Genomic DNA, 144,179 nt, shown 5'->3' with positions numbered 1-144,179 from the left:
TTATTTTTTTTGTCCTTGTCTTCTAGGGAGAATTTTTTGAGCATCATAAGCTAATAAATGCCTTTTGACAAGGCTTCAGTAATAGTGGAAGCACACTTAAGTAGCAATCGTGAGTCCTTGTCAGCTCTATAGTGATCAGGTGAACAAATAATTGATTCCAATCAGCCGCACCTGGTCTGATAATTGCTCAAGTGATTATAATTCAATAATAAAAAGCCAATTCAGTAATCTTAAATCAGATTGCATTAACCTCCCATATACTGTGCAAGAGAGAAGACTGCATTCCTTTTCATTAAAACAATTGTAATGGTGGCTTTACCATGCTCGTCTCTGCCATTGTAATGTACTGTATTCTCTTCGGGAGTTTTCACATTTGTTTCTACAGTTTCAGAGTTTTTGAAAAGATAATATTAAATAACGTGGCCTCTGGATCATGGATATTTATTGTCCCGATACATTAATCTATATATACAGGAGTCTCTCATCCAGAGTCTGGTATCAATACCAATGACTATATCACATTAGGCTTGTAAGGTGCCACAATCCCATTATTTTAGGAAATGGAAACTGAGTTGTGGACAATCATTATTGCACAGTTATTCAAAGTGTGATAGTGCTGTTTCTGCCCCAGCCTCTGTCTTTTGTATGCCTTTTGACTCCATAGCCTGCCCTTCCCAGCATGCCTTTCACTCTGTATTTTTTATTTTATTTTTTATAATAAAATTGCCTGCCTCTTCAGGTGAATCTTTCCAGATAACATAGAGTGGATGCTCCCTCCTTAGCTGTCATCCTTCATCGGGATGAAGGAGCAGTCAGGGGATGATGGGATGAATGGCAGGGGGTCACTGGGGCCAGGAATGGAATGCAGGAGAAGGCAGGCGATGATGGGATAGATCACTAGGGTTCTCTGGAGCCAGGATCGGGATGCAAGAGAAAGCAGGGGATGATGGGATAGATCGCTGGGGGTAACTGGAGCCAGGATCGGGATGCAGGAGAAGGCAGGGGATGATGGGATAGATCACTGGGGGTCGCTGGAGCCAGGATCGGGATGCAGGAGAAGGCAGGGAATGATGGGATAGATCGCTGGGGGTTCGCAGGAGCCAGGATTGGGATGCAAGAGAAAGCAGGGGATGATGGGATAGATCACTGGGGGTCGCTGGAGCCAGTATCGGGATGCAGGAGAAGGCAGGGGATGATGGGATGGGTGGCAAGGTGGCAGAGGGTGCAAGATGGCATGAAGGAGGAGGAGGGGAATGATGGAGCAGGATGCAGGGGGCCAAGGGGGGTGACATCGGAGTGGTTTTCCACATCAGACCAGTTCGAAGTGAAATCGAAGTGAGCTTCAATGAGAATTTCGTGAATTCCCTTTTTTTCTGAATTCATCAAAATGAGGGGTCACTTTGGAATCACTGCGGAAGCCCCACAGAAGGAGCGCCCATAGAAAGGAATCTTGTCTGATAACACATTCACATTGTGACGTGAATCTGCATCGTTGGAAGCGCAGTCACGTCTGAACTGACCTGCAAAGCTCTAAAAATCTCTGGCGGGATACAAACGGGCAGGGGAAGACGTCTTGGAGGTGTATTCTGCTGAATACAGAGCCTCCAGACCGCCCACCCCGGGGGCGTGGCTCAGGAGATGGGGCTTCCACATGGGGGGCAGTGAAGACGCCTCACCTGGGGCCGTTTCTGACCCGCAGTTTCCAAACCGCCACCTCGGAGGACACTGCAAAGAGAGAGGCAGCTTCCTCACGGGCGGCCAAAAACGGGGCTTTTTTTTTCCTTTGCTGGCTGGCGGATGCGCAGCTGCGCAGCTGCAGCGCTAAGCAGCGGCGGCAGAAAGCCTATGGGCACATTTAAAGCACCCAAGCCCCTTTAAAACTTTTTTCCCCGCTCTGCCCAAGAACAATGGTGGTCTCCTGCCAGCTGGTGATCAGCTGGTGTTGGCATCCTTGCCCGCTTGCACTTTGCCAGTGTCACCAGCATCATGGATGACTCCTCTCCTTTGGTCCCCGCGCTCCTGCTGAATCTGCAATGCACAGCCACAGCTGTTGCCGCTGCCACCGCTGTCCCCCTGCCATCCCCCATCACCTCCCTTGTACATATGTAAATATTTATAGTTTTAGGGGTTTTTATTGTTAGGTGAAAATGGCACAGGAATGTGTGTAGGGGCTCACTTTAAAGTCCAAACTTTCCAAGCAGCGCATGCGTACATGTTGCTCTAGGGTTAGGGTTACGGTTAGGGTTAGGATTACGAGTCTTAAAATGCGCTGCAGCTGTGCTGCAGCTTCCACACCTGCATGGCAGCTGACGCTGCAATTAAAGCCTGACTGCAAACTGTGCATGTTCCAGGACCCCGACTCATTATGCGACGCAGCAGACACGGAGCTTTTAAATGGGCAACTTAAATTAGCGGCGTAGCAATTCTGACGTACCGGTGCAGCAGCTTACAGACGGAGCTGCGCAGCTGCGCATCAAACGGAAAAGAAGAGGAGAAAAGCAGCACCTTTTTAATGCCGCTTCTTCCCGCTTGGGGCGTGCGGGGGGCGTGTTCATGGCGGCATTCAGGTAAGGCCCGTCTGAAGGCTCTACCTTCATGATGTCATGAATACACCCCTTTTTGCCCGTCTGTATCCCGCCTCTGTGTGATAAACCTCTAAGGCACCAAAATTCAAGACATTCAAAAAAAAGTGTAGGATGTTACAAAATAAAAGCTAAAACTCTACTATAAATATAAATTTATACTTCTTAGTCATACTCAAAATGGAGGATATTTTGAAATTCTTTTGAAAGAATCAGTTGCCTGTTTTACTATTTTATCCCAGTGTCGCAAACAAGTTTCCATTGGGGGAAGGTAGTGTTATGTTTCCTCATGAATATTTCTGGCCTTCTCAGTGCTGCTGTCCAATATGGAATTGCTATAAAATTTAAATACTCAACCACATTTGACCTGTGTCAACAATATTGTTGTAAATAGCATTGGTAATATGCGTGGTGTGAAGGTGTATAATTTAAAAGAAATATTCAATAGTATAATGTGCAATTTAGATTTGGGTGTCTCCCATATTAGGTCTTGCAGTTTTACTATCATCTTCTGCTTTCTGGAATCTGTCTGCTGTCCTTTACTGAAAGCTGAAATGATACCTCCAGGCCTAACAACTTGGGTTTGATTTTAAATGCTCAATAGGTTAATTGTAAAAAAAAAAATATTTTCTAGGGAAAACCCCCTTTGGGTGATAATATGATTACTTCATTTACTGGTACTTCAAAATATGACAAAGCAGCCCTGCTATGTGAAAGTTGAATAGAGGACAGGAACCTGTGACTCACACTATCAAGGGGGAGGGGGGCTTCCCCCCCCCCCCATAAATGCACACACTGTAAGCCCTGTTCGTGCCTTGTTGCTGATGTCAGGCATCCACTCCATGTTATCTGGAAAGATTCACCTGAAGAGGCAGGCAAACATCTCTTCTTTTCATTTACAGTTGCTTCAACAAGCAAAAGGTGTTTCCCAGGCTCTTGTTACACCATCTGTGTTTGCAATCAAATTCTTTGCCTCAAAAACTGCCTCTGTTACTTGTTCAAAGACTTCCCAATTCCCCTAACCCTAGCACATACTGGGTATGTACAAAATGGTGGTGCCTGTCCACACGGGCGCCGCCATCTTGACGTCGCGGACGCGTAGTGTCCGGACGTCGTGCAGAGCTAATGATGTTGCAAGTGCGCCATTGGTGCCTTGCGGTGTCATTAGCGTGCCGTGAAAAGAAGCATCATTTTGGGGCTTCTTTTTGCTCCGCGAGGGAGCCGCCCGGTTTGCCCGCTGCAGCTCCCTCGCAGAGCAACTGGCAGTGCCGGCAGACCACCGCTTTTAGGCAGTCTGTAACGTGCCTTAATCTGGAAAATCAGTAAGCAAAGGGATCTTGTCACCTCCTTTCAATAACCACAAGTTTTGTGTTTCTATTGCTATTTTCACACACAACAATATAGGTCTATCCCTGGACCATCCACTTTGTCCATCTAAGGAAGTCAACACAAGTTTACAAAAATTCATGCTACCAGCTTCTTTCTTTCAGTTAGTCTCAAAAGCTCAACAAGTTCTGTTACTTGTTGTTCTCCTTCACCTACTTTTGTCTTTTAAAAGTATTCTTACACCATGCTGTCATCTGCATTTCAATGGGATTTTATGCCCATCAGCTTTCAAAACAATCATCACAAGACAGAGGGGAAAATTAATTTATTTCTCATTGACACTACTAATTGCAGAGTGCATTATCCTCCTTCTCCTCCTCTTCTTTTTCTCCTCTGACGCACAAGCTCTATAATAAGTGGCTGCAACTTGGCGCTTGTGTAGTAAATTGAAACCTGCTACTATATTTACACCCTTTCTACATTTAAACAAAACTATTTTTGTCTGGAGTTCTATTTGTGGAGGCTGTCAACGTCACTTTATATTGAATTTCGGACATCATATACGTCTTTTTTTAAAATTTACTGTGCCTTTACTAGACCTGCTTTCTTTCTTTCTTTCTTTCTTTCTTTCTTACAGTGAGTGAACTAAAATATTTCAGAAGACCTTCTAGAGAGTACTTGTGTATTAGCTGCAATGATTCTCAGATTAGAGCTAAATCTACTGTTATTGTTGGCAGAGCTGTGGTTATTTCTCCTCCTCCTCCTCCTCCTCCTCCTCCTCCTCCTCCTCCTCCTCCTCCTCCTCCTTTTGTCGATGAGAATAGAGAGCCCCTGTCCAGGCATTTGTCAGAGGATGTCCTTGCTCCCTTGGTATCACTCTCATCATAGTAATTATTCCTTGCTCTGTGATGCAAAAAGCCAACGTCATCGGGAAGCAATTACATACATGCTGCCTCAGGTAAGAAGAGTTGCTTAGAATAAGAGATATGCAAATAATTGAATTCATGCCTTTCCCTAACAGCAGTATTATGTCTAAAAAAATTTTTTTAGTGTAAATGAGTTTTATTTTTGCCAAATGGGAAAAGAACACACAATTCTGGGTACTGCAAGAGGTGCAGCACCTGCTGCTCAGTCCATCATCATCATGTATAATTCACATGACTATCCAGAAAGGGCTTCCCTGACTTTCTCTTGTAACCTCATCTGTCCCCTGGAGGATCTCCCTCTTCAGAGAGCTCAGAGTCATTCATCGTCTGTACCAGCCTGGAATGCCAGACTCACTTGATACCACCATCATGTGTCTCTGTTTTCTCATATGCTCTTGTCATGATTTCTCCTGTTCCCAAAAGAGCCAGCAGTTTCTGACACAGAAGAATAAATAACTGAATACAGGTGACACTATCAAAGAACGCACACTGGGACAGATTTGCATTGCTAAATTTGACTCCGTAACTACCACAAGCAGCATTTTAAGCTTACAAATAAATTTCTTTTTTTAACAGGAAGGCGGGGTATAAATTGAATATGCAAATAAATAAATGTAATAACAATGAGCACTGCTAAGTCCACAAATTAAATGTCTTTATCCAAGTTTAAAGTATACAACTGGAGAAACAGCATGAAAACTAAGGAATAATAAAATCTATATTGGTATGAAAATAAAATGGAAATGTATTTTTAGTTATTATTGTGTGCTTGTAAGTTGTTTCTGCATTATGGTTACCCTATCAAAGAGTGTGACTTGCCCAAGATCATTCAGTGAGTTTCCATGGGTGAGCAGGGATTCAAACCTTGGTCTGCAGAGTTGTAGTCCAGCATCCAAACCACTACACCATGTTGGCTCCCTAGAATGCATTTACCCTTTTCAAAATTGTAATTCTAATTTCTGCATTATACACACACACCTAGATTTCCAGATTGATTTAATCATCGTAAGAGACTGGCACTAGTGTTTCCCTGACAGATGTTTGGCTAATGACTGCAAAATCTGTGATAGTGAGAATGTTTTTAAATGGCGTGACTAATCTCACATTACTGTATTTTCCATTTTTTATTAATACTTTAAAAAAGTCATATTACTTGACAATTGCTCATCCCAAATCTTTGATTATTTGAATACACACGATCCTTTTTGTAAGATGATATATTCATCCCTCAGAAGGTACAGGTTCCCTTGTCAGTAGAGCATTATGACAGTGAAACTTCTTCCTGAATCAGAACACTTAACAGAAAGGCAGTTCTATGTAGTGTGAAACCTAGCCCTGTCTCCAATATTTTATCATATCATCACCTGCTTAATAAATTGCACACATACTTTTTAGAGAGGGTGTTTTGTAAAAGTGCAGACACAATCTGTAAAAGTACTCTCAGGAAAGTAAAGATAATCCCACAATCCTTTCAGGGAAGTCATAATAATTTCAATTATTTAAAAAGAGAGCCACTGTGGCATAGTGGTTTGAGTGTTGGATTATGACTCTGGAGACCAGGGTTCAATTCCCCGCTCGCCCATGACACCCACTGTGTAACCTTAGGCAAGTCACATGTGCTCAGTCTCAGAAGAAGGCAATGGCAAGCCCCCTCCGAACAAATCTTGCCAAGAAAACCTAATGATAGATTCGCTTTAGGGTCACTATAAGACAGAAATGACGTAAAGGCACACAACAATAACAGCAACAAGTCAGTAGCACTATCATTCCCAGCTTTGTGCAGGCCACATGTCCTGGGGTCATACTTCATCATGTACAACCAGCATATCCCAGCAGAGATGATGGGAGTTGTAGTTATAGCATCTTAGCATCACAGAGCTGAAAGGGGTTCTATGGGCCAACAAGTCCAACCCCCCCCCCCCCCAGTGCAGCATCTAATCTAGAGTATGCTCAGCAGGTAGCTGGCCAGCCTCTTTTTGAATACATCCATTGCTGAATCGCTCTCACTGTCAACAAGTTCTTTCTGATGTTCACTCAAAATCTATCCTCCTGTAACTTAAAACCATTAGACCTAATTTTACCCTCTGAGACAACAGAGAACAAGTCCCACACATCTGAAGGGTGACAGGTAGAGGAAGCCTACAGTAGTATTGATATGGCTTTCTTATGTTTGGGTGTGGTTATGGCTTGTTCAAATATTCACCATTCTGAGCCTATCTGACTTCCATGTACCAATGTAACCAATGACTTGTGGTGTTCACAACCAGATATGGATATGCTGGACCTATGTGTTCCTTTTAGCCAGTTTGAAGAGGAAGCGAACCTATAATTTAAAAGTTGCTTAAACACACACACACTCTCACACACGGAGGTGAACAGGACTATAACTCACATCACACACTATATTGTGTGTGTGTTGGTGTGGGAACTCACAAGTTCAAAATTAGATAGATGCTTAGGCATCATTGATTTAAACAGGATTTAAACTTGTGTCTCTGGAGTCCTGCCAATGTGTGTTTTTGCAGTTTAAACAGTATAATTTACCTTTTATTTAATACAAATAAAATTAGTTCATTTCAAATTACATTATCTTTGGACTATACATACTGATAGCTGGCCAAAAATCACTTTACAGTTTCAGCTGAACCGAACAATAGTCATTTCTTAGTTATATTTTAATACTTCTATATTCCTGAAATAAGCTTGTGAGTGAGTTTTTAAACCTTTTCTGCTTGCCTTATCCAAAGGAACAGTGTGTTACAGCTACTTCTGTACATACTGTTTTCTGTAATTTTGTAATCAGTCTCAGACAGAGAACAAAATAGCAACTGAATGAATGAGTGTGAAACTCAGATTAATTTTTAAAACTATACTTGAGTCGTTGATACATATTGTAATACCTACAGACTGGCTTTGGCTATGTGGGAACCAGGGCTGGCTCAAGATATTTTGTTTTATGAGATAAAGGACAAGATGGTGCTTCTCATCATTCCACAAAGTGGAGTTATTCTCATTTCTTCATTGCTTATGGGACATTGTCATTTGCTGCAGCTGGGAACAGAAACCTGGTTTGGGTGCACAGGAATATTATTATATACTCCCTTAAGGTAGGTGTACATCATACACTGAAAACATAAGGCTGTAAACACTTTTCTAAGTGGGGCAAGGTGAGGTTAAAAAATATGCTTTATATAAATGGTACTCCAAAGAATATGTTGCTTGAAAAAGCATATGTAGGTCCTATCATTTGGAGGCAAGCTGCATTTTTTCTTTAACCAGTGCTTAACTCTTTTGGCATAATAATTTGGAAGGGCTTCTACATTAATTGCATAATGCTGGAATATCATCCTAACTTAATTTCTCCAGGACTTTGTGGAAACAGTGTGCAATTGCTCTAAGAAGCATTTTTTTTTTTTAGGATTGATATCACTCAGGTAACACTAGCCAGGTATCACTTGCCAACTTCAGCCAATATAAGGCTAGTGCCATATGCATGCTTAACCCTCTTTCAGCTCTTAAAAGGGAAGCAAGTGCACCTTTAAGGGCAGCCAACAGAGATTTCAAGAGTGCATTCTGCACAGTTTCTAAGAGAAAAACATTATTCTGTCCCCAAATCACCACACAATAATTGGGGAACAATTTTCTTTTCAAAAATCTCAGACAAACAGAGAAATCATATTGGACCATGGATATCCCTTTTCTAGGAAGTAATATGAATCTGTCAGTGGTAAGGGTATGAAAAGTAGTGTGATGCCAAAAAATATTTGATGTAATTTCCTAAAGCTATACAAAGACATATTTTTGTATTCGCTTATCAGCATGTCACAGGTCCCATTCTCACTGGCGGATTTGCCCTGGAAGGAACTTGGCAAGTGCCCACTACAAATCAGGGGCATTTTAACCCAAATGCCCTCTCGGGGAAATTGGGTTTAACATGAAGGGGCCTGCTGTCAATCAAGCGATCATCATAGATGACGTTTGCAGCACTCATTGGGGCATCGGAAGTGTGCTTCCCCCTTCCTTTTTTTAGAGCCAGGTGCCAGAATGCGCAGATTCTGTCAAATTAAAAACCTCTGGTGTGTGTGTGTGTTGTGGGTATTTGGGTTAGTGCAGGTTATGATCTGCCCTTGGCCCCATTTTCAACCTCAAAATGCAAGCTAATACCATCTCTGCATCCTGTACCCCCCCTCCTTGCCACCCCAGAATGCCTCATACACATGCAATAATAATAATAATAATAATAATAATAATAATAATAATAATAAATTAATTCCTCACCTCAGAATGCCAGAAAAGGATGCTTTTTTTTTTTTTTTTTTTTGCTTTCGCTAGGCTACCCCTGAATTCGTTAGAGACAGTAGCAAAAGCTGTATCAATTTGCCAATTTGCCTAATTGGAAAGAGAAACATTAACATTTGAATTGTAGCATTCATTCGCATTGCAGCATTCATTCGCAAAGGAAAAAAGTTTTTTGCAAAGTACTCTTCTTGCAAAGGGCTCCTTTCAGCGAGGAAGCCAGGAAATGAAAGGGAAAGTGAACAAGCAGCTACATTCTATCTAAATATAGATCTACCTGAAGCAAAAAAAAGGGCATAGACGGAGAAAAATAATTAAAAAAAAAAACCAAAGGGAAAAGTTCCCTGCTGGAGAGCAGAGGCTTGGCTTGCTGTGGCCCTCTGACCTGCCCTGAATTGACCCCGTCAGTCACCTCAATCACCCTTTCTGCCTCCTTTGCCTCCTGTCAGATTCCCCTTTTTTGCATCCTTCCTCTGGCTTCTTCTTCCTCCTCCTCCTCCTTCTCTGATGAGGGGAGGGAATGCCCTGCCCTCTGCCTGCCCTCTGCCCTAAATCCCTCCCTGAATTGGCCCCGATCATGATCGGGGGCAAGTTCATATTTCTCAGAACCCGTTTTGTTTTGTTTTTTTGTTTTTTTTAAAGACGGATTTTGCCCCGAATCTGGATGACCTGGGCTAAAGGGCATTTAATAATAATAATAATAATAATAATAATAATAATAATTTGTTTTATTTATATACCGCTATTCCAAAGATCATAGCGGTGAACAGCAAGTAAGCTAATTAGCAAGTAAGCAAATTTGCCCCCAACAGTCTGGGTACTCATTTTAGCTCCCTCCTCGGAAGGATGCAAGCCTGAGTCGAGCTTGGGCCCTTTTGCTGGTCTTGAACTCGCAACCTTGTGGTTTTGAGTGAATGGCTGCAGTACAGGCATTTAACCACTGCGCCACCAGGGCTCCATTTGCTTGTGCATGCCTCGAAATGGATTGTGACAGAATCGGATCCAATTTGAACTTCACATGTTAGAATCGATTCCTGATCCAGGGTAAAGTGTAGTCTGAATGGGCCCACAGTAACCAATCTGGTTCTCAGTTGGGGAGAGGGGACTATGACATGAGTCTGTTTAAAGACTCCACAAAAATACACCAAGACAATATTTTTGAACACAGAACAGAAAAAAATTCTCTTTAAATTGATCACTGTGATAAGGTCTACCACGTATTGATCCTATGAACCTAGCTCACTTTGTAAGGAAAATATCTCCTTCCATATATAGTCATACCTGACTATTGCCCACAAGGTACAACATCATCGAAAATCCACAAGACAGTGGATACCTTTATTGGAACAACCAAAATGTACATTATACATGTAAGCTTTCAAGCCTCTGCTGGCTTCTTTATCAGGCAAAGATGTTAAAAATCCTATGGAAGAAAGATTAAAAAAAACCCGACCATTTTAGTCATAGGCCTGCATTTTGTCAAGATGTTGTGGTTGTTGTCCTCAGTTTGGATGGTAGAAGGGTAATACAGGCAGACCTCTTCTCCTTCTGGTGTACTGGGATATTTTTAAATTCCATTAGCAAGACAAAAAGCAACTATCTTTGAGATTCAGTTTGTCTCAAATTCTTTGTGAGGCTACAAGTCCCTTTCAGGAAACTTCCATGCTTTTGCATCAGGAAAACTTTTAGGTGTTGTTAAGGTAAAACATTTCAATGCATTCCAATATAAAAGAAAAAAAAATGTTTTAAATTTGTTCCCCTGTTATGGTTAAAATGCAGAATTTTCATAGTCAAAAAACATATCCAGGAGTAGCCATCTTGGCTATATAGCAAAGTACAATATCATCCAAAATCCACAAAACAGAAGAAGCATTTGTTTTGTGGATTTTGGATGATTTGTACTTTGCTATATGGCCAATATAGCTACCCCTCATTATGGGGTTGCCCACACTGGCAAAATAAAGTGGTTTCAAATGACTTCAAGTCTACCTGTCCAAATGATATACTACATGAAACCGGGTGGAAACCAACACGAAATCATGCTCCAGGGCTTAAAAACCTGAGTAAAAGGAAGCTCTTATACTCCGCCTTAATACAGAAAATCCACATGAATACATGTGCATATAAACAACATGTCATGAGTACAGGAATGCAGGAAAGCTGAGGGAGTATACAGAAGTGGTCTCGAACATGTGCTCTGGGACTAGTGCGATGCAGCAGCCAGTGCCATTGCTCACCATACTTTTTTTTTTTGTTTAAGCATAAAGGCACAGAAGTGGCTGGGCACCACTGACCCATTGCCACCATCGACTTGTTGCACACCCCATGATGCCAAAGTACAACAAACACAGCCGGTAATCTATGCAATGCAATGGATGTAATTAAAACATACAAAACCCAGACAATCCAATAAGGGGGCGTGGGGTGAAGGGGAGAAAATGGGATGTGTATGGGTTTTGTTGCTCCATAATTATGCTTTACTCATGTGTCATTGGGTGCACCAATGCACTGTACAGGCAGTGCAGTGTTCATTTGACTGTGTAGACAGTTACATAAGGCATCTAGTAGGATGGTAGCTAGGTGGGAAGAGGCAGGTAATTCCAATCTCAGGTGGTGTATACATGCAATGGTGCTCATGCATGGTGGGGAGGCAGGGGAAGAAATCATGATGTGTAGCTTGACACTGCATTGTGCAGACTGTCCATGGGTATTCCACCTTTGGAGAGGGCTGTGTGGACAGTGGGGATTCTAACTGGTTTGGGAAAACCTGGGATCAGCCTGTTTTTTCCTGTCCATCTACTCAACCCCTGTAAGGTCTAAAAACTCCTGTTTGGGGCTGGTTATTGTTTGCTGACTGTTGTAAAAAGATTTAAAATAAGACACTTTTGCATTAGCAATTTCAGATTCCCAATTCTAAGGATCTCCTCCCATTCTGGTTAGGGTTCTGAATGTCATGGAATGTGAGTCTATAAAAAAAACCATGTGCATATGCACAAGGAAAATTCACAGATGTATTTTTAAAAATACATACTATTCAGTGCGCCTGCATCATACACAGGAAGCTTTCAGCTTATGCTGTAAGTGATGCGACGGAAGTTACAATGGCACATGTGCCGCACTGCGCAGCATGCACGAACCCCATTATTTTCACTCGGGCTGGAGCATATGCGCTCTTTGCCTTACATGGAGGGGTCCGGAACTGATCCCCCACGTAACTCAAGAGCGCACTGTATATCCAAGTGAGAATCACATAGTACTTGACAGTCCATTTTTTCCTCTTGAAAATGGCTCCAAAATGGATATTTCCAGAGCATATCATAGTATTTTGTAATGGTAGGTCAAAATGGTTTGCAGAATAATATTAAATAAGCTCTATGATATACCAACAGTTGTATATTTGTCTACATTGATATAGCTGCAGTCTCAGGCTCTGAAGGTTGGTGACAGAGAATAAAACAAGAGTGTTTTACATGTGTATGGAGGAAGAGACACCAGAAAGTGAGCTTGAGGGTCTGTGGGGTTAAACTTCCCCAATGCCAGAGAGTCTTTTGGGAGAGAAGATGCTGAAATGCTAATGGGGACAAAGAAAGGGGATAACTACTCAACACCTTCTTTGCCTCAGTCTTCTCACAAAAGGTAAAGGGTGCTCAACCTGAGGAAAATGGAACAAATGATGCAGATGGAGAAATGCAGCACAGAATAGGTAAAGTGGTAGTACAGGAATAACTGGCTATTCTAAGTGCATTCAAATCTCCAGAGCCAGATGAACTGCATCTAAGGGTATTAAAAGAACTGGCAGATGTAATCTCAGAGCCATTGTCAATAATGTTTGAGAATTCCTGGATAAAAGGAAAAAAAACAAAAAAAAAAAAACAGGACCCCATACAATTACCGCCTGGAAAGATTCTAGAGCAGATCATTAAAGAGAGAGCCATAATTGCAAAATAAATAAATAAATAAATTTAATTTAATTTTAAAAATGCCATAATTGCAAAAAGTCAACATGGGTTTCTCAAAAACAAGTCATGCCAAACTAATCTTCTCTCTCTCTCTGTGTGTGTGTGTGTGTGTGTGTGTGTGTGTGTCTCAATCTATCTCTCTTTTTTGATAAAATTACCAGTTACATAGGTGAAGGGAATGCTGTGGATGCAGCATATCTCAATTTCAGTAAGGCCTTTTGCAAAAGCCCCCACCATATTCTGGCAAACAAGCTAGGAAAATGTGGGCTAGGCAATACAACTATCAGGTGGATTTGTAATTTGTTGACTGGCTAAATCCAAAGGGTGCTCAGCAATGGCTCCTGTTCAGCCTGAAGAGTAGAGGGGTGCTATAGGGTTCTGTCTGGGCCCATTACTATTCAATACTTTTATCAATGACTTGGATGAAGGAATAGAGGGCATGCTTATTCAATTTATAGATGATACCAAATTAGGAGGAGTAGCTAATGCATCAGAAGGAAGGATCAAAATACATTTGAAAGCTGGGGCAAAACTAACAAAATGAAATTCAGCAGGGGGAAATATAAGATACTACACTTAGGGAGAGAAAATGAAGTGCCCAGATAGAGGATGGGGGATACATGGCTATACATGTGAATGGGATCTAGGAATCCTAGTAGACCACAACTTGAACATGAGTCAGGTGATGCTGCAGCTAAAAAAGCCAATGTGATTCTAGGCTGTATCAACAGAGGTATAGTGCGTAGATCAAGGTAAGCAATAGTTCCATTCTATTCTGCTTTGGCCAGGCCTCACCTGGAATACTGTGTCCAGTTCTGGGCAGCACAATTCAAAAAGGATGTTGAAAAGCTGGAGCATATCCAGAGGTGGGCAAGCAAAGTGGTGAAGGGTCTGGAAACCATGCCCTATGAGGATCAACTTAAGGAACTGGGTAAGTTTAGCCTGGAGAAGAGAAGGTTAAGTGATGATATAATAGCCCTGTTTAAATATTTAAAGGGTGTCCTATTGAAGATGGAGCAAGCTTGTTTTCTACCACTCCAGAGATTAGGACACAGAGCAATGGATGCCAACTATAGGAAAAGAAATTTCACCTCAACATTAAGAAGAACGTCCTGACAGTAAGAGCTGTTCGACAGTGGAGCACACTTTCTTGGAGTGTAGTAAAGTCTTCTTCTTTGGAGGTCTTTAAACAGAGGTTGGATGGCCATCTGCCAGGGGTGCTCTAATTGTGTATTCCTGCATGGCAGGAGGTTGGACTTGATGGCCCTTGAGGTCTCTTCCAACTCTATGATTCTATGAATCTATATTACAGTGTGCCCGCGTTATATGTGGGCGTGCCTTAGATGGCTTTCAGCATACACGGCTTTCAGCATACTGGGAAAAGGGATGATGCGCCCCATAAGAAGTAATGGCGTGTGCGCCTGTGGTACTTGTATACCACTGAGCTGTCATGCCGCTGCGTTCATGAGCCCCAGTCATTGTGGAATTCCCCTTACAAAGGGGGGGGGGGTCTGGAACAGATCCCCTGCATAAGGGAAAGGCGGACTGTATTCATGTGTGATCTAAGCAGGATGCTGCTGGCAAACAAGATGCTAAATTATTTATTTATTTGGAGTATTTATATCCCAAAAAGGCTCTCAGAGCAGCTTACAAATGGTTAATTAGACAGTCACCTTCCATAAGGCTTACAATCTAAAAATACATGAAAGACATGAAAAGAAATGTCTAAATGTCAACATGCAACAGTATGCACGTTTTAAGTTGCCCCAAACATTGCATCTATACATCCTTGGCAAATTAAGTGCAGAATCATAACATTCTAGAATTGGAAGGCATCTGAGAGATCATCTAGTCTAGTCTAACCCTCTGCTCAGTATAAGAAGCCTACAAATAAGTAACCCTGACAGATTGTTACTGGAATCTCTTGCTTCCATTTCCCCAGCAAAGGAGAACAGTCTGCCTCTCAGAGCAGTCTGTTCCACTACTGGACAGTTTGTATTGTTAAGATGTTTCTCCTGATGTTTCGTTGAAGCTGGCTTCCTTGACATTTCCTTTCATTAGCTCTAGTTCCACCCACTACTATAATAGAAATGAAGCTTATTTCATGTACTACTTAACAGTTCCTTGCGCACTCGAAGGCTGCCTCCCACTAACCATTCCTCATATGTCTTGGTTTCCAGATCTGTAGATGCTATCTGTTCTAGACCAGTTGCAGACCTGCTTACCCTACTCTGAATGTACTGTAGTTTATAAATGTCCTTCTTAAAATAAGGCACCCAGAACTGGGCACAGATTAGGGTGGAAATATTTGTTTTTGTGATCTGGATACTCTGTTAATTCAGCTTTCTTCTAAAGAAGGTACCCACAAAAAGTCGTGTGTTTTTAAGGATGACACAAGAAGAATAGGAGAAAATGGAACAGAGGTAATACAGCTTTACCACCACTTTACTGCATACACCTACAAAAGATCAGAAGTATTTCTACTGGTCTTTTGTTTCTAAAGCACAATGCAGGGACAGTGATTATGTCAGTGTACTTTTCAGGCCCTCCGTAGCATTCAAATAAAAGCCCTCAGGTTGAAGACTCACTGTACATCCTGTGTTTGAAGGGCTGTCCAGCCAAATACAAACCATAAGGAGGGACATAAATTAGTATAAGTCTATTTTATGCAAATCTCTGTCCATTTTTGTATTGTGGACAAACAGCTCTTTGCATCCATGGGCTACTAGGCTGGAATTAGTGTAGCTCTGCCAGGACCAAGCCACCATCACCACAACTGTGACCAGTTTTAATTGTTTTATAGGCCCTATATAGACGGTGTCATGGCGACGTGCTAGGGTTGCCTCGGGGTGGCGAGTACACATGCCCCACAACCCTAGCACTTTGCCATGATGCCATAGCTGTGCAGCACCATGCAGATGGTGCGCACAGCTATGACGTTACTGCTGTGTGGTGTCCAGATGGAGCCATGTGGCAGCGACATGCTTGCGTAGCATCAACTGTTTACAGCGACACAAAAAGGAGCCGCTTTTTGGCGCTCCTTTTTTCCCATGCAATCGCACCACGTTGTTGCAGTGTGGCTACATGAAAAAGAGAAGCCTCTTTCTGGCTTTCTGTACCCGCCATACATAACCTAATTAGGTCTCACAGTTGATCCCAGCTTCGCATTGCATCAGATAAAATTATCTGATTCTCTGCCTTACCCTATGAATAATTGTGTTTTATATAATAGTATTACTTGTTTTTATCTAATTTTATGAGATGTTTGCAATAGTTTTATAGTCTGTAAACCATTCTGATCTATGGAAAAACAGTATACAAATAAAATAATAATAATAATAATAATAATAATAATAATAATAATTAATGTGCTGCCTTTTCATGACAACCTACATCAACAGCCTGTGGGAGCAGCTTCATGCTGCATAGTACATTCACCCCTCCACATTTGCAGGAGTTAGGGATCAAGGAAAATGGAAAAAATGTGAATATGTTATCTGCCGCCCCAACATAGAATCATAGAATTATAGAGTTAGAAGATACCACAAAGATCATCCAATCCATCCCCATGCCATGCAGGAAATCACAATCAAAGCACTCTTGACAGATGGCCATCCAAGCCTCTGTTTAAAGACCTCCAAGGAGGGAGACTCCACCACTCTCCAAAGGAGTGTGTTCCACTGTTTAACAGCTCTTACTGTCAGGAAGTTCCTCCTAATGTTGAGGTGGAATCTCTTTTCCTGTAGCTTGTCTCCATTGTTCCGTATTCTAGAGTCTAGAACAGCAGAAAACAAGCTTGCTTCATCCTCAGTGTGACACCCCTTCAAATAATTAAACAGAGCTATTATTACTATTATTATTACTGTTTATTTATATAGTGGTGTAAGTCCTCTCTATGAATGATAAAGAGGCCTCTCCCACCAAGAGCACCACCTGTAATTCTCTTTGTAACCTTGAAACACATAGATCATACACAGACAGAATAAGGATGGGATTGCTCCCCTGTCCTTATCCTGTCCTAGACTGTGATCCCAGCAAAAGGCTTTCAGATTGCAGCACTATTTTCTCATCAATGAAGCAGCATTGCATTAATGTGAACTCCCATTAATGCATAAAGCTGGGCAATGCCATTTCAAAGATGGGACAATGACAGGACAATGACAGGATAAGTGCAACGTCATATGAAAAATTCTCACACTTGCACTATAAGAACAGGAAAAGGCTGGGACAAGGATGTTTCTTCCACTGTCTGATAATCTCCATAGCCTCCCCAACATTTCCAAAGTGCTTCCACTTTCAATCTGATGTTAGCAGCCACGGCTGCAAAGGATCCACCTCCTCCTCCTCCTCCTCCTCCTCCTCCTCCTCCTCCTCCCTCTAGCCAGACAAAAGCAACACTGCATCTTCCTCACTTTGACAAACTTTTCATTCTCCTCCTTTTCAAATTATTTCCACTCTGAATCCGATATTTGCAGCCATCATCACAAAAGAAAGGCGCGGTGTTACTTTTGTCTGGCCAGGAGAGGCGGAGGGGGGGAGTTGGATTCTCACAGGAGTGGCTGCAAACATTAGATTCAAAGAGAAGATCTTTGAAAATGAGGAAGATGCAAAGTTTAGAAAAGGAGGGAAATGTGCGGTGTTGATTTTGGCTGGCTGGGAGGAAGGGTGAGGTGTGTGTGTGTGAAGAGACTGACCTTGTTAAGCAGCAACTACAAAGTCGTGAATAGACAAAACTGCAAATCTGAAACCTGAAAATGTGGAGGGGAATATAATGCTATCTGCAACTGTATTGGGGAATATAATGGTCTCTGCATAATAGTAGCCCTAAAACCAGAGCCTGAAGGTAACACTAGGCAAGTAACAAGCTAACCTGTAACATGATACCTGGGAATAAGGGTAATAGAAACATAATGATGTTACTTGCTTTTTTAAAAATAGTAATATGTAAAGCATAAAATTGTTATGCTTTTTCAGCATAACAAGTGCCATTTACTCATTACTGCTCAGTGCTGATATCTGGGATAATTCCATGGGATTTGGGCCAATCTTTTGTATCTTACAAAAAGCAATAACTTGAATGTAACTAAAAATAATGTGCCATCTCCTTATTGATATATATATATATACAGTGGTACCCCGGGATACGAATGCGCCGCCTTACGAAATTTCCGGGTTACGAAAGAAATTCACTTAATTAATTGTTTCCGGGTTACGAAGGTTATTCCGGGTTGCGAAAGAAATTTTGGTGCTTTTCGGCACGATTTCGCACGAAATCGCGGCTTTCGCTATTAAAGCCTATGGGCTTTTTCGGCTAGCGAAAGTTTCCGGGTTACGAAAGCGGCGGCGGAACGAATTACTTTCGTAACCCGGGGTACCACTATATATATATATATATATATATTCTTTTTTAAAAGTACCATTCCAAACTCTGCCTAAGAAGAATGTTTGTTTTACTTTAGCTTGTTCTCACAGGGCTGGAACACATGGGCATGAAGGAACGGCCTGAAGCCACTCTGGCCACAGGGGGGCTGGGACTGTGGCAACTGCATGGCCTGCTCCCAAAGCAGGCTGCCACCTCAGGACCCAAGCTGCACCACTAGGAGCTGGATTATCCTGGCTCCTTTTTGCTCCGGTCCAAAGGACCAGAACACAGTGTTGGAGCAGCTTTGGGCTGCTTTTGGGGCTTGCATTAAGTAAATGTCATGCCTCCAAACCAGCTCGAAGCCACTTCATTTGTCCTGTATGTTCTGGGCCTATATGATAAAATTAGAGGAACAGAGAACTGTGTCATTTATTTTAATCAATCATATCTATACAATACATCGAATGAATGTTTTTTTAGCCTAAGGTGAGAAACTTTTCAGGATAATTCCTTGCAACTTTAAACAATTAGACGGGCAAAGGTCCTTGTCATTCTCTGCTTAGCTTCAAAAAATATTTGGAACAAAAGCTACCTTTGCCCATCTTCTTTCCTAACTGGCACCAGGAAGGAGTGACATGCCTCAAAAGTCATTCTATACTCCAGTGTGACATTTGGCAACTTAGAGTTCTCTCTCCTGTCTCTTAGCTGTGCACATTCTTTGCAGCACTACACTACTCATTTCCCTCTCTAAGGAATACATAACAGTCAGCCACCCTGAGCTGCTGTGATACTGAGTCACAAGTCATCAAAGATCATTTTCAGTTGCCCCCTGCTTTTATCTTACAACAGAGGTACCTGATACAGTTCCCTCTGCTCCCTTGAATGTCAAGGAATTTATTCTGTTTCTCTAGAGAATGTCATCGTGTTTCAATTTATCCAAAGCGCTCCCTCCCCACTCAGGAATCATTTCTGTGCTAGTACTCAATAATGAATATAGAAAGTAGTCTTTATTTATTTGCAGTGAAATCTGGCATTCTCTTCATGCTTTAATTGGGCCCAATTGCATTCATGAGTAGTACAATTAGTAGTTCACAAGCAGGCAACCTGCACCCAAAAAGGGGTCACTAACAGTAATGAAATAAGCAGCAGAGGTGGGAAGGTAGTACTGACATAAAATCGACCCTGCTCTCCTGATTCTGTGAGGAGCCCTTGGGAGGAAATGTTACGTAATTAAATAGCTTTCAACCAATTATAGAATATTATGGACAAGTAATAGATTAGTTGATCAATCCAATTTTAATAATTTGGACATATTAGCAAAACATTAGTGCAAATCTTTTCTGATATAATGAACACAGTGTGTGATAATTTACAATTCTATATTAGGAGGAGGGGGAAAGGACATTTTCTCTTTTAAGGGTTTCTTACAACACATTCTATAGTATAATGAAGTGAACAAGGATACATTTAACTTGCATCTTCACCAGTTAAAATTGCCCACTTTTGATTAATCACCTTGAGTTTATTATTCACAAATGAAACTGATTAAAAGCTGCTGCTACAGCAGTACAACAGCAACAACTGCTTCCTGGTTCAGGAAACTGCAGGACCAAAACCTCCCATGTCAAATTAGGTGACATGTGTAGTTCACCATACACAAAAGTGATCTTGTTTGCAAAGCTTCTAAGAGACTGATGATCACTGATATACATGACCTTTATTAACATCTTTTTTCCTCCCCCCAAAAAAGTTTCAAAAAGTTTTGAAGATCTTTAGGACTTCTGAAAATGTTTAGGGTTACTATAATTCAATGATTCATATATACAGAGAAAGCAAGTAGCATGAGATGGGACCAAAAATAAGCCAATGAACATGACATTTTTGCTTTATTTAGTTGACTCAAATGACTGTTAACCATTGGTTTTCATATCCAGATATGTGAAAACATTGGTGATCAAGTCATGACTTGTGGTTAAAGTGTTCTATACAGCTGAGTAGATCATTCATAATTAATCATTTATGCCACTGTGTTTATCCTCTTCTTGTGTGGGATCTTCTGTTCTGCTTCCTTGACTTGACACATCTTTCTGCTTCAGGCTCTTAGAGGCTACCAAGTCATCCCAGTAACACACCAGTAGCAGTGGTATTTGTAGCAGGAGCATGAAAAACAACAGTTTCAGAAGAGTAGACTGCTGGTTATTTTAGATGAGAAGGGTTAGCATTTGAAAAGAAACAAGAGCTTAATTTGCTGTTATGAGTAGCAGCAGTTTGAAAAAAAGAAATTAGGTATCCTTAAGAAAAAGAGAAACATTACAATGTCTGTACATCAGTTTTGCAATTAAAGACATAGCTACAGATGCTAGTTAAGAACCTGGCAAATCTACATTTCATTTACATTAATGTGTGTGTGTGGTGTGAAAGCTTAGAAAAAACTGAATTATAAATTTGGCTCTCAAAATAATTTTGATATATTAAGATCACTGTGTCAGATTTACAAACCTGAACTGAACTCCCATTTTCTTTTATTTGCATATAGGAAAGACTGCAGGATAGCACATGAACTCAGTCAGTCCATGAGGATTCAGGCTGGTCACTTTAACAAAATGCACAGTTTAATGGCAGCCTGGAATACAGAAATATAGCAGATGGAGTTTTTACTTGCTTGGAGATGAAGTGTCAGGAAATACTTTACCTGATAAATGGCTTTGTTTCATGTTTTCTGTAAAAGGTATAGAGCAGGGTGGGGGTAGCAACCTTAACTAGTGGTGAGTATAGCTTTCTAAGAACATTTTTAGATTAACTCACAAGTTCACAGATATGTTCTTAAGATGTTTTGTAATTTTTTTTAAAAAAAAGGATGTTATTTCAAAAGTTTGCAGACTGTTTAAAGCAGGCATTTCCAACGTTTGTCACTGTAAAAAGTAAAATGCATCCCTCCCAAAAACCTGCTTAGAGTAAAACAAAATAAAGATAGTATGTCCAGATGGTAGCATTCATTCTCCTCAGAGAGACAGACATACTAATATTGGGGTGGGGAGGGGAGGGGAGGGGAGGGGAGAGGAGACTGTAAGACTATAGTTTCCAAGGGTTGCCAACCAACCTGTATTTTATTGAACCATCTGGGAAAACCACATTCAGTCAGGCCACCAATGGTGCTGGATCATAAGGGACAGGCTGGGCATGCTTTAAAAATAGCAATGGTGTGTGTGTGTGTGTGTGTGTACCAGTACTATGGTGCTGGAGGATTTCAGGAGGAGCTAATCTCTGCATAATTTGTTACCTCTCTATATTTTTTTTAACTGTTTCTCCCTCTGTGACTGCATTTACAATTTTAAAATGTAGCTGCAGAGCCAGTCTTTCAATATCTTGTCTATCTTTTTAAATAAATAAAAAAAACCAAGATTCTATCCGGTTCTTTTTCTCAAACAATTAGATATACAAGATTGTTCCAGGATTTATTTTGGATCTAAAGTAGGAAAATCAGAAAATAACTGCCCAAACCATTGGAGAAGTACCTGAAATAGGAACACAGTAGGAAGAAGCAACCTAAAAGAGAGTGTGTCCAAGGCCTGAATCAGACGGGCCAAAAATGCTGGCTTTGGGCTACATTGGGGACATGGTATTTGGACAATGCATACCCTGAACATAGCTGGAAGCCTCATGAACAGTGCACCTGGCCATGCCATGACTCTGCCCCCAGGACAGCCTTAACGGCCGGTCTGTACACCCTCTTAGCTTCCATTTTGAAAACACATTAGCCACATGCTGATGTTGAAAATCTAAATCTTTTTCATCTCTCTCTGTTAACTCCCAAAATATTAATTTAAAAAAAATAAAATATTTCCTGTAAAAGTTTGGATGACCAATAGCTGTATTTCCATTCTTTCTTTTTCTTTAAAGGAAAGCAATAATCATTTTTTCTTTAAGTGAGGTTGACAATTACACTATATGTAAATTCTCCTTCCAAGGAACAGACCAGATTGCCTGGATCTTTTTGTTGTTGTTCTGGCTTCAGTTTCAGAACTGAATGCACTCCTTCTGCTCCGTCTGTTTGAGTTTTGACAATGCAATAGATGAAGCTGGAGGAAATCCCATGGATAAAGAGTGGTCTAAGCTTCTGCTTTATCTCAGCTTAAATTGCATTTCCACTTAGTAGCTGTATAACTTTTAAGGGCAACATCTTGTGGCTATCTGGAAAAAAAATGACGTGTTTTTCCTATGTCCTGTTTTAATGTATTGATACTGCAACTGCATCATTTGAGCTTTAGTCTATGCCTGCTTACTTGGTATAGCCTCAGGCAAATCTGCAGGATAATCTTTGGAAATAATATGCATATGATTGAGTGTCGCAACAATTAATTGGATAGGATAAAACTTATTGGTTAAATTAATGGATATAGTTAAGTCAACAGGTATTTTAATTTTTAATAATACTTAACACTTACCTAGTGCAACTGATGCCCTGGTTTGCTGTGCGAGGGAGCCGCAGCGGACAAACTACGCAGCTCCCCCGTGCAGCAAAAAGAACCCGCAAAAAGCGGGTTCTTTCTGCGGCGCCGTTGTGATGCCTCAAGGCGCCAATGGCGCACTTGCGGCTTCACAAAGGCACCGGGACGTGTGGATGCTACATGTCCATTACGTCAAAATGGCGACACCCGTATGTACAGGACACTGCCATTTTGACACCCTCATCACGTACGAGGGGCGAGTTGCGTCTGGAAGCGCTGCCCCTCGCACGTCACAACAGTGCCCCATAGGGCCCGTCTATCCAGCACCTTAGTTACAGTGCTGCACTAGCTGTCAATATACACAGCAGCAGGCAACAACATAGAAAAGAGCAGGTTGCCTCCTGTAACTGTGGTGCTTTGAGTGGTCATCTGTGAGTGGTCATCATCACACATATGGGTCATTCTGCATCTTTTCAGAGATCTTCGCAAGCTTCTAGAGCTGCCTTTTGGTGGTAATCCCACCTCCTCACCCAAACAGATATAAACTGTGCATTCCTGCCAAAATCCAGTTCTGTCAGAAGGAGGCCAGGAGGGGAGGAGGGCAGGTTGTGTGAATGCACAGATGACCACTTGAAGAACTACAGATACAGATAGGTAATGGATAAAAATAGGCAATCTGTTCTTCTAGTCTCTGTGACTCACACATGTGGAAGAATAGCAAGATCTGGACTGTGAGCTAAACAAAGGGGTTCAAGAGTCCATTCTTCATTGCTTGTTGAAATAAAAGGCTACTGTAGTTTTGTCCATACACATCTAAATAATTTTGTGATGGAAGAATTTTTGAAATATGTGCAGGGCTTTCCACATGGTGACCAATTTGAGGACAGTGGTATGAAATAACTTTTCTGAATCAGAGCAATGCCCTGTAACTGCGAGGTTCAAGGTGTGGGCACCCCAGCTCACAGAATCATAGACTTGGAAAAGACCTCAAGGGCCATCGAGTCCAAACGCTTGCCAATAAAAGGCAATCCAGCCTCTTGAACAATTTCCAAAGAAGGAGACTCCATCACACGCTGATGCACCATATTCCACCATGGAACAGCTCTTACTGTCAGGAATTTCTTCTTAATGTTTATATGGAATCTCTCCTTGCAATTTTAATCCATTGCTCCATGTCATAGTATCTGGCACAGTAGAAAACAAGCTTGCTCCATCCTTAATATGACAATCTTTCAAATATCTAAACAGGGCTATCATATCATCTCTTCACCTTCTACTCTCCAGGCTAAACATATCCAGCTCCCTGAGTCAATCCTCATAGGGAATGGCTTCCAGACCCTTCACCACTTTGGTTGCCCTCCTCTGGACAAGCTCCAGCTTTTCAACATCATTTTTGAATTGTGATGCCCAGAACTGGACACAGTATTCCAGGTGAGGCCTGACCAAAGCAGAATAGAGTGGAACTATTTCTTCCTTTAATCTACACACTATACTTCTATTGATGCAGCCTAGAATCCCATTGGCTTTTTAGCTACCTCATCACACTATTGATTCATGTTCAACTTGTGGTCTACTAGGACTGGGAACTGATATGTGTTACAGTAATCTCTAGTTCCCTCTTATTTCAGATTTAATGAGTATCATTTGATTTGACCATACAACTGTCTTTCCATTTAAAAAATGCTATGCGAAAGAGGCAGCAAATATGTATGAGGATTACATATGACATAAAATGTTGACAAGATTCCATCTTCATCTGAAATGACACAGACACATTTCCTTCACTAGAGCTGCATATGGATCTGCTGACATGTGTTTTCATCCCTTGGTAATCATCAAGTGAAAGCTTGCATACAGGAAGCATGCATCAGAAGCATGCACTACTGAAATGATGCTCTCCAGTGGAAATATTTCATATGTTCAGCTCCAAATCTTTGACTGACCAGCAAAAACACTGAGTGATTGGTACATAGGCGTGTGAACCATTGACCTAAAACAGTGGTTTCCAATCTTCCTAATGCCCCGAACTTTTAATACAGTTCCTCATGTTGTGGTGACCCACAACCATAAAATTATTTCTGTTGCTACTTCATAACTGTAATTTTACTACTGTTATGAATCTGATATGCAGGATGTATTTGCATTGTTACAAAATGAACATAATTAAAGCATAGTGACTAATCACAAAAACAATATGTAATTATATATTGTGAAATATTTATTTCTAATTACAAATAAATGAAATTTTGTCTTGAAGCATGGTGTAGCAATGCAAGCCCTCTCTGGAGAACCCAGCCCATAAAACCCCATGATAGGTTTGCCTTGGGCAAGAAGTCACACTGTCTCAGCTTCAGAGGATAACAATACAAACCCCATGTGGAGAACCCAGCCCATAAAACCTCATGATAAAGGGGCAGAGGGGCAGTGGCTCAAAGTGAAACCAGAACTCCCTCTTCCTTTTTGCAAACTCTATGTTCTGAGAGAGGAAGGAACCCATCCACCTCCGCTGCAGTCAGTTACTATGAGCCGCTACCAGTCCATTGTTGAGGGCACTTGTTAAGTAACCAAGGGGCCTGTGGCTGCACTGTGGCTAGGAGGCCCTTTATTTGGAGCTCTGAGGGTGGTGTTAGGTGACCCCTGTGAAACAGTCATTTGACCCCCAGAGGGGCCGCGACCCACAGGTTGGGAACCCCTGACCTAAAACAATATCTACGCGAGGTATTTAAAGATACACTGGACTTAAATCTATGGTGCATATATTGTTAGTTTTTTTTTATTAAGAATGTTTGATAGATGGGAAATTCCAGACTAAGGAATATTGTGCAACATCTTTTCACTGAAAATGAGAAATCCTTGTTGAACCCATTAAAGTGTGGAAATCTGGTCTAGAAGCTGCAGCTCTGCTTCTCTTAGCTGGGTGGGGATATCTACAATTTCAAGACAGCAAATTCCTTATTTTCCTCACAGGAGATCCTTCTTTGAGGGCTTCTGAAGGAGTTATACTCGTTTCCAGTGGAAAGTGAGTCCCTTGATGAAGTAGCACTCCCTCCTCCTCTTCTGGAGTCACAAATATTACAAGCACTGCAGTCTTAAACTTTAGCATATAGTACTGTGAATGTAGTACACAACTTAATGACAATATAGCAATGATTTTTTAAATTACACTATGGATGATTAATGGTAGCACTGAAAAAATAATCTGGAAGCCATTTACTAGAAGAGTCATTCCCTATCTTAGGCACCTCAGTATTCCTGGACTAGAACTCTCAAGAGTCCTTGCCAATTAACTATGCTGGCTGTAATTTCTGGGACCTGAAGTACTACAACAACATTTGGAAGCACAACTTTGGGTACTACTAATCAAGCTCAACAATATGATAAGATATTATTTATTAATATTTTTATTATTATTATTTCTCTATAATATTGCTAAAATCTGACAATTTCTTGTGGCCTCTACTGCCAAGATTCTGGTCCATGCCCTAGTGGTCTCGTGACTAGATTTTTGTATCCCCCTTCTGGCAGGACTTCCTTTTTCTCACCTCCATCCTTTAATTTCTGTCCAGCATTCAGCTGCATGCATTATCATGTCTGCTCACTGCTTCAATCACATCTCTCCTTTATTGTCATTGCTCCATTGGCTCCTCTTCCCTTTCATTACAAATGTCTGTTGTTGACTTTTAAAGCCCTGCATGGGCTGGCCCTTCCTTATTTATCAGAGCTTCTTTCTCCTTACTTTCCCACTCGTGCCCTCCATTCTGGTAGTCAAGGTCTGCTGTCAGAGCCTAGGATTTTCACTGCCCCAACCGGGATCCGTCCATTTTCACTTGCTGTCCCTCACTCCTGGAACCTCCTTCCCCCAAGAGCATGGCTCATCATCTCTTTAACCAGCTTCAAAACTGAGTTGAAGACTATGGCATTTATCACATGGAGGTTTGGGGGGATTTTTGGAGCTCAGATCCGGGGTGACTGCGGGTCCACAATGCGAATTCATGTCATAACGTGAATGTGTTATCAGATGAGATTCCTTTCTATGGGCGCTCCTTCCGTGGCGCTTCCGCAGTGATTCCAAAGTGACCCCTCATTTTGATGAAACCGGAAAAAAAGTGAATTCACAGAATTCGCTTTCAAGCTCAATTTGATTTCACTTCAAATTGGTCTGGTGTGGCAGATCACTCTGATGTCGCCCCCCTTGGCCTCGTGTGTCCTGCTCCTTCATCCCCCTCCTCCTCCTTCATGCCATCTCGTCCTCTCTGCCACCCTGCAATCTATCCCATCATCCCCTGCCTTCTCCTGCATCTGAATCCTGGCCCCAGTGACCTCCTGCGACCCATCCCATCATCCCCTGACTGCTTCTTCAGTCCGATAAAGGATGACAGCTAAGGAGGGGGCAGGGAAAGAGGACAGCGTCCAGACCCCCACTGAGCATGCGCAAGGGTCCCAATTTGAATCATTGAATCCGCATGGTATGCACCGGTCTGGTAATACAATTTGCACTCACTCTGCTTTGCGTGAATCCGCATCACGTGACTTGCCTTGGATTCAATTCCCCCTCGATTCGTAAGGGCAACGGAAGGACAACCAGGTGTGATAAAACATTTACGTTACGATGTGAATTTGCATAGCTGAACCAGGAGTCACCCCAGATCTGACCTGCAAAAAGCCCCATGTGATATACGCCTATATTGTTCAGGGAAGCATTCCCAGGCATTCCATGATTTTTATCTGATGTTATTTTAATTTGTTGTCTCCCTTATTTTATTGAATGTTAACTTGTACTAATATGTATTATATTTAATTATAATGTCTACCAGTGACATACGATCCAGTGTCAATCATTTTAACACACACACACACACACACACATATTATCTTCAGTAATAATAATAAAATATGACAAATAATAACAGCCAGAAAAGACACAGAGGCCATGAAAATTCTTTTTTATTGAACTTGGCATATATAATCATGTCATTAAAAATTAATTAATCAATACAAAATAAATAAAAATAAATATTGCAATACAAAAAGATTAAAAAATAATAGATTAATACTTTAAAATCATGTTACTGTGTTTTTGGGGAAATAGGGGGAATCTTATGTTTGCAATATGATACCTTGTATACCTGGTATTTCTCATTCCATATAAGACTAAAGTCTTTGTTGTAAAATCCTGAGCATCACTTTGCTTGCATGGAAGATTAATCCAACAATAATTTTACTCTCTGGTGTCCTGTTTCCTGGGTATTAGAATGTATCTTGAATATTTCCAGTCTGCAGGCCATTATTTTGTTTTCTATATTTGTTGGCACATTTCAGTTTGAATTTGAGTGGATTCTATCTCTGTAGCTTGAAACAGCTCTATTGATATGCCATCTGTTCCTGGTGGTTTATTTCTCCCAAGTGCTTTGAGTGCAGCTTCCACTTCATTTTCTAAAACTGTGGGTTCATCTTCAAATGGTTCTTCCTTGAATGAATCTTTTATCCTTTAATCTCTTGTATATAAATTGTCAATTTATTGCTTCTAGTATCTTTTTAGTTCTTCTTTATCATGTATTGTGTTCTCCACCTGCTCATATAGCAGCCATATAGAATTCTTGGTTTAAATTTCCATTTAATTTCTTGGATCTTGCAGACAAGGCTCTTGTTCTACCCTTTTTTGTTGTCATATTCTATTAATCTTCATTACTATAGCAATTATCTTTGTCTTAGTGCACAAGATGTTGAATGGCTGTATTCGTGGTTTTGTCCCTGTTTCTGTCATCTTTCTCATCATGCTTCTTGTCTGTCCTTAACAGTTCACAGAGTATCATTTGCCATCCACTGAGGCTTCTCTCTCTCTCTCTCTCTCTCTGACTGCAGATAGTCCTTGGTCTCAATTCAGAGTTCTTCTGGCTCTCAGTCAGTTAGGCTTTACAGTGCAAATCTATTGTCACATTATCTTTACATTCTTCTGGTTGCATTTTGGCACAGTAATGTTTTAGTGTTCTTCTTGACCGACTTTAATTTTTGATATTAATAGTTCTGCATCCAGTTATGTAGTCTATGGTCCTGTCCAGATGGGCCCTTTGCGGCATGTCCACGACATGCTAGGGTTGCCTTGGGGCAGCGTGTGCACACGCCCTGCAACCCTAGCATGTCATGCACATGCCGCTGTTGTGCAGCACCATACATACAGAGCATGCAACAATTACGTCACACCTGTACCGCTGTAGTGAGACTACAGCTGCAGGGAGGGATGAGGAGGCTAAGGAGGACCAGGTGGGAGAGATTGAGAGGGTGAAAGAGGAAAGTTTGGGGGCGGAGTCAGAAGAAGGGGTGGAGATAGTCCCTGGGGGAATAAAGGAGGCAGGGCTAGTGCATGCGGAAAGGTTGGGACGTGGAAGAGCTGGACGGGAAGTTGTGGCCGAGGAAGGGAAAGGACAGGTACGGAGAAGTCCGGGGCGGAACGGGACCCCGGTCTCTTTGAGGCGTCGGGGACGGTGCCAGAGTCAAGGACCTCACGAAGAGGTCCAACTTCAGAACCCGAGAGAGGAAGGGGACTTTCCGTTCTCCGACTCCAAGGACTGGGCCTCTCATGGCTGGCAGAACTTGGAGGATGAGTGGTGGGACCCGAGAGGTGAACATTGGGAAGTGGGCCCACTGTCTAGGGACTTGGAAAAGGCTGAGACTGAACCCCTCGAGAAGTATCGCAGGGGTTCCCAGCCAGCGAAGGAGGGTTCCCAACTCTGAAGTGGGGGACTGTTATAGGTTCCAGAGGGAAGGGCCAGGGGAACTGCTGGCAAAGTTGTGATTGTTGACTGTTATCCTGGGAGTCCTGAGCAAAGCTGTTGATAGGATGACTTGGAGATCTCTCATTCATAGAGTCACCTTAGGTCAAAGATGACTTGACAGCAATCAGCCACCACCACCACCACCAGCCCAACTTTCATTCCTGGCATCTGATATCTGCTTCCCTTTTTGGATGTTCCAGTAAGGAAAGGGGGAGTGAGGAGCTGACATTACACTGCTTATATTGTGCACCCATGGTGCAGCAACCCCACTCATTAGAACATCACTGTTATCTAGTTTTTGCCAGTCAGAGGGATTTAAAAAATCTTAAACTTTTTATATATAATTTTAATGATTTTTGTGGGTTTTTTGGGCTATGTGGCCATGTTCTAGAAGTGTTTATTCCTGACATTTCACTGGCATCTGTAGTTGGTATCTTCATGAAATCCACCTTTTCTTGCCATAGAATTTAGATTGATGTTACCTTTATAAAATGCTATATATTTGTGCTCCTCCGCAATTACATTAAGTAGATTCAGAGCGATTCCTTTGGAGGAATGCTGTTGCCAATGTGGTACACAGTGGTGGAAAGCTTGGAACACATAGTGCTGCAATGCTATTTGTACAGCCTGAGACAGAAACATATGACACAGTGGTTGGGCAGCAAAAGTGGTTGAGAAAAGACAAGCAAGACCTACATATTTGATTCAGCCAACTTTCTAATAGTAGTTCAGTCAATAAAAAGGAATGGGTTGAACACCATGTGATAGACTACCAATGTGATTCAGCCTAGTGACAGTGGGGAGGAAAGGGAGGGAGAATGACAAAATTTGTATCCCTCTTTCTATTACTGATGTGTAAAATGAGCCAATGCTGGTTAAACATTTTGTATTTTAATTTGATGATGTCATTGTATTTGTATAATTATTTTTACCCCATTAATCTGATGGCCTTGGGCTAGCTAATTACAAGGTTTGGTTATCTAATAGTATAAATACTTACATCAAAAGACAACCAGAGGAATAACAAAGTTTATTTTTAGTGTTCTAGAATTTAATATATTTTGTTCTTTTGCTGGTACACAAGCACATCTTGGTGAGGTTTATCATGTGATACCTCGGGTGATTAATCTCTTTTATCTCTGCCTTCTGATTTGCTTTGAATCTATGTCTTGTTAATAGATACACAGAGGTTTCAAGGGCTTGCATTTCTATAAGCCATTCCTCTTGAACTGGTTGTGTGACCCTGTCAGTGACATATGAGAGAATGGGCTCATGTTCACTGCCGAGTGGCAGATCTAGTTTCACTCTGAAGCCTCCCAAAACTCTCACCCAGCAGAGACAGCTGCTCAGAAAGCAATAGTGTATGCACATGCTCTAATTATATGAACCCTGTGATATAGCCCCTTCTATCAAAAGGCAGCTTGAATCACAGAACCACTCAGTGATCTCACTCACAGAGATTGGATTTGCTGATATGAATTCTGAACACCTGATTCATATAGGATTGTGTGAACAGAGGAAATCAGCTACCCTACTACCTCATGGACACCAGTCACTCCCAAAATGCCTGATGTCGTTTCTCTTTTTATAGGTCATTTGATTTAATTATCATGACTTGAAGCAAAATGTTACATAAAGGTTCTGTATCAATTTTAATCATATGTTTCAGTAAATTTCATAACAGATGCTGTATATTTTATTCAGAACTACCTCAGCATGCATTTTAAAAAGTGATAAAAATATTTTAGATCCCAAAGAAAATGTTTGTGAGTCAACATCATAAAAACTGCCTTCTTTGATCACAATAGAAGTCCATCTGATTCCATGTATTGAGAGGGAAAAATACCCTTATATGGCTCAGAAACAGGGCACAGTTGGAGTGTCCTGACATCATTCTTTCTTGGCATCTGGTACCAAGGTAGAGTGCTTCTGTATCAGGGTTTCAGTTCAGTATCCATGGCTATCAGCTATTCATACACCAACCAGTTCTACATCTAAGATAAACACATTTCTCAATCTTGGCCATAAATCTAAACGGCTACAGTTCCCCCATTTTTGATGTCAGTTTATTGTTGTTATTTTACTACTTCGCTTAAACAGTCTTCACTTCTAAGATATAGGTCTAATCTACTCTGCAGATATAATGCAGTTTGACATTGCTTTAAGAGTCATAGCTCAATGCTATAGACTTCTGGTATTTGTAGTTTTGTGAGATATTTAGTCAGACTAAACTACAGATTCCAGGATTCCACAGGATGGACCAATGGTAGTTAAAGCAGTGTCAGAATGCATTATTTCTGTAGTGCAGATTAGACTCCACATAAAGCTACATTCTAGTTATACTCTCAAACAACAACAGAATATTTTAGCTGTAAAGATTTTCACTTCTGTATTGACCAAATTCCTTGTCAGTTTAATCCATATTAACAAGACACACAAACAAAACATTATTTTTATATTGCCATTAGCCTAAACAAAGAAAAAAAGAAAAGATTTCAACAAACAAAAATCCAAGGTTAATCTATCTCCCCCCACAAATTGCCACATAATTTTCTAGTAGGAAGGGCAAGTTTGTTATACATGTGAAAGTTAGTATCTCTTTAAAAATATACAAAGTTTAACAATGTCAGGTATGGTGTAATGTCTTTTTAAATCAACTGTGCGTGTACTCCAGCTGTATAGTATTTATTGAGCTCAGGCTCCTGTGCTTGTGAGAGTTTTGTTCGCAGTGCTATACTGGAATTCATGAAGAAATAAACTTTGTTTCTACTTCTTTGGAATCTTATCAGCTACTCCATCTGTCCTATATTGATTGCAACAGCAAATATTACATGGTGTCAGAAATGGGATATGGAATTTGTTTTATTGCAACTGTAGATTTGGTTGAATTAGCTGAAAATAAGAAGTCATTCTGTCCTCCACCTCCTCCTGTTTTGCAAGGGAACTTGGCTGAGAACTGGAAGTACTGGGAATAAGCTTTTATATCTCACTGCAGCTGGACTTGAAAATGTTGTAAACAGATGGCAAATATCAATCTTGCTACATTGTCTGGGGAAAGAAGGAGCATCTTAAGTTTTTTGTTTTCAGGGAGATGTCTCAGAAGTTCTAGAAAAAATTAGAAACCATTTTCTACCCCAAAAGAACATAGTTTCAAAAAGATTTTGTTTTTGGAACCAACGTTCAGACTCCAGGAGTCATCACTGAGCAATTTGTTGCTGAGCTTAAAATGAAAGCTGCTAGTTTTGAATTTTGTACTGCAAACAACAGTATGCTGAGAGATAAAATTGTGTTCAGTATGAAATAAGAGAGATTGAAAGAATGACTTTTGAAAGAAGCTGACCTGACTTTAGAGAAAGCTGTGGAAATATGTCTGTTGATGAGATATGTTCAGCTGTGGACCATGGTAACAATATCTCACCCTGGACAAAATGGTGAAATATAAATGTTAAATGCTGGAAATGTAAAAAAAATGTATTGGTTCATTTTATCATCAATGGTGGGGATGTAAAAAAGCACAAGAAGGGCAAAAAATAGGGAAACAGATAAATAAGCTTTTAGAATCATAGAGTTGGAAGAGACCATAAGGGCCATCTAGTCCAACCTAATAGTCTTCCTAAATCTAACACACCTCCCATCATCCCCAGCCAGTCTGACCAACCTTCATCTGTCTGTCTCAGTCTACCAAAGGTTAGGCAATATTACTGGGATTTAGCACAAATAGTCTGTTTTCTTTTAAACCAGTGGTTCCCAACCTGTGGGTCGCGACGCCTTTGGGGGTTGAATGAGCCTTTCACAGGGATCGCCTGGTTTGGGCTCCCTCCCCCTCCTCCTCCAGGGTAGTCAGGGCTCCTCGACTGCGTGGGGCTCCAGTCCTCCATTCCTGTATTTCATAGGCATAACTGACTTTGAAAATAATAATTAGATTTTAATAAATGTATGTGTCCCATGTGTCAAAAAGCCTCAGGCCTGTTACAGACTGCCAAAATAAAGCTGCTTCGGGTCTCTTTGGAGGTATGCTATTTAAATGATGCATGGGTCCTAAGAGTCCAGAGGTCGCACCAAAGCCACGCTCCATTCCTAAACACTGGAGTGCAGCTTTGGTGCAGCTTCCGGATTCTTAGGATGCATGCATCATTTAAACAGCATACCTCCAAAGAGACCTGAAGCAGCTTTATTTTGGCAGTCTGTAACAGGCCTCAGTTTCTTGAAAGTCAGGAATGGGATGACAAAAGGCCTGGCTCAATAACATGTCTCTATTGTGCCCCTAGCCAATATATCACTTTCCAGCTCAAATGGAGATGATTAATCATCTGAAAGATCATCTGGAGGAAAGGGCAAGCATTTTGCAGGCTGATATCAAGACACAGCAGGAAGAACTGCATGTAATCAAGGAACAGCTCCAAGAGGTACAAGACTCCATTCTGAAGGTATCTCTATAGGGCTAAAGCAACTTCATACCATCGAACTACATCTGAAGCTCACTTGCATTGCAGTTCAGGATCAAACATGACAACAGAGAGACCATGCTGTCTGTCTAATGCAGAGGTTCTCAACCTGTGGATTGCAACCCTATTGGGGGTCGAATGTCCCTTTCACAGGGATCATAGAATCATAGAGTTGGAAAAGACCACAAGAGCCATCTAGTCCAACCCCCTGTCATGCAGGAAATCTCAATCAAAGCATCCCCGAAAGATGGCCATCCAGCCTCTGCTTAAAGACTTCTAAGTCAGAAACTTAACTTAGACCATACACCTCTGTTGTAAGCCAGTCTGGCAGCTCCTGCAACCAATAGTAGGATATAAATCTTCAAAATAAAAATAAAAGGAATGAACAGTCAACAAGTAACAGGCATGATAGAAGTACTTCCCTTCCAAACATAAAGAATTTCCTTTCATAAACAATCCCTTCATCCTGTTTCAGAATATTGTTTGGGCTACTATTTGTGATGGAAGAGCTTCATGATAAGATCTCCCATTTTTTAAACTTTAAAACAGCTGTGCCTCTGCTGGTGTTCAAGGAAGTGGGTTAACTCTCCTCTTCAACTGTTCTCCTGATCAAAACCATCCCCTGAAGCCTCTAATACCTCTGCTGGGAATTATGTCCTCTGCATTTTGCAACTGCAGTAATTTAAAAGGCTGGCATGGGATACTTTGGCACAGTAGCACAGACACGTATGTTCTAAGGCTATGGCAAATTATTATGTTAAGGCAGGCACAACTTAATTTCCTTACTACAGTTTTTTAAATGTGTGTGTCTGTCTCAATTATGGAGCTTTCATAATGCTTTGTGGGTAAAATACAATTAGGAAAGTTAACTGGCAAAGTATAAATGGAAACACTTGCAATTTCCCCCCAGCTGTTGTGAGTACTAATGTATCTACCGCACCAAAGTCTAGATTTGTGCATGGCTCCAGGGGTCTTTGAAATCCATAAGACTAATCAAATCTCAGCTGCTTTTCCACTTTGAATTTTGTAACTCTTACTATGTGGCACTCATTTCATTGTAATGTATCCAAACAGTGGGTGAAGGTAAGTAAGTTCCTTCCTTACTTATTCCTTACTTATTTCTATGCAGCTTTCTAAAACTAGGCAAAATTGAATGTGGCAGGTGTATATTATTTATGAAACTTTCTCCTTTCACTTGCCTATAAAGTCTCTGGTATTCATTACTTAAATTAATTGATAAGAAAGTAACTTCCTAGCCCATACGCTGGGTAAATCAACCATACTGACCCAAAGGTATGTAAGTTCTGCTAGGCACATAAAATAAAATAAAAATGTACAGATCCCAAATAAGGTACAGATCCAAAGACACAAATCTGCACATTTATAAATACTGAAATTTAAATTTCACAAAGAAAGCCAACAAACTTTCCATCCCAAGAATTCCAAACAAATTTTCCTGCTAATCTGCATTCCACCCCAAAATACATTTCTCTTTAGTTAATTCAACCCCAAATAATTTCCTGCCAGACCCTGCTGTAAATTTAATTAGTTTTCAATTCATTTATTATCCTATTATTGTTGTTGTGTGCCTTCAAGTAATTTTTGACTTATGTTGACCCTAAGGCAAGCCTATCATGGGATTTTCTTGACAAGTTTCTTCAGAGGGGGTTTGCCATTGCCATCCTATGTGGCTGAGAGAATGTGATTTACCCAGTGGGTTTACATGGCTGAGCTAGGATTTGAACCCTAATCTCCAGAGTCCTAGCCCAATGCTCAAACCACTACATCACACTGGCTCATATTAGTCACCGCCAAAGCACCTCTAAAATAAAATAATAATTTGTTTTCCAAATTAATATTCTGGGCCCATCCAGACTGACCATTTGTGCCACATGGTGCTCTATAATTTAATAACACTTTTTGTCACCTCCCTGTCCAAACATCATCTTAACAATAAATAGCTGACATACTTTGAGTTTTTTGGTGTTATCTTGGTTGTGATGTGTGTCCATTCTCACTCTATCTCTATTCATTTTGCCTTCAGATGTGTTTCCAGCTGTGTTAAAATTCTTACAAGGTCTTCTTTCTCCCAGTGTCTCATCATCATTTTATTTTATTTTTTTTAAAAATCTGTAAAATATTAGTATTATTGCTATAAACAGCAATAATGTCACAGCAGCCTATGACAAGAGTACTCAACTTCTAGGGAGATGTAAAATAGTACTTTCTACAGGTGGTTGTCCAGTTTCCCTGGAGACTTACTGGGCAAGAGAAGAAGTGACTTGGCTGGAGGGGGGGGGGGAGGCAGGCTGCAAAAGTAGGAAAAAGCAATACCCATAAGCCTATGTCATATGCTACTGTGGGAAAACAAGATGACAGGTTCACAGGTGAACTAGGAATTATAATGGAACAAGGGGAAAGTGCAGCATTCAGCTAAGATATAAAAAGTTATTACCTAGAAATGCACTGGAACAAGAAGAATATAATTTGGATTGCAATAATTAAGAAAAACCAGCATGTTCTGATGTTCTTGGACACTCAGGGTGAGCTAAGTTCATTTAATCAGTATTAGACCTCACTTAAATCTTGCTCCCAAATCTGGTTATCTCCTTTATCTCTTACTTTCAAAGAAGAATGAAAATCTTGGGCTGGCCAGTATCTCTTCCCACCTTTCCCAACTGAAAGAGAGAGATACTTCCTACTCCCCCACCAAACAGAAACCTGAACACTGTCAGGCATCTTTCTCCCAGGTGCCTGTTAAATGACCAAAAGCCCCCCAAAGCTGAGGTTAAGGCCAGGCACCCAACCTCTGAATTCGAATCTTTTCCTCGGAGTGAGAGCTGAACTTGTTAGCCAATTGGATAATACTTGTGGAAGGCTCTGGCCAATGAGCATGCTGGAGCAGTGAAGAAGTGAGGCTCCTTGGCTCAGATCAAGATTCAGTGATGCTGGCCTGTTCTGCATGGGCCAAAAGTACATGCACGGCATGTACTAGGGTTAGAAAGGGGTGTCCTTTCTGGATTGCCCAAATGCCTGATTGCACGGAGGGGATTAGAATCCAGTATTTTAAAGATGGACTGCACCCAGAGATCCTGAAGTGGACTCTGACTCAAGGCAACCCTCCCACTAGCCTGGAATGGATCTGACAAACAGGGGAGGCGGAAGCCATCCAGCACGAGGTCAAAATGTTGGCCCAAAAAAGAAGCAGAGATGCCAGAGGAAAAGAGACCAAATCATCCACCCCGGGCCAGAATGTCAAGAGAAATTCAGGCAAGTCTGCAGAGAATGAGACAGAATGACGCAAGAGACTGGGGTTGTGCCTGGGGTGCGGGCGCAAAGGCCACCTAATCGCCAGCTGTCCGGAGGGATACAAAGAGCAAAAGGCGACCCCCTCCCAACCTTCTTAGGCAATGGCAACAAAGGGTGGGAAGGAGTAGACCGAAAAAGAGGCTGCAGCGACCGAGGCTTCCAGACTACAGCCAAAGAAAAAGGAGAGATTTGGAAGGACAGTGACAGCAATGGATTGGAGGAGCCAGCTTTAAACTTCCAGAGCCTGCCTTAGAAAGCGGCAAAAGGCAGGCTGCAGGTCAGAACGGCCACAAACCCATGGTGAGTGGGGGCATCCCCTTATGTACTTTGACTGTAAATCTAATGGTGGGGCCGGGACGGAGAACCATGGAACTGAAGGCAGCAGTAGACTCGGGTTGCACTAGATGCTTAATTAACTCAGAGGTGGTCAAAAGTTTGGACATACAAACAAAGAGACTACCTGACCTCATCTCTTTCTTTCAGATGGATGGAACTGTGATGGGGGGGCATGTTACCCAGGAAAGAACTAACACTATGTGGCTGGGAATAGCCGAGCACTGGGAAAAAATCCAGCTGGTGGTGGGACCCACCTACAGCTACCACATCATGTTAGGAATAGACTGGTTGCATCATCATAATCCCGCAATTGAGTGGAGGCTGAGGTAGCTGACCTTTAATGATCCAATCTGCTGAGGACATGCATTGGACCCAGCATAAAGGTCCCCAAAGTGTTAAAACCCATGATGGTGACAAAACCCCAACCAACAGATTTAGCCGCACACCTAGAGCCGATGGCAGGGGAGAGTGGCTCACCTCCCCCAGAGCCCCCCAGGAAAGCCCAAGAGGGAAAAAGCCTTTAGACAACCAAATGGTCACTGAGGAAACCTAACCAGAGTGTTACCAGGACCTTAAAGAGGTGTTTGAACCTCATGAATGTGACATACTGCCACCACATCAGGAAACAGATTGTGCCATTGAGAGAGAGCCGGGGGTGCCCCTCCCTAAACCGAAACTTTATGCCATGACCCCTCTAGAGTTAAAGACATTAAAAGAGTTCATAGAAAAGAATTTAGCACAGGGGTTCATTCGACCTTCAACATCTACTTTTGCAGCACCGGTCTTCTTTCACGAGAAGGATGGATCCCTCCGACTGGTCACGGATTACCGCAACTTGAATGGGATTTGTAGTACCAACATATACCCCTTGCCATTAATGAAAGACATGCTGGGGCGATGGATCACTGGATAGGTGTTTACCAAATTGGACTTGAGAGATGCCTATTATAGAGTGAGAATCAAAGAGGGTGATGAATACAGGACTGCTTTTAATTGCCCCTTATGGGCATTTGAATATTTGGTTCTTCCTTTTGGTTTATTGGGGGCCCCAGGCATTTTTATGCATTTGATTAATGAGGTTCTACATGACCTGCTCTTTGAGGGGGTCCTGGTATACCTGGATGATGTCCTGATCTACTCGCAAGACTTGGAGAGCCATATTTGATTGGTGAGAGAGGTGCTAAAAAGACTGTTAGACAACCAACTATATGTAAAGCTAGCTAAATGCCATTTTCACTCTGACCGGCTTGAGTTTCTGGGATACCGGGTGTCGGCCCGGTATCCCATTTCAAGTTTTGAAATGGACCCAGGCAAGGTCCAGATGGTGTTGGATTGCCCCCCCCCCCCCCCTAAAACCAGAAAACAGGTGCAGAGGTTTCTGGGGTTTGCCAATTTTTACAGACAATTTATACATAACTTTGCCAAGATAGCATTGTCCATCACCAATCTGCTCAAAACGAAACCTCAGGACCAGGATAAAGTGGGGGGTGATGGTAAAGGAAGGAAACAACACAAACCATCCACGCCAATTCATTGGTCTGGGGAATGCCAAAGGGCATTTTACCAACTTAAACAATTGTTCAGCACAGAGCCCATTTTGCTCCATCCAGATCCTGACAAACCATTTGTGGTACAAATAGATGCAAGTGACAATGCCATGGGAGCGGTGCTATTGCAAAAGAACAACACTGATGCGTTGAGACCATGTGCATATTTGTCACAGAAATTCCAAAACGGGGAGTTGAATTGGCCCACTTGGGAAAAAGAATCCTTTGCTATTAAATGGGCTCTAGAAAGTTGGAGACAGTTTCTGGAGGGGGCCTCCCACCCTTTTGATGTATGGACTGATCATCGGAACTTAGAGGCCCTACAGACTCCTAGAAAACTAAGCCCTAAACAATGCCGGTGGGCTAAAGACTTTTACAAATATAAGTTCAAGCTGAGGTTTTTCCAGGACAGCAAAATGTGTTAGCGGACGCCTTGTCTTGACTCCCCCAGCATGCTGGGAAAGAGCAGGCCCCGCTACAAACTGTTTTCACGCCTGAACAATTGGGGTTGGCGGCCAAACAAATCCCTGAACTGGATGCCACTTTGCAAACGATCAAACAAGAAGCTGAAAAGCATGAATGGCTAAAAAGCCATAAAGATCTATTAAGTCAAAATGTTCAAGGCCTCTGGGTCAAAGACTTGAAAATTTATGTACCTGCTTGTATGAGGCCTCAAATACTGGAAATGTGCCATGATTCTAAGGCAGCTGGACACTGGGGCTATTTGAAAACATGGCACAAACTTCAGAAGTCCTATTGGTGGGAAGGGATTTGCTCAGAGGTGGAAGCATATGTTAAGAATTGCCCTGCTTGTGCACGAGTCAAGCCATTGGTGGAAAAACCTCGAGGATTGCTACAACTCCTTCCTACGCCAGGTGGACCATGGAAACATATCGTCATGGATTTTATTACGGATTTGCCTGAGAATAAAGGGAGAGACACCATTTGGGTGGTGGTTGACTTGTTTTCAAAACAAGCTCATTATGTGGCATGCAAGGGAATGCCTAAGAAAGAAGCATTGAAATGGCTACTGTTAGCATACTGACAAACAGCCATCAGTACCAGTGGATGGCACACTTCTCCCTCTTGCTTTATCATCATGAGCAATGACAGGATGGTTCAGTGACCACTACAATGGATTTGGTACATGAGCACTAACTGTCTATGGGAAAACAGTTGGTATTTCATGCAGCCTCAAATAACCTAGCTGAAATGCAACCTCAGCGGCAATCACAGCATGAAATTGCTGTCTTGACCCTCTCCCTGTCTCCCAGCAGGCCGCCTTGCACAAAGTCAGAAAGAGCAATGCAGAGGCATTCCAATGGTCTTGACACCTGTAAGGTGGGCAGGGTCCCAAGACGAACACCCTCACTTCTGCCCCTTCCCTACTCACATTGCTTCACTGGAGTCAGTGATGCACAGGATAGCTGACCCAAAGAGAAACCCTGCCTGGGGCAGATAATGTATCTCCAACAGCCATGTGACCCTCCTGGAGGCAGACTGTCTTACAGCAAAGTATATCCCTTTCTATTGGCAGGACTGCCTCAGTCCAACTTGGACAGCGACTCTCACTACATATCTATTTTAAAATTTCCTTTAAAAAAAAATAAAAATGCAAACTCTACATGAAAATACAAAAATGTGAAAGAAACCTGAGTACCTGTATCCTTCATCTGACAGAAAATCAAAAGCTCTCACAGCTGGAAGTGTGACATTTGAGACAGGTATTAAACAAAGAATGACTTTCTCTATGTTTCAAATAGAAAGTGTTTTATTGTGAATAGACTGTAGTATGTTGGATTTTTTTGCTTGTTTTCAATGGATCCTAACTTTTTGGTTGTCACTCTCGTGATATAGAATCTAAGCAATTAAAATCCTGAATGACTGTTCCTTTTTCTGCTACCATCTACCTATCTGAGGCATCCCATCCCATCCTTCTATGCATTTTAAGGAGATTATATCTTTTGTCCACTCCCCCCCCCCCCCCAGAGATTTGAAAGAATTAAAATAGAGGAATTGTTTACCATGTTGTATGCATATTTCAGTTTTTATGATCTTGGATCAATGTTTGACACCCATTAGAAACTTATTCAGCCAAAGAAGATAGCAGTAGAAGAAAGTCCAGCACAAGAGAATGAATAGTGTCTTCATTATAGTTCTTCATTATAGTTTAGGTCTGTCTGTGAGGAGTCAAGAGTTTTGTTCGTTGAGTGTTACTCCTAGTCTGTTGTTTGAGAGAATGGAGTTGTCTGTCTCCTTGACTGCTGTGCCCTCTAAGTGTTTAGCAACAAATTATGCACAATACTACTAGTAATACTACTATACTATTTTAGAGATTATGAACAAAAATTAAGAAATATATACTTCTACAAGGAAGAACTTTTACTGGAGCGTTATCAAGTTTGAAAACAAAAGAAAACTCCACACTTCTGAGTTCAATTTCTTACCCACTTGTGTGACTAGTAATACTATAAGATTGCTGCGGCTGTAAGAGATTAAAGAAAAGCCATGTTTTTCCCTTTATTGTTTTCCAGTTTGTTTACTATGTGCATCTGACAGCACTTTGTGGCTCATCCATCTCCCTTTCTCCCCTGTGTAGTCAGTCAGTTTCCCCTGCTGTTTGCGTGAGTCTTTCACACAACAACTGGGGAGAGAAAGACATTTTTAAAGATAGGAAAATATGATTGTAAAAAATTACAAAATCTGGCAGGGAGACTCAGGGGTGAGAAGTAGTACCTGAGACTACTCTTATCTCATTTTTTGAAGCTGAATAGCTTTTGCAGTGAGGGTTCAGGGTTAAAAGCTGAAGCCTATGCATCTGAATACCCTTTTTAGCTCATAGGTTTAAGAATCCAGGACTGCCTGAAGGATCCTTGTAAAAAATTTAAAAAATTTAATCAGCCCTTCAGTAGAGAAGAAAGAAGAGAGTTGAATCCAGTCCTCCATTCCTGCTCCCAACTGATGGAATGCCTGCTTTTTTTGGACATGGATGTGCAATCCAAATTGTTGGATCAAGGATCCACTTGTGCAGCTTTCATTCACACACACCTTTCCTTATCCACCAACATTAGGTATATGCAGGCAAAAGTCTGCTTCCAAGTGTGTATAGTCTCACAGGGAGAGCTGTGGTAACTTTTTGTTAACTGTCCTCATGTCGAACTCGACCCATAGCAACCCTATGGATGAGACATCTCGAAGACCCTATGTCCTCCACTGTCCACTTAATTCCTGCAAACCCATACCCGTGACCTCCTTAATAGAGTCCATCCATCTAGCATGTGGACTTTCTCTCTTTCTACTTCTTTCCACCTTTCCTAGCATTAATGTTTTTTCCAATGAGACCCTCCTTCTCATGATGTATCTAGAGTATGACAGCTTCAGTTTTGTCATCTTGGTTTACAGAGAGATCTCTGGCTTGATCTGCTCTAGGACCCATTTGTTTGTCCTTTTGGCTGTCAATACTCTTCTCTAGCACCACATCATAAATGAACTGATGTTCTTCCTATCTTCTTTTTTAACTGTCCACCTCTCACATCCATATATAGTAATAGGAAATATGATTGCTTGTATGATTTTTTAAACTTTTGTGCTCAGTTCTATATCTTTGCATTTTAGAATCTTTTCTAGTCCTTTCATAGCCACTCTCCCCATTCTTAATCTTTTTCTGAACTCCTGACTGCAGTCCCCATTTCTATTAATGTTTGATCCCAGGTATGAGAATTCTTTTAATATTTTTACTATTTTTATTTCCTCATTGTCTAGGTTCAATTTGTGGAGATTCTCCGTGGTCGTCATTTTTGTTTTCTTTATGTTCAGCAGTTAGTCTGCCTTTGCGCTTTCTTCCTTAGGAGGTGTTGCAGGTGTTTGAGATTTTCTGCTAGTACTATGGTGAGGGAACGGTGCCCTGTATTTTACATGGATATCTGAGAATTGCATCAAACTAGATATTCAACCCACCCATACCGAATGGTAAAAACCAAAATATCTGTGTCAAAATATCTGAAGATATATAAAAACGAGTTTTATATTGGCTGGTTTGTAATTCTATGTGATTATCTAATTGCAGCTCAGCAAAATACTTCAACATTATATCTGCATTTAGTACACCATGGACCAGTTCTTTTCTCCTTATATATACCCTCTGCTGATAAGACTTCATTTGGCAAGTTAAAATATAGGTGTCCTATGTAGTGATTTGACAAACCAATGTTTTTCTTCTTGTTCATTGGGAACTTGATGAGAATTTTTTTAAAAAATATTCGTTTCACAAGTCCCACTTTCAAAAAGTTATTTTGTCTCTCCCTGTCAGCAGCTAGAGAAACATTTTTCACAGATTTCCTGAATGACAATAAAAGACAAGTCGAACATTTACACTAATTAATTTGCATTTCAAACTCAATTACCATGTCAAAAGGAAGTTTGGCAGATGTTTAAAGAACATTCCTCTGTTTGAAAAAAACTGAAGGCACACAAACACACACAAAAGGAAAAAAAAACAATCTCAACAAACAAACTTTGATTGAAGCACCAGCAAGAAATGGTAGAGTTGGGGGAAACCTCAGGGACCATCCAGTCCAACCCCCTTCTGCTATGAAGTAATACATAGGAATACATGGATCCTAGAGGCCATGTAGTCTGACCCCTGTTCAACATCAGGATGGCACTGGAAGATGGGATAAACCGAGGGTTTTCTTGGCATAAAGAGGAGTTTTGCCATGGGCTGCCCCTGAAGCTCAGACAGTGTGACCCTCACAGATGAGAAGGGGAGGGGTGGGGTGCTAAATGGCAATGCTCTTCTGCCAAGCAGGAATTCTCAAGAAGGGGCAAAGTGGGGTGCAATGGCAGGAATTCTGCCATGGATACAACCTAGTATTCGAAGGGATTCCCAGGGGTCATCCAAACCTCCCCTTCTATAATGAAGGAATACCTAGGAGTTGCAGTTGAAGCTGAGAGCATGTGACTTGCCCAAGGTCACCCAGTGAATTTCTATGGTGAACTGGGAGGCTAGCATGCTAATTCCAGCTCAGCCATGTAACTCCACAGGATGACATTGGGTAAGTCACACTCATTCATGGATATTCTGCACTCTCCTTGCCTATTATTATTATTATTATTATTATTGCATGACCTTAGCATCACCATGGGAGAGGTGCAGAGAGAGAGTTGGCCATGCCCTGCCTCTGAGGCTGAGAGAGTGTGACCCTCACAAAAGAGAAGAAGGGGCAGGATGGGATGCAATGGCAGGAATTCTGCCATGGATAAAACCCAGCATTCGAAGAGATTCCCAGGAGTCATCCAACCCCCCCCCCCCTTCTACCATGAAGGAATACCTAGGAGTTGGAGTTGAAGCTGAGAGCATGTGACTTGCCCAAGGTCAAACCTCTCTCTCCAGCTCTCTCAAGTGGATGCTAAGGCAAACCTACTTTTATTATGCATTTTATTTTATTTTTTATATTTTTTTGGCAAGGAGAGTTCAGAATACCATGAATGAGAGAGTGTGATGTATCCAAAAAGAGGGTTGGATGAGATGACCCTTGGGAATCCCTTCCAATGCTAGGATTTCACCCCAACGCCTTCTTCTTTTCTGTGAGAATTTGAATGGCAGAGCATGACATAAAGGGGAGAAGGTCTTATCCACCACCACCTACACACAAAATGCTCTCCCCTTTTGTTCTCTTTTGTTTGTCAAAGCAAAGCTGGGGGCAAAGATGGGGGGACATCACCCTAACCAAGGAAATAGCCTCTGGTAAAAGCCAGTATGAATGGTAGCTTTTCTTATGCAAAATACCCAAATCCTGGCCATCGAATTGTCAGCTGAAAGGTCTCGTCTCTTCACTTCATTTGGAAATGATTAAAAATAAAAATTCTTACTCATTGATCGAGAAGTGCTCAGAATTTCTTCTCTTTAAAATGCTTTCGAAATTTTCAAATAATAGGTATTTCTACCAGTTTTCGAAGAATATTCTTTACATCACTAGTCCTATGTTTCTTAACTTGGATTAATGTGACAAACCACACTGTGTGCTTAAGTTATCATGGTTTGCTATATATGAATAGACCAGGTCATATCATGTCATAAAACATCAACTACATTTAAAGTAAGCTCTACTGAAGATTAGCTCCAAGATGTAAAACTCTGCTAACTCCAAAGAGTCTAATGTATAATCTTGTATTATTAGTAGTATTTTAATAAGTTCTAATGTTAGAAAATACTATAAAGGAGACAACAAATGATGTTGAGGGGTAACACACAACGGTATTTGTATAAGAACCAAGTATGCAAATGTACAATGCATACTCACTCAAACACAGGTTAGACATGCTGAAGATGCCAGCCACAGATGCTGGCGAAACGTCAGGTAGAAACTTTTCTGGAACATGGCCACATAGCCCGAAAAACCCACAGTGTCTAGCAAGGGCTGGGATTCAAAGATCTATTTCTGTGTGCATTTCTTTATATAACTTACTCATGTCAACATCTTCTCTGATGAAAATCAAGACAAATTATTGTTTTCAACATACAAGGTACAGTTTTGCTACTTGCCATCCAGACAAGATGGTCTTATATATAGGGCTTATGTATGTTTGTGGCAGATGCCTTTGCCTGACTTGGAGAGAGGCTGGGATCCCTATAACCTTTTACCACAGCTCATTCCAAACAGCAAAGTTGTTCCTACCCCCCCCCCACCTCCTATCATTTTCTGGGGTCTTGAAACTGCCCAGGTGAGCAGGGAAGTCTGGGCCCACTAATCCAATTGCAGAACTAAACATGGTTGATTCTATTTTAATTTCTGGAGAAGTTGTTATACCTATCAGGGATGAGAAGTGGCCCCTTTCACACTACACAATTACAGCAGTTTTGATACAGTTTTGTAACTACCATGGATGCACCCCTTTGAATCCTAGGATTTTGAATTGCATGAGCCACTGGAATTCACTATCAGAGAATTCTTAATACCCATATGAACTACAAATCCTAATATTCCACAAGAAAACCATGGCAGTTAAAGTATCAAACTGCTGTAACAGCATAATGTGTCAAAGTTGTTTCTTCTCCATTTCTGTGAAGCAGAATGAAATGTCACTGACCTGATTGGAACTGAAATGGACCTTCTTCTTCATGTTGATCTGGTTGTTGTTATCTTTATTTTTACCCAGTCTTTCCCCTAAAATGGGGATTCAGGTTGCCTTACCATTTAAAAGAAGCCAATACAAGTAATAATAATAATAATTTTAATAATTTGTTTTATTTATATACCGCTATTCCAAAGATCATAGCGGTGAACAGCAAGTAAGCTAATTAGCAAGTAAGCTAATTTGCCCCCAACAGTCTGGGTACTCATTTTAGCTCCCTCCTCGGAAGGATGCAAGCCTGAGTCAAGCTTGGGCCCTTTTGCTGGTCTTGAACTCGCAACCTTGTGGTTTCGAGTGAATGGCTGCAGTACAGGCATTTAACCACTGCGCCACCAGATGATGAATTAATGTAGTATTCAACTAATCACAATATTAAAACAATGTCAGACACCTTGAGAAAAATGTCCCTAGGAGACAACTTCATAAATTGGATAGATCTAATTTATAGAAAACAAACATCGAGACTTATTATCAATGGAGAAAAAAAATGAAGGACTTATCAGTAATGAGAGGAACTTGACAAGGGTGCCCACTTTCACCCTTATTATTTATCGCTACTTTAGAAATCTTAAGTACTAGCATCAGGGAGGACAAGGCGATTAAATGCTTGAAAATTAAACACTAAGAGTACAAACTCAAATTATATGCAGACAATGTGGTAATATATTTAGCTGACCAATTAGAAAGTGCTAACTCTTTACTTCATAAACTAAAGGAATATGGTTATCACTCAGGTTTTTGGATCAACAGGGAAAAATAAAAAATTCTACCAATGAATCTAACAAAAAAGATCAGGAAAGTTTGCAAGACATAACTGGTTTCAAAGTGGAAAAGAAGATTAAATATTTCGGGATTGAATTCACATCCAAAAACTGAGAACTCTTTAAAAATAATTATAAGAAAGTATGGGGTGACATCAAACAAGATCTGAACAGATGGGGCAAAAATAATCTATTTCTTCTAGGTAGGATTGCAGTAGTTAAAATGAATGTATTGCCCAAACTATTATTTCTATTTCAGACTTTACCCATCTTGATCAATGACAAACCATTTTTAGCTTGGCAGAAGGATTTACAAAAATTTATCTGGGCAAGGAAAAAAACCTAGAATTAGATTTAAATCCTTAAAAGACAATGTAGGGGGGGGAGGGGGGCTGAGTTTACCATCTTTAAAAAATTACTTTATTTTTTAAAAATATTTTTATTGTTTTAAAAAAACCCCAACATGATACACATTAATTATTTACAGACAGAATAAGAAATAAAAAAATACATCTTCTTAAAGAAGATGTAATTTAAAAATTTACTTTCATGCAGCTTGTTTACAATGGCTCAGAAAGCGAATCTCCTTAAAAAAAAAATAGAAGACTTTTACAGTTAGAAGGAGTGGACAATTGTTTTGGTTGGCATGCATACATGTTTTATAATAAAGTAAAGGCCAACAAAGACTTTTTGCACCATTATGTGAGAAAACAGTATTTAGAAATACAAATACTATATAAACAGGAAGATCTCACTACGGGCCTCCACTAATGAGGCTTTCTGCCCAAGGGAAGAAATAGTGAAAGGAAGATTGGTAACATATAAAGAAATATTAAAAGAAATATTAAAAGAGAATGAACAAGGAGATCTTGTTATGAAATCCCCTGAACAATGGAAAGTACAAGGATTCAGATACCAATGGTAAATCTATAGACAACGTTCTGAAAAATTAAGAATAGATAAGAGGACAGAAGGTTTAGCCAGTCTAGAATCAGAAACAGAATTAGAAAAGATACTACTGGGAAATGAAGACAAGATCATTTCTCAATTATATAAAGAATTACTTAAATTGGACACTGAATCAGAGACAATTAAAGAATGTATGGTAATGTGGGCCAAAGACTGTGGAGAAAATATTAGTCTCACTTTTGCAATTATATAATTTATTAAGAACTGCAAATGCAGAGGTAAAAACTAAGCACATTTGTGCTTTCTTTTTCTCTTTTCTTTTTAGTTTGAAATCAGGAGAACTTATCAAAATATCTCAAATAGCAATTGCTTTGGATTTTGGAAGCCATTTTAAAACTGTGTGGATGTGTTTGATCATCTTCTATGATTTATATATATATATATGTATGTTTGCAATTTTTGTGTACATCTTTTTTTAATACAATAAAGAATTTTTTAAAAAAGAACTTAGAAAGATCATTTAGCATATTTGGCAGCCAGATTAATTTATGCAAAATATTGGTGAAAACCCCCAGAATTCCAAATACTGAAAAATAGGTGAAAAAAATGATTGAAATTGCAGTGATGGATAAACTGACACATTTGTTTAGAGAAATATGTGTGTGTGTGTGTGTGTGTGTGTGTGTGTGTGTATTTTGAAAGAATGGAAATTGTTTAGAGAATACATACATCAGAAGGAGGAGGATACAATTGTAATAGGTTTTAGTAACAGATATCATTGTACATAAGGTAAGAATTGTGTGTTAGTTTAAAGCTAAAATCATAGTGTGTGGATTGGAAAGGTTAAGGTGGAATTTTTAAAAAAGAAATTCAGTTGCTTAGTTATATTTGATAAAAGGAAATGAAGAGGATTAAGTTAAATACTGTTGCACAACGAAGTTGGAAGTCTTTTAATCTGCTTATTCACAAGGAATCATTCCCGTTAATCAAAGGGGCCTTTCCAAAAGAAGCACGGACACTGCACAGCTTGTCTTCAGTAAGAAGGACCTCTTTATTGATTGCAGCAATTATTATATAACTTCTGATTGGAATGAGCTCATGGGAATCAGCCTCACTTTGGCATAAGTAGAGTGATTGACAAGTACATGATACAAGCAATATTCTGACCAGCAGAATAAAAACAGGTTCACAAACAGAAAATGTTGCATTATAAGAACAATGAGCCTAATTTCTAGTATCTCAGCCAGTAGGCATTTGCAACATTTAGGTACAATGGATTTTTTCTCTTAGCTGCATCTATCTTAAGATAGGCTTATTGTCTTGAAGTTGTCATGAAGTTTTGCTAAACAAACACTGAAGGGAGTTAAAAGTAAAAGTCACTTTTGAAATGGCAAGCACTGCTGTTCTATTGATTTCTATAGATTCTACTCTATACATTGAAGGTAAAGAAGCTCAATCAGGATTAAGTTTAGATTCAGATTTAAGTCCCTGTCCAGGGTCCTGAATTCTGCCATAAATTATAATGGGAAAGAATCCTCCTTAAACGTGATTCTTCCTTTCACCTTCCAATCACCCCAGTTGGAGAAAACTATAACACTGGCCTGTTACAGACAGCCAAAATAAAGCTGCTTCGAGTCACAGTGGAGGTATGATGTTTCAATGATGCATGCATCCTAAGAGTCCAGAAGCCGCACCAAAGCCACGCTCCAGTCCATAGGGCAGGAGCGTGGCTTTGGTGCGACTTCTGGACTCTTAGGACGCATGCATCATTGAAACACCATACCTCCACTGTGACTCGAAGCAGCTTTATTTTGGCTGTCTGTAACAGGCCACAGTAAGTTTTACTCACATATATTATGATTCAAATATATTCTGTATTTATCCCATTGTAGAAGGTCCATTTATAGCCTGAAATAGGGAAGTACCACATGGACTACAGAACAGGCATTTGCAAATATTCCTAGTATCATTGGATGCATTTGGATACTACAACAAGCAAGAACAATGAAAACAATAAAAGTAATTATATCCACAAGCAATTATTTTAAATAAGTCCCATGACTTATTCACAAGGTCAAAGTTTCCCACAGTTGTCCCATCCAGTCAAGGGGGGCTTAGTGCAGATTTTAGCAATGTTTTGCCCTATTCCAGGTTGAATCATATTATCATTTACAGATACATAACATTATATATCAGCACAAACATCCTCCAGCAGTAGGGTCATTAGCTAGGGTTTTGTATGGTGTGGTAGGTGTCATCCGAAACATTCACTCACCGCTTGGATGGGAAATATGAGTGTGTTAACAGGTTGAAGGTTGAGGGGAAAACCAAGGCTTGTCTGATGAACACCTCCACAATCAGATGGATTCCCTCCACCATGTCTGGAGATAACAGGTACTATGGGATGGAAAGAGGGGCAAAGGGGGGAGTTACCTGAATTCTTATCTGTTGCACAGATATCAGCAGTCCAATGTCAGTGTCTGAAGCTCCCCACAGGGAGGGAGGGAAGCAGGCAGGACTGGGTGGGAAGATGAAGTCCTCGGCTCATTACTTTGAGAGGATTCCACCAATATTGTTAAAAGGTGTATCTTGCATCAGATGTGCTAGTTAGATTGGTATCCAGCTTACAGAGAATATCTCTAGCTTGGGAGACAGAGCTGAGACCAGAGGTAGTGGCCAAGGTGTTGAACAGACATCCTCTAGCACTACCTTCTAAGTCTGCCTCTCCATGAAAGGCTGGAGCCATTGTAAAACAGTGCCCGTGAGCCCCATATCAAAGAGGCAGTCCAGAAGGATGCAATGGTCAATGGTATCAAAAGCTACTGAGAGGTCTAGCAGAACCAGCAGGGACATACTTCCCTGTTCAGTTCCCAGTGTAGGTCATCTACCAAGGCAAACAAAACTGTTTCTGTCCCATAGCTAGGCCTGAAGAAAGACTGAAATGGATCTAGAATATAACCCATTTTGTCCACAAAACCCTGGAGCTGGGAGTTCCTGCAGATTAGTGTTGACTAAAACACAGTGAGACATTCCGTCAGTATGTGTGCTCCACACATTTGAGTGGGGTGGCATACTGGCCAGGCTTCTCTCACTACAATAGCTTTCTCAACAGAAAGGTAACTTGTCTGAAGAGAAGAATCAATTGCATCTCTGAAGATTTCCCATGTGAACCAGCTGCCCAGTTATACTTTGTTGTGGTCTATGTGGTGAGCCCTCTGGGCTCTCCTCTTGAAGCACATCACTTTTGCATGTGGAAAGTGCTGGAAGTGCTGAAGAATTAAGAATGCCTCAGAGCAGGCAGTAGTAATAGAATTAAGTAATATGAGTGACCCAAAGTGCCCTCCCTCCTTGTCTACCTATCCTGACCCCTCTCTCTGTGATGTAAACTTGACATTCTTAGGGGTCTCTCCACCTCTTCTCTTCACACCACTGCTCTCTCAGCTCTTCCATTGAATGAAGGCAGTTTAGATTAGCATTCTGAGTCCTTTAGAATGAAGTTCCGATAATAAAGTCTTTACTTTTTTCCCTTTAAGATAGTAGTGTCTTTGCTCCTTACTCAAGATCTCTAAGCACAGCACACACTCTCTATCACAAAGCAATGGAAAAGGAGTGCAAGACCAACTCATTCTTCTAGCAATATAATTTCATTTTATCTACCAGGGCAACATGGTATGGAATTCTTGGGTTTGTAGTTTGGTGAGGAACCGTTGCTGTTTGGCTGACAATTCTAAATACTCCTCCCTAAACTGCAAATTATAGGATTGCATGACACTTAAAACAGAATCATACCATTCTATGTAGTATAAAAGGGCCCAGTACTTATTAGAACTTCATGATATATGAACAAGAACTGAATTTAAGGGAACATACATCTCAACTGGATAAGCTCAAGATTATCTAGTTTCTGAGCAGTAGTGCAGACACCATCTGATCCTCCCAGCTTCTGCCTCAAAGTGAAAAAAATACCTTTTATTATTCCCAAAGGCCTTCCAGGCTAAACCAAAGATCTTTTGGGCTTGTCCTTTAAAAGAGGCTGTAAGCATAATCATTGTTGCCAATTCTGCTTTTGATCTCCTGTTGTAATTTATGGTTTCGATTTTTTGTACACTGCCCTGAAAACTTAGGGGCAAAACAGATGACCCCAAAAGGGCAGATTAGGGCCAACCCCAGAGCTGCTCGCCACAGAGCCATGGCAAGCACATGTTGCAGCTCCAATCTACCCCACCACTAGTGCAAAGAGGTGTGGTAAAGGGCTGCCTTAGGCAACCCCAGCACAACCCCAAGGTGGTTTCTGGGTGCTTCAGGAGCATACGACATCAAAATGCCATGCCTTCGGAGTGGCTTGAACCTGCCCCTGCCTGGTTGGCTGGGTGTACTCCAGGCATCTTCAGGGCATATGGTGTCAAAACACCACACCGCCAAGCCACCCAGAAGCTGGCCTTTCCAGGCTGTCTGATCAGCTTCCTAGTTAATAGGCAGTATAAAAATGAGGTTGATTAACAAATATGTGGAGCTCTGTGTAGAAACATATTTTGGGACTCCAGCATTCTGAGGGAGACATATTTCCTTTTCTAACTCTCATTAGCACAAGTATTTTCCAGGCAGCTCCATGAAATGCAACTATCCAGCACCATGGAACAGTATACTGCTCCTCCTACTCACCATACATACACTGAACAGAAGGACAATATTTAAGGAGGCTCCATTCACCCAGACAAAGAGGTAAAGCTCCAATACAAAAAGTTTTTGTTTAATTTCAATACAACACATTAATTTCACTACAAATTCATAACTTTTACTGCCAGTTTAGCTGTGGCTCCATAGCAAGTCTGTCTTAATGCCTGATCCAACCACAGTATAGTTATTCTTTGTAACTCTTGAGTGAAATTGAAAAATGAGAGTTGGGTGGAGTGGAACTAATCCCCTTAGATCTCTATAAGCAAAATTATGAAGCACCAGGTGAAGTGCACTCCTTCACCTTACACAACACTCCTAAATAAATAAATAAATAAATAAATATCAGGCAATGCCACACTTTAAACAGTTTTACGTTGCTTCAGTATAGCTCTAAACCCATATTTCCTACAGTACATAAGATGAATTCTCTAAATTATAAAGGAAAAACAAAAGAGTAAGTTGTATCTTTGCAGTTCAGCACATCAGTAGGTGCTATGGTGAATATTAGAGAACATGACATTACACAGTATGGCAGAAAAAAACCTGAAATATGGACACAATTTTTCAAAGAATGCACTATACTTGTGCTGCCTTATATTCATCCCAATTTAGTTTGCTTGCTCAACATTTTGATGCCTTTCCCATTCAATGTACTGGAAATTCATGTGGAAAATCCCACATCTCAACCAACTTTAGGAGATAACAAATATTTAATGATGCCCTACCTAGAAACAATAAATAAATTTGAGTCCCTTCTGGACTCCTGTGGAAAGAAGTAATGAAATTTTTATAAGATGGAAATTAATAAATTATAAATCTGGCTGTTAAAACGAATCACTAAAGACTCTTGACACCCTTTTCCTTCCTCTAATTAGAATTTAAAAATAAATAAATGAATGTATAAACCTGCTGTATTTCTAGACACTAACTTGCTTCTCAGTACATACCGTGAAGCTAATAAGCCCTGACAGTGCTACAGTTTACATGCCTTCATTCACAAATTAAAATTGCTTGAAGGGACAGTAACAAGAGGAAATACAAATGATTTAAAATGCAATCCATTTATAAGAATGATGTTATAACAAGGAACATAACCACAAACATGTTTCTGACAGCTGAGTATTCATCATAGTATTTTTGTCAACACAAGAAAGAGCAACCGTAAGAGTTTATGGTCCCCTTGTATGTGTGTGTTTAGAAAAGGTTCCAGTCAGAAGTACTTTTATATCTCTTTAGTGATATCCAGTATTACGTATGCACCTAGAGACATTCTTTCACTCACATCAAGCTGAAACATCAATTAGATCTGTTGTAGATTAGGATGCTAAAGGCTGTTTGCAATTCACATGCTGTTTTCACAGATAATAAATGTTTTCATGTACTGCAGTTCCACCTTCATTTCTAAAGGCCTTAAAATACAACGGATATTAAAAAATTAGGTCAAGAGCTAAACAATAGTTTTAAATACATCCATATAAAAACCTCCTCTTAACATCCTCTCAGTTTAAAATGACTGCAAAACGATGATGGTAGTTTGAGAAGCATAAGTCTATTAGTTACATGCTACTGGTTACATGGCTCTCTGAATTCTGCTTGTTTAGAATTCTGTTTAGCAGAAATATGTACTATAGCTAGCCTCCCATCAAAATTATAGCTTAGGAGTGTGGGTGGTGGGGGATGCCTGTATATGTGCATGCACACACACACTGGAGATACTGTATAAAGAATACACACATTTTTTTCTCCTCAATGAACAATGATCACCTCCTTTTTGCATTTGGGCAAGAACAGGGTGTGGATGAGAAAAATGCAAAACTGAAAACAATTATTTATGTTTAAAAGCAATTGTTTCCTTTTTAAAAATCTCCTTTGTGTGCAAGTACCACTGGGTCTAGATCAGACCTGCACAACTTGGCAGTAGGTAGGGGCCAAAATTAGGTAAAACTTCTTTGGGCCACATATAAATTCATGGTTGTATTCATGGTTCTGATTTTGTTCTTATCTCCCTTTTGTTTTGTTTCTCATCTTTCTTTTACTGCTTGAAGTCTGTGTGTACACACGCACACACGCATGCACACACACAATAGTTTCCAAATAGATGAATTCAGATATTTGATTAGAAAAAATATCAACAACATGTGCTTAGGCTGCAAGCTCATATACCTGTATCTGAGAGTCAGTCACATTGAAAATAATGGAACATGCTCAGCAGGCATGTAAAGGATTGTACTGTATATGTGATTTATTTATTATATTTTTAAAAATTCAATATTTTTATTGGAAATTATTTTGATATGATTATTCATAAATCCTGTTTTTAACACATTATAAATCAAGAGCACGCCTCTATTATATTGATTTTTTTAAAAAATACAATGACACGAAAATGTCATGGGGGCTGAACATAGGGGCCATGGCACATTTTTGGCCCAGGTGCTCACCCAGGCCAGTCCCCAGGTCAGCATGGGGATGGGTGGGTATTTACACACCCATCTCTGTGCTGACCCAGTACCCACTATCAGCATGTGCTCATTACCCTTGCTGCACCATTGCTCATGCCATGCCCCCAGGGTTTTGGCCTGTGTCATATGAACTGGATGATGCCAGACCTGGGGTGGGGTGGGGGGAACAAGAGCCTTTGGCCCAAGTAGACAACCCCATGGTAATGCTGTTATGTATGAAAAATCATGCACACATGCTTCCTTGGAACAGTCAACTTAAAAAAGGTTGATAATGATTTTGAATTTAGCAGTGCAGTTATTCCAGTTTTTCAATATGAGTTGTTATATGTTACTATTATGAAACAATGCATTCATAATAGCTGATTTTTTTCTTAGAAATATATAATTTGTATTTTTATGATATTTTATTGTTATATTTCTGTTGTAATCTGCCTTGATTCCCCTGGGAAAAGGCAGAAATATATATATATATATATATATATATATATATATATATAATTTGTAATTAAGCACACTTTCTTTGCTCCATCCTTCTTGTTCACTGCTTGGCTTGCATTCAGCCCCAGTTCCCTGTTCTTCTAAACCTCAAAGCTCTGGCTCTTGAAGTTGGTTAAGAATCTAGTGTGATAATTCAGGGGTGTGTGGGAGAAGCATCTTGCCACAGTGCACATTCAAGAACTGTAGACAGTCATACAGCTATGTGAGTGAAGAGACCACCAGCAAGTAGTGCTAAAACCAGAAGATTTGAAGGTTAGAACAAATAAAAGAGATTTTGTCTAGTGCCAAAAAGACAAATCTTGACAGATATGAAAAGAATTGTACAGTTCCCTTACTGAAGAGGTCCTTTCACAACTATCACTTGCTTTTATCTGGAAGGCAGAAGTACTGAGAGAATTGTCAAAGATGATCTCAGTACTTCAGAAAGTTTGTGTAGGAGTCAGTTGGTCTTTTTAATACATTCTATATGTTTTTGAGGTTGATACTAAAACTTTAAATCATACTTTGGAACAGTTCAGTTGTCAATGAAGCCATATAAGAGTGTTGTTATGTGCTCAAGTCAACCGCAAGATATGCCCCTCCATACCATCTTAACTAAGAAGAGAAACAGCAAAATGCAGGCCTATGATTAACTCTTCAACTTTTATGTCCTGTTTGGTTTGTAACACTTTGCCTATTGAAGAAGCCAGTGAAGTCTCAAAGCTTGCAACATGTATATTGTGCATAAAGGTATCACTGTTTGGTAGATTTTTGATTGGATTTCCTTTGTTGTAGTTTGCCTTCAAGTTATTTTCTACTTATTGCAACCCTAAGGCAAACCTACCATGGGGGTTTCTTGACAAGATTTGTTCAGAGGGAGTATGCCATTGCCTTCCTCTGAGGCTAAGAGAAGCCTGTGATTTGTCAAAAGTCACCCAATGGATTTCCATGGCTGAGTGGGGATTTGAACCCAGTCTCCCAAAGCCCTAATCCAGCACTGAGGCCACTACAGCATGCTGACTCTTTTTAGAACCTTTATATGTATATTTTGCAAAGTGGTTATGGCTGAACTTTATAGAATAAGTATGCATTCAGTGCTTGAAATGAGATTTCTACTGGGAATTTCCTAACTCCCAGCTCACAGTTTCTAGTCGCCCAAAGGGGCGGCCTGCCGGTGGCCTATTTCTCTCTGAACCGTGTGGCTTCCCTCCAGAGTAAAAAGAATCTGGTATTTCCAGGTTCTTTTTACAGGACTGGAGTGACGCTGCGCAGTGCTTACATCACAGTGGTGGCAGCCGTGTACACAAGACACCGCCATTACTACACCATCAGTCTGTACTAGGGTTAGGGACCATGCGGTTGATGTGCTGTCCCTAACCCTAGTATCGCTGCCGCCATGCCACAAAGTGCCCGTTTGTATCGGGCCATAGTCAGCCATTCTCTAGTCTCTTTTCTAAGGCCCTTTGAGTGTTGCATGGGAACTAGCTGCATGGGAACAACTTTTTTGTGAGCTCCTACATGAGTAGGATTATGATTCATAGAATAGAATCATAGAATCATAGAGTTGGAAGAGACCGCAAGGGCCATCCAGTCCAACCCCCTGCCATGCAGGAAATCCAAATCAAAGCATCCCCGACAGATGGCCATCCAGCCTCCATTTGAAGACCTCCAAGGAGGGAGACTCCACTACACTCCTAGGAAGTGTGTTCCACTGTTGAACAGCCCTTACTGTTAGGAAATTCCTCCTAATGTTGAGGTAGAATCTCTTTTCCTGCAGCTTGCATCCATTGCTCCGGGTCCTAGTCTCTGGAGCAGCAGAAAACAAGCTTGCTCCCTCCTCAATATGACATCCCTTCAAATATTTAAACAGGGCTATCATATCACCTCTTAACCTTCTTTTCTCCAGGCTAAACATACCCAGCTCACTAAGGCATTCCTCATAGGGCATGGTTTCCAGAACTTTCACCATTTTTGTCGCCCTCCTTTGGACATGCTCCAGTTTCTCAATGTCCGTTTTGAATTGTGGCGCCCAGAACTGGACACAATATTCCAAATGGGGCCTGGCCAGAGCAGAATATAGTGGCACTATTACTTCCCTTGATCTAGACGCTATACTTCTATTGATGCAGCCTAAAATTGCATTGGCCTTGTTAGCTGCCGCATCGCACTGTTGACTCATGTTCAACTTGTGGTCTACTTGGACTCCTAGATCCCTTTCACATGTAGTCTCATTCAGACAGGTTTCCCCCATCGTATATCTGTGCATTTCATTTTTTCGCCCTAAGTGCAATACCTTACATTTCTCTGTGTTGAATTTCATTTTGTTAGCTTTGGCCCAGCTTTCTAGTCTATTCAGGTCATTTTGAATTTTGATCCTGTCCTCTGGAGTATTTAGCTATTCCTCCTAATTTGGTGTCATCTGCAAATTTGGTAAGTATTCCCCCAATCTTTTCCTCCAAGTCATTGATAAAGATGTTGAACAGTACTGGGCCCAGGACAGAGCCCTGTGGGACTCCACTGGTCACTTCTCTCCAGGATGAAAAGGTGCCATTGTTGAGCACCCTTTGGGTTCGGCCGGTCAACCAGTTACAAATCCACTTAACAGTTGCCTTGTCTAGCTCACATTTTACAAGCTTGTTTCCAAGAATGTCATGGGGAACTTTGTCAAAGGCCTTACTGAAATCAAGATATACTATATCCACAGCATTCCCTTCATCTACCAAGCTGGTAATTTTATCAAAGAAAGAGATTAGATTTGTCTGGCATGACTTGTTTCTCTGGTGTTTATCACACTATACTCTTATAGTGCTACTATTCCACTTTAACTGCTCTAGCTGCCTCCTGTTGCATTCTGGGATTGGCAGTTTTAAGGAGGGGTATTTAGAATTCTCAGGCAGAGAACTTTTCTGAGGCAAAAAAGGTGTTGAGTAATTCTGCCTTTTCTCTGTCTTCTGTTAGCATTTTGCCATCTTCTCCACGCAGTGGCCCTACCGTTTCCTTCTTCTTCCTTTTGCTGCGGACATATCCAAAAAAGCCCTTTTTGTTGTTCTTAACCTCTCTAACAAGCCTGAGTTCATTCTGCGCTTTAGCTTTTCTGACCTTATCTCTACACATGCTTGCTATTTCTTTGAATTCCTCTTTGGTGATTTCCCCATTTTTCCATTTCTTATACATGTTCCTTTTAAAATGCAGTAACATGGGAAAAATTAACCACAGAGCTACCAACAATAGAATAAGGAGAGTAGCAGCAAGTGCATAGGAAATGCCTCTGTGTGTGGTTTCATGAGTATGGTCAGTTGGTTCATGAGCTTGAGGGCTATGTGCTGAGAAGCAGCTCCTACATGACAAGAGCAACATTTAAAAGGCTCTTGACCTAAAAGCATAAAATGTCTTACGGTTTCTTTACACATCCCACCCATCTCTACTCCACACACTGAAGTTATTCCTTCTTCAGGGAAGATAACTATTTGTCCACTGGATTTTTTGCCCTTTATAAAACCTCACCTAAGAATGACAGACATTTGTATAAGCCATTCCTGTTTTTATCATCATCTCTCCACTGTTTCTTTACAACACTGTTTTCACCATCCGTTGGAGTCTTGGGCTTAGTGCTGGATGCCCTTTCTTCCCCTCTCTCTTGTATTGCCATGTCCCTTCTTAGGTTGTCATAGCAACTATTATTGCCATGCCACAGACTGACTCTTTGTGATGCCACAACAGAGCTGAGGGGAACAAGAGCAGAGGGATTCAACTCTGAGGTGGCATATCTTCCCTTATGTTTTATCATTAACAGGCTGTACCTGATCGTCTTCATACTAAGCCAATCTACAGTTTGGCCAAGAACGTTTAGTTTGTCAGAATCTTATACATTTATTCTTATTTTACCTTTGTAGCAAATTTAATCTCTTTTATTCTTGGACTTGTTTACTTTTAAAAAGAACAATTCATGCATAAAAACTGCTTGCAGTTTTCATCAGTTACCAGACCAATGTCTACATACTTCATCTGTATTAATGTAACATCATGCCAATATTCAGGCCTTTATCTGCCAGTGGAATCACTTCATTGATACCCTACAATTATAAGACTGAAAGAAGGCAAGACACCTAAGAAGAAAAATAGTGACAAAAAAATGGCAAGTTCTCATGCCACATTGGACCCTGTCATATGCTTATAAGTCTAATTTTACAGGCTTTTTTCTAATAATCACCAGTGATGTTCACTTCTGAATAAATTTCTCATTAAATCTATGTTTTGCATTACAAGACCCAGAGAAATTAGTAAATCTACCAAAAATATTTTCCATTTAGCACAGGTCAACAACTGGCTCTGCAGATGGTGCCGCCAAGAAAGATTTGGATTCTTTGATCATGGGCTGTGGTTCCATGAGGAAGGACTTCTGGCAAGGGGTGGGTCGCATCTCACACCAGTTGGCAGAAACAGAAGAATTTGATCCGGAGGGCTTTAAACTGAGTTATGTGGGAGAGGGAGACGGTATTCTGGAAGGCAAAAGGGCTGGAGAAAATAACCAAACTGTCATAGAGGAAACAAGGCAAACAGTGCAAGGACCCAACAGTGGGAGGCAAAACATCTTGCACAGGCAGCAAGTAAAGGGGCACATGCTCTTCGATGTCTCTACAGTAATGCAGAGAGCATGGGAAATAAACAAGATGAACTTGAACTCCTAGGACAACAGAGCAAATATGATATAATAGGCATTACTGAAACCTGGTGGGATGAGTCTCATGATTGGAACTTAGGAATACAGGGGTATAACCTTTTTAAGAGAAACAGGCCAAACAGGAAAGGAGGAGGAATAGCCCTATATGTCAGGGACATTTACACCAGTGAAGAGATCCAGGACATCAACCCTGGAAGCCAGCTGGAGAGCATCTGGATATAAAGTAAAGGGGAGGGAAACAATAGGGATGTTATTGTGGAAGTCTACTACAGACCCCCAAGTCAGATGGAGGAATTGGATGATGCCTTTCTAGAACAGATGACTACACACTCAGAAAGGAGAGATGTAGTAGTGATGGGTGACTTCAACTATCCTGATATTTGCTGGAAGTCAAACTCAACCAAATTCTCAAGGTCTAGAAAATTCCTCAATTGCCTCGAAGACAGTTTCATTATTCAAAAGGTGGAAGAGGCAACAAGGGGGGTCAGCTATTTTAGGTCTGATCCTAACCAACAAGGATGACTTGGTTAATGGGGTGCAAGTGGTGGGATCATTAGGTGGAAGTGACCATGTTCTCCTGGAGTTTGTTATACAGAGGAAAGTTGAAGCCAGGCATAGTCAGACACGCATTCTAGACTTTAGGAGAGCACATTTCAGTAAACTTAGAGAAGTACTGGTGATGATCCCATGGACATGAATACTAAAAGAGAAGGCAGTTCAGGACGGATGGGAGTTTCTCAAAAGGGAGATACTGAAGGCACAATTTCAAACAGTTCCAGTGAGAAAGAAAAACGGGAGGTGTCTCAAGAAACAAAGATGGATGACTAAGGAACTTTCAGCTGAGCTAGGTTTTAAATGGAACATTATAAAAATTGGAAAAATTGGGAAATCACCAAAGGGGAATTAAAAGAAATAGCAAGCACATGTAGGGGTAAAGTCAGAAAAGCTAAAGCGTAGAGTGAACTCAGGCTTGCTAGAGAGGTTAAGAACAATAAAAAGGGCTTTTTTTGCTATGTCCGCAACAAAAGGAAGAAAAAGGAAATGGTAGGGCCACTGCATGGAGAAGATGGCAAAATGCTAACAGAAGATAGAGAAAAGGCAGAATTGCTCAACACCTTCTTTGCCTCTGTGTTCTCAGAAAAGGCAAAGGGTGCTCATCCTGAAGATAATGGAGCAGAGGACAGAACACGGGAATTTTAGCACAGAATAAACAAAGAGATAGTACAGGAATACCTTGTTAATCTAAATGAATATAAGTCTCCAGGACCAGATGAACTACATCCAAGGGTATTGAAAGAACTGGCAAATGTAATATTGGAACCAATACATTTCTCAAACTAAAAAATATCTAAAAATAAAAACCCCATTGCACCATAATGCACCTTCTCTGAAGAGCAGCTGTTAAAAATCTTGCAGAATTTACTGGCACTAGATGGTGTTAACTGATTAGGGGGGAAGACAGATAAAAATAAAAATAATGTTCTGGAAGAGAAATTAATACAGCGCGTCTGCGTCTTACGCGGGCGTGCCATACGCTGAAAGCCACACTGGAAGAGCCTGTTGTGTGCCCCGGAAGAACTAATGGGGCGTGTGCCCATGGCACACGCACGCTCCTGCACCACCACACACCACAGATGCGAGCCCCATTAGTTCCTATGGGGCTTCAGCATATGCTGATTTCACCATACATGGAGGGATCCAGAATGGATCTCTGCATAAGGGGAGGGCGCACTGTACTGTAGTGGTTAACACACAATGCCAATATCTGTAAGAGAACAAACTAAAAATATATAAACCAATGTTTCAATACAGTCTTCTCCCAGGGTGACCAGATGTCATAACCGCAAAGGTGGACAAGGCACTATAAAATGTAGGTTGTTCAAGAAAAATGTAGGGCATTACCAAATAAAAGCTAGAAACACTAATATAAATATTAATTTATACTTCTTTGACCTGGTATATGTGGGCCAAAAGCAGCATGGTGCCACCGATACTAGGGTTCGGGAGCACGCAGCAACCCCACACTCCTGAACACTGGTATATGTGGACACCAGCATCATGGCAGCTTCCCATCCATACGGGGGCCACCATGATGCCGCCGCCAACGTACAGCGACCAGACATTGCTAGCAAGAAGTGGTGTCATGGGAGTGCCCCTTCCTGCTTCTGGCACTGCAAAAAAGATGCCGCTCTAGGTGGCTCTTTTTTTTGCGGTGCAGCTGCTGCACAGACATGGGGCATAGATGAGCAGCATGGAGCTGTCCATCTGTACTGCCCCTGTGTCATTCTCAAAATAGAGGACATTTTGAAATTTCTTCTGGATAGAAGGTTAAAAGGTAGGGCATGTCCTGGAAAAGAAGGACATCTGGTCACCCTACCATCTCCACATGCTGATGCACAATTTTGTATTAAACTTATCTTGAAATACTTCTTAAGGAATGATGGTAGCACATTCAATGGCATTCTGGAAAAGATCTTGTACGTTTTAGAATTGTTACTGTACTTCCTGAATCTGCTATATTAGAAGGATCAGGTCAGGAGTAGTCACATAAGAGGTATAATTTTTTTCATAGCAGATAAATTATTCTGTTGTTCATTATAAAAAAAAGATGCTGCCTTAGTAACACCAAGATTAGATAGCAGTTGTGGTGAGAGGGTGTAAAAGTAGAACCTTAAATCAAATCCAACTGCTCTCATATGAGTCAGAAATAAAAGGAAGCAGACCAGAAGGGGCTAAATTCAACCACAGCCAATAATTAAACATCCTACGCCAAGCCAATGTAAAAATGGAAGGAAGACCAGCTTCCAATCACAGAAAGATATTCAAAACACAGCCTGGAACAGAAAAAAAAAGTCTAAGAATTTGGACTGCATGACTTTTCCAATCAATTTACATTGGAATCAGATCAGATTGATTCTCATAAAATAACTGAGCTAATGTTTTCATTTGAAACTATTCAAGTGCTGAAGATATAAAGTTATAAAAAATACTTTGCATAATATGTTCTAGGGTTGTTTTTCGACTGCTTTGAGGGGCTTTTAAAGAGTGATTTAAATGTTTTTATCTTTGTGTTGTGATTGTATTTGTAATTTGTACGTATTTACAATTAGTTTTTATGTGCTCGTTGCCTCAGGAGTGCTTGTGGGCTGGGAGGTAATACAGAAATATTTTAAATGATAAATAAATAAATAAATAAATAAATAAATAAATAAATAAATAAATAAAATAAAATAAAATAAAATATACATTTAAAAAATGAACAAAGTGCAAAGCTTTTTCCACTATAATTCCTTGTTGAATGAGCCATACTGCTGATGTTTGGAAACCTGTACCCAATTATTTGAAAACAAAAACTTGTGTGTATCACTTATCCCTCCTCTTTTTAATGTTCAAAATCTCCCCAGCCCCTGTTAGTGCTGAAGGAATGTGCAGCAATAATCTCAGGAAACTCCTGATAACAGGAGTCCCCAGGGTCAAGCTTGGTATATTCACTGGACAACTGTGGTAGAAACAATATAGTCAAACGACTAAAAAATGTTATGTCCAAGCCTTCATATAACCCAAGATTTACATACGGAAGTCATCTTTGTAATCTTGGCAGTAGCATGCCATCGTAAATTTTCCCTAACAATATACACCAGGGAACTGATGTATTTATATAATGATCATGATGATCATGATCATGATGTTGATGTTTGCAATGATGTTGATGTTTGCAACAATCACTGTGGAAATTACTGTATCGATTTTTATTGCGTTGTTACTGTATGAACAGATAATCAATTAGCTCATAGATAAATGGCAATCTTAGGAAGTATAAATATAAGAGAGAGAACAAAAGTAGTATTGTACAAATTCATGCATATTGCTGAAGCATGGAAAGTTCAAATAAAGGGTTATTGTGCTCCGAAAAGAAGACCACAACTACACACAGTTGGTTTGAACCTACACAGGTTAGACAGGCTTTTGATTTACCATTACCGTTTTAAGGCTTCGTTCTGGGAGAGAAAGAGGGATATAGAAAAAGAGGGGGAAATGGAGAAAAACTGAATTAGAGCAGGGAGATAAGAAAACAGCTCTGCCATGGTTTGTTTCCAGATATGTGTGCTAGCCTGTGTGCTGGGTCACTGTGGCAAAAGTGGTGAGTAAAATTAGTGGTATTGCTAGTCTCCTCACATAAGTTATAGCATAGGCGTTTATCACACTGAGGTTATTGGAGCTAAGATCAGGGGTGAATGCGGGCCAAACGATGCAAATTGATGCTATAATGTGAGTGTTTTATCACACCTGGTTGCCCTTCCGTTGCCTTTCTGAATCAAGGGGGAATCGAATCCAAGGCAAGTCACGTGATGCGGATTCAGGCAAAGCGGAGTGAGTGCACATTGTATTTCCAAACCGGTGCATACCATGTGGATTCAACTATTCAAATTGGGACCCTTGCTCATGCTCAGTGGGGCTCTGGACGCATCCTGAACCTTTGCACTTCCAGGATGAAGAAGGGAGCCTGATTCCACTTTCACATGAATGACAGCTTCACCTTTCTTCCTCCCTTCTATTTTCCCACCCCTGGCAGTCAAATTCAAAGGGGTCCTCTGTGTCAGAGCCCCCATCAATTTCAGCCACATTGACATCTATCCTCTTGTCATTCTCCTCATCTATTTCATCTACATCTCTCCTTCCCTTTGTAACAGTTGCCTTCTCTTAGGTTGCATCCACACTGGGGAGATAATCTGGTTTAACTCCACTTTACCTGTCCTGGTTCAGTGCTATGGAATTTTGGGAGTTCCATCTCTCCCTCCAGCCTGCTGTTTCTTTCCCTTCAGATCTGTCATCTGGATTGAAATCTACCTTCCATCCCTTTCCAGTTTCATGTGAATGCTAGCCTCTGCATCTGCACTAGGAAATAATCCGGTTTGACTTCACTTCCATAGCTCAGTGCTATGGAATTCTGGGAACTGTAGTGTACTGAGACATTGAGCCTTCTCTGCCAGAGAGCTCTGGTGCCTCAGCAAACTAATAACTTATATTATTATTATTATTATTATTATTATTATAAAATAAATTATTATTATTATTTTAAAAATAAATTATTATTTAATAGATAATTATTATTATTATTATTGGAGTTGGAGTTTGTTGTGGGGTCCATGGCTCAAGGCTATGGAATTCTGGGAGTTCCATCTCTCCCTCCAGCCTGCTGTTTCTTTCCCTTCAGATCTGTCGTCTGGATTGAAACCTACCTTCCATCCCCTTCCAGTTTCACGTGAATGCTAGCCTCTGCATCTGCACTGGGGAAATAATCCGGTTTGACTTCACTTTAACTGTCCTGGCTCCATGCTATGGAATTCAGGGAACTGTAGTGTCCTGAGACATTGAGCCTTCTATGCCAGAGAGCTCTGGTGCCTCAGCAAACTAATAACTTAAATAATAATAATAATAATAATAATAATAATAATAATAATAAATTTATTATTATTATTACATTTATTATTATTATTTTAAAATAATAAACTATTATTATTTTATTTTAAAAATAAATTATTATTATTATTATTATTATTATTATTATTATGGGAGTTGGAGTTTGTTGTGGGGTCCTTGGCTCAAAGCTATGGAATTCTGGGAGTTTCATCTCTCCCTCCAGCCTCCTGTTTCTTTCCCTTCACATCTGCCATCTGGATCTACCCTCCATCCCTAGCCTCACATGAATGATAGGGAATGTCACCTATCTCTGCTTCATCCAGATGTATCACCCACCAGCAAAATTATTGTTATTGTTATTATTATTATTTTGCAGTGAAAGAATTTTTAATAATAATAATAATAACAATAATCATAAATTTCTTTCACTGCAAAATAATTAGTGTAGAAACTGCAGTTCTACTTGGAAGTAAACCCTGCCTCCACCTTGGCCCCACTTTGGAGGACGTCCTGCCCCCCCACCCCCAAAGAGTCCTTTAGAAACTTTACTAACCCCACTCTCTCTCTTTGCCCCCTCTTTTCCCTTTCTTATAGTCTCATACATGTTATAGCTAGTCTCACACATATAAGTTTTTTGAATCTCTGTTCTATTTCTCTCTACCTTCTTCTGGATATTTATTGTGTGAAAAATTTCCAAACGCTTTCTGTAGAGAGAAAGAAGCATTGGCAGAATGGTAAAGGATAAAGCTCAATGAGGATTTAGCTAAGGAATAGGTCACAATCAGCTGGAATCTTAACTCAAAAGTGGTCCTGAGATCATTCTTTTCATATACTGACTGATGCATTCAATAGAAAAGTAGCTCAGCAAAGCAGAAGCTACAGTTTATATGGAAAGTGCTTCCATAAGATAGGAAAGAGTTCAGAAGACACCTTTGCAGGGATCCCTGTGCATTATCCTGAACATAACAATGAGATGTAGATAAACCTACATATCTACCAATAGCAAACAAGATATAAGCAAGGCATCAATTTCTAATGGGTGCATTCCAGGCCTTTGCTTTAGCAGAAGTGGGACTTGGGTGAGCAAAAGAAATTTATGAGGCTCTTTGGGAAAGCTCCAAGCTCCACAGTTTGAAAAGTCTGCAGGTTCTGGAGTGAGTGGTGGCCTCCCAGCCCCAGGGGTTTCTGGATGAGATGGATTATCTAGATCCATTTCAATATGGCTTCAGCTCTGGCTATAGACAGAAACAGCTTTGGTCACCTTGGTGGGTGACATATGCAGGGACAGGGGGAGTGTGTCCCTCTTGATCCTGCTAGATCTCTCAGTAGTTTTTGATACCATCAGAGCTGCCTCTCTGAGATGGGACTTGGGGGCACTGTTATGCAGTTGTCCTAGTCTTTCTTGGAGGAGTGAACTCAGAAGGTGATGTTGGGGGGACTCCTGTTCAACCCCCTGTCCATTGGCCTGTGGGGTCCCTCAAGGTTCTGTTCTTTCCTCCATGTTATTTAATATCCATATGAAACCACTGGGAGAGGTCATCCGGACTTTTGGGGTGCAGAATCACCAGTATGCTGATGACACCCAACTCTATTTCTCCTTTCCATCTGATTCCAAGGAAGCTGTCTCTGTACTGAGCCAATGTCTGTTGTTGGTAATGGACTAGATGAGGGCAAACAAATTGAAATTTAATCCAGACAAGACAGAAGTGCTCAAGAATAGAGATTTTGCCTGTGCTTGATGGGGTTACACTCCCTCTAAAATCTCAGGCTGGCAGCTTGGATATTCTCCTGGATCATTTCTGAGTCTGGATGCTCAGGCCTAGTCAGCAGTGACCAGGAGTGCATTCATACAGTTAAAACATGTGCACCTGCTGAACCTGTTTCTTGAGACTCCAGATCTGGCTATGGTGACATATTGCCTTGGTTACATTCTGTTTGGACCACTGTAACACACTCTACGTGGAGCTGTCTTTGGATACTTTTTGGAAACTCCAGCAGGTCCAGAATGATTTGGCCAGAAAGCTGACTGGGGCCAGTTATAGGGAGCATATAACTCTCTTGCTGAAACAGCTACACTGGCTACCAGCTCATCGTTACAAATATTTTATCTCTCATGTTTGATTTTTAACACCTTTTCCTGATGAAGAATCCAGTGGAGCTTTGAAAGCTTGCATAATGTATTTTGTGTATTTTGGTTGGCCCCATAAAGGTATAGCTGTTTCATAGATTTTGGATGTTATTGTGCTATGATTTCTATTGTGAGGTTAGATTATATCACTGAGTCCTGACCCACAAAGCAAAGACTTAGCTTTTTCACACATTTCACCTAGAACTGAAGGCCCTAAATGCATGGGGGCAACACTGAGTCTGAAGCCTTTTAAGGCAACATACATCAGTACATTATCACAGATTAGTGGGGTGGAATATCTTCCAGGCTCTTTTGCTTAGCAGGCTGCCAGCAGGGTCCCCAGACTTATAACAACAGCTTTTGACAGGCAGAAGGGCCTGCAGGGAGGAAGGGAGACGCTGAAAAGCCCCTGTGGATGAGCAAAACAAAACAAAAATCCTATGTGTCAAATGCTGCAGGATGTCTTTGCAGCTGTCCTTTGCTCTGAATTACTGAACTATAGGTGGCAGCTCCTCAATGAAGTATTTTAAGGCCCTAGATTGGCTCTAGCCACCCAAATTAACTATTGGATCCTATTGCACAGAGAAATCTTCCTGTTCCAACCAAGCTTTGCTTGAAAATATGGTCTTTTGCTATCCAGGTATGTCCCTGTGCCCTTGATTATTCTTTGCCCCTGTTTTTTGTCCTGTTCCTGTATCTTGCTCTAGGTTTACAGCTCCCCAAATCTCCCCACTTTGGTTCAAAGTGGGGTTGACATTGCCTCCCTCTAAAGCTGAGAGAATCTGACTTGTACAAGGTCACCCAGAGTGTTCCATGGCCATGCAGATATTTGAACCCTTGTCTGTAAGAGTCCTATTTTAACATTCACTATACTATGCTTGTTCTTCTCATACTATTGCTAGAGGACTTGAATTTATCTTTCAAAATATGTACACTCATACTCTCCTAGATACTTCCTGTTTCAAACTGTATTAAATCCTATAGTGAAATGTAAATCTCCTACTGATTTTCTCCTATCCAAATAAGTGGTAATCTTCTCTTTAAGAAATGGTACATTGCGTTTCCACTAGCATAATACATATTTGCTATTATAATGTGAGACACAGTGTGATGTAGTAGTTTGGAATACGACTCTGGAGATCAGGGTTCGAATCCCTGCTTGACCATGAAAACCTGCTGGGTGACCTTGGGCAAGTTACACACTCTCAGGCCCAGAAAACCCCACAATAGCGTTACCTTAGGGTCTCCATAAGTCAGAAATAATATGAAGGCACACAACAAAAATTATGGTGTATGTTATATTTCATACCATTTGTTTCCAGGTCTTTAAGATCTTGTTTCCTGCATTGAATGGCATTGCATAGATAACTGAAATATATTGTTGGAGTAAATCCATCAGTAATGTTTGCTTTCTTCTAGTTTTCAATTTACCTAGAACCTACCCTCCTGGCATAATTCCAAGGATCTTTTCAATACAGTTGACATTCTGGAGTCTTAATGAAAATGTGATGAAAATCAAATTCCAAAAAATATTTATTGGACTATTGTATTTGCATTGCAGCCCATAAGGCTGTTTTATTTGTTGTTGTTAACAGCCCTCAAGTCAACTTGGACTCATGGAGACTCCACGAGTGAGATACCTCCAAGCTTCCCTGTTCTTAACTCTTCTGCTCAAGTCCTGCAGGCTCAGGCCCATGACCTCCCTGACTGTGACTCTCCATTTGGTGTGTGGTCTTCCTCTGTTTCTACTACTCTCTACCTTTCCTAGCATTATTGTCTTTTCTAATGAGTTGTGCCTTCTCATGATGTGGCCAAAGTACAACAGCCTCAATTTGGTCATCTTGGCTTCTTGGGAGAACTCCAGCCTGATCTGCTCTAGTACCCACTTGTTTGACTTTCTGACTGTCCATGGTATTCTCAGCTCTTCTCCAGCACCACATTTCAAATGAGTTGATTTTCTTTTAATTCATTTTTTTCAGTAACCAGTTCTCATATCTGTAGATGGTGATGGGGAGTACAGTGAATTAGATGATTCTAACTTCAGTGCTCAGTTGTATATTTTTACTCTTTAAGATCTTGTCCAGTTCTCTCATTCCTAGTCTCCCTATTTCTTAACTACAGTGTCCTTTCTGATCAATGTTTGATCCAAAGTATGAGAAATATTTTGCTATTTCTATTTCTTCATTGTCTAGATTGAATTTATGTATATCTTTTGTGGTCACTATTTTTGTTGTATAGCAGTACTAATACCTTTTAACAGTTTAGAAGTGGTAAGCAGATCAAAGCCTGACAGGGAATCATGAGTCACTAACTGTGTTGTCCCAGGATGTAGACATGAAAAATAATACACACATGTATGCTCATTTGTACAGGTGCCCCTCACTTTTTGATGGTCCATTTTTTGACGGTAAGCTGAACCACTACTCTTCTCTACTCCATTTATCCCACCTCTCTCAAAACCTCACCCAATTAGAAATGTCCTCATAAAAAAGAGGGTGGATCATTGTTGTGACCTTCATGCAGGGATACTTGATCTGTAATTGTGGATATTAAGGCTAGAAAGATGTCTTAGAGACACATGACTCTAGAGCCACATAGAAATGGACTTCAGAATGCTGGTCAACTGCTGAACACAAGCTATGTGTGTGAGACACCAATGCTGGACAAATGAGATAGGGCAGTGCTGTTTAATCATCCTCTTCATGCTTCTGCCTGCTTATAGTGACTCTTTCTTGGGAGCAGTGGCATCCTTGTGGTTAGTATTACCTAGTGCGGGGGAACAGTGGGGAGGCAGTGGCAGGGCAGACTGCCATGCCACCCATTCTCTCTCCCAATGCTATGTTTGCCTGCCCTTCAGCCACTTCATCACTGACTGGAAAGACTTCTGCTGGGGGTGGGGGCTAAAGCTTCTGGAATGCCATCTGCACTGAACCCCAAATGAAAGGCACCTCCTGGTGCTACAGCCTCCTGACATCTGTTTGGAAACAGAGGGGCTGCTTGAGGGAGCAACTGTGCCACACACACCCCAAATAAAAAACACTGTTTCCCCCAGCAGTGCCCACTGCTTGGCGGGCAGTGCTGCAACCTCTGGAGAGCTGTTTGAGACCTGACATGACTGCTTGGAGAAAAAGCCATGCTGGACTCCAAACAAAAAGCACTGTCCCCCACACTCCACCCAGCAGCACCTGTCTGAGGTTTCACATGACTGCTGGACAAGTGAAAAAGGGATGTTGACAGTCTTCCTCCATGCCAGCCCCACTTGGTGTACCATTCCACCAGATGTACACACACACACACACACACACACACACACCCTGTGGTGTCAGCCAGTGTGGTTCACAGCTCCCACAGCCCCCAAGCGATATCACTGTTTGAGAGCCAGACATTGGAACCTTTAGGAAAGTAGAAGTATAGCTAAATCCAGCCAGTTGGTGCTCCCTGACATCCTGGACACAAAAATAATAACAGGAGCATAGAGCAAATACTGGCAGTGGTCCATGTCAGAGCATGGGTTGCTACCAAAGATGCCAGGTGTCAATACTGGTTCTGAGTATAATGTGACAAGTGAGGCAAGTTCTCCAGAGCAAGGTCTGATTCACCCAAAAGCTTGATATGCATGATTACAGTATTATTTTTTCTTAATAAAGGAGACAAATATTGTAAAAATCTGGTTTATACGTTTTAGGTTTTTCAACAGAGCACTTGTCTCATGTCAAATTACTCTTCCAGTACTTAGAGAGGAATAGTAGCCAAAAAGTGTGGGAGTTAGATGTCTGAAGTCATGAATGCAAGTAAAGATGTGTAGCAAGTACTTTTATTTGAAATTCTTCTTTATTACAACCTCAATCTGTATTATCTTTAGAAAATCTAACTGCATTAGAAAATACTCTGTAAATATATTACACACATACACACATATTCTACACAATATTTACACTATATTTATAGTGGCCCTTGTGGTCTCTTCCAGCCCTATGATTCTATGGTTCTATGATTCTGTATTTATACAATATATTGTATAAATATAGTATACAATATATATATATATATATATATATATATATATATATATATATATATATATATAAAAATACAATATTACTCAAAATATTTGTAGCTCAATTATTTTATTTATAACATTTTGGAAAATAATTTCCAAATATAAATCCATAAAAGCTGTTTTCATTCCTGCAATCATCATTTCCCCCCTTTTGTCTGCAATAAAATATGCAAGAATACCTAGAATTACTCTTATCTTGGCCCCCATCCTCTACACCAGCCAAACCTAAGAGAGCTTTTAAATGTATTTTGGAAATAATGCCTGGATTGGAAACAACTAGCTAGAGAGATGTCTTTCTTATCCAGCAGCTGTGTATCCTCTGTTCCCTGTGGAATGTGGTAATCCCTCTGTGATGATTTCCTCAGCGCCCGTTTATGAATATTCCATGTCCATTTTTAAAAGCTGGAAAAGCTCTTTCTAGATGCTCTAGTGAGGTGCCAAGTGCCTTGTTAGTATTTACGTGAATATTGTGATGGAGCTGCCTGGACTATTAAACTCCTAAATATGGCAGGTCTCAAATGAATAGAAAATACCAGGCTAGTCATCACCTTCACTGGTCTTACAGTCCTCATAGTAAAAATTTATATGCATTGTGCTTGGGGGCAAGAGCTATTCTTAGGTGTTATTTTCCACTAGCTCCACAGCTGTTTTCAGTCACAAGTTCCTTGTGCCAAAACAAGAGAGAGGGGTGGTGAAAGTAGAAGTGCAAAAAAGATGCCACCCTCACAAGTAAATTCCCTTTCCTAGAATTCTGGAGAACTGATCTGAAAGGATGCTAAAACAGGAATTGTTGAATTCTTTGTGTATTATTTCCAGTTGGACAAAAGCCCATCATGGATAGCTACGTTTATATGAGTACTTCAAAATACATTTAAGACATAGTAGATGTTAAAGGTATGTGACTTCTAGTCTAAAAAGCAGCAATGGCTTCCAAGTGTGAACCTTTAATCCTGTGATTAGCTAATGCTGCCTCTGTCCCAGAATTTAGAAAAGGCAGCTCATAAGTAATGGTAACAACCCAAAGTGGAATGTTATATATAAAAAAGTAGAAAACCTTTGCTTATGTGAAAAGAAGTTAATTTCACTTAATATGCTTAAATCTCTGGGTAGTTACGCATTGGGTTATACTTTTTTTCTAAAATGATCCATACTCATGGAAGATGCAGGTACTGGATTTCTGTTCCAAATGGAATGGTTTTTCATATATTAATCCTAATCATACACCCTACACAAATCTTGTCATAGAGGATTATCACTACTGTGAGTGAATTGTCCCTGGATCGTTGGGGAAGCGTGCGTATATGAATGTCTGCTGCACTTCCCCAGCATAATGGAATCCTCAGAATCCCTCTAGCATCATGGAATCATTCAGGGGGAGTGAATTTCCTATCGTCTGAAAATTAGTGTTTTTGTTTGTTTATTTGCTTACTTGCTTGCCATCTGATTGGCAGTTGGTGGAGGAATTTTTAATTTACTCTTCAGTGACCAAGCAAGAGACATTAGCAGGCTAGTACAGGGTAGAAATCGACATGCACTCCTTGGAAGCCATGGTGGAGAGAATTTCCCTAGACCAGGATGGGGGGGAATGTGGTGCATGGTTCAAGTGTGGTCTTGCTTTCCAGCCCCAGAGCGCCCCCCCCAAGACACCACCAACAGATGGCCATCCATCTCTGTATAAAGACCTTGTCTGCACTGACCAGGATACTCTGAGGGCAACCCAATGCATTTTGGCCCCACAGCTGCCCTGACTTGTTCCTGTTACTTGGCCTTCCATTACTACACCATGGCAGCTGTCTGCTTGGGCATCTCACTGAGCCTCCTGGCATGTCTGCCTCCACCATGAGTCCATTCACTTCTGAGGTCAGAGCATGCTGCCCAGGGATGAGGACAAGACTGCGCACATCATTCTTACCTCAGAATGAGCAACCCATAGCAAGAGAGGAAGCAGGATGCTTTTGCAGACAGCCGTGGCAGCCAGGAATGGAGGGCCCCAAAAGATCTGGAGCAACAAGTAATTTAATTTAAACCTTGTTAAGTGTGTTATACTCTGGTTCTAATCTGGAACATGTCAGACTTCATCTGGACTGCTTGCACCAGAAATGAGATTTGGCCTGTATGCTGTCCAAACAGGAAAATGCCAGAATTAGGAGGGGCATGGCCTGCACTGGAGAAGTAATGTAGTTTAATACCACTTTAGCTGCTATGGCTCAATGCTATGAAATTCTGGGATTTGTAGTTTGTTGTGGCACCAGAGCTCTCCAATAGAGAAGGCTAAGTGTCCCAGAATTCTATAGCACTGAGCCATAGTATTTGGTGCGGTGTCAGACTACTTTATTTCTGCAATGCAGATGCAGCAAAATTGACAACCCAATCCAAACCAATCTGTTTGGGGATCTGAGAGAAAAATGCCAATTGTGAAGGATTTTCAATCATTTTGGAGATAGTTGAGGTACATGATAAGAGCATAGGCACGGTACAGACCACCATAAAGTGACGTACTGGTGCCAATTCTAGGGTTAGGGAGCACGCACCAACCACACGCTCCCTAACCCTAGTATGTTTGGGCAGCGTAACAATGACGTCATCCCATCCATACAGGTGCTACCATTGTGATGTAAGCGCAACACTTCATCCGCACGGCACTGCGCATTGCTTACATCGCGAGTGAGCCAGTGGCGCACTCACTACATCATTGGGTGGCGCCCCAAAAAGAACCCAGAAATCTGGGTTCTTTTTCCTACACAGGGACGGCACTCTATTTGGGGGCTGCGCCGTCCCTGCGGAGGAAAATATCCGTAAGATAATTAGACACGGATATCTCAACTGCAAGAAAATAACAGATTAAGAGAACATTTATTCAACTGAATTAATATTTTATATGTTGCAAATTGGCTATGTAGGCATATCCATAACAACCTATATGGAGAGACTGGCTTCTTTTAAATGGGAAAAAAAATAGCTAATCAAACACAATCCTCTTAAAACTATTAATTAATTTCAATACATCATATTTGAATGACTTGCACATTGTCCAAATCTCAATGCTGTTTTGAGATCTGAAGTATATAATTCTGTGCATTTGAATAAGCAACCCACCACATGCAAAGATCTTTAATATTTTTTCATTCCTATTGCAGAAATACACTAGAATCAAATTTGCTTCCAAAAAAGAAAAGCATAATCAATTGAAAACCCTATATTCTTTATTTTTCTAAAATAAACATACGTGCTTTCTTACTGTTATTTCCATATACATAATGCATCAAATCCAATATCACAATTAAAATATATTCATTGAACACTTCCCATGTTTCTCTGGCTTAGAGTCTGTTTTACCGTATATCAGTTTCATCTTATTTTCACTGTAATCATTAAAGATCTTTCAGATCCTACATCGATTATCAAGTGTTATACAAGTAGTCAAATAAGAACATATTTAACTCTTCTCAGTGCTTACTACTTTATTGCCATCTTCTTTTGCAATATTCTAGTACAGGAAGCCAACCTTCCTCTTTTTTTCTTTTTCTTTGGTGTCTTTTTTGCTTTAGCAAGCTGGTTAACTTATCCATTCCAGACATTTCTGCTAATTTTAGAAGCCAATCATCTATTGATGGTACCTCATTACTCTTCCAGGCTTGTGCTAGTATTAATCTTGCCCCCAAAATCATATACATCAGAACTTTCCAATATTTTTTCTCTATCTGTGGAGGAATCTGATTTATCATATTTAAAAGATAAATCTCTGATCTTAATTCCAAGTTAATTTCCAAAATCTCTTTTATCTTACTATGTATCCTCTTCCAGAAAACCTTCAGTTTCGGGTATCGTCACCATGATCCAACTTTCTCCCAGCACTTCCAACATTTATTTGAGTTTGTTTTATATATTTTTGCAATTTTTGAGGTGTTAAATATCACCTTTGCTCCATTTTCCAATAGTTCTCTTTCAAATTTTGTGATTTAGTAATTTTTTGTGTTTTTGGTTCTTGTAGAATCCCAACTATCTAAGTCTATTACTTGACCCACATCTGTTGCCCATTTTATCATTACGTCTGTAATTTTGTCATTTTCTTGTTTTCTATTCAAAAGTTCTTTCTATCGTTTAGCAGTCTTTTTATTCTCCATGCTTAGAAACAAAGATCAAAACCCTATATTAAAATTTGTTCTCATCCATTAAAATTGACACTTATTTTTTTAATTTACTGAATAATTAAATTAATATTGATTAATAAATCTTGGCATGTTCTCAAACTGATTAAATCATGCAGCTATGATATGTAACAAGATGCATTATTTGCATTTTGTCCTTATAATGGATCATTATGAAAAACAATGCAATGCAGTACATCATGATATTGGGTTGGAACTGGGAAGCATGAGTTTAGATCTCCACTCTGTTCCTTGGGTGTACATTGGATGAATATATGGGCCAAGACTTTACTTGGAGCTGAACGAGCATAAATCCTCACCAGCTCTAGTTCAACCTCTTCCTCTCCTTCTCACTAGATGCACTATCCACCTCTGTGTCATCTGTGTACATCCCAAGGCCACTTAATTGCAGCAAAGTATCTAGGCAGCCAAGCAACTTGCATTTGTGCACCTGCAGCTGGACACACAAAAATTACATCTTCATCCTGGACCACTGGTGGACCCTCCAAAAGTCCGGGGGGTGCCTGCTTCTTTGTGTACCCAGCAGCAGGAACACAGCCAGATGTTGCCTAGTAACTCATTGCTTTCTCCCAATTGGTCATGTGGAGGCATCTAGGAGACATGTGGTCATACCTTCTGACACTTCAGAGATTAGAAACAGGACTCATGTGGCCAAGCAACACCATTGTGTGATCAGGAAGTCATTAATGAGGAAGAACCTACAAGCTAGGAGAGGATGCAGAAATTTGCTTTTGCTTTGGCTTATTGGGAAGGGTCCATCCTCTGCTCTGCCACCAAGGAGAAAAGTTGGAAGAGGGGAGAGAAACTGAGACATTTTAAAAGCAGCTGATATAGTGGGGTGACAAAAGTTTATTGGGGCTGTCTTGCCAAATTGAGATGGTGGGGAGGGAATATGAGAAGTAGGTGCTCTGGGCAAGGGTTAATTGTGGATGGAGACACTAGATTCCTCCAACCATAACAACTAAAAAAAAAAAAGGCATATGCAGGTATAATCTGCAATTACACTAAATTATTTCACCAACAAGATTACAATTATGTTGTTCCAGATCACCCTGGCATAGTACATAAAAAGTGCTATGGTCCAGAGTTACTGTTTTCTGTACTGCTTGACTTTTGTACTTTCACAGAAGTTTTAATTCTGTATTTGTGATGCAGCAGCTTTAGACAAATCTGTTTGAAAGGCCTGTATGCATGCTATTCAAACATGTCTAGCAATGTAAGCAGGGCTCTTCTGAGAGCTGAAAACCCAGCTCAAGTACTACTGGTAAGCAGCTCAAATAAGACCTCAACCTTGGAAGCAGAGCAGACCCTGTGTTTGTGTAGGTGCTCTAGGGCATATTGAAGAGTTTAATGTCAGTCAACCTGCTTCTTGGGAATAAAGTGTGGAGAGGCTCTCATTTTGTCTTGAAACAAACAAGATAGAGGTCCCCAAATAGATGCAAGTGGTTCTATTGAAAGTCTATGGAGTCCAGACCTTTGCCATAGTAAAAACACACACTGCACCTGCTTCACACAAGACAAAAACATTTGATGAATCTGGGATTAGTGAAGGCTCACATTTGACTCACACCATCAGCCAGTATACACAAAGATATAAATTTTGCAAATGAAATCAACAGCCTGATCAGGATGTTAAATTACAGAGCCGTGTCTCTTCTGCAAACGCTGCAAATCCAGGGATTTCCTAGAAAATCTACTGCAGGATTGCCTTAGATCTAAGTCTATGATGAAGCATTCCAGTGTTCCCTCTTAACTGAGCAACATTTGATATTTCTAATGAACCAAGGAAAGGTTTTAGCCCATGGAAGTGCATCACTATGTGTCACAAAAACTAGGGGACAGTTTAATATAAATGCTATCCATAGAAAGCAGGCAGAGAGCTCTTGGCAAAAGGGAGCAGAACACAGGAAATCCACACATTGCCTGAGAGGGAAGCCACCGTGGAACAAATACCATAGACAGCAATTGGAATTAAAAGGCCACAACTTTATTAACATAACAAAACAGAACAGCAACCAGAATGTTGGGTTGGCTCCAATGCATTAGGTCTGGATCTGTCATCCATCAGCCCAGTACTGAATGGATGAACCAAAATGCTTGGTCTCGTCCAAGCTTCAGGATGCCAACGGATTATCGGTTAGCACCCATGCTCCAATGATCGATCATGTGATTGATCGCATCTCCGCATATGCGCATCATCGCATCTCTATCCTTTGTCAACGGGGGATGCTGTATCGATTTTGCCCCCACAATGGCAACACCGCATCGCTCACAGCACCCCCGTGTCCTAAATGGACTCCCGATCCAGCACTACACAGCCCTGGAAACCATGCCCATCAGATCCAAGACCTATGCAACCGGCCACTCTTTCTGGATCGGGGCTGCCACATGGAACAAAAGAATAATGTATACATCTAGCCAAAATCTAAGAGAAAATTATTATAAGGTTATGCATAGGTGGTGTTTATTCCAGATATGTTGTCTAAAATGTGCAAATAAAAAAAAATGTTGGAAATGTAAAAGGAAAGTGGGTACATTTTTTCACCTTTGGTGGACTCAGTAAAAAGGCAAAGAAATATTGGAAATAGATTAGAGGGAAAATAGTATAAATGTTGAAAACTGATTTGGAGTTTAAACTTGAAATTATGTTACTTAATTGCTAAAAAAAACTGGTTGCAGGTTAAAAGAAAATTTTATAGCATTCCACTATGGATCTCCTCACAAGAGGCCTTTTTGGGTAGTGGAAGATAAATCAAAATTGTATAACATATAAAAAATATTATATGAAAATGAAGAAGACAAAATAAACATGAGAACAAGGAAAGAATTAAAGAAACAGAATAGGATATTGCAATGGAAGAGTTATTGTCTGATTAAAGAAAAGATTATTGGTAGATTAAAGAAAAACTTTATCATAGAACTTAATAAAGTACTATGGGCCCTAGGGAAAAAAAGATAAGTAAGTTGTATAAGATCTTATTGAAAAGAGATTTAGAGAAAAAAGAAATAAAGAATTATATGATAAATTGGGCTAAGAAACTGGGCCATAATATAGAACTAGAAAAAGGGGAAATAGCAAGAAGAACTAATAAATTCACAGCATCACACGATTTGAAAGAAAAATATTAGAAAATACTAATCAAAGGTGTTATGCCCCCCTAGTGTTGGATAAAATATATGTATTAAATAACAATAAATGTTGGAGGTGTAAAAAAGAAACAGGCTCATTGATACACACCTGGTGGAGTTGCACAAAAATAAAGAAATTCTGGTTAAAAATACATATAACTATTTTAAAATGTTGAAAATAGAATACGATTTAAATCCAGAATTGTACCTTCTGAATATAACATCAGTGTTGGGAAAGATGGAGAAAATATATATTGAGGAATCATCTTATACTTAATTACAGAAGTGATGATTATAATAGCAAACAATTGGAAAAAAGAACAAACACCAGGGATAGAGAATTCGAAAATAAAAATTTATGACATGAAAGAAATGGATAGGCCAACTGCAATACTAAACAAAAAAGATATGGATAAATGGGGAAAGGAATGGAAACCAATGACAGATATAACAAAAGAATGCTAACTGAACGAAGAAAGGGGAAACAAACATAACAACATAAAAAAGGGGAAGAGAAATGTTTGACATTAAGTAATAGAAAGTTGAGAAAGGGCGTTCTGGGCATGGAATTTGAGTGTTATTTTCATGATGTTATTATGAGATAATTTATAGAAAGCAAATATTACTAATATAAAATTGTTGGAGATGTAAAAATGTTTATTATTTGAAAAATGAGACTCTGAAAAAGAGGTGAAGAAAACTAAAAACAGAAAGGCAGCTCTTGGAGAACAGAATGAAGCTTGTTCAAGAGCATCCAGAATGTGCTCAGGCACACCCCTGACCATAACCAGTGACTGGCCAGATGGAGATATATAGTACTTTTACAAAGACAGTAACAAACATTGCTTATTGGGACAACTGAGAAAATAAAATAAATCACACCCCTAAATAACAAAAACATGGGGATGTGTTCAATTTAGATTTAGACACATTCACAGTGCTGAAATCAATGGGACGTCATCCCACTGATTTCAGTGGTCTTACACTGTGTATGATTTAGTGGTTCTCAACCTTCCTAATGCCTTGACCCTTTAATACAATTCTGCATGTTGTGATGACCCCCCAACCGATAGTCCTGGTTCCTAAGACCATTGGAAATACCGTATGTGTTTTCCGATGGTCTTAGGCAACCCCTGTGAAAGGGTCATTTGACTCCCAAAGGGGTTGCAACCCACAGGTTGAGAACTGCTGGTTTAGATCCTTCACACAGATTTTAAAAAAAATGAATGAGCAAACTTCTTGTTTGAGCTGTGTGTGTGTATGTATGTTATTAAACTTGTTCTTTCAACTGTAGACCTCTCTGGTTTCTTGCACATTGCTCCTTGTAGCTCCCCGCTGTGCAACCAAAATTAATTCAGTACATTTGTTAGAGATACTGGATATGGAGGACTGAGGGTTATGAAGCTGAGTATCACATCTCTTTAGCCTTAGAAATTTCCCATTTTAAAAAATATAGGAAGTAGTCTAAAGACGTACAAAAATCATGTAATGGAATCTAGCAGTAATTGAAATGCAACATAAGCCTTTGGAATGAAATGCAAAATAGCACTTGGCTGCCAGACAGGCAAGCAGGCAGGCAGGCAAACACACACAAATTATTCCTTTCATTGCAACTGTACAATCTGGAAATAAGTTGAAAAAACCTGGCAAAGACATAGCAATGGCAGATGCGGTCTCTGGAGCATTTGACAAAACTCCAGTGGAATAAAGTTGGATCTTCAATATATTATTTTAATTCTTAAAATGAAAGAAAAAGTGAATCCTAATCTCAAAGTAAAAGTAATGTATCAAGCTCAATGGTGTCAAAAGTGATAACTCCTAATATTCCACTCCTTGCTAAATGCATGGGGATTTCCCAAATACAAATTGAACTCTGTTTATAGATTGTAATGCAAGGAGACACAGTAGAAGAAGAATCGGGGAACAGGTTAGCTAGTTGTTCAGCATCTATTTTTGTGGTTGAGCAAGGGTGACCTCTGTTTCTCCGCAATTCTCTTTACTTCTTTTCTTGCAAAATGGGCATCGCCCTTTGCGCCCAAGTCACCTGCTGGATTCACACAGATCTGCTTGCCATTATTCTCAACAAATGTGAGGGAGAAAAGAAGAGAGGGCTTTGTTTTGATATTTCTGCATCCATCAGGGTGGGCAACGTCTGAAGCTGGACAGCTGCATTGGAGATTTCATGAAACTGTCAATAAATTGTCATGTCATGAATGGAGAACAGAATATCTGCTATCTCCAAGTTAGACCCCTGCAAGCATGCCATAGCTGAATATTAAAGGGGATGAATCACTGGGAAAGGATGTATTTTCGATACTTACACAACAGCCTCCAGTTTGCATTCAGAGTCAGTCCTAATAAATAATAATAATAAAAAAAGCTTTATTTCTAACCCGCCTTTCCAAAGATCAAGGCGGGTTACAGTGGTGGATTTTGCAATCCAACAACATACAGATTACAATAAAAACATTATCAAAAAAATTACATTATATAAAACAACAACAACAATAACAATTTCAGGCTAGCAGTGATTATAACAATGATGAGGGGGAGAGGGATCACAACAGGGCTATTGGGGGTATGCCTGTTTGAAAAGATACGTTTTCAGCCCTTTTAAAAATTGGGCTAGGGAAGAGGTCGAGTGGAGCTCGTCAGGGATCGAGTTCCAGAGCTTAGGGGCCGAGGTGCAAAAGGCCCTTTGTGTAGTGATGGCTCGTCTAAGAGGTTATACGAAGAGGTCCTTTGGCCCAAAAGGCAAAGCAACAATCCCTGGGGGAGCTGGGGCCTGCTCTTAGTGGCAGGAAGGCAAGGAAAAGAAAGAGAGAAGGAAAAATATATGATATTGTAACACAGAACTGCAATGGAGACTTATAGCTGGCAGATACAGGTCTTTCTCTGTTGTAACACCCTGCTTATTAAATATCTTCCAGGAAAGGCAATCTCCCCAACTCTATTGAAGGGCAGTGACCTGGCAAGTCTGCAAGGGTTGAAGTCAACAAAAACATAAAAGGCTGGGATTTATTTCTTTGTAAATGGCCTTATGCATGCAAAATAATTGAATTGAGTCATCTCATAACATTCGTATTTGAGTTCTAGCATGCTGCAGGGCTTTGAGTGTTGGACTAGGACCAGGGTTCCAATCCCTGCATGAAAGAGACCATGGGCTGCACCTGAAATGCAGAAATAATCCAGGTCAACAATGCTTTGGCTCCATGCTATTCTGGGATTCTGGGAATTGTAGTTTGTTGTGGCACCAGAGCACTGAGAGGTGGTTAAATGTCTCATAAAACTGCAACTTTCAGAATTCCATAGTATTGAGCCACGGCAGGTAAAGCAGTGCCAAACTGGATTATTTCTGCAGTGCAGATGCAAGTCATCCAGCAGAGGTCATGTTCTCTTTTCTCTTGTGCTCATGAGCATTGGTGAACAGCATTAGCAACATTTATTCATTTATTTATTTTTATCCCGCCTTTCTCCCAAGTTGAGACCCAAGGCGGCTCATAATACACACACACACACAAACACACACAAATTAAAACAACACTTAAAAAAACAATTAAAATAATCCAATTAAAACAGTAAAAAGTTTTTTAAAATACAACATAAAAAATTCAAAAACACTAAAACAATATATAATAATATAATAATAATAAATTGTTTATTTATATACAGCTTTTCCTGGCGATCAAAGCGGTGTACAACAGATAAAATTATGACCAAATGTCATGATACAATATAAAAGCAGTTAAAAATAATATTACAATAAAACAATCCAATCCAATACAATTATCTAAAAACAACACAATTATACAACATTAAAAATCGGAGGATATATACATAGCGTAGACAGTTGGGGAGTACTTTCACTACAAGGAGTTGGGAGGATAAGCTTGTAGGAAGAGGTAGGTTTTTAATGCCTTTTTAAAGGCTTCCAGTGTCCCACTGAGGCGGATCTCTTCCGAAAGAGTATTCCAGAGAGTGCGCGCTATTGCTGTGTAAGCTCTTTGATGAGTAGTCACCAGTCTCACCTTGGGGTGTTCGAGTAATAATTTTCCTGTAGTTCTGAGAGTGCGGGGTGGATTATGCAGGTGGATGATGCAGCCCACAAGTTAAACTAAACATAATAATAATAATAATAATAATAATAATAATAATAATAGAAAATAATGTAAGCATTAGCCCTTTGCTGCCCCTGCTGACTCCAGCCACTGGCCATCAAACCTATTCATAGCTATAGAATCTCCAGAATTCTGTCACCCCCATGAAATTTTCCGTTAAATTCCCCCAAATTTCTAGTATTGCAGAGAGTGAGACACTGGAAATTGTCCACACCTAGAACTCTTCTCTTGGCTGTGTTTGCATCCCATTGGTCACTTGCTTGCCCTCTTTATATGAATACCTCAACTGTATATCTTCAACAAACCTTTAAACTTATATGTTCAACAAACCTTTTAACTTACTGCAGTGCAAGAAAGTTTGGATTGCCCATGCCATCACATTTACCATTTCTAGGTACGGTTGTGAAAGATGAAAAGCTTATGGGGGGAGGGGGAATCAATTCATTTGAAATGTGACACTGGAGAAGGGTTCTGCAGATACCATGGACTGCTACAAAGACAAATCAATGGGTTCAAGAACAAATCAAGCCTGAATTTTCCTTGGAGCCAAGATGACCAAAGTGAGGCTGTCATACTTTGGACATATCATGAGAAGACAGGACTCCCTAGAAAAAGACAGTAGTAATTGGGATGGTAGAAGGCAGGAGGGAAAGAGGAAGACCAGATCCCATACAAATAGATTCAGTCAAGGAATCCATAGTTACAAATCTGAAAGGTCTGAGCAGGGCGGCTGATGACTTAGAGATCTCCCATTCATTGGGTTGCCATAAGTCAAAGTCAAATTTACAGCAGTTAGCAACAACCATAACAATGCTGGAAATTTGGAGGACTAAAGGAAAATCTCATTGGGGGACAGATTTCATATTTGAGGGGGAAATGTTCTCATTTCCTCCCTTAGCTTCACCTTTCTTGGATTGTTTTATAAGGCATCGTGTTCTGTTTCATGTGCAGCAATGCAACAGAAACCAGCCACAAGGCAGAATCTGCAACCTTGAGTAGGAGATTCCAAAATGAGATCCCAACATGTGTTGGGTTCTTTCAAGCAAAGACATACCAGTACTTTACATATCACAGATATTGTAGCAATAAAATTAAAAGAGGCAAATCAATCCCACTAACCTGCTATGTTTGATAAGAGAGACCCAGGAGGAAAGCAATCAGAAGGACTATCTTCAGATCGGCCATGGCTGGCGTCTTTTCAAAGCTAGGACCTTCTAATTCTCTCTCTCTTTCTTCTCTCCTTTCTTCTAGGTTGAAACTGAAAAGTGTGGCTCTCTGGACAAAATTCTGCATTAATATACTATCCGGTGTTCTGTTCCACCTCCCATCTGAAATTCCTGAGAATATGCCACAGATATCCCACCCATTGGTGGAATGTTTCAGGGGAAAATGGCAAAATGTCACCAAACGTCACTTTCAGTGAAACAAGATCTGACGTCCCTTTTCCAAGGCAAAGGGACTGCTGGCCCATGGTCTAAGAGCCCACAGCATTATTCCTATTTCAAGAAGTGAAACTAGAGTTGGCTTTCTCACTTGGAAGATCGAGGAGGAAGAATTTTGCACCTACAAAAATTTAGAAGAGGAGGTAAGCTGGTTCTTCACTGTATCGTTCAAACTGAAAAAATGGCGGGAGCATGGCATTGAGACCAGGAAAAGTGACGAAAAATGCAAAGACCCTTCATCAAAGACCTTTCATCCATAATCAGATATTTAAGAGGAAAGAAGGGCATACCTTTGTATCCTCTAACACAGAGCTCATTCCCACTTACATTTAAACCAGTCTGCAATTCGCCTTCGCTCTGTGTTGGCAAATCGAATCCAAAAGGTCTGTTGTTCTCACTATGAAAGCGGATATTTTAATTATGTCCTTGTAACCTCTTCTTTTTCGGTATGATTATCATTACCATTAGTTTGCACCACTTCAAAATGCGTGTCAGTCATCTGTGTGTCATCAGAGACATAAGCAGCAGCCCGGGCAATCCAGCTTGGGAAATATATATATATATATATATATATATATATATATATATATATATGATTCGATTCACTGATTTTGCAACTACTTGCCTCACTAATTACAAGTAGTTGCAAAATCAATTAATTGAATCGTCTATCAATTTTATTTTATTTTTAAATATCATGCACCCGTAGGTCACCCCACAAGCACAAAGGCAGCGCTGTGAGGGGGAGGGAATGGTGGATCTACCAAAAACTGAGGAAGGATGGTAAAAAACCTCTCTGCCATTAGTTCCTCCCTTCCAGAATGATGTGATTCAGATCCATCATTCCCATTTGTTGAACACAATGATTTCTCTTTTTTTAATTATAATTTTTATTGAATTTTCCATACATCGCATATATAGAAACATAATTTCTTCTTCATTCAGATCATTTGATAGCAAAATAACATAGGGTTTCCCTTGACTTCAAACTGATCTACTTGGTTTTAAGTAATAAACAAAATATCTATAACAGTTCCTTTTTCTGTATTTTATTTTTAATGATTTCAGTTTGTCTATGATTAAGGATTCTCTAAACTGTTTCAGAAGTTTAGGTACACTGATGGTGTAGTTATGTTGATCGTTTTTAACAAAAATTCTTTAGTTTTCCCTAGTCTGTATTCGTTACTTTTACAGAACATTTTTCTATCAAATTTGTTAATCTGTCTAGTTCTATATTGTCTAGAGTTTTCAACAACCAGTCATCTAATGTGTGTAGCTCATTTGTTTCCTGTCCACATTCAGAAGTGTCTGCTGTACGCCATGACCATTGGAGGAGGGATAAGTGGTGTCTCCACCCTCCCAACCTGTTTTATGAATGCCGAGAGAGTGCAGATTAACCCTCTCAGGGCATCATCCCCCACTGTTGTGGATGGTGCAGGGGCAGGGGGCTGGCTGGGGGAGCAAGGGCCACTGGTGCTTTGACCTGGGTGGCAGGGCTGCCCAGGACTTCCTGGGCTGCCCAGCCTGGCCTCTAGTTGCAGATGCAAACTGCTGTTTTGCACCTTTGGGCGGCATGGCCGAAGAATAGCAGGATCCTGAGTACAGCAGCTGGAGTCGAGTGTCAAGGATTTATCTAGACCCAAGGCCAAGTGCAGCAGCCAGAGCCATGTGGCAAGGGGTTTGAATGGTGTTGTCACTCTTTTGCTACCGGAAATGGTGGAGCCAAGCCAGCCTGTGTCAATCGCTGCATCACTTCCCACTGCCCCTTCCACTGCTGCTGCCCAGCCTCTGCTTCCCCCAAGAAATGGCACTGACTTCCTGCGCCATGTGGCCTGAAATAGGCCCAATGGGCAATCAGGGACAGGAGGCCCAGAAATCCCACCCCTTCCGGCCTCCCCACTAATGCTCAGCGTGCTTAGCCCCACCACCAGCCAATGAGATGGTACTTCTGCCCCTCCCCTGGATGCACTTTAGAGTTATCCCAGCTCCCTGACTGACAATCTTCTATTGATGGGTATGCATTACTCTTTTGAAACACTCATCCTGACTGACTGTTTGCCCACACTATGCCCATTAGAGAGACAATATATGATGTTTCACCTATCATTTTGAAAATACATTTGATTATTTTATACTGACATGAAAATTCCATACATGTTAACAGACAGAAGGAATGACAGATGCCATGCTTTGGTGGTCATTTTGCTCCCTGCTCAGGTAATGTTTGATTGTTATTCTGTCGTGATTTTTGTATTGTTTTAATTGATGGTGTAAACTACTTCCTAAGGGACTAAAAGGTGGGATATAAATATTTCAAGAACTAAATTAATAATAAATAAATATTGCACCATCCTAATTATAGTACTGATGTGTATTTCCATTTCAGCAAATTTAGTCTCACTGACCTTATTAAAATATCATAAATAGAATTGTCAACTAGATTCCTTCACAATAAGTATTGAAAGGCATTTGAGAATTGCTAGATTTATACAATATTGCCCTGTCAGTTTGTTTAAATAACCCATGATGTCTGCCTCCAAACTGCTCCACCCTTATCCACTCACCTCAAAACATTAATTTTTTTGAATTGCCCCTCAGTACTGAAATAGCAACCTACAAACAAATCACAATAAAAATACATGCTTGACTAAACAATAGATTTCATATAAATTTGAATCTGCAGCATTTCCAGACCCACCAACCAACAGAGTAGATAATGTGATCCTTGGGGATTCACCACAGTCATCTTTAACATTGATCTCCTCAAGGAGCAAGATGACAAAAACTGACTATAAAATCAATAGTAAGAGACCTCTCTAATTCTATGCTTTGCTAACCATAAAATTCAAGAAAAATCCACAGATCTGCTTTAGTGATGTGGGAGCAAGAGCCTTTCGGGTTTGTGATATTTTCCTGTTATAAATCCCATGATTCAGGTTTTATAATTGCTAAGGAAAAATCTGCTCCTTTAAAGTTGCAATAGACTGAAGTCTTGAAAACCATGTTTTGTGTTTGTAATAGGAAATAGGCACAGGGGACATGTCTTAAGCAATGTCCTTCCCTTTCCAGAAGGCTAAAGTATAGTATATTCAGCCCCATCATTGAGGACCTCTGCAGCCTTTTGCTCCACAAAACAAGCTGTAACTAGTTTAATTGATATATCTCAGTTCTATTCCAAGTGGTAATACCCAGACCACTTCCCATCCATGAGCAATCAGCTACCACTTTGCAAAGAGTTTTGAGGAAAGAAGGAACAAGTTGTAGCTAATGGGCACAAATACGTTACCAGTCCGAGGGATATTAGGGGCAAGGAAGGCTATTCTCCCACACCAAATTGCTTGAAAGTCACTAGTTTAACTAATGCTTTATTTGTACAACCAGTGAAATCAGTGAGAACAAAATTTCACTGAAGGAATTAAAATTAAAGGCACACTGATTTATATTGCAACTTGACTATGGTGTATTCTTGCAACAGAGGATGCACACAATATTAATGTTATCCATCCTTCAGACATTTGTGACTGTCAGTGCCTTCGCGTCAACTCTATTGTCGTTATCTTGGCAAGATTTATTCAGAGAAAGTCTACTACAGTGGTACCCCGGGATACGAATTGACCGCGTTACGAAATTTCCGGGGTACGAAAAAGTTAGATTTAAAAAAACTGTTCCGGGTAACGAAAGATTATTCAGGTTACGAAATTAATTTCGGCGCGTTTCGGCGCGAAATTCAAATCGGAAGCGCAGCTAGCGGCTTTCCAGCGGCTTTCCAGCGCCTTTTCGGGTTGCGAAATGTATCGGGTTACGAACGGTGCCGCGGAACGAATTAATTTCGTAACCCGAGGTAGCACTGTATTACCTTCCTCTTAGGCTTATCATATACAGGATTCAAAATCTTCTCAGTTCCTTGTTGGACTCTCAATAGACAAAAACATTTAGAACAGCCCCAGAATTTGTCTAGATGCAAGCAATGGAAAGAAATCATTTTTTAAAAAAAAAGCTCTAGAGGAAAAATAGCAAACGTCACTCCTTCCTCATTTCTGCTCATTTCAGGACCCTAGGTAAACTTTGGATGCTGTGAAGACTGAGTTTTCTGCAGTGAACTATAGTGTTGTTCTTTCTTTTGATTAATAATAAATTGTTTGGTTAAAACTAGGCTGCAACATGAGAGTTAGGCACTTTACAGACCGCCCAAAAGGGCGGTCTGCCGGCGCCGGTGTTTGCTGCACCAGGGAATCGCAGCGGACAAACCGCACAATTCCTTGGCGCAGCAAAAAGAACCCACAAAAAGTGGGTTCTTTTTGCGGTGTGGTAATAACACCGCAAGGCGTGCCCTTCAGAATGTAGAATGGGTGCCTCCATTTTGTACGTGCTCGGCACGTACTAGGGTTAGGGCATCCGGAAAGGACGCCCGTTCGTAACCCTAGTACGTGCCGAGCACGTACTACTGGTGCGTCTGGAACGTGCCTATGTGTGATGTAATGGTCTGAGCACTGGATAACATCTCTAGATATAAGGGTTCTTAATGATAATAATTCTTAATGAGAAAGTTCTTCCTAAAGTTTAGATGGAATCTCTTTTCCTGTAGTTTGAATCCATGTTATCTATCCCAGTCTCTGGAGCATCAGAAAACAAGCTTGCTCCATCTTCAAATCTTTTTTAAATATTTAAACCTTTCAAATATTTAAAAATGGCTATCATGTCACCTCTTAACCTTCTCTTCACCAGGCTAAACATACCACTTTAGGGCATAATTTTCCAAATCTTTTTCCGTTTTCATTGCCCTCCTCTGGACATGTTCTATTTTGTCAATATCCTTCTTGAAATGTGATACCCAGAACTGGAAAGAATATTTTAGGTGAGCAGTGGCATCCCTGCCCCTGGTGTCACTCGCTGAAGGGGCAGGGCTTCCAGGGGCAAGACTGGTGCTATTGGGGAGCAGTGGCACTTCCTGCGGTTGTGGCCAAAAGGGTGCACTCAGCCTTCTCCTTCGTTACTGCGGCATCATTCTCCTCATGAGTAGAGAAGTGCAACAGCAGCAAGTTTAGGAGGGCAGTGCTCAGCCTTCTCCTTCGCTGCTGTAGGGGCATTCTCCTCATGAGCAGAGTAGCACCATGGCAGCAAGGTCAGGAGGCTGCTACTATTGCGGCAAAGTCAAGAGAAGTGCACTCACTCCTCCTCACACCACAGCAGGAGAAGGGCGCAACCAGGTGTCACCCCACTTCTGGGGTGTCACCCAGTACAGGCTGCACCCCCCTCGTGAGGCCACTACAGTTGAGGTCTGACCATAGCAGAATACAGTGATACTATTACTTCTCTTGATCTAGACATTATACTTGATAGAGAGTACACATAGTGGTTAGAAAGCCTGATTAAGGAGTAAAGAGACAAATGGTTTGGAGAAACAAAAGCTTTATTATAGGAACTCCATTTTAAGATAGGGAAGTTACTCAGATTGCTAATCTAACCTACCTTCATTCTTCAGAAGTGATGAGAGAGGACTGTCAGGAAGAGAAGAGGTGGAGAGAGACCCCTATGAATATTAGTTTACATCACAGAGGAGTCAGAATAGGTAGACAAGGAGGGAGAACACTTTAGGTGACACATCCTATCTAATTTTATTACTACTGCCTGCTCTGAGGCATTCTTGACTCTTCAGTGCCAAGCAGTGTTGCATATCCAGCACCACTGCTCAATTATGCATGCACAAGTCCACAAGATTCATCTTCTCTTCTCTAGCTTCATAATAGTTTCTGGGCAATGGCTTGATAAAGAGTCTGCAATCATGTTTTCTGTTGGACAGTATTTTAGCTTGATAAGTCTTTGTTCTTGTGCATCTTTTATGAAATTATTCCTTGTTTCAACATGTTTAAATTGAGTACTGATCTTCTCTGCCTGAGAAATCTTTATACATACTTAGTGGTCTTCATATATCTTTGTTGGGGTTGGGCCTTCTGTCTCATAGTCTAACAGTAACATTTGTAGCCATTTTAGTTGTTTAGATGCTTTGTGGCTGATACATATTGTCAAGTTTGGGCTGATCCTGCCATGATATTGTGCTGGGGGAATCCTGTTTTGTATCATGTGTTTGATCCAACTGTGATGTGTGTGCATGGTTTCAACTGGAAGGTATGACTTGGTGGCTTGTTATATGTAAACATACTGTGGGATAGAGAAAGATGGAGGGTTTACCTCAAGTGTGTTAACTGAGAGGTATGTAGCATGATATATGTGCTGACTGATTGGCATTTGATCCAACCCTAATAGTTTGATGCTGTGTATAGAACTGTTGCTAGGTTGACTGACATATGTATGCCTGGATATATAGTCTTATACATAGCTACTGATTTATAATAATGTGATACATTGTTCTTACTAGTTGGAATGGTATGCAAAACTGGATTGTGACATTTTGAGGAAAATATAGAAACTGTTATGTGGGAAATGAACAGGTAAGTTAGATGAACAGTTGTATAGATAGCAAAATGTGTGATGTTTTTATGTGTTGAAATGTTTTACCTGCATAGTCTGAGATAGCTTCAGCGAGAGAGTTTGTATGAATTGGGTCTCCTGAATGCTTGGTAAAGTAATGTGTGGGAAGTGTTTTTCCTTTACAGCTTCCAAAGGCTAGTAAAAGGCAATTCTTGCAAACAAGCTAGTAAGATATGAGCTAGACAATATGACTGTTAGGTGGTTGGGAGAGATCTGTCTTTACAACAGTACAAGTGAAAGTAATCTGGAGTCTTAGTAGACCACAAGTTAAACATGAATCAACAGTGTGATGCATCAGCTTAAAAAGCCAATTTGATTCTAGACTGCATCAGTAGAAGTATAGTGTTTGGATCAAGGGAAGTAATAGAATCACTCTATTCTGCTTTGGTCAGTCCTCACCTGGAATACTATGTCCAGTTCTGGGCACCACAACTCAAAAAGGATGTTGACAAGCTGGAGCATGTCCAAAGGAGGGCAACCAAAATGGTGAAGGGTCTGGAAAACATGCCCTATGAGGAGAGTCTTAGGGAGCTGGGTATGTTTAGGCTGGAGAAGAGAAGGGTACAAAGTGAAATGATAGCCCTGTTTAAATATTTGAAAGGATGCCATACTAAAGAGAGAGCAATTTTCTCTTCTGCAGCTCCAGAGAATAGGACCCATAGCAATGAATTTAAGCTACAGGAAAGGAGATTCCACCTCAGCGTTACAAAGAATTTCCTGACACTAAGAGCTGTTTGTGGAATATGCTGCATCAGAATGTGATGGACTCTCCTTCTTTGGAGGCTTTTCAAGAGGCTGGACTGACATGTGTCTGGGGTGCTTTGATTGTGTATTTCTGCATTACAGAGGGTTGGATGTGAAGGCCCCTGAGGTCTATGATTCTATGAAAAGATTTCAGGATGGTCTATGCTGATTTTAAGATATAAAGGATAAATGGCATGTTTTGATTGCAGTTAATTTGACCCATGGCTCCAGCAAATATGACATGTTTTTGTCAATTTTGTATGCATACATTTTTCATGGGTTGGACTTCATTAGCTGATTTTTCCCTTCATTTTGAATCTTTTAGTAACTTCTTTCAGTTGTGCTAGTACTCATATAAAATGTTTATAGTTTTTAAAAAATTAAAATGCAATTCCCCACCCTACTTTAACTTATGTTTGGCGACAAGGCTTGCTGTGGCACATGCTCACTAGGAACATGTGTTATTTAGTAACTTAAATGACATAAGCAATCTGGTTTAATTAAGGATCCTGGGAAAGGAGGAAGAGGTCAGGTTTAGTAGCTTGGTTGGTTTGTTGTATTAATAATACCAGTGAATTGAATCAGTGTGTTCGTATTTATGGCATTTAATTGTTTGTCAACAAATATCTTAAACTAGAAAGTAAAATATCTCTTATCTCAATGAACCTCTGTGGACATATTATAAGGGCATTTTCTGGAGAGAGATATGTGACACTTTCCCCACTGTCTGTGTTGTCTCTGAGTAACACCAAGGAAATGTTTTTAATTCTTATAATGGCCTACTTTTTTCCTATTTATTTAACCATTTTTAAAAACTTGTAAACAAAGTACATAGGAAGAGAAATCAGATGTACTCAGAGAGACACAAAGAAACTTCTGGCAAATTGAGGTTCCACATCCATCTTATGAAGAGTGAAATGAGACAGTGGGGATTCCATTCCATGATTTGAAGGCACCAGCTGCTCCGTCTTCCCCTTCTCTGCATAGGAAGAAGGAAAAAGTGAATCTGGCAATAATTGGAGTTGTATCTGATGAAGCTTTCATCCCACCATCATCTTGTCCCATTCATTGCATGGGAGAGGTGTTCCTAATGCCATCAGCCAGCACTTACAATCCTACCTTGTTTTTCACCACTGCAGACTTTTTCATAACACAAAAAATATGTTAAAGAGAAAAAGACGTAATAGCCACATCTGCTGTTGTTCACCTTCAAGTCATTTTCAGCTTATGGTGGAAATGTCACTTTGGGGGGGGGGGGGCATAATTTGTTCAGAAAGGGGGTTGCCTTTGCCTTCTTCTGAGCCTAAGAAAGTGTAACTTGCCCAAGATCTCCCAGTAGGTTTCCATGCCAAGTAGGGAATTAAACTCTGGTCTTCAGTGTCTGTGGACGTCAACCTGCTGTTTCACTGCCATCATGTTAGTTTAAAGAAATGGAAACATATTAGTTTGGAAACATCCATTATCATACTTCTCTGCCATAGTGCTAAGGTGCTTCTTTGGCAATCTGTAGTCCGATGCTCTCTCTTCTGCATGGCCTCCACAACCCCAACTTCCTGCCCTATGCCCTACCCAGCATGTCTTTGGGGTTTTATTATTTTTATTTCTACCACAATTGCACAATTATGGCAATGCAATGAAATTTTTAAAAAGAAAAGAAATAGAAAAGGAAAGGAATCCAGCCTACTTGGGAATTGTGAGGGGAAGGCAGGAGAGAGGGAAAAGAGTAGAATCTTGCCCACTCATACCACATAACTATCTGAGAGGTGGAATAGCAGGAGGAGGCATTTATCGCATGATGGAAATCTATAGTGGAAAAGCAGCACATTTGGGAGGCATTGGCAGGTTTTATGTCAATGAAAAGGAGCATTCCAGGAATGAATGGAATATACAAAGCAGCATCAGGACAAACACAACATCGTGTAACAAATACTGGCCAAAGATTTATTAATCCTGTTGGAATTCTACTTTGTAACCCTCATGTCCATAGTCCAATACTCAGACTACTACACCACACTGGCTTACTAGCTGCATAGTACATTCTAATTGCTAGCTTAAGGAACCATGCATCTAATTGCATTTAACTGGCCTCTGCAGGTTCTGGCTGAGCCTCTACCTAATGCACAAAGTGCAAGGGGGGAGTGAAGGTGGATCTCCAGGCTCAGTCTTGAGAGGTGTCTATGCTATACTTCTGAAATCTCTTTTGTTTCCACCACTACAACCCAACATTTTCTCCCATCAAGTTCTATTCCATCACCTCTCCCCTTTCAGCAGTGAATAGGATTATGGAGGCAATCTAAGTTATTTTTTCTAGAAAGAGATAGAAACAGCAAGATAGACTCAAATACAGGGAAGGAGTGTAGGTGACAGTAAAATAATACTGTATAACTTTTAATGTTTTAATATTTTATGGTACTAATCACAGTTGCAGTACTCGTAATGTGGAATGGTATCTTCAGTTATATGACAGTGTCTGCTTCATAGATTCCATTGGTCTAGTCACATAAACACTAGCCAACTAGTCGGATACTGATAGCCATATAGTTCCAAGGCTGCTGTTAAGCTGAAATTGCCATAGTGTAAGTTATTGTGCCAATGTATATCATTTCAATAATGTGTCTGTTAAGGTTGTAGCCCTTTGCAGATTAAACTTCCCAGAAGAGGAGGTTAAGTGATCATGGAATGCCCTTAACAGAACATGGGAAGCAGTTTGGCATTTTAAATTAATGGAATATTATTCTTTCATCATTCCTTTTCTCTAATAATGTAACATTTACATAAGAAGGTTCTCCCCCTTTAAAGGGGGGAGTAGGAAATATAAAGAGTTGTGGGCAACAATAACTTATTTGACATCAAGTTACACAGGTTCCGTGTGTTTATTTCCTCAAATATTCAATTAAAATCTTTCCTTGCCAAGGCAGCTGCTGCTTTGCGCAGCACATATGCTGCCTCTTAGATACAGAGCAGCTTTCGAGAAACAACTGCCAACATGTTCTTGTAACTTTGGTAATCATTTCATGTCCACTATCAGCACTTTTAAAAATCAAATGCATGGTAAAATTATTTGTGTCTCTGGCATCACAAGGGGAAGTGGATCTAGAAAGTATATTTGGGCTGGTTAGTAATTTAGAGAGAAAGATGGTAATCTCATCCTTTATTCATATTACATAAATTTTCCACAGGAGTACCTATGTCTTCTTGCAGTTCACTGAGCTTAGTCATCAAGTGACAATGGTTATAAATAGTGTGGATAAAGCTACTTGTTGTGGTATTCTAAAATCTAGTCAGGCCAACCAAAGAAGTCCAACTGTGGCTTTTGACATGTTTGTTTGGGCCAAAAGAACTGATCGTTTACATCAGTTCATGCTTTTTGTATAACTGTCTTCCCTTCCCTCCCCTGCCCCTGGAAAGTATATACCATATTTTCAATGGTGAAGTTCCCCAGTCAGTTTACAAATATTAAAATCATAGAATCATGGAAATGGAAAGACCATTCAGTCCAAATATTAAATAATATTTAAAGTACAGCATCATAAAATAACCACAACATGTCTACTCAGACGTAAAGCCCACATGCCTGCAACTCAAAAGTTTTAAAAGGCCGTGAGAAGAAAAAGATCTTTGCCTTGGCCAAAAAGATAATAGTATTGGTTCTAGACAAACCTCCTTAGAGAATAAATGCTAAAGGTGAGCCATCACAACTGTTATAAACAAACTCTCCTGTCTGTCAACTAATTGTTATTAGGGATTATATTTAAAATGTGTTATTTATAATGCCCTAAATCGAATAACTAGTTCCAAGTGGAACAGATCTACTGAATCAATGGGAACTTAGTAAGTCACCATTTATGTAAATTACATTAGTTGAACTCACAATTAGATTTAAGTCAGTATTTTTGTGCTATTTTATAGTATTAAATCACACAGAATTAAGCAAAATCCTGCCATCCTCCCCAAACCCCACTGTTTACAGGAACCTGGGCAAATGGATCAAGGAGAAGAAATCATAGTGAAATGTCATTAGCAAATGTTCTTACTTTGTTAATTTGAAACATTGTTAAACATTGTTAATTTTCACAAAATTATCATCTCAGTCAGTAGCAGTGTCTGGAGAAGGATTGTAGGAGGACAGAAATCACCAGAGAAGAAACTTGCTCAGAATGTTACCTTGGATCCAAGAGAGATTTTTCTTCCACAAAAGCCTGGTTCTTGCAGCCATCATGCTATTAAAAATAAAATGGGTACATATCACTTTCAAGACATCGATCACTGCACCTCTCTCAACTGAACAACTGGGGCTCTTGCCCCCATTGTGCTCTTTCCCTGACCTTTATATAAAAGGACAAAATCAAGGTTTGCTTTTTGGAATTTATATTTTTTGTAATATTTTCGATCCGTGGATGCTTGAATCCATGGATAAAACATCTGTAGATATGGAAAGCCGACCATATTTATAGTTCTGAGATGTTTAATATACATGAACATGGTTTTTGGCTAATACAGTGCGTCCGTGTCATAGCGGACGCACCATATGCAGCTTTCAGCATATGCTGAAAGCTGCGAGGGAGCCTGTGGGAGCGGTGGGGTGCAAGGGGCAGCGCATTCCATTAAGACTAATGGGGCATGCGCCTGTGGCGCACATGTGCCGCTGCACCATGCACGAGCCCCATTATTATTATTATTATTATTATTTTAAGTAAAAGTAAAAAAATTTATTCAGTCATTGACCAATACAAAAATTGACAATATAACAATTACACAGTACAGTTATTTTAAAAATTGTCTATACAATTTCAGATACAATTTCAGATCAATTGTAAACATTTCAGCTTTTGTCAGCAACCAGTTGGGGGCATAATTTACATACAATATAGCAAAATTTTGCCACCTTCTGAAGAACATTTGGTTTTCAGTTATCCATGAGATAACGTAAATAGAAAGTGTCAGTATGGAGAGGCGTGATCAGCTGATGGCGAATATCTTCATAAAATTGACAGTACAGAAGAACATGCTCTGTTGTTTCAACACCCCCATTATTTTCAATGGGGCTCGAGAATACACGTTTTTTTACGCGGGGGGGAGTCTGGCACACTGTAAAACATTACAACTGGGCATATATTTTGTCTGAAACATATTTGGCACAAAGTACTTTACTCATTTAATTCTACAAGGGTCAACTGTAACAAAAATTAACATTAAAAAAGTAAGATTTGCATAGAAAGGTGAAATTTTTAAAAATGAAAATCAGAAATAATAGAATACAAAGAAGGAAAAGACAGGTCAAAACCCACTCAAGCTCCCTTAATGGACAGTTCAAAGCAGCTAAATTTATTGATAGTCTTAATTGATCTTTTGTGGAGTGTCTCTGCTTGGCATCAGCTTCTCTTGCCTAGTGTGAGAGGTTGATAGATCCACATTATGACATTTTCAAACACTGCTTTATTAGTTGACACAAAGAGAGCACTGCAGGACAGGAATCTCTATTTAAATCTATTGTTGTTTGAAATCATTTCTGGGAGAGAGGTATTATGCTTTGCATTTTTGTGTTTGTGTTTTTATATCATGAGGGAAAATACTGATTAAACTCTCATGGTTAACTGAATAGGCAGGAGTTGTGGCCCAAGTCTCTCATGATACATCTCCATTTCATTGTGTCTATGTGTGCCTGCTCACATACACTTGTGTGAGAGCCTATGGGAGATCTCTGAAGACCCATTCAGAATCAGAGGAAATCACAGATACTCTTGTTTAATATGATTGGTGACCTTAAAGCTTAGAGATAGCATTCTTGTTTCTTTTGAAGTTGTAAACTATATATATTCGGCCCTCCACATTCGCAGGGGTTAAGGGCGCAAGACCCCTGTTACTGTCAAAAATTGTGAATAACTCCCCCCACCCCCACCCCACAAAAGCGAGTTAAAGGGAAGGGTAGGTGGGGAAAGAGGAGCAGTCACGTGTGCTCCTCTTCTTCCCCTGCCCTTCTGTCCCTTTAACTGGCTCTCCTCCCCTTTCCCAGGCAGATGTTTGCCTGCCTTGCCCAGACACTCATCTCCCTGAGAAAAGGGCTTGGAGGGAAATGGGCAAGGCAGGCAACCATCTGCCTGGGAAAGGGGTTTGGAGGGATGGATCCATCCCGTCTCCCAGCCCATTTACAGGATGATCAGTGTCTGAGCAGGGCAGCCAGCCATCTGCCTGGAAAAGGGGGTTGGAGGGATTGATCCATCCCCCATTCCCTTTCCTGGGCAGATCGGTGCCTCAGTAAGGCAGCAATCTGACCGGGAAAGGGGTGGGGTTGCCCTGTATACCTTCCTGGCTTCTCTCTCCTGGGCCTTCCCCCCCCCCCAGGAGAAAAGGAGATGAGCAGGAGTGCGCATGCACAGAGGCCTTGACTTCACGAATAATCAAAACCGTGAATGTTAAGTCCATGAATGCGGAGGGAGAAGCAGACATGCCTAGTCATTAATATATAACAAAGGCTTGCTCAAATCTCTGAAATTCTTTTGAGTCAAACAGAGATTTTGTTCAAATAAGTCGCACATTTATTTATTTGAAATAGATTTATTCATATTTTATCCATACTACCCATACTTTCAAGACTCATTTAGTTAGTTCAAGTTGTATCAGTTAGAGTCATTTGTATGAACCAAATAGTTTAGTCAGTGCTACCAAAAGTATTTCAAGTTCTGTTTCCAGAAAAAAAAATTCTAACATTGACAAATTCTTCTCTATTTGTGGTACTGGTATGTGGTAGAAGACCTGCCCCATTTTTATTGTTCTAAACCATGGTTGTGAATGGATTTACTGGTGCATTTATTAAATATGGGATAAACAAATAGTGTCTTGCACAACCAATTAAAAAATAGTACCAATGTAGTAAAAAATAATCTCACAATAAATAAGTAAAATGCAGCACAGTATACAAAGCCAATAGACAGAACACAATAAAATACAATACAAATGTAAAAGTTAAAGCAAATCACCAGGTACAGGAATTAAGCCACAGTGACTGCCGCAGTAACTGTAGTAATAGATCTAAAATAAGTAAGATGCTTTAAATTCCTAAATGCCTAGGAAAGCAAAAAAGAAAAGAGAGGAGAGGAGAGGAGAGGACTTCACCTGGTACTAAAAGGACAATAATGTGGATCCCAACTAGACCTACCTTGGGAGAGCAATGCAGAGCTGGGGAGCACAAGCAAATTAAAACAAAACCTTGTTTCTATAGTCACTTTCTGAACTTTAGCCTGAGGGGTGTTTCAGAAATGCATAACCAAACAAAGGCTAGGGCCCATGTGGAGGTCTAGCCATGGTGGGGCTGGAAGCAAAGGGGTAGGTTTTTTGTTTTGTTTTTTTGGTCATCATTACCCGTGAGCAGAGCCACCCAGTTGTAATAGGATCAAGGGCCTATTATGCTTCTTTAAATGCCCTTACATTAAGACACAGCTGGTGGGAGATATTCTGCAGGGCACTAAGGTCCCAGTTAGTGTACAGTTTTCTAAGTCAATATCAGCAATTTGAATTGAACATTTCTGAAGCAAATTACACTGTGAAATGACTAACCCAGGATCACCTGGTGGGATTTCCCATGTGTTGGGCTATGAGCTTGAGTCCCCTTCAGTGCCAGTGCAATGCTTTAATCAGACCACATTACCGCACTACCCTCTTATAGTGCTGCTATTCCACTTTAACTGCTCTGTCTGCCTCCTGTTGCATTCTGAGGCTTGTAGTTCAGTGAGGCCTAAGAGCTCTCTGGCTAAGAATTCTAAAATCCCCTCCTTAAACTTCAAATCCCATGATGTAACAGGAAGCAGCCAGAGCAGTTAAAGTGGGATAGCAGTACTATAAGACTGTAGTGCGATGATCTAGCAGCTGGTATGGTTTATCCCTGACACCACTGCAGAGGAAGTGATGTTAACACTCAGCCTTCCCAGGCAAACACCATGGCTTCAGGCTGCTCTTGAATCGCCTTGACACAAATGTGGGCCCAGGTCCCTCAACAGCTTAAAACATGATTTTCACACGCATCTCAAGGGAAGTCTCATGAGACGACATAGCCCATGCGACTTCATATGCGATTTGACTGGCCTATATTTAGGCCTGTGTATGGTTCTAAAGGCTGATTGAATCATAGAATCGTAAAGTTGGAAGAGACTACATGGGCCATCCAGTCCAACCCCCTGCCATGCAGGAACTCTCAATCAAGTCATACCTGACAGATGGCCATCTAGCCTCTGTTTAAAGACTTCCAAGGAAGGAGACTCCACCACACACCGAGGGAGTGTGTTCTACTGTCAAACAGCCCTTACTGCCAGGAAGTTCCTCCTAATGTTGAAGTGGAATCTTTTTTCCTGTAGCTTGCATCCATTGCTCTGGGTCCTAGTCTCCGGAACTGCAGAAAACAAGCTTGCTCCTTCTTCAATATGACATCCCTTCAAATATTTAAATAGGGCTATCGTATCACCTCTTAACCTTCTCTTCTCCAGGCTAAACTTCCTTAGCTCCCTAAGTTGTTCCTCACAGGACATGGTTTCCAGACCCTTCACCATTTTAGTTGCCCTCCTTTAATAGTTCCCCTTCTCTTTCTTGTGCACAAGTACTTTAACTGAAGGCCCTCACACCATCCCCCTTTTCTCCTCACACCCCTGCTGCCCCCCTTTCCCCTCACCACCCTCTGGATCTTTCCACCACCCCCAGGGGAGTGTACCACCTACTTTGGGAATCACTAGTCTAGTCTGTCAAACTGTACAGCTACAAATAGAGCTGAGAAGATTGCCACTCCCCAACAAACCAGTACTAAAGGAAATGGAGCAAAGCCCATTACAAAAGATAGCAAACCTTCAGTAGAGACAGATATTTAAGATCATCACCCATTTGGTTCATTTATAAAAATTAGTTTCATTTTCACTTCAATGTTTTAACAGCAAATGCTGTTTTTTAATATTTCAGTGATCTTTTTGTTCCTTTCTGGCTCTCATACTTTTGTTGTTGGTGGTTTGGCTTGCTGCTTTCTATAAAGAAGCCTTGTACAGTGTAATGTTCTTTCTCCTGTAATGCTGTTTAATGTAGCAACACAAACCTGGCAAGTGACCTGAATTTCACAGATCAAACTGCAATCACGTAGGAGACTTGGGGACCTGCAAACAAGAATGTTTTGCCTTGGTCTTGCTTTTCTATTCCCTGTCCACAATCCTAGTGCTCCCCCATCTGACCTTTCAAGCAATTTCCACTGCTTATTCTTAGGAAGTTGTCTAGGTGTACCGCTTGCTGACAATTCCTGTGAGCATATTGCATATGCACCACCTGATTAGCTGCCTTTCTTTTCTGTACCTACAAAAAGTTAGTGTATGAAGAATCTAAACTGGGCCTGCACTACTGTGATGACCCATCAAGCTGCAAACAGCCTACCAGCTGTATGTTGTGGCCTCCCAGGCACTTGACAGCCTCACTGTTTTTACACGCCGAAATGATTTCCCTTATCAAACCTCTGACTGGGCCATCATAAATGGCTAATGAGCTACCTTGTATCTGGTGGGTCACAAATTGTTCAGGCTAAATCTAAAATCTCTATATGTGCAGCAAATTGGTCTTCTCCTATAGGTAGCTCACTTAAGCCCGAAACAGATGTGCCAAAAGTGCCGCCTTTGGGCCTATCTGTGAGTGTGGTGTTCAGATGACACACACACCCTGGATTGTGGCTGCCTAAGGTGTCTCAAAACCAGCAGCAAAAGAAGCGCTCCTTGCTGGCAGTCTGTTGTGGACTGCAGCAGTTGCTGGCCTTGGAACAACATTGTCTGGTTGCTGTGTTCCCACACCACTCAGGGTGTACTCATGGTTGGAGTGGCCAGAGGCCACTCCAAGCCATCCCTCTGCTTGGAGCCTTGGATAATTCTGCATTGCATGCCTATCTTCATAACTACAATTTTTAGGGGTTTGATAAGGTTGGAACTTGCAGCCAAAAAAATACAAATAGGTAAATTCATACTCTCCTATCCAGGGGGAAAAATTCTCTCCTTTTTTAAAAAATAAATAAAACAAGCTGCTTTGGAGTAAGCCCTGTTCTATTAAATCAGCACAACAGTGCTCTACCATAGATCTTTGTAGATCATGCCTTTAGAGATCATGCCTGTAGAGCAGGGAGGCAGAGACCATGCAGTGATTCACTGTCCAGACATACGTTTTGCATAAGCTCAGAGATACTCAAATTATTTTTGATTAAGAATTCTCTTTCTTTGATTCATTGTCTGATCACTGTAGACAGCCACTTTTTGTTGTATTTACAGTGAATCAATATCTTTCCCTGCTGCTTTAAAAGGGGAGAAAATAATGTGGTCCTCCAGGTATACTTGGACTACAGTTCCCAGCAGCCCTAGACACCATAGCCAAAGGTGATGAATGATGACAGATGCAGTTCACCAACATATGGAGGGCTGCATTATTTCCATCTCTGTGTTAATACCACTACTTATTAACCTTTAATAAACAGGGCATTTGCATATGTTGATGAGGGTTGAAGGTTTAAAAAATGAAATACAGTTCAATGAAAAAACTTATCTGAACAAATGGTAAGGTGTACTTTAGGACAACCTTTCCAAATCTGAGAATTTTGAGATATGTTGAAGGACCTTATCTAACCCATTTCCCCCCTGTTATTAGCACAGGAAGGGGCTGCTCGGGGCCGCACAAGTCTGAGAGAAAACACATTTTACTGCACCTCTAAGTGTCCTCAAAATGGCCCCATTCCATCACCTGGCGCCAAGCCGTTCCCATTCAGGTCTGAGGCACATCCTCCTTGGTCCAGAGAACATTGCTGTAGCACTAAAACCTTCCTCCACGTTTGAGCAATTAAAAGAACAACAAGCCCACAGTTCCTTTGTGCAAGCCTGATATCAATCACTCTCTACAATTACCACAAAAGGAAAATCTTCATACACTGTTCATGATCGACTTCTCTACTATCACTATTACCTTTACATTTTAGCAGGCTCCATATGTGCTAACATTCTGTACAGTGCCACAATAGTTGGCCCACAGGGAATTTTGGACTATTACTTGATAGTCAGGAATTCTTCTGGCTCTGAGTGCATGCAGACATTAACCACTATGTTCAGGCCTGTTGAATCTACCATAGAGCAAAGATCCATCTGGCAAGCCAGCAGGATTACTGCAGCTCCTACCAACTCCTTCATGGCCATGGAAAACAGTATTCCTGGATTTCATTACTGACCTTCCACCTTCAAAGGGCTGTACCACCATATTAGTGGTAGTAGACATTTTCTCAAAGACGGTTAATTTCATACCATGTATAGAAATGTCTTCTGCAAAGGACACCATATGCTTTCAAAGTAAATTTGTATTAATTAAAATGCATATAACTATTTTTTTAAAAATAACATACAACAACACATAGTACCAATTATACATACATATATATTGAATTTTTTACTTATCATGACTTGCCTTTCTTTCATTTTTGTTCCCTAATTTCATTTATACTATCCCTTATTCATTTCCTCTCTTTTCCATATATTCATTTATTCTTCACTCAGTCTTTTCCTTATCCCTCTAAACTTCACTAAACACTTTTAATTCCTCTCCACTGATATCCACACTTTCTAACTTTCCTAAACTCTTCTTCGCTCCTTTTCTTTACCCTTCCTTTAACCTATCCATTTTCCCATTCCACATTTCTCATTCCTTTTTACAACCATCTTCTTCTCTTCTCCTTTCGCTCATACTTTCTTCACACTTACTTTATCCTCTCTTCCTTTCCCTTCTTTTCCCTCTATTGTATCCTCTTCATCTTCTCTAGTCTTCTTACCCACTCCTTAACTTTCTCTTCCTCACACTCCCCTATACCCACGTTTCACTTTCCTTACCTTCTAATGCCTACTCTTTATCATACTTCTCCTCACCGTCTCACATACCCTCTTCACATTCTCTTCAACCTTCTTACACCTACACCAATCTTCAATTCTTAATCCATTCATTCCAACTTCCTTCCTGCTAACAAATGCCTGTTTTTGACATCATTTGAGTTTCTTTTTTCCTTCTTTTCTTTCTCATTTTTTAAATCTTATAAATATAACTCCATCTACTAATTGCTTAATAAGGAAAACAAAAGCAAACAAAAACAAAATATCTTCATATTACCTATACCTACAATTATCTAAAGATGCATTTTATCATCATCCTTAGCAGAGTTCCTCTTATATTGAATCTACTAAATCCTTAATAAAGAAAGCAAAAGCAAACAACAACAAAATATTTTCCTATTACTTATACCTATAATTACCTGAAGATACATTTTATCATCATCCTTAAGTGAATTCCTCTCATATTGATTTATTGCCTTTCACAAATTAAAAGAGTGATCTGGCTGCAACATCTGTCATCCCATTGATTGTAGGGGTTGATTTAGCTGATCTGGCTGGCTAGGTGGGTGTTCCCTTCCTCTCTCACCGCTCCATATGCATCCCTCCTGAAGCTGCATGCTCTGTGGAAGGGGATGACCAGCCCAAATAGAAGGTGTGTACCATTTTTGGTCAAGGGTATATGATAGCTGCACTCCCCTGCTAGAACCTCGAAACAAGCTAAAGGACACCACATGCTAAGGACACAGTTGGATGAGCATTTTGGGAATGGTGGGACTTCAACATATCTCAAAACTTTCAGGTTTGGAAAGGTTGTCCTAAAGGATGGATCTGCTTCTCCAGAAAAATTTCTGATTATCTGATCTACCTGAGAGCCTTGTTTTAGATGGAGGCTCCCAATTCACAGCCCAGTTCTGGCATACCCTGTTCCATTTTCTGGATGTCAAGCTCACCTATCCAGCATACAAATGGGAAAACATAACATACTAATGTCATCTCGGAACAATATCTCCAGTGCTATGTGAATTACCAGCAGGATAATGAGGCAGAATTACATCTCCTCGCTTATAACACTCTTCTACCTCATAGACCATTTTTCTGTGTAAATTATGGTTATCATCCTACTGGCTTGATGCCTCCTTCAGTGCCTGTAACAGACCAGTTCCTGCAGGAACTCCAAACAATTCATACCCTCCTCTTTGATGGGGTCAAAGAGTACTACAAATGATTTGCAGGTGATATATGACAACCTGGAAACCTGCCCACTTAATATTGGGGCAATGTCTGTCTGTCCATTAAACATCTTGCCTTGTGCTGGCCAAGCCAAAACTTGGATGCTCATTTCATAGGTCCATTTCCCATCATTGCCAGATCAGCTTTTCATTCCAGCTTCTTCCATTTCTGTGCATTCATCCTGTATTCTATTAGTCCCTTCTGCTCTAGTTGCTTCTACACACCCTTTACATGACCCCAGTGGTTCACCCATTCCTAATAATGGTTGGTGGTGGGAAAGAATATGAGGTGGCTGAGATCTTGGGTACTCATCATTGTTAAGATCACTTGCAATATCTGGTGGATTAGACTGGATATGGGTCGGACAAGTATTCTTAGGAAAATGCTTCAGAAATACATGCTCCAGATTCAGTGTGTCAATTCCACCAACACTATCCAAGGAACCCAGGATTCCTCTGCTCTTTAGATGGAGGGGAGTGATGTCATGTCCTCCTTTGAGTGTTTGCCTTTATTAGAAGACTCTGAGTTCTGGAGTTTGGCAATATAGCTTGATGACCAGGTTAAAAAATAAGAGTGTTTTACATGGGTGTGGAGGAAGAAACATAATAAAATGAGCTTGGACATCTGTGAGGCTAAACCTCCCCAGTGCAAGAGAGTCTTTTGGGAAAGTTTGCTAGGTCGAGAGGTGAGGTTCAGTTGGGGAAAGGTTGATTGCTTTGTTAGGAGCCTAATGGAAGCTTAACTGTGTGACCAGTAGTGTCTATTGTTCCGTTGTAATTTGGTGATCCTTTGTTGGGTCAAGGCTGATTGTTTGTGTGAGCTGAGTGGAGGTGTGCTTGTGTGCTTATTAGCACTCTATTGAGTGTAGCTCCTGGTCCTTTCCTGAGTACCTGGTTCCAGAGAGGTGTGGCTTTTGCTTACAAGAAGTGAGTCAGCAGTGTCACCAATTTCCGGGGAATTCCCCAGAAATTTAATCACTTTCCATTTAATTTCTGTGTTTGCAAAATTCTGGGGGAATTTCCTTGGAATTCAACCTTCTCGCCCAAACAGTGGCCATTCTCTCTACCTGCTGCCAACAGAAAATGATCAGGAAGTCTGGATGAAAGAACTACTTTCCCCATCCTGGAAGTCCTGCCCCCCTTTAGGCCTTCCCATAATGCTTTGCGGCATCCCATCCTGGAAGTCCCACCCCCTTCCAGGTAATTTGGGGGAATTCCGGGGAACCAATCCAGGTAATTCTTCGAGGCTTGTTGGCAACACTGTGAGTCAGAGACTTGCCTGGGAGAGAAACTAGCAGCCAGAAGATTTCCTATATAGCTGCACTCTCAGGCTCTAGAGCTTGGTGACAGAACTTGGCGAACAGGCTTGGAAAACGCATGTGTTATGTAGGTGTTTAGTTGGGAGAGTTTGAGGGGGAAGCCTGGAGTCCTGTTCCAGTGCCTACTGAACACTACTGAATGTGGACAGTGAGGCAGCTGCTGCAGTCACTTGCAACAGCTGTGATATGTTTGTGTTCTTGCCAATGGATGTCGGTAACTTCACCTGCACCAAGTGCAAGTTGGTAGCCCTGTTGGAAGAGAAGTTTCAAGAAGTGGAGGTCTGGGTATGTACACTTCAGCATATTAGGGAGCAACAGATTTTCCAGGACAGAGTGGAATAGACTGTCCTGAATGGGGAACACACAAGTTTCTGGGAAAGAGGTCAGTTCCCGGAGTTAGACAACTGGAGGAATGTGACACATAGAAGTAGGAAAACCAGGGATGGTTCTGTGAGAATGCAACTAAAGAAACAATTTAATGCTTTTTCCCTTATCAAGGATGATGAGGGAAAGCAGCAGGAGCAGTCATCAGGGAAAGTGCAGAGGGCCTTGCTAGTATCAGCACAGGGAATAAGTGCTGCTAAGCCTCTGAGGAGCTGTGTACTGTCACGGGAGACTCCTTGCTGTGGGGTACAGAAGCCGCGGTTTGTGAGGCTAAGAAGATGTCTTGGGAGGTGTGGAGTCTCCCTGGGGCAAAAATCCATGATGTGACAGTGAGTCTGACATTACTTGTCAAGCCTACTGACCTACCGATAAATTTACCAGCTTGGTATGGAATACTGTGGATGTAGCTTATTTTGATTTCAGTAAGGCCTTTGACAAAGTCCCTCAGGATATTCTTGCAGACATGTTAATGAAATGTGGGCTAGACAATGCTACTGTTAGGTGGATTTGTAATTGGTTGATCAGCCGAATCCAAAGAGTGTTCACCAATGGCTCCTCTTCCTTCTGGAGGGAAGTGACTGGTGGGGTGCCACAGGGTTCTGTCCTGGACCCCGTGTTATTCAACATCTTTATCAATGACTTGCATGTTAGACTAGAGGGCATACTTAAGAAATTTTCAGATAACTCCAGAGGATAGGATAAAATTTCAAAATGACTTTAATAGAAATTGTGCCAATTAATGTCAACAGAGAGAAATGTAAGCTACTGAACTCAGGCAGAAAAAATTAAATGCACAGATATGGGATGGGGGACACCTGGCTTAACAATAGTACATGAGAAAGGGATGTAGGAATTCTACTAGACCACAAGTTGAACATCAGTCAGCAGTTTGATGCAGCAGCTAAAAAAGCCAGTGCAATTTTAGGCTGCATCAATAGAACTATTGTGTCTAGATTGAGAGAAGTAATAATACCACTCTATTTTGCTTTGGTCAGGCCTCGCCTGGAATATTGAAGTCAGGTCTGGACACCACAGTTCAAAAAGGATGTTGTGAAGCTGAAGCGTGTCTAGAGGAGGATGACCAAAATGGTGAAAGGTCTGGAAACCATGTCCGAAGAGCAGTGACTTAGAGAACTGGATATGTTTTGCCTAGAGAAGAAAAGGTTAAGAGGTGATATGATAGCCCTGATTAAATAGCTTTTTTTTGTTTATTTATATTCTAAATTGATACAAGAATACAAAAATCTAAACATCAACATATAACAATGGTACCAGGACTTTTTAACTATCAAAACAAAACAGTCTTATCTTCAGGATTTCAGGATTTACCCCCAGAGTTCAGCTATTTCTCCCAATTTTTCTTGTGTTGTTGAATGTATCCATCATTGACAGTGTGTCCATCGTTGCAAGTTCTTGAACCTTAATAAACCATTTCTCCAATGTAGGACCTTCCTTACATTTCCGGTGATGTGCGTACACTATTCGTGCCGCAGTTATCAAATAGTTAGTTTTTTCCTCATTCAAATTTGAACTTATGTATTCTGTTATATTAAGTAATCATAATTCTGGGATAAATGGTAACTTGAAATCCAGTTTATTTTCTATTACTCTAGCAATTTTTCTCCAAAATTTTTTTGCATTTTGCATTTCCACCATATGTGGAACATTATGCCTATCTTTCTTTTCTTTTTTTTACATTTCCAGCATTTGTTCTCTTTTGATCTTGTAATTTTTGCTAGTTTGGCAGGAGTAAATTATCTGTAAAATATTTTAAGATAATTTTCTTTTAAATTAATACATTTTGAAAATTTATGTGTAAGGGTCCAGGATTTTTCCCAATATGCAAGTGGTATCTTTATTTTAAAATCTTGATCCAATTTATCATATTAGTTTTTATAACTTCTTCTTTCAGTTCTATGTCTAGCAGTACTTTATATAATTTTGATATCATCCCTTTTACACCCCCTGACATTTGGAATGTTGCGTTCCAAAATGGGGGCGTGCATGGGCACGCATGGAGCAGGATGGGGCTAGGAACGCATCTTACTGCACAAGGGAATGCTGCCGCTACCGCTGGGCATTCCAATCGCATCCAACATCCGTTGTAGAGGGCACAATATCTGAGAACGCTTTGGATCAGTTCTCAGAAATCGCACCCTCTTGAACGGATGTAGGATGCAGTTGGAACACCCAGCTGCAGCGACGTTCCCTTGTGCAGTAAGATGCACCATCTCGTTCCATGCGCACCCATACATGCCCCCATTTTGGAACACAACGGGCCTGTTTCAGGGCCTGTGTGATAAACTTCATTATCTTGTCCAATGTTTTTGCTTCTTTCTCTATTCCATATTGAGTCATATCTTTTTTAAAGTCTTCTGTTATTTGTATATATATAAACCATGAGATGTTTTTCCCCTCTTTCTGTAATTCTTGTATTAATTTTAGCCATATTTCTTCTTTCATATTGACTAAAATGTCCTTGTATTTCAGCCATATCCCTTTAGTTAAATTCTCCTTGCTATGTAAAGCTTCCTGAGATGAAAACCATCTAGGTAATTTGTTATAAAAATATCTTTTATACATGTTCCACACTCTATAAAGGGGCTTTCTGATATAATGATCCTTAAATTCTTTTTTCCCTTTAGCATCTTTGTAACATAGATACGTGTGCCATCCCTTGAATAAATTATAAGCTTCTAAATCTAATAGTCTTTTTTCTGATAAACTGACCCAATCTGTTTAAATATCTGAAGGGGTGTCAAATATTTGAGGATGGAGAAAATTTGTCTGCTGCACTTCCAGAGAACAGGACCCAGAGCAATAGGTTCAAAATACAAGTAAAAAGATTCCACCTCAACATTAGGAAGTACTTCCTGACGGTTAGAGCTGTTCAACAGTGGAACATGCTCCCTTGGAGAGTGGTGGAGTCTCCTTCCTTGGAGATTTTTAAGCAGAAGCTGAATGGCCATCTGTTGGGAGTGCTTTGATTATATATTCCTGCATGCCAGGGGGTTGGACTGGGTGGCCCTTGTGGTCTCTTCCAATTCTATGATTTGCATTATAAAGCCCAATTGATGAAGTGCCAGACAAATGCTGGACTGAAGCCAGGGACATTGTCAGGGAAGAATGCCAAAATATACTATATGCAGCCAAAAGGGAAGGGGGGAGCCTCACTGGATGAAAGATGAAACTCTTCAAGTAGTTAAGGACAGAAGAGAACCATAGCATCGTAGAATCGTAGAATCATAGAGTTGGAAGAAACCACAATGGCCATCCAGTCCAACCCCCTGCCATGCAGAAACCCACAATCAAAGCATCTTCGACAGATGTCCATCCAGCCTCTGCTGAAAGATCTCCAAAGAAGGAGATTCAACTATTCTCTGAGGGAGTGTGTTCCACTGTCAAACAGCTCTTACTGTCAGGAAGTTCCTCCTAATGCTGAGCTAGAATCTCTTTTCCTGTAGCTTGCATCCATTGTTCTGTGTTCTTGTCTCTGGAGAAGCAGAAAACAAGCTTGTTCCATTGTCCTGGGCCCAGTGTTATTCAACATCTTTATCAATGACCTGGATGACAGAATTGGGAGCATACTTATCAAATTTGCAGATGACACCAAATTAGGAGGAATAGCTAATACTCCAGAGGACAGGATCAACATTCAAAATGATCTGAATAGACTAGAAAGCTGGGCCAAAGCTAACAAAATGAAATTCAACACAGAGAAATGTAAGGTATTGCACTTAGGGCGGAAAAATAAAATGCACAAATATAGGATTGGGGACACCTGGCTGAATGAAACTACGTGTGAAAGGGATCTAGGAGTCCAAGTAGACCACAAGTTGAACATGAGTCAACAGTGTGATGCGGCAGCTAACAAGGCCAATGCAATTTTAGGCTGCATCAATAAAAGTATAGTGTCTAGATTAAGAGAAGTAATAGTGCCACTGTATTCTGCTTTGGTCAGGCCCCACCTGGAATATTGTGTCCAGTTCTGGGCGCCACAATTCAAAAAGGACATTGAGAAACTGGAGCGTGTCCAAAGGAGGGCGACAAAAATTGTGAAGGGTCTGGAAACCATGCCCTATGAGAAACGACTTAGGGAGCTGGGGATGTTTAGCCTGGAGAAAAGAAGGTTAAGAGGTGATATGATAGCCCTGTTTAAATATTTGAAGGGATGTCATATTGAGGAGGGAGCAAGCTTGTTTTCTTCTGCTCCAGAGAACAGAACCCGGAACAATGGATGCAAGCTACAGGAAAAGAGATTCCAGCTCAACATTAGGAGGGTGATAGAGTCTCCTTCCTTGGAGGACTTTAAACAGAGGCTGGATGGCCATCTGTCAGAGATGCTTTGATTTGGATTTCCTGCATGGCAGGGGTTTGGACTGGATGGCCCTAGTGGTCTCTTCCAACTCTACGATTCTATGATTCTATGATTCTAAGATGAACATACAATATTAGAAAGTAATGTGGAAGCTGCACTCAAAGCACTTGGGAGAAATAAATCACTAGAAACAGATAACATACCAAGAGATTGTTTCAAGCAACAGAGACAGAATCCATGCAAATTCTTACTACAATCTATCAACAAATATAAAAAAAGAATGGCCCACATTGTAAACATACTCCGTATATATTTCAGTCCCCAAGAAAGGTGACAATAGGGATTGCCGTAACCATTGTACCATTGCATTAATCCCTTCTGCAAGCAAAGTAATGCTCAAAATTCCATAACAAAGACTTTTAGCATATAGAGTGAGAAATGCAATTTGTCCAAGTTGGGTTCAGTAGTTAGAGGCACGAGGAATCATATTCCAAAAACAGGTTGGATAAGGCAGCACACCACAAAATTTCAGGAGAAAATCAGCTGGCGCTTTATAGACTTTAGCAAAGCCTTTGATTGTATGGATCAGGAAAATCTATGGATTGTTCTTAGAAGAAATACCCACAACATTTGATTTCCCTAATGTGTTACCTGTACTCAGGACAATAGGCAACGGTTTACACAGAATATGGAGAAGCAGAATTGTTTCTAATTGGCAAGGTAATCAAGCAAGCCTGCAATTTTATCACCCTTTTTAACTTGTTGGCTAAATGTATTGTACTCAAAGCTGGATTAGACTCTGGGGAAGGAGGTGTGAAAACTGGAGAAAGGAACATCAACAATTTATAATACGCAGGTGACATCACACTACTAGGAGAAATAGCAAAAATCTGGAAAAAGCAGTGGCATCACTACAGTTGGTGTCACCTGGTGTGTTAACTCTTGGTGCCACCCCTTCACTGACCTCCTTTACCACACCATACAAAATCCTTAGTAATGTTTTTTGTAGTAATGTTACACATAAATCATAATTCCCATATAACACTGAATGCATTGGTAATAGTTGTGACATAAACAACTAGCTCAAGTAAAATTATACTTTTAAATTACAATATTATATGCACAGCTTAAATGTATTTACATAGACATAGTTTCATGTGCTTGAAGTGAAAATTTGGTAAAATGTGGTGTATTTTTTAAAAAAAATAAAAATTAAATAAAAATTAAATAATATTTTTTTTAAAAAAATTGAAATGTTAATTTAAAAAACTGGGTTCTCTCCTTTCTCCTCCCCACTCACACCATCTCTTCAGAATTTTAATGAGACACAGGTGAATGCCACAGCCTTGGTGTCATGCCCTCTTAAGGTGTCACCTGGTGTGGTCCACACATCTGCACCTTCTAGAGACACCACTGGATCTGTCCACTGCCACCCCGCCCCCCGCCCCCCGCCGGGGGAGGCATACCACTCACAATGAAGACACAGGGAATAGTTCAAGATTTTCCGTACCTTGGTGCTGACATTTATGAAAATGGAAACTGCAGACAAGAAAACAGAAGATAACTAAGGCGGGATACAAACCGCCAGTTTGCGGCGCTTCCCCGCCGCCGCCGTTTGCTCCGCGCGGGAGCTGCAGCAGCCAAACCGCGCGGCTCCCGCGCGGAGCAAAAAAGAAGCTCCATTTTGGAGCTTCTTCTTGCGGCGCCTCTATGACATCGCGAGGCGCCTGGCGCAGACTCACGACGTCATAGGCGCCGCGACACGTCTGGACGCTATGCGTCCAGTACGTAAAGATGGCGGCGCCCATGTAGAAGGGGCGCCGCCATCTTGTACGTATAGGATACGTACTAGGGTTAGGGGGGTGCGGAAGCACCGCCCCTTCCTAACCCTAGTACGTATCCTATACGTACTATATGGCGGTTTGTATCCCGCCTAAGACTTGGAAGGGCAGCTATGAAGGAAATAGAGAAGAGCATAAAGTGTAAAGATGTATAACTGCATACTAAGGTCAAGATTGTTCATGCCATTGAATTTCCAGTTTCCTTGTATGGTTGTGAAAGTTGGAGAGTGAAGAAAAGTGAAAAGAAGAGAATCAACTCATTTCAAATGTGATGCTGGAGAAGAGTTCTGTGGTAAACTGGCTTAAAAAAATAAATGAGTCCTAGAGTAAATCAGGTCTGCGCTCACCCTGGAAGTTAGGATAGTTAAATCGAGACTGTCATGCTTTGGCCATATTGTGAGAAGACATGACTCACTAGAAAAGTCAATAATGCTTGGCAAGAGGAAAGAAGTAGGAAAAGAGGAAGACTGCATTGCAGATGGAGAGATATAATCAAGGAAGCCATAGTTGACAGTCTGCAAGACTTGAGCAGAACTGTTAATGATAGAGTGACCTGGGGGTCTCTGATTCATAGACTGCTTTAAGTCAAAGTTGGCATGAGGCATAACAGCAGTTAACATCACCACCACTGGACTTGAATACATAGCACAATAGATATGGAGCCCATACTGCATTGCATGGTACATTATGCACAAGAGAAGGCTGACATTATTTCTATTTTCCCATTCTACCAACTTTCTCAAAACCAGGTCATGGTCCAGAATTTAATTTATAGTTCTATCCAAAAATCCCTGAAAGAAAAGTAAAATGTTATAAATCCATATTATTCCATTTCCTTCTGGCCTGCTTCATGAATAAGGAATGTCTTACCTGAGTATAATGACCATATAAGAAAATGAATTTTGCTCCCATTATTCTGAAAGTGTATTGCCACGTAGCATGAGCAATTGTGTCCATTACAGTGAATATATGTGCACTCCTCATACATGAATCTGCTCATGCAATTTCCTACCATGTAAGAAGTAAACATGTATGAAAAGCCTTTGCTGTTGCTATTTCACATGCTTTCCTTTTGGTTTGATCTTACTTATAGAGGATTAATTGATGGCTTCCTCCCTATCTCCTTGTCCAGGTAAGACTGCTTAGTGAACCCCCTACATAATTTTCTAGGTACCCAGCCCTAGTTCCCTGGGATTTACCTATCCATCCTAGCCTTCTTTCCCTTAGGCAGGATCAGCATTGCCAGAAGGTGAATCTCTGGAACAGAGAAGCCTGGATTCCTTCAGAGACCTTGTTTATCTGTTTGTGTGTGTTGCTTCAGTGCATTCTGTTATTACTTTGCCAGACACAGCTTGGCACACGACTACTCAAGTGTCAGACTCCCATTTAAGACTTGCACATAAAGGTCTGATAGAACATAGTGATCTTAATGTTTCCATATGGCCGGTCACATATTTTGAACATCACTATGAAAAGAAGAGAATCAAAACAAAAGGGAGATAGGAACAAAATCAGAACCATGAATGCAACTATTCAATGATTAGTGTGCAAGGATGAAAAGCACTACTATAATAATCAATGCTGAGAAATAGAAGACAATAACAAATAAGGAAGAATGAGAGATTTCTTCCACAAGATAAGAGAACTCAAAGGGAAGTTCAAACCAAAGGCTGGGATACTCTATGATAAGAAGAGTAGCATACTACAAGACCAAGAAGAAATAAGAAAATGTTGGTTGCATTACACAGAAAAGCTTTATGAAAAAAATGAAAAAAATGAATGACACATGGAATGAAGAAGCATATGAAGAGGAATTTTAAATTATAGAAAGCAAGATGGAAGCTGAAATAAGAAAAACTGGGAAGAATAAATTACTAGGAACAGATGATATTCCAACTGAACTGATACAATCCACACAGACAGCATCAACCCCAATGTTAACTAAAATATGCCAACAAGTATGGAAAACAAAATAATGGCCAACAGACTGGAAATGTTCAGTATACATTCCCATCCACAAAAGATGAGATGAAAAAGACTGCAACAACTATAGGACTATGGCATTAATTTCCCACACAAGCAAAATTATGCTCAAAATTCTCCAAAATAGACTCCAATCAATATATGGAGAGAGAAATCCCAGAGGTGCAAGCAGGGTTCAAAAAAGTCAGAGGCAGTAGGTACCACACTGCCAACTTATGATGGCTAATGGTGCGCATTAAAGTATTCCAGAAGAAAATCAGCATATGACAATCTAAAATATGTGAATGACACATATTAACATTCAGAAAAGGGAAAATGACCTTAACAGATTAGACATTTGGGCCAAAAGTAACAAAATAAATTTCAACAGGAATAAATGTAAGGTACTATAAGCAGAAAAAATGAAAGGCCCAGTTGGGGGACACCTGGCTTGACAGCAGTACATGTGAAGGGATTTGGGGCCATAAGATGAATATGAGTCAACATGTGATGCAGCTGCTAAAAAAGCCAATATGACTCTAGGCTGCATCAATAGGAGTGCCTTGACGGTGCAGCGGTTAAAGGCCAGTACTGCAGCTAGTATTGCAGCCATGGGGTTGTGAGTTCAATCCCAGGGCTCCAGGTTGACTCAGCCTTGCATCCTTCCATAGGTTGCTAAAATAAGTGCCCAGCTGGTTGGGGACAATTAGCTTACATGTTGTAAACAGCTTAGAGATTACTTAGTATGTAGAGAGATCTTGTAGCACCTTTGAACTAACTGAAAGAAAGAAGTTGGTAGCATAATCTGTGGAAGTAGACTGAAGTCTACGAAAGCTTATACTATCAACTTCTTTCTTTCATTTAGGAGCTGATCGCACTCACTTTAGCCCCCGATCTGGGCACGGACAGGAGATGCACATGGCCGAGGGAAAACACCTTTTATTGCATGCTGTACTGTCCCCAAGGTGGCACCATGCCATCGCCCAGTGCCAAGCCATCCCCAGTCATGGCTCAGGTGCATGAATTTTGAAAGACGAAAGCTTTCCGGCAGAGCAAAATCACGTGGCTGAACCCTGATTGGGGATGGCTTGGTGCCAGGCGATGGCATGGGGCCGCCTTGGGGACACTATGGCATGCAATAAAATGTGTTTTCCCTTAGCCATGCGCATCCCTTGCCTGTGCCCAGATTGGGGGCAAAAGTGAGTGCTTCTTAGAACCTTATCACACCCATTCCCACCTCCCGTTATTTTACTTCAAAGTGTCCTCAAAATGGCCCCATTCCGTCACCTGGCGCCAAGTCTTCTGACTGAAGCAAAGGACGCACCACAGTCCTTGGTGCTGGGCAATGGAATGGGGGCATTTTGAGGACACTTTAAGGTGTGGTAAAATGGGTTTTTTCTCAGACTTGCGTGGCCCCGAGCAGCCCCTTATCGTGCCCATAACAGGGGGGAAATGGGTGTGATAAGGTCCTGCGTCTCAAAGGTGCTATAAGATCTCTCTACATACTGATTCTACAGACTAACATGGCTATATCTTTAAATTCTAGATATTACTTAGTTCGGGATGAAACAGTATAGATGCAGAAAACATGCTGATGTGGACAGTGTAGATCACTACATTATACAGAAAGAAACCTTTTGAGCAAAAGATTGTGCTTGGCATCCATGAAACATCATGGCAAAATACAATTGCAAGTGTATTCAGGCAGCTGGCTTTCAGAAGTTCTATTCTATGCAAAACATTTCTGTGTAAATATTACCTTCTAGACATCTCCTTATATAGGCCCTCATAATTTTTAAATATCAGATTACTAAAGAATTGTTTTGACTACCAGCCACTGTGACTGCATTAATACTATGGTTTAGTGAACATAAATTTTGTCATCTTGTTTTATATGAACAATAAGATTTATGAGGCTGGACAGACCATTAAGTCATTTTTCCCCTTTAATAATGTCTTTGATTCAGTGAATTCAAATTTATGCTTTATGTTATAGTGTGCTAACAGCTATTTGTGGAGGGGGGGGGGCTGGAAATTCAGCAATAAATTTGAATTTAATAAGTGATAATAGATCTCAGTCTGAAAGAGATTCAGAGCATCATTTTCTTTTCATCTTTCTTATCAAACAAAAGGAATCTGCAAGTGATCTATGTACTAAATTTTGCATGAAGAAGGAATTTGCTGTAATGGAATTGTAAATGAATTTATAACTGACTGGTGCCAAAAGTGCTAATGGCTGTTGTTTCCCCTAATTAGCATTGGGAAACTAGGTACCTCTACCAGAAAATATCCACAAGAAATCCATCATATTTGTATGCCAAATTTTCCTGCAGTGACTTCAAGGAATAATACTTGTAGCCCCTGTCCTCACCTTTTATTGTCACAGCAAAGTCAAATCACAGATACAGCTGTATTTCTGAGGTACTTTTTTGGCTTTGAATGCCTATACAACCTCATCCTGCACTCTGGTTTGTACTTGTCTTACTGGAATCTGCTAGAATTTAAAACATTCCTATATATAGATATTACTTCACTTTGGCCCCATTCCCACTGGCGGTTTTGCTCTGGAAGGAACTGGGCAGATTCGGGGGGGGGGGGGGGGGCTCCCGAATCTCTCTGTAAGCAAGTGCTCACTACAAATCAGGGGCATTTTAACCTGAATGCCCTCTTGGGGAAATCTGGGTTTAACATGAAGGCGCCTGCTGTCAATCAAGCGATTGTCATAGGTGATGTTTGCAGTACTCATTGGGGCATCGGAAGTATACTTTCCCCCCTCCTCTTTTTTTAAAGAGCCAGGCACAAAATGCACCAAAAAGCACACATTTTCTCAGATTTAAAAACTACTTGTGTGTGTGTGTGTGTGTGTGTGTGTGTTGTGGGCATTTGGGTCAGCGCAGGTTATGATCTGCCCTTGGCCCCATTTTCAACCCCAAAATGCAAGCTAATGCATCCTGTATCCCCAGCTCCTTGCCACCCCAGAATGCCTCTTACACATGTAATAATAATAATAATAATAATAATAATAATAATAATAGTAATAATAATAAATTCCTCACCTCGGAAATGCCAGAAAAGGATGTGATTATCCTACATTCTTTTTTGCTTTCAAAAGCAATTCAGGGCTATCCCTGAATTCCTTAGAGACAGTAGCAAAAGCATGTATCAATTAGCCAATTTGCCAAATTGACAAGAGCAATGTTGTAACATTCGGATTGTAGCATTCATTCGCAAAGGAAAAAAAGTCTTTCCCTTTGCAACATTTCCCCTTTGCTGGAAGCGAGCAAATGAAAGGGAAAGGAAACAAGCAGCTAGCCATGTTCTATCCATCTATATATCTGCCTCAAGCAAAAAACATGCGCATAGTTTGTCAAAATAATTTTAAAAATAAAAAAAGGGGGGGGGGAGGTGCCTGATGCGAGCTCTGTTCATGCCCTGCCTTTGACCTGAACTGAACTGACCCTTTTCCTCCTGCTTACATTCTCTTCAGAGGAGGTTTGCCATTGCCTTCCACTGAGGCTGAGAGAGAGTGACCTTTCAGTTCCAACTAAAGTAGACCCATGGAATCAATTGGGAATAAAAGGGAAATGCAGCGCAGGCATTCTGACTGTAGTATCCGCATATAACACAAATAATAATAATAATAATAATAATAATAATAATAATCCAAGAGCAAGAGGAAATGAAAGTAGCACAAGCAAGCACACAGACATGTCACCCAAAAAATCATGCGCATAGATTGTCAAAAAATTTTGCAGCCTGATTTTCCCACATCCCTCCTCCGGCTTGGCCTCGCAGCCCAATTTCCCTTGACAATCCTCCTCCTCCTCTTTCCTTGCGACCCTCCCCTCCCTCTGAGCTGCCCTGGCTCCTTCATCCTCTTCCTCCTGCTCCGTTATAGAATGCCCTCCATGGCTCCCTTCTTCCCGCAGCTCCTTCATCCTCTTCCTCCGTCACTTTCTCCAGTCCCCCCACCCTCCCTCTGACAGCCCTTTGCAGCCCCCGTCAGTCACCCTGATTTCCCCTTTTAGCCTCCTCTCACCCTTTGCCTCCTGTCAGATTCCCCTTTTGGCATCCAGGTTCTTTCCTCCTCCTCCTCCTCCTCCTCCTCCTCCTTCTCCGATGAGGGGAGGGAATGCCTTGCCCTCTACCCGCCCTCTGACCTTAATCCCTCCCTGAATTTGCCCCGATCATGATCAGGGGCAAGTTCATATTTCGCAGAACCCGTGTTTTTTCAGAAAAGACAAATTTTACCCCGAATCTGAATACTAAGGGACATTTGCTTGTGCATGCCTCAAAATGGATTGTGACCGAATCGGGCCCAATATGAACTTCACGTGGAAGAATTGATTTCTCCTCCGGGTTAAAAGGCAATCTGAATGGGCCCAACGTAAATCAAATTAAAAGAAAGATTTTTCAATGAAGCAGCATCTGGTTTGGCCCAAACCTGTGACAGTTGTTGTTGTTGTGTGTCTTCAAGTTGTTTTCAGCTTGTGATGACTGTACCTCCACCCTATCATGGGGTTTTCTTGGCAATATTTGTTCAGAGAGGTTGCCTTTGCCTTTCTCTGAGTTTCCATGGCTGGGTAGGGATTTGAACCTTGGGCTCCAGAGTCATAGTCAAATGCTCAAACCACTACACTATGCTGCAAATGACAATCTTCAACTGATTAAATTTTGTGGGCAGACAATAAGTACACAAGAAAGGCAGGGAGGAGAAGTCATAGTTGAACAATGAGTGCTGTCTCTGACTAGTGAATAATTTATTTTTCTAGTCCTTGTTGTTGTTGTGCCTTCAAGTCATAGCTGACATATGGTAACCATGAGGCAAACCTATCATGGGGTTTTCTTGGTAAGTGACTTCAGAGGGGGTTAGCCACTGCCATCCTCTGAGGCTGAGAGAGTGTGACTTGCCCAGGGTTGCCCAGTCGGTTTAGGTGGTTGATACAGGATTCAAACTCTGGTCATAGTCCAACACTCAAACCACTGCAAGCACCCTGGATTTTTTCTAATCTTAGATATTAGTGATTGTTATTTCTAAAATTACACAGTGATACACTTTGAACTATCACTTCTTTTCTTGGTTGTAATTAGTATGACATCTGCTGTTACACTGCAGTGTTGCTTTTCAGTTCTTCTGTCAGCTGCGATGGCATTGCTGTGATTCACTTCAATTTCATTTTACTGACTTCCTGATAGTTGAGAAAGGAAATGCTGGACAACATACACTAATGATTATCATCATTCTTTGCTTTAAGATATTTACTTTATAATGCATTCTTTCTGTAAAGTCTGGATGATGCATCCATGTATTGTTCAGAGATGACAGTAGACCCTTCATGAGTCAATGTAACATGTAGTCTCAGGGAATATTTGATTTCTGGATGAAACCAAGAATGTACCTTGGAGAAGCAGGTTGGAAGTTCATTGTGAACTATCTACATACACAGCCTTGCAAAAGTATTCACACAACCCCTTTGACTGTTCCATATTCTGTTGTGTTGCAACCTAGAACTGAAACAGCTTTACTTGGCATTCTTACCACTTGTACATAACAGTCTCAACATTGTGAAAATGCAAAAAAAATTTAAAGTGGCATAGAGGTAAATTTCATAGAATCATAGAATTGTAGAATTGGAAGAGACCATAAGGGCCATCCAGTCCAACCCCCTGCCATGCAGGAAATCTCAATCAAGGCATCCCCGACAGATGGCCATCAAGCTTCTGTTTAAAGACCTCCACTACACTCTGAGGGGAGTGTGTTCCACTAAATATTTAAACAGGGCTATCGTATCACCTCTTTTTTATTATTAAAATTTTTATTGAATATTAAAATAAAACATAACACATACATAAAAAGATTAAACAAACAGGTACAATCAAGGGATTTGTCACCGCTTACATCGTCTCATGCATAAGAGAAACACGTTATTTACACCAGCACACATTTTATATAATAATTTAAATCATTACACTATTTGGTCTAGTTAGTCAGGTTGACAATGAAATCTCACCTGCTTCTACTTTCTTTCCCCGCCTGGGATACTGTGTCCAGTTCTGGGCACCACAAATCAAAAAGGATGTTGAGAAACTGGAGCATGTCCAAAGGAGGGTTACTAAAATGGTGAAGGGCCTGGAAACCATGCCCTATGAGGAACGACTTAGGGAGCTGGGGATGTTTAGCCTGGAGAAGAGAAGGTTAAGAGGTGATATAATAGCCCTGTTCAAATATTTGAAGGGATGTCATATTGAGAAGGGAGCAAGCTTGTTTTCTGCTTCTCCAGAGAACACGACCCAGAACAATGTCTGCAAGCTACAGGAAAAGAGACTCCGCCTCAACATTAAGAGGAACTTCCTGACAGTAAGGGCTGTTTGACAGTGGAACACACTCCCTCAGAGTGTAGTGGAGTCTCCTTCTTAGAATTCTTTAAACAGAAGCTGGATGGCTGTCTGTCGGGGATGCTTTGATTTAGATTTCCTGCATGGCAGGGGGTTGGACTGGATGGCCCTTGTGGTCTCTTCCAGCTCTACGATTCTATGATTCAATATGACATCCCTTCAAATATTTAAACAGGACTATCCTATCACCTCTTAACCTTCTCTTCTCCAGGCTAACCATCCCCAGCTCCCTAAGTCGTCCCTCATAGGGCATGGTTTCCAGGCCCTTCACCATTTTAGTCCACCTCCTTTGGACACGCTCCAGTTTCTCAACATCCTTTTTAAATTGTGGTGTCCAGAATTGGACACAGTATTCCAGGTGGGGCCTGACCAAAGCAGAATAGAGTGGCACTATTACTTTCCTGATGCAGTTATCCTTGGGGGAGGGAAGAACTGTCTCCAATAAAGGCTAGTGGGAATTTTCTTTCCCTAAAACTATTTCCCACAGTGGATGTTGGAACAGGAGATTGTTAGCCCCAATAGTAGCTAGCAGCTTCAATACAAGCAAGTGGTGAATCTGCGCCAAGTTGTAATCTTATCTCTAACGGAGTTGCCCTGTGTGATTAAGCTTGTCCCTCAAAACGATTAAACATTTTGGATAGATTCTTTAAAGTTTTCTCTAAAACCCAGAGGAGATTAACTGTCCCAGAGACATGGAAGTCACTAGCTGCCACTAGGCACAGTAGCTCAGTGTAAAGTTTCACCTTCCCACATATTAAAATCATATTCAATGGGGGGGGGGGATAGTACATAGTTACATATTTATAAATCCAATTGCATGGTACACATTTAATGCAATGTGCCAGTGTGCTCTCTGAGTATACAACCATTGAGTTGGTTCAAAATATTGGTGACTCAGAGGAATACACACATTGGATTTGAACTAATTGGGACAGGGGAAATAGTCCTGAAGTGAGATACTAGCACTTTTTGAAGTATAGGAGCTCATTGCAAAAGCGCAAAAAACAGAATTGATTATCATAAAAGGGTAAAATAAATGCATAATCGAAAGATAAACAGATTGGTGAAGAGTAAATGAGAGAAACAGAAAAATATAAAGGATTAAGAAAACATTGAAAATAACAAAATTGATTGCAAAGGTGTATAATATATATACAAATAATTGTTTATTATTTGTGTTGAGAAATTGAATAAGAAGATGCAAAATAGAGAAAAAGCAAATAGAAGGTGCATTATGCTAAAGTCTGTTGAATACAAATGTTATTTTATTTACGTGTTTTTAATATTAATAAAGAATATTTTTTTAAAAACCATGGTGCATTTCTACTGTTCCAACAGAAAGGCAGACACCATAGAGGGGCCAAGCACAGCAAAACATCCACCTGTTGGCTTGCCCCATTTCCCCAAATTCCTGTTCCACTCTCTCACTGCTTCCCGGGATGAACTAGCTTTCTGCCCATTGCCATTATTATGTGTTAGCTACAATTTGAGCCCTTTCTTTCTTTCAAACTGTATACTGATGTTGAACCAAAGAGTATCTGGAAAAAAAGGTTGCAAAAAGAAGAAATCTCTGAATCCATTTTTCCAACTTCAAATATTACTTATCTCTTTTTGACTTTACAAGAGCTGAGAAAGCCATCTGCATTCATGTCTTCTCAGATGGCTTAGTTTGAGTTCTCATTCACATGGTGAAACAGAGATCTTTCCAGAGCATGTAGTCGTATATGCCTACTGCAAAACCTGGACATCCTCTAGCACCATCTACCTCTCTTGTCAGGCAGTTCACCAAATGCCAGCTTGTTCTTTGGTTGTGTTGTAATGCAACTCACGTGGCAGAAGGAAATCCCATCTAAATACAGTAGCCCATTAAACTTTATAAACTTTATAAACAATCTAATAATAATAATAATAATAATAATAATATATTTCTGGCCCGCCCAATCACGAAGAATACGGGCGGGTTACAACAGTAAAATACATCAAGTTACAATAAAGTTTTTAAAAAATCAAACCCTAGACCTACCCCCGCATTCCCAGTACTAAAACAGAATTAAACAGTAATAGTATAAAAACATTAAAAACATTAAAGACATTAAACAAAAAAATAGGCAGAAAGATAGGCGGGGAAGAATAGACAGATGAGGGGACAAATATCTCTATATCTGGGGAAGGTAACTAAGTTGGAAAGGCCTGCCGGAAGAGATCCATCTTGAATGCTTCCTTAAAAGCTGTCAGTGTGGAAATATGATGGATCTCCTCCGGCAGGTCGTTCGATAGTTTTGGAGCAGTAATAGAAAAGGCCCTCTGGGAAACTGATGTTAGGCTAGATTTTTTTGGCTGTAGTAGATTTCTTCCAGAGAACCTTAGTGTGCGGGACGGACAATAGGGAAGAAGGCGTTCCCTCAAGTACTCTGGGCCCAAGCCATGTAGGGCTTTAAAGGTAATCACCAACACCTTGTACTTTACCTCGAAACTAATAGGCAGCCAGTGCAGGGACTTCAAGACCGGTGTTATATGGTCATTCCTAGAAGTTCCCGTAATCAATCTGGCTGCCATATTTTGTACCAACTGAAGTTTCTGAACTTGGCACAAGGGTAGCTCCATGTAGAGCGCATTGCAGAAGTCCACTCGAGAGGTTACCAGTGCATGTACTACTGTTTCCAGGTCCCTTGGCTCCAGGAAGGGGCACAGTTTGCGTATCAGACGAAGCTGATAACAGTAGCTCCTGACTGTCGTATCCATCTGAGCTGTCAGTTGGAGCGACGAGTCAAGGAGCACCCCCAAACTGAGGACCGAATCCTTCAGGGGAAGTGTGACCCCATCCAGAACTGGCTGACACAACTCCAGTTGTGTTCTGGATTCGAGGTTCCTACAGCTTTAGTTGGTTTTCCCTCATCCAGTCCATTACCACCCCAAGACAGGCATTCAGAGGAGAGATGCCATCCTTAGTCACTGCTTCAGTCCAAGACATAGAGAAATATATTTGGGTGTCATCAGCGTACTGAAAACACCCCGACCCATGTCTCCGGATGATCTCACCCAGCGGCTTCATGTAAATGTTAAATAGCATTAGGGACAGAATCGCACCCTGAGGGACACCCGATTTGAGCTCCCTCTTGGCCGAACAACTGTCCCCAAGCGACACCATCTGGAACCTGCCCAAGAGGTAGGACCGGAACCACTGCAATGCAGTGCCTCCAATACCCAACTCTCTCAGCCGCTCCAGAAGGATACCATGATCAATGGTATTGAATGCCACTGAGATGTCTAAGAGCACCAACAGGGTCACACTTCCCTTGTCGATGCCCAGATGGAGATCATCGACTAAGGCAACCACTCTGTATCCCGCCCTGAATCCAGTTTGAAATAGATCCAGAAAATCTGTTTCCTCCAAGACTGCTTGTAGTTGATTGGCGACTGCTCTCTCGATCACCTTGCTCAGAAATGGTAGTAATGAGACTGGTCTATAGTTATTTCTATCCAGGGGGTCCAGGGAAGGCTTTTTTAAAAGTGGTCTAACTACTGCCTCCTTGAGACAGGGAGGAAGAGAGCCTTCCCTGAGGGGTGCATTAATTATGTTTTTCAGCATCACCATGATTTTTTCTCCCCCCTGGATGGCCAGCCAGGTTGGGAAAGGGTCGAGAGGGCAAGTCATCTTTTTCAAACTACTAAGAAGCTTGTCCACATCCTCAGTACTTACCGACTCAAATTGATCCAGTCTAACAGTAATGGCGGAGGCACTGGATGCCTCTCTAGTTGTCTCTGTCCTCAAATTGGCATCCGAATCAGCTCTTATCCGAGATATTTTATCTGCAAAATAATCATTAAAAGCATCACAGCAGGCTTCAGAAGAATCTAATAAAGGGTTCTGGGTAGAATAGCTATGACTATTCTAATAGTGAAGCTCTATTATTTATATATTGTAAAAGTATAACTGTATGCTGTTCTACTTAAACCAGAGCTTGCGAGAGTAACATATGAGCACTTAACTGCTGTAGTCTAAAGCACAAGACATTTTAAAAAAAACAGCATATATTGCCTTCAAAAGTCTGGTGAATTTTCAAAAAGAAGGCCAACATCTGACATACCCATAGACTAGCTTCTACCCAGTCTACAAGCTATTCCTAATCACTTCATAACGTAGTCTCACTGATTTCAGTGTGTCTAATCTGAAGTTGATTAAATTTTATTCCAACTCATCGTGTCGAAAATCAGCCAAGATGTTTGCCACCTACAGCAGATAAACCTACAAGCATGTCCCTGACAATAAAAATACAATAATGGATTAAATAGTTAACACTCCTCACACCAAAAACCCATTGCCTAAGGCAGCCATCTCACTCTGCCTTATAGTAAGGCTTCTACAAGCTTTTACAGATCAGAGAGATCAAATACTGGTGGTGACAAACTTAACTGTTTAAGCTAGAATTGATTTCAGTGGCAAAAATAAAGGGTTATCATTTGTTACAAAATATTAGTATAATTATCAGAAGGTGCCTGGGGAGCTTTTTTGAAAGTAATTATTCACAGTTATTATATTATATTATATTATATTATATTATATTATATTATATTATATTTATTTAAATATTTCTATCTCACCCTATAGCAAAAGATCTCAGGGCAGGGTACAACTAAAAACAATGCAAACAAATTAAAACAATGAAATTTATTGACGTAAACTAAAAACATAGTCTAAATGATATTTCAGACAGCAGTCAAACTGCTACATTTTGCACTAACTGCAGCTTCCATTATCTTCAAGAGCAGCTCCACATAGATCACATTACAGTAGTTTATCAAGAGGTTACTGGTGTGTGAACTACTGTGGCTAGGGTTATCTTCTGTCCAGCAAAGGCTGTAGCTGACAGTTGAAGCCTGCACCAAGCATTGCACCACAGAGTCCACATAGGCCTCCAGAGACAAGACAGATCCAGCAGTAGTCCCATGTTACACAACTGCTCCCTTGGGGAAATAATTCCAATGCCACCCAAAGCAGTGACTAAGGTAGATAGTTACAATTTTAAAAGGTAACACTTTAAGGAGTTTTTCGCAGAATTAAAAAACCCAGCTTACCTTTCCCAGTTTGAATCCTCATCTGGGATGCAGCTGGATATTATCACTCGCATTTTGCTGCCAATGCCATCTCCTGCCTAAAACCCGCCTAAAACCCAGCTACAAGCCACACTCAGCTAATCAATTTGCAAAGGTGGGAAGCTCCCAACTTTCCAAATTGGCCAGCTGAACACAGCTGGGAGCCAGGATTTAGGTGGGTTTTAGGCAGGAGGTGGTATTGGTGGCAAGGGCAAGCCAGCTCCATCAGGCCTTGCCTGAAAGAAGAAGATTCTCCCTCCATCCTCCATCCAGAGGGAGAGAAAGGCAAGCCAGTTCCATCAGGAAAGATGCCTGAAAGTGTTGCCAACAAGTCTCGAAGATATTCCTCAGAATGTTTTACCAATATCCCCAATATTTATTATTATTATTCAGTCAAAATCCTCAGAAAGAAATTAATTAAATTTCCTGGATTCAGGGGAATTCCCTGGAAATTGGCAACACTGAAGAAGAAGGCCCTCCCTCCAACCATCATCCAGAGGGAAAGAAAGGCAGGACAACTCCATCGGGCCTAATCAGAGTAAGAAGACTGTTATTATGCCTGTGGTAGTCCCTTTTCCCTTTTTGGTTGCTGTTCTGTGTGCTAAAGAATAAAGCTGTAAGAGGCAGAAAATCCAGGACCTGTCATCACATGCATGACGTATCGGTGTTGCCTGGAGAGTGGCATCTTTATTGCTGTGTGACTTCTAATCCCAGCGTATGCAGATGAGTGCCAGGGAAGGGACAGTCAGTCATGCTGCAAAGATGCCTTTCTTTTTTTAAACAGTCATTTCTTCTCAGAGTGGTGGTTGATATGACTGTCAGCTCCCATTTCCTGATGCCCCATCTCACATGACTGACTTCTGGAAGCTGGGCAGCATCACGTTCACAGAGCTGCTATCCAATTCCTAATCAGTACACAACAGCCGGCATGGACAGTAAGTCAGAGTCCCTGCTACTGGCTCAGCTCCACAGTGTACTTGGAGGAGGACAAACACTTGCTGCTCACATGTGAAATTTGGAGTCCCCTTTTATAATCAGGAGGTTGATGGAAAAAGAAATCCCTGGTACAGCACAAATATAATACAAGTTGGATTGGGAGCCAAATAGCAAGTGATCCCCTCAGGTGACAGCCTTCAGGGTTGTGAGGGGACATTCTTCATATATAACCCTTGGCTCAGTAACTCTTTCCTACTTTTGTTTAATAGTTTGGATAATGGCCATGTCTCACTGTTAGGCACAGACCGCAGGCGGCAAAGGTTGGTGTGTGTCAGTTTGAGATTTCAACAAAATGGTACTTGAAAGTAATGGGTGACCTTTCTCCCTCTCCAATCTTAAATTTCATACAGCAGTGAGAAATGGTGAGGCCTTCATTTAAATTATAAAACCTATTTAAATATTGGCTTCCCAAATCACCTGAGGTTTAGCAGCTTATATCTCATGTTATTGTTGCCTGCGTTATTTTATTGAACCTCTTCCTGTATTGTTATGTATTATTTATATGTATTATGCTATTATTTCTTAGAATGTATGCCATGGGCAGGTTTAATTTTATGTATTTTATTGTTTGTATGTACAGTGCTGTGTAAATCTACAGCATTATATAAATAAAGCATGATGATGATGATGATGATGATGATGATGATGATGATGATGATGAATCAACAACTACAACAAGAACTATCACTCATGTATATAAACAGCAATCATTCCACAGTAAAATTTTATTTCAGGACCACAGGTGTAGTTTTTTTAAAAATATGTGACATCCTTCTTATTAGTTAGTGAGCCACAAGGGCCAACATCACCATGTCTATAATAATTTGTTCTATGATCAGGTAATAGGATCAAAGGGATTTTAATTGTTTCAATTGAGAGGCCCATCTGGGTTGGAACTCCTCTTCACAGGGCAGATATGTAATCTGGGACCATTCCTTGATTCTAAAGCTGTCACTGGAAGACTTGGTCCCATTCCCGCTACATGGTTATTGGACTACTGTTCCACTTTAACTGCTATGTCTCCACGCTATTGAAATATTTGAAGGGATGTCATATTGAGGAAGGTGCAACCTTGTTTTCTGCTGCTCCAGAGAACAGGACACGGAACAATGGATGCAAGCTACAGGAAAAGAGATTCCACCTAAACATTAGGAGGAACTTCATGACAGTAAGGGCTGTTTGACAGTGGAACACACTCCCTCAGAGCATGGTGGGGTCTCCTTCTTTGGAGGTCTTTAAGCAGAGGCTTGATGGCCATCTGTTGGGGATGCTTTGATTGAGAGTTCCTGCATGGCAGGGAGTTGGACTGGATGGCCCTTGTGGTCTCCTCCAACTCTAGGATTCTATGATTCTATGAAATCAGTGGAGCTGTAGTCTGTAGTTTGGATGGAAGCTAGGAAAACCCAGGCAATACCTGGGAGATGATAGCTAGCATTGTCCTTCTGGATCTCTGGCATGTGACCAAACCTCATCTTCCAGATGGAGAACTGCAGCTAAGTGCTACCCAGATACTTCTCACTTTCTCTTCTTGGCCAGGAAATTGTCACAGTAGCACTGTCTAGGCAGGCAAAAACTCCCTGGAGGTTATGGGATGAAAGCTGCTCAAGGAAGTATTAAAGCACGTGATTCTAATTATTGCATTAAAATGGATGACTACACAGAGACTGAAAGCCACACTTTTCAGAGTCACATGAGCCACCCAGGTTGGTTTCCTGACACATTCATGTTTTTAAAATCACAAGTTCTTTCCATCTCATTTTGAGCATTGGACTATGACTCTGGAGACCAGGGTTTGAATCCCAGCTCAGCCATGTAAACCCACTGAGTGACCTTGGGCAAATCACACTCTCTCAACCTGGCAATGGCAAACCCCCTCTGAAGAAACTTGCCAAGAAACCCCCATGATAGGTTTCTGTTAGGGTCTCCATAAGTCGGGAATGACTTGAAGGTCCACGACAACAACAATATACTTCAGTAAGTTAAAAAACAAAGCAAAATTAAGATCTCAGATGTCCCTGCTTTGTCTAGGTTTCTTATAGCTGTGAAAATTTTCTTTCTCTCCCTGCCTTTTGATTGTTGTTGTTTTTTGTTTATGTTTTTTTTTAAGATGAGGGAGCACTCATACATGCAATCCTTAGGAATAGTACAACAATGTGGTCTTGGCTCAAAGTACAAGGCGATTGGTTTTGATTATCATGGATCTTAATTCTATGGCAGGATGTGCAACTTGATGTTTCTTGATAGCACAAAAAGTCTTCCATGAGTCCAGAGTATAGAAAGCAAAATAGGAATGCAACACGGGGACAAAATTACAAAATGTTTCTACCCCAAGCATTGGAAGCTGGATTGAGACTGCCCTCCAAAGCACCACTTGTGTATTTTCATGAGAGAATGATTGAGTCTTCTGTGCAAGACACTGGACAATGAGAGGATAAATGATTAGCCACATATCAGTTAAATATATCTTCAACCTACCCAGCTTAACAAAGTACACTGTCACTTGGTTGCCAAAACTGAAAATTAACACAAGAATTAATTAGTGCCCAGAAGAAAAGAACAGCAAACTCTTTAACTTACTTAACAAAAAGGTCAAAAAGAATTGAATCTACTGTCCTTAAAAATAGATCCTCATTTGTTGCTAACACATGGACTATCCTTGGCTTTATTTTTTCCCGTCATTTCAAAACTGTGTCACTTGGACATTATGACTGGACATTATGATAAAAGTGAAAACATATTAATTATATGTTAAAGCTATTTCTTTCCATTTTTTGCCTGAATTTTTTGTTTTTCATCCTGTATTTTAAGTAGTTTTAAATGCATCCATCTAAAATTTACAAGGGCAGGATCAAAAAGTTTCCCAAAGGCCCACCCTTAAAAAAAACAACACAATCCCCAAGGCAATTTTTCAGGAGGGATTCAAACAGGGACAAAATCATTTACCAATTCAGAATGAGGGGATGATGTTCAGTGTTGTCATCACACATTCAGATCTGGCCATGTGGTATTATTGTCATGATCAGAGTTGGTGAAGTGAGTTTGGTCCCTAGGAGAAAAGTACTTTCTCTCCAAGTCTCTTGTGTCTTTGTGCTTGATAACCAAATTATGCCAACAAATATGGAAGTCAAAACCATGGCCAGCAGACCAGAAAAGATCAATATACACCCCAAACAACAAAAAAGGATACACAAAAGACTGCAGCAACTATAGGACCACAGTATTAATTTCCCATGCAAACAAAATATATGCTAAAAATTCTGCAGCATAGACTCCGGTGGAGAGACCTTGTGGTTTGATCTTGGGCATATAACACTCTCTCAGCCTCAGAGGATGGCAATTACAAACCCCTTTTGAAGAAACATATTGTCACCTGGTACTCACCATAAGTCAAAAATGATTTGGAGACACACAACAACACTATATATTATACTATATAATATATTGATTGATGCTGTTTAACTCAGCAAGGGACATATTCAAATAACAGAAGCTTTTAAACAGGCAGGGTGAAAGCAGGATGAGTTGCCTTCCAAGAGGTTTTGTTTCTTATTTAAATCTATGAATCAAACCTTATACCATCTCTACTGAAAAGTACTACAAAGAAGGCATTGAGATTTCTAAAAGTCATCGACCCTGGAGCAGGGGCTTCACAGAACACAGAACAGATACCATATAGCAGATACTGTACTTGTAGAGAGCCAGTGTGGTGTACTGGTTTGATCGTTGAACTACAGCTTTGGAGACCAGGACACAAGTCCCCATTTTGTCAGAGAAACCCACTGGGTGGCCTTCGGCAGGTCACAGTCTCTTAGCCTCAGAGGAAGGCAAAGGCAAACCATCCATGAACAAATCTTGCCAAGAAAACCCTAAGAAAAGGTCACCTTAGGGTTGTCATTAATCAGAAACAAGGCACACAGCAACAACAAACTGTGCTTGTAAAAGTATTCATAGTAAATGATGCTTGAATGGTAAGGGCTGGGAGAAGTAATTTGCCCTCACCTGTTGTGCCCTGTTGTGATGATCTGATTTAAGATTCTATATCACAGCAGGAGTTAGAAGATTATCATACGCTAAATCCACACCCGAATAGACGTGGATTGTAACCGTCGCTGACAGATCTTATTGCACTGCCCTGTGCCTGGGCAATAGGCAGCCTGTATCCAACCTTTGGCTTCTTCCGTAGCTTTTCAACTGTCAGTGACAGTTACAACCCACATCTATCCCAGCGCAGATTTAGTGTGTGATAATCTCCTTAGACTGTACTACACTCTACGATTTTGGGAAATATTTGTGCTTGTAGAAAACAACATAGCTGTCTTGATTTGACAGGGACCTTCCTGGTTAATCCTATCATCCCATAAATAATAATAATAATAATAATAATAATAATAATAATAATAATAATGGTGCATTCCAGAGGTGCAAAAAGTACATACTAGATACGTACTAGGGTTAGGAAAGGGCATCTTTTCCGGATGCCCTAACCCTAGTACATACCTAGTATGTACAAAATGGCGGTGCCCATTCTACATGGGCACCGCCATTGGGACATCACAACTGCACCACCTCCAAATGGAGCGGTGCAGAAGTGACGTCCTGGCGCCGCGCAAGGGTGCCTGGGGCACCCTTTCCACGGCGCCGGAAGGATCTCCAAAACGGAGCTCCTTCCAGGTTTGTGGCGCTGGGCGCAGCCTTTACACGGCTGCACTATCAACATAAAAGTGACACCCCGCCACTGTCGAGGTGTCCTTGGGGCATGAAGCCCCAAGGACAACCCTTTCCAGGCCACAGGGAAGCGGCCTTTTGCCGCTTCCCCGCGGCCTGGAAAGCGGCAGATCAGGGCCTCAGAGGCTGCCACTGTGGCAGCTGAGGCACCGATCCGGTGGGGAAAGGGGCAGGAACAGGCCGCCCCAAAAGGACGGTTTGTAAACCGCCAATACTTATTTATTTATACCCCGCTCTTCAGCCAAGGCTATCAGAGCAGCTTACAATTTGTTAATTAGACATTTCCCTGCCCTCAGGCTTACAATCTAAAAAAGACAAGACACAAAAGGAGAAGGGAATGACAGTAGGGAAGGGGGGAAATCCAGCAGATCTGCTCTTCCTTGGAGGCCTGTTGGAGCTGACTTGCCTTCCTCTCCCTCAAGATGGCGGATAGAGGGAGGGCCTTTTTCAGCTTTTTAAAAAAATGCCCCAGTTTCTCTCTCCTCTTCCCACTTTTCCTCATTATCTTCAATTTACTTCAATTGCTGCAAACTGAGCTCACAGTACAAAAGTAGTTTGTACTCAAGTAACTCAAGCCTGGTACAAACCACCCCAAAGGTGTGGACTGGCAGCTACCTGTTTACCTGTTTGCCACTCTGACAGCTTTTAAGAAAGCACTCAAGATAGATCTCTTCCGGCAGGCCTTTCCAACTTAGTTACCCTCCCCAGATATAGAGATATTTGTCTCCTCATCTGTCTATTCTTCCCCGCCTATCTTTCCGCCTATTTTTTGTTTAATGTCTTTAATGTTGTTAATGTTTTTATACCATTACTGTTTAATTCTGTTTTAGTACTGGGAATGGGGGGGGGGGGTGTAGGTCTAGGGTTTGATTTTTTAAAAACTCTATTGTAACTTGATGTATTTTACTGTTGTAACCCGCCCGGATTCTTCGTGATTGGGCAGGCTAGAAATAAATCTTTATTATCATTATTATTATTATTATTATTATTATTATTTTACCTGTGGAGGGACGCCAGAGCAGCCAAACTGCCCATCGTCACTCTGCCCCCCCCCCAAAATGGAAAAACTGGGTTCTTTTTAGGACGACACACACATCACGAGTGTGCCATTGGCGCACTCGTGATGTAGGCGACACGCAGCGACATCTATACACTGCGCATTGCTTACATCAAGATTGATTGCTTACATCATGTGGATGGGATGCTGCAATGATGCCACAGCCATCACGTGCTAGGGTTCCGGAGCGTGCAGTTGCAGCGCATTTTCGAACCCATAGTATTGGCGACGACACACCACTTCGGGCCCATCTGTCCCAGGCCTCAGTGGGGAGAGGGGAGGAGAGTAGGGAGTAAAACTTTGACCTTCCCAGTAGGCTCAGGCAAAAGCAAAGTGCTGCATTCTCTTCCAGCTTCTGTGTTCATCCTCGTTAATAATCTTTACTATCTTGACCAAATGCTGATGCTGCTAGGACACACATGTCCCAGTTTTCATCTGTGAAATGTTGGAGGGTGTGAGACAAAAAGGCAGTAGCCATTTCTGCTCTGAGTGCTGGAGAAAAATCTGAAGAAGAAAGGCCTACTACATCATAGGACTTGTCTACACTGCTAGAAAAAAAATCATATCAGCTTATGGTTGCTGGAAGCAGAATACACAACATTCTTGATGGTTAGCTTGAAATGCAGGATTTTTTTTTAATGCTCAAGGACTTTATACTTTTGTGGAAAATCTGCACAATCATTTGTGTGACAAGCCCTTCAAGGTGGCATTGCTGTGGAGCTGGGGGGGGGGGGGGTCCAGTGGGCAGAACAGGTTGTTAGGCAGTGATCTGGGACACTTGATCATGACCTGCTCATCACTTGTATAAGCCATCCAATGGGAATACAGATGTGTGGGGCAAAAAGATTATTGTTTCCTTACATTTGAAACTGAAATATATATGTTCACATGTATGACAGGGAGAAATAAAAGCGGTGTGGACACAGCCATGTGACTGAAAGTAATGTGGGGGATCGGAGATGTGGACTGCTCCCTTGCACTAAAATGCATTCACCAAGGGAAAATGTGTGGCTGGTTATGCTGATCTCACCTTGATCTGTGTGGTGTTAACAGGAACATGCTTTGAAATGTGTGGTGTTCTGTTCTGTTTTGTTTTTTGTGGGTGTGAGAGAGACTGAGTGTAGCCAACCCCATGGTGACACAATTTTCCCTGAGTGTTGCAGCATTCACAAAATGTTGGGGTGTTTTTGGTAATTTTTGTTTGCATTCTTCATATATTCTGACACTACTTTCTCTCAATCCTTTAGGGCACTGCAACACTGATGGGTCAGAATCATAGGGTTGAAGGGGACTCCAAGAGCCATCAATCCAACTCCTGTCAATGCAACAATCCACAGCTAAAATATCCCTACAAGGTGGTCATGCAACTTCAGCATTACAATGCCCTGTGAAGGAGATCCAGTGACGTGGAAAGCAATGCTTTGAAATGTGCACAATAAGGTCAGAAGAAGACTTTAGTGTTTATTAATGTATTACACACAATCCCACAGTCTTTCTCTAAAAAATTGGGTTTGTTTTGTAGGTATAGTGACAGCATGACCAACAAGAACAGAGGTAGCTGTTAACAGGAAGAAATTCCAAATAGCACCAGTATGAAAAAACCAAAATTACTGTAGAAAAAATTTGAACACTATCTTGATGACTTTCTATTAACAATGAACCCAAATATAAGGGTGCTTTTTTCCTTTCCTTTTTTGGAGTGTTCACAGATTCTCCCATTTTTAGTTAGAATAGGGACTTCTCGAAGCAAAGACAGAGAAATCCATCTTTTGCTGCTTTGCATCAAGACTCTTCCCAAAACTGTACATAAGCTATATTTTCAATATATTTGTTTTTTCTATTTATTTCTGGGAATTTTTCTAGAATGTTAGATGCATTTTCTTCCATCTTTTAAGAACCTTAAAAACAGTTCCATGAGCTCTTCTAGAAAATCCTATTGCTTTGGAGAAGACAGGAAAATTGTATTGCTTTGGGAAATACATGAAAAAGTCCTGATTGTGATGGTCATGTTGAGAGTGAATGTTGGAGATGGGCAAATGCACTGCGCGTCTGGTCCATCTGTGCCTGACATCAAATACCAGATGCTTGTGTTCAGCTGAGCTTTGGGGCACCTATTTCATAAACAGATTGGAAGGTATGTGCATGAAAGAGAAATAAATACAGATTTCATCTGTGATTGACAAGCCGTTTACACTGCATTGTTTATTGGATACATGCATTTTGGCTTAACTAGTTTGCAGTTTTAAGCTGCTCCAGAGATGAAACAAGATTGGCTTCCAATTCTGTTTTGAAGCCCCCTTATTGCAGTTCTATAGAAAATCTGTCAAGTGGGAAGGCATTTCAAAGCCCACATTGGCAAAGCATTGTAGGGTATAGATTGTCATGTCAAATATGAATTAAATAAAAAATTACAATTAATATTGCAGTATGTGTTAGCTCACTAACTTTAGATTGCTTAACAGCCACAATTAAAATCATGACCTGTTTTCCAGCTGTTATGAAAATAGCAATTAATGTCATAAAGTATGATTACTGCTACTAGAATAATAGAATTATAGAGTCGGAAGAGACCCCAGGGGCCATCCAGTCCAACCACCTGCCATGCAGGAACACACAATCAAAGCATACCTGACAGATGGCCATCCAGCCTCTGTTTAAAGACCTCCAAAGGAGACTCCACCATTCTTTGAGGAAGTGTTTACCTTCTTCGAACAGCTCTCACTGTCAGGAAGTTCCTCCTAATGTTTAGGTGGAATCTCTTTTCCTATAGTATGAATTAATTGCTCTGAGCCCTATTCTCTGGAATAGCAGAAAACAAGCTTGCTGTAGCCTCAATATGACACCCCTTCAAATACTTAAACAGGGTTGTCACATCTATACTATACCTTAGGGATGTTAGCCAAGTAAAGGATTTTTCACTGATTATCATCTGCTTTCTGAAAGATTCATAAATGTGCATATTACAAAAACATCAATATATAAATGTTTTCTTTTGTAATATTGAAGGAATTGTACAAAAACTTTAACAAAAGCCTAATAAACAGTTGTTATTTTCCTTCCTTTTCCCCAGCTCTTGGACTCCAGGCACCTTACAAAAATTATAACTGATTACATCACTTAAGGTATACAAACATTAAAAAGTGATTAAACTATTATTACAATGAACATCAATTTAAAACCATACTGTTTTAAAAGTAACAAAGAAAACATATTTAAGTAAAATCACATTATTTAAAAGTCTTGTCTCCATAAACAGTAATTTCCCAATGACTTATTGAAACAGAAATGTCTTCACCTGCTGCCATAAGGAACCCACATAGGGGGCCAAGGATGGAGTTCCAGAGCCTGGGAGCAGCCACCAAGAGGATCCCCTTCTGTGTTTCCACAGAGGTCCCTGTGAGGTTAGTGGAACATATAAAACTCTTCTACCACTCGTTGTTAAGTTGATTTCAATTTCACTATAGTATTTTTATCTTTTCCCTATTAGAGTAACACATCAGAACCAAAATAGCTTCCAAGCCAGTGTTCATTACAAATTTAAGTGTATACAGACTCTCCAGTCAGTTATAGTTCTTGTGTTATAGTCTGCCATAAAGGGATAGTCTTCTGAAAAATCATCTACATGAACCAGTGAGTTCACAGGAGAAGTGTACTTATATAAGCAGTGATTCAAAAAACAAAAGTGTCACTGGAGAAAGAGTTGTCTGAAGAAATGGCATCCTATTTCCCTTTATGACTACATGTATAGCTTCAGTAACAAATTTGTGAAATGAAGTTACAATCATTTCAGGGTAGAGAAGCAGAGGTGTTTGTGGCTGAGACTTTCAGGGATGTATTAACAGTGCCGTGAGGCCCAAGTGATGGGGCTATAGAATAATGAGGTGCAATGAAGGGAATCAGCACACTGAGGTCCCTGTACCCACCACCACCAGGAAGAAAAAGTCCACCTGTCTCCCTTGTGGACGGCCTGTTTGTTAAGAAAAGTATCCCCTCCAGAACAGGCATTTCAAGGTGCTGGAGAGGTATAATTCACTAATTTTGTTCTCCAAGGAAGCAAGCAGTATTTTTAGCAATTTTCTTTCAACTACAAGACAGTCTTCAAAAATTGAAATAATTTCAAATACTATTTGCAGTTTGTTTTTCTGTGCCAGAGATTGTTTTTCTGTGCCAAATTTGCACATTGAATTTTTTGAAGGAACAAAGGATCAGCATTGAAGAAGCAGCAGTGGAAGCAGGAGAGTGGGAGCTGAGGTCCTTTAAAACCTCACCTCCAAACACTGCCTCTCCAGCAGCAGCAGAATGAGCATAGGAGTGGAGGTCCCTTAAAACTTTGCCCCCAAACATAGCAACAGCGGTAGCAACAAAGCAAGTATGGGTGGCCACTGCAACATAAACCTGCTTCCCCAAGACATGCTTTACTTCCACCCACAGCTTGGGGCAAATAGACATCCTAGATCATCTCCAAGAAGAGGAAGTCCAGAGGCAATAGTCTCTGGGAATCAGTTATTCGGGAGAAGAATAGAGATTTGGGGCCTGGAGGAGGGTATAAAATAATCCCCTGGTAGAGATATCAGAGGAATATCTGTCCGGAGAGGCAACCAACCCCTCTTTGTAGGCATTAGCTCTGTTCACCCAACTAATCAAGCCAGAGCAAACAACAGCAGCAAAAATAAGGTGAAATCTAAATATTGTGTGTACTCTAACTTCTAAGAATAACTCAAAAATATTTTTTTCTATAGAAAAATAGGGATTTTCCACAAACAATTAAACGTCACCCCTTAGGAAATATTCTATTTGCTCCAAGGTACTGTGAGAATAGATGGATAAAAAGAGAGGCAAGAATGAAACTGTAAGTACAGTGCGCCCGCGCCATATGCGGGCGCGCCATATGCGGCCTTGAGCATATGTGCTCAAGCCGCGGCGCGCGCGCGGGGCAGAAGGGGCGGCGCGTCCCATTCAATTGAATGGGCACATGCACCTGTTGCGCCCCATGCGCGCCCGCGCCGCCGCGCACGAGCCCCATTGTTTCCAATGGGGCTCGAGCATAGGCGGAATTCGCCTTATGCGGAGGGATCCGGAACAGATCCCCCGCGTAAGGCGAGGACGGACTGTACAAAAAAACAAAAACATATAAATGTAATCCCTTTTGAAGTTGAGAAGCTTGTATCAACTAGCAGAAAACCACACAGACCTGGAACACCTACTAAGGAAGATCAAAGGAAAAAGTGAAAAGGCAGGCACACTGTTGAAGATAAAGAAACAAAAATAATGACCACCAAGGACCTTCACAAGTTCAACTTAGACAATGGAGAAATAGAAATAGTAAAAGAATTCCCATACCTGGGATCAAATATTGATAGAAATGGGGTTGCAGTCAGGAAATCAGAAGAAGATTAAGAATGGGGAGAGTGGCTATGAAAGAACTAGAAAAGATTCTAAAATGCAAAGATATACAACTGAGCACAAAAGTTAGAATCATACAAGCCATTGTATTCCCTATTACCATGTATGGATGTGAGAGATGGACAGTAAAGAAAGCAGATAAAATCAATGTGTTTGAGATGTGGTGCTGGAGAAGAGTACTTAGGACTCCATGGATAGCCAAAAGGACAAACAAATGGGTCCTAGAGCAGATCAAGACGGAAACCTCCCTGGAAGCTAAGAGGACCAAACTGAGGCTGTTGTATTTCGGGCACATCATGAGAAGGATGGACTCATTGGGAAAGAAAATAATGCTGGGGAAGGTGGAGGAAAGCAGAAAGAGAGGAAGGCCACATGCCAGATGGATGGACTCTATTAAGGAGGTCACCGGTATATGGTTGCAGGAATTAAGCAGAGCAGTGAAGGACAGAGGGTCTTAGAGCTGTCTCATCTATAGGGTCGCCATGAGTGGAGATTGACTAAAGGGCAGTTAACAACAACAACAACAACAACAACAACAACAACAACAACAACAACGGCAATTATATTGGGATTTAATTTTGCTGCACAGCAACATAACAAGCTGGTTAAAAAAAAGTATGTTCTGTTTATTTACATGAGATAATATCAAGATAATATCTTTTTGCTTTGCAGAGGGGAAGTGAACTAACAATTGACAACTGAAACATAAATTCTGGCTGATACAAGAGAACACAAGCAGGAGGGCCAGCCAGTTTAAAGAATCTAGCAGCAGCATCTTGTGTATAAGTGACTGATTTCAGTTAAAGGGGAAAAATATTTAGACATCTGTCAAAATAGTTTAAAGGAATTCAGATCAGACATTTGACATTATGGATCTCAGCCAAATGATTTGGTATGAATTTAACCAGATGAAAATTATGACAAAGCAGGAGTTTCCAGACATAAAGGACTCGAGTTGAGGTTTGTGGTGATATCAAACAGATGCTGAAAGAGGCTTTGTAGGATTTAATTAAGTAATAAACCAAATAACTGTGGGAGTGGAACAATCTATTAACAAAGGAACTGATGATGATTTGTGGAGTGCTGATTCATATATAGGTACTACTATCATCAAAAGATGGAGAAATGGAGATTAATTTGGGCAGCAATCTTCGGTGTTGATAGCTCACTGCCCCAGGATGCCAAAGGCAAGCCCTGACACACCAGGTGGGCCCTGAGCCCCAGAAAAGGAACCGGGAAACTGGATTATTTCTCTAGTGTGGACAGAGCTAAAGAAATTATTTTTCCAGAAGAAGATCATTCACAGAAGGAAAGGGATCCTGTAATGGTGACTTCTATAATATAAGTTGTTCTGAATCTGTCTCTCTGGGGACAATTTTCTTTTCTTTTTTTAATGGTGAGAATTTGTCCTCATGTCAAATGTAAGTAAAATCAATTTAAATATGGCATGGTTTAACCTCAGTAGAATAACTGAGGACCTTTAGGATTTGCTATATCCATACAAGTTAAAAAGATGAAGTATATGCAGATTTAAAAAGTAGTTTTCACTCCCACCACCCAATTATTGGAGATTATCACATGGAAGAAAAGTGTCCTTCTGTTGCTGGAGGATGCAATGGACTCAGCCCTGAGCCTAGATGCTCATATTTTGGGAGGGGCCAGGAGTGTCTTTGCACAGTTAAAACTATTTAAATTAATTCCTTGAAATGTTAGATCTGGCTACAGTGACATATGCCTGGATTACACTCTATAACAGATTTTACATGGGGCTGCCTGTGGAAGATGTTCAGAAACTCCAGCAAGTCCAAAATAATAATAATAATAATAATAATAATAATAATAATAATACATTTTATTTATATCCCGCCTCTTTGTCAATGACAATCAGGGCGGCTTACAGTTAAAAATCCATATAAACCCCCATATCCCAATAACCCCCCCCCCCCCCCCCCCAGTGCTGTGGTCAGACTGCTGATTGGGGCTGATTACAGAGAACATACAATTCTCTTCTTGAAACAGGCATGATTCACAGTGTTTGTCCTACAAAATCCTAAACAGGTTAGATCCAGGCTGTCTAAAAGACCATATCTCCCTATGTCAGCCCATATGAATCCTTTAAAAAAAATTGTATCCAAATGGGATCTTCAATTGCATACAATAACGTTTCAGTATAACAAATTCTGGAAAATAAAAACGTGGAGGAAAAATAACTATATTAATAGTAAACTTCTGTAATAGCTGACCAAATAATCAACTATAAGTACATTTGTAAATTTCATCTCTACATCATTCTTTCACATGTTGCAAACACTATTTGATGTTATATCCATTGGATCACAGATGGGGAAAGATCATTCCAGTAATAAAGTAACAATCTTCTTGCAGTCAAAAGAATGCAAAAAATCCACTTCCGTCGGCTATTTGTTAATTTCCAAGAAACAGGTAAATAATTCAAAAGAACATGCACATCCCCGAATATCAAGTAACTTTCTAAAACCAAATTTATTCATGTAATTATGTCATGTGATATCATCCCTGGTTTATACCACCTTTCAATGTAAAAACAGATGAGGAAAAAAAATTGGTCTTAACCTGAGCTCTTGGTGCTGAATAAAACATTTTTATCCATTGCAAGAATATTTTATTATACCCAAAAAGCCAATGTTGTGAAAATAAATGGGCAGTGAATTTTATCGAAAGCTTGAGTCTTGAAATCCTCATGGAAGGACTTTGTCTTGGTCCCATGATATTTCATTTTCCTTATTTATATCCTGCTCTTCTGCCACAAGGATTCTCAGAGCAGCTTACAAATTGCTAATTAGACAGTTCCCTGCCCTCTGGCATATAATCTAAAATTAGGCTTACAATCTGAAAATTACAGTAACTATGGCCTGTTACAGACTGCCAAAATAAAGCTGCTTCAGGTCTCTTTGGAGGTATGCTATTTAAATGATGCATGGGTCCTAAGAGTCCGGAGGTTGTGCCAAAGCCACACTCCATTCCTAAGCACCGGAGTGCAGCTTTTGGTGCAGCTTCTGGATTCTTAGGGTGCATGCATCATTTAAATAGCATACCTCCAAAGAGACCTGAAGCAGCTTTATTTTGGCAGTCTGTAACAGGCCATAATTACTGAGAACACATGAAAATGTCTTTGTGGTAGCTGCTCCCTGGCTGTAGAATTCTCTTCCAAATGAAGATTGGCCCCTTCTGTGGTCTCCTTCCGCTGTTATTTCACAGTTTTTTGGTTGTGCTGAAGTGTCTTTTAATCGGGTGTGTACAAGCCATTGTGGTTATGCTACACAGAAAGGCGGGATATTATTATTATTATTATTATTATTATTATATTGCACTTTTATTCCTGTTATTTTTAAGATACCATTATAAAGTTTTAAATTGTAATGTTTTCACTGGACAGTTTATTTGATTTTTTTTAAAACTTATTTTATCATCAGGTTCTTAGCTATCTTTGTTTTAATCTAAGTTGTAAACTGCATGGAGTTCCATGTTAGGAGAAAGGCAATATAGAATAAATTAATACTAAATAAGATTCCCTTGTTCAATGTTATAAGATGTATAGGGAGAGTAACATGGTATTTACTAAAAAAAGAAATATTAGGCTTCAATAAAAACTAAGAAAGAATATGCCTTAAAGACAACCTGGCAATCTGTGCCTGTAAATCCCACGACTCTTCCACATTTTGGGAAATAGTAATGGGTCATACAAATAAAATCCAATTTAAGCGCAAACTGTTATATATCAGCGACAATATGGGAATCATTCTTTAGTAGGATTTATACTAAATAGCATGAGAAGTGTTACTAAAAGTTGTAGTTAACAGTAATTTATGTGAAGTTAATTTATTATGCTAGCTACTGTCTGATGGAGATTAAGATCTCTCAACTGTATAAAGGAATGTGGTAACTATGAAAATAACTGGACTTTTAAAAATATGAACCATTGCAGGAATCTCCTTCAGGTTGAAATCTGATGATCAGCTTTCATCACAAGAAAATGTTTAAAATGGCGAAGTGACTTGGATCCTTTGAAATGAGTAGCAAGATATCAAGAAAACAGCCACTGTCAAAAACATGACATTGTAAAGTCAATGTCATGATTTAGTGGGCGCTGAAGAAAATGACAATTGGCAAAATTTAACTCTTTTTGCACCTGTTCCATTTTCCTTGCATCTTCCCTGTCAGTTTCATTTTGCTTTTCCCTCCAGATGTATTTTTGCATGAATAAACATGTACCTGGAAGGCTTTAAGAGGAAAGCAGCTTGCAGGAAGTGATTTTATGTGGAAATGGGAAATGAGTGCTGACCAATTTCCTCTCACTGCTGCACTTTAGCAAAAAATGGTTTGTTGGGCTTAGTGTAACAAATAATGCACGAAGAGGCCATCAGATCCACAGAAAAGGTCTTCATACCTGGAGAAAAAATGAATGCAAATGTTAGGGGATGTCCATTCAGGTCCAGCTTTGTGTTGTCCTGTTTGGACAATCCAGACCAATAATTTAGGGCTGGATCCTGGCAGACCAGATGTGGATCCGGTGACTCCAGCCTGATCCTAGGGTAAATGTGGCTTAAAGTGAGTCAAATTGACCCCTGATTTACCATAGAGTTTCCGACAAACTCCATGGCAAACCCTGACAGATTAGATAGCCCTGCATGCTCCTTAACTTAATAATAATAATAATAATATGTTTTATTTATATACCGCTATTCCAAAGATCAGAGCGGTGAACAGCAAGTAAGCTAATTAGCAAGTAAGCTAATTTGCCCCCAACAGTCTGGGTACTCATTTTAGCGACCTCGGAAGGATGCAAGCCTGAGTCGAGCTTGGGCCCTTTTGCTGGTCTTGAACTCGCAACCTTGTGGTTTCGAGTGAATGGCTGCAGTACAGGCATTTAACCACTGCGCCACCAGGGCTCCCTGATTTCCTGATGCCACTCCTGAAAAGACCCCACATTGCCGCGTCTTACATGGAAATAGGGTACCTGGCCATGTGGGTACTAGCCAAATGCACCATCTCCACTGAAGTGACGGTGGTCTTTTCAGTAAGGGCAATGGGAGACTACGGTAAGATATGTGCAGTGACATTTATCTAGTAGCTGTTCAAAAATGGGCTGTTTTGGAAAAGCAGCTGGATAAGCACAGCTGGAGTCCAGGCTGTACACGGGCTGCACTTGCCCGGCTGCAGCTGAATGTGACAACACCTGGTTTTGACTTTTCAGTCCCACGTCTATCCCAGCAGGGTTTCCAGGTGTGATAATCTCCATAGGTGTGATGGGGATCAAATGAGGAAAGTTTATATGTTGATTGCATAACCTTTGATGGCCTGATTAAAATATTTAACTCATTGAAATTAATTGACGGTTTTAAAAAAACACTGAAAGAAATAAAGAGTAACAGCTCAATGTATTATTCTTGGCTTTGTGTTTAAATCAGAAAAATAACAGCTTTACTTGGGTCTGCTAGC

The 144,179-nt window shown here is 40.6% G+C and overlaps 1 protein-coding gene and 1 long non-coding RNA gene across 4 annotated transcripts; one reads left to right on the top strand and one right to left on the bottom strand.

Moving 5' to 3' along the window:
* Positions 1–40,995: 40,995 nt before the first annotated feature.
* LOC149309431 (uncharacterized) lies at positions 40,996–143,379 on the top strand. 2 transcript variants are annotated; one of them, XR_016281905.1, is made up of 6 exons: positions 40,996–41,033; positions 84,687–85,020; positions 134,546–134,738; positions 136,369–136,420; positions 136,582–136,699; positions 142,666–143,379. It is a non-coding gene; the product is annotated as an uncharacterized LOC149309431 (long non-coding RNA). The 2 variants fall into 2 exon arrangements; XR_016281904.1 differs by lacking the exon at positions 142,666–143,379 and adding an exon at positions 139,374–140,638.
* On the bottom strand, positions 83,003–127,349 carry LOC149309432 (uncharacterized). 2 transcript variants are annotated; one of them, XM_089532443.1, is made up of 5 exons: positions 126,503–127,349; positions 125,127–125,236; positions 107,883–108,058; positions 96,275–96,330; positions 83,003–83,431 (listed from the first exon to the last, which is right to left on the bottom strand). In XM_089532443.1, exons 1-5 carry the CDS (start codon positions 126,522–126,524, stop codon positions 83,427–83,429), a joined length of 369 nt encoding a protein of 122 aa, XP_089388569.1. In that variant the 5' UTR covers positions 126,525–127,349; the 3' UTR covers positions 83,003–83,426. The 2 variants fall into 2 exon arrangements, 1 of the variants encoding a protein (XP_089388569.1); XR_016281903.1 differs by lacking the exons at positions 83,003–83,431; positions 96,275–96,330 and having other exon boundaries at positions 107,647–108,058; positions 127,160–127,349.
* Positions 143,380–144,179: the final 800 nt, after the last annotated feature.

This window comes from Sceloporus occidentalis, unplaced genomic scaffold (assembly GCF_023333645.1).
Source record: "Sceloporus occidentalis isolate IW3139 unplaced genomic scaffold, rSceOcc1.0.p SCAF_7, whole genome shotgun sequence".
In the NCBI taxonomy this organism is placed as follows: Eukaryota; Metazoa; Chordata; class Lepidosauria; order Squamata; family Phrynosomatidae; genus Sceloporus; species Sceloporus occidentalis.
This window is presented reverse-complemented; position numbering and strand designations above follow the sequence as displayed.

Excerpts from the sequence above, each read along its gene's own strand:
- LOC149309432 (XM_089532443.1), bottom strand. The coding sequence starts at position 126,524 with ATGAGGATTCAAACTGGGAAAG. Across the intron at positions 125,237-126,502 it reads GAGGATTCAAACTGGGAAAG|ATAAAATATCTCGGATAAGA; the intron begins GTAAGCTGGGTT and ends ATTATTTTGCAG. Across the intron at positions 96,331-107,882 it reads GACCAAAGCAAAATAGAGTG|CATGATGGCTGCAAGAACCA; the intron begins GTATTATTACTT and ends TATTTTTAATAG.